Source organism: Rhodamnia argentea, chromosome 6, assembly GCF_020921035.1.
Source record: "Rhodamnia argentea isolate NSW1041297 chromosome 6, ASM2092103v1, whole genome shotgun sequence".
NCBI classification, from domain to species: Eukaryota; Viridiplantae; Streptophyta; class Magnoliopsida; order Myrtales; family Myrtaceae; genus Rhodamnia; species Rhodamnia argentea.
Window position 1 is genome coordinate 12772954 of NC_063155.1, and position 144179 is coordinate 12917132.

The following is a 144179-nucleotide window of genomic DNA, read 5'->3' on the forward strand; positions in this document are numbered from 1 at the left end:
CAGCGAGTCAAGATTTGAGTTGAGCAGCTTAGCATGCTCTTCGGGGATGCTTTCACGAGCATAGACATGTGATGCTGAACTTAACTTCTTACATTCATTTGTCTGATTGCTGTCCTTGCCAGGTAAATGTTGACTAAGAAAATCTTGATTATTTATACAAATAACAGAGATTGATTTGTATCAAGAAAGTTGAAGGACCTAACCGAGCAAACAAAAGTACTCTGTTGAATACAAGTGTACTTACCCCAAAAGAAAAAGTCATCGACAAGGAAAAATTAGTAGTACTTAGATATGATAGGGAAGTTCGAAGATTTCAATAATACAAATAAATTATATAAGTTTTGTCATATGCTGATACAACGTCGAAGTAAATGTTTTTTGAAGTATAAAGGTGCTGATAAGAAACAAGCGGCCAATCAATCAGTTCAGGAAGGCAGGATTCTTAGCTCTCTAGGGAAAATAAAAATTCCAATTATTATTGAAGCCAATCATATATAAATTATGCGAATTTTAGAAAATTGTTGATACCTGTATTTTTGCCTAAACGAATCATTTTGGCATTCCAAATATATTAGGGATCAAATGCATGACAAGATTCACTCCTCAAGAAAAACATCGATCTTTTTGACAAAAAAAAAAAAAAAAAACCCCAAAAACATCGATCTTGCCTAATCCCTGCTTTCGTATCTCTTACAGCATTCGTCTGCTTTTAGCAACAAGTGACATTGTTGATTTAGTATATCTTGGACCTTGTGCTGAGAATTAAGGATCATTCATACGTTTTAGAGATAGAATTCACTACTCACCAACAAAAAAGAAAAAAAAAATCGACCCCTAATCTAAAAAGTCGACACTACATATCCGTGCACTCATATTTTCATTGTATTTCTCTGTATTTAGCAACGAGAGACATTATACTTTTAGGACCTTGATCCACGATGGCGAGAATTTTGATTGACATAGATGCCAGAGCTCCCAAATTGATCGATTTCACATTAAACTTGATCTTTCTTATATCATTTTTGCCAATTCGACCCACTCCCTAAACACTTGGTTCTCTCACATTACACCCCGGCTCCCTCAACGGGCAACAGATTAGTCCCAAATGAACTAGAAAGATTAAACTAAGCATTGGGATACAATTGAAGGGAAACCGGTTCAATGAGGCCAGACTTAGTGGGAGTAGTTGGCTGGAAATTCTGCTCTCTCCAGCAGATTTTGAGGGGCTCTTTCGTGTGAGAAAGAGAGAGAAAGAGGTCTTGACAAGTTGCTGAGTTGATCTCAAGTGATATGGCGCTTGATTAAGTTCAAAAACTGCTGTACATTATTACCCTGCCGCCAACATATGGGCGGCGGCGAGAATTTGGCTAGCTCTTCGCCATGGTTTTCTCCAATCTTGAGAGCAAGAAGGGAGAGAGTGAAGCTAAGAAAATAGAGAGAAAATTGCTAGCAAGAACCGTGAGCTTTAGAGGTTGAAGTCGAGAGGGAAAAGAAGGAAGGCATTATATTTTCACCGAAAGGGCATTAATTTTTCTAATTAATGTAACTAAGTCCCCGAAATTAAAATATTTGATTCGTAGAAATAAAGTATTTCTCTCGATACTTTATTTATATTTCTAATCAACCTACCAAAAATGATTAGTGGCGATTCTAAATTTTAAATCATTCGAACGATAAACCAATATTGGGATTTGGTAGGGCTTGAAAGAGTTCGTATTAGGTTAGTCATACCAATTAACCTAATAATCCATTTACCTAAGAAGAAACCCCATTTTTAGGTCCGGATGAACGATCTCTCGAGGGACCGCAATGATAACATTTAATCTGTGGAAAACGAGGTACGTCCGTTCTGTGATGTATTTCTGCGATTAGTGATTCGAGATGATTCTAGGGCTTGTTAATTCCGTGTAATTCCGCTGCGTATGTATTGTGGGATTGGTTCCCTTCATTGGTATCAGAGCAAGGGTTCTTGTTTCTTGATCATTTGTATTTTATCGACGAAATTGAAACATGAAAAATCGATTTTCGAGTGTAATGTTCATTGGCCATTGATTCTATTTCGTGCAACAAAAATGATTTTTGAATACATAGTTGGAACGGGTTAGACGAGACGAGAATTCAAAATGGTCGCCCATCGCGAGGCGACGTCGGGAGAGCCCTCATGCGCCACACGTGCCACCGTTGTTCCGGGTTCATCGGACCAATGGCGAAACGTCGGATTCCGTGTATTTTAGCTTAGTGAAAATGGAATATAAGTATACCATCGGACTCGTATCGACGAAACAAGTGTTTTGAGAGGTGGCCGAACGGAGCCGCACAAGCCGGAGAGGCCGGTGCATGTGGGCGTTACGTGCCCACGTGCGGCGCCGTCACTAGCGCGTGGTTGACATCAACAGTTCGGTAACGACCCGACCCATGACCCGGATCGGACTCGGTTCCCTGAATTTCCTAAAATTGCATTTTGGTCCCTAGACTTTCTAGAAATTGCAATTTGGTCCTCAAACTTTTTAAAATTGCAATTTTATCCCTAAACTTTTCAAAAATTGCAATTCGGCCCCCTACTTTCTTATAATTGCATTTTGTTCCCTAAAGTCAACTCTGACCGTTGACCATGCGTTGATTGCACATGCCGAAACTTTGACCGGCTCGTACGATCGTGTTTGAGCTCCGTTGGGGGCATGTAAGGTACCATTGTATTCGTCTCGAAATTATCTTCAATTTGATATATTATTTGGACATGTTTGATGCATATAAAGATATGAAAATATGTTTGAAACCCATGATACGCGTATTTTGAGCATTTTTCGAGTACTTTAATATGTATCTCTCAATTTTTGAAAAATATAGAATATACTCACATGTGGTGGCTACATAAAGATTGTGTAGAGCATATTGTGTTGACAACATGTATAATATTTAATGTACTTGCTAGTTGTATCTTATAATCTGTGTATGATTTGATGCGAGAATTATTTGTATATTAGCTCAAATCATGCCATTCTATTTTTTTTTTATGATTACAAGATAAGTGGATCATTATGTGATTTATGATCTTTATTCGAGTGGGGAGTTCTATAAAGTTTTAGTAACTTTAGTGAACTCAATTTTACATAAATAATTAGATTAATAGTAATTTCAAACGAGGATTCTTGAACGATGATTGGGAATGTAGCGAACTTTCAAATCTGAGGCCTTATGTAAAATTATTCATTTATATAATTAGTTGGTATAAAATAGATGCATAAATGTTAAACATTAATAGTTCATGAATATATGTCTATAGAACTTTGTGTTCGGATACAATAGCTTCAGCTTCTAAGAATATCATAGCTGAGTTTAACGGAGGAGAGATTTTTGAACGGCAAGAATTATGAAAACTGGAATATGAAAATCCAATATGTGCTAGAAAAACATGAAGCACTAGAAGCTCTTAACTTAGTTATGGAAGAACTGAAGATGGGAATACCGCACAACATAGAAAATATAAAGAGGCATTAGCTGCGTGGAAAAATGATAAATTCTATTACTCACATTATGTAGATGAGTAGCATAGAAAATGGTTTTATGCGTGAGTTCAAGCATTTATGAAAATGCCAAAGTCAAGTGGTAGACATTAAAAACTAAGTTTGGTTAGACATCGGTCATCAACTTGAGACAAATCACTATAAGATTTGATACTTATATGATATCTCATGGGCAAAATATGAAATAACGTTTGAGGCGTGTGTCAAACATGATAAGTGAACTATGAGATGCAAGGCACATTTTTGCGATTAGCAGCAAGTGCAAGCAATAATCTATTCTTTACCTCATAGCTGTGTGTATATGAAAATCCACTTGATCTACAATGAAAAGTACATATGTTTTTTAGGATGCTATGCGGCATCTTGAACAAGAGGTGGACCGCCTTCTGGTAGCTAAACCAAAAACCGACATTTGTTATACTGGTTCTAGCTCGGATGGGGCTTCGTGCTCCAAGTGTAAGCGTCAAGGTGGGTTCAAGAAGTGGAAGAGCAAGAAAACAGATTTTTTAGGATAGGAATTGAAGTTTAACCGATATGGGAAAGGAAAGTGTCCTTTCAAGAAAAACATCTCAAAGATGAAATTTTTTAACTATGACAAGAAGGGTTACTTTGCTCATGACTGTGGTGAACCAAAGAAGCTAGAAACCCTTTGTGCGCATGAGAGTGTTACTCATGTCTCCAGTTCAGTTTTTGTAACTGAATCACGTCCTTTGTGGATTGTAGACTTATGGGCCACGGACTATGTAGCGAAGATAAAAATGCTTTCATGGAATTTCACGAGTTTCACATGGAGCAAAATGGATAAATGTGGAAAATAATTCCAGAGTAGAAGTTAAAGGGATTGACACCTACCAATTGAATATGTGTAGTGGTTGCACCCTATTTCTACATGATGAATTATATGCTCCAAAACATGATGGAATTTAGTTTCCGTGTTAAGATTGGTTAAGCTTGGTTTCAGTTTAAACTTTCATAACAATGGTGATGATTTGTCATTGGGAACAAGTTATTATTGTTCTCGATATTTTCTGAATGGTTTCATTATGCTAATTGTTGAGTACAATAATGTGAATGTTAGTCATTTCCTATTTACATCTTTTGTAATGATGCGGATATATGGCATGCTAAGCTTGATCATATTGACCAATATCGAATATTTAGATAAGCCAAAGAGGGCTTATTGGGCAATATTGAAAAAGTCGATTTGCCTATTTGTGACCATTGCTTGGCGGGAAAAATAACGAGGAAACCATTTAGAAAAGGAACAAGAGCTAAGTTTCCTTTGCAATCGATCCATTCGGACATATGTGATTCAATGAATGTGAGGGCAATATATGAGGCTATTTATTTCATTACATTTATAGATGATTACACTTGATTCGGACATGTTGCTTTTTGATTTCTCATAAATCTGAGGCATGAGTTGCTTTGAGAAATTTTTTGAGATTTTAGAAAATCAATTTAAAAAAATAAAAATAATCCAATTGAGGTCGAGAAAATCTATCTAATCGGTTCAGATGTTTATGTGATAAAAAAGGAATAGAAAGATAGTTGACTATTCCAATGATTCCTCAACAAAATAGAGTTGCAGAGAGAAGAAATAGGTTCCAATGAAAATGGTTAAGTCCATGATGGCACAAGCTAATTTGCTATCACCTTTTAGGGTGAGGTTTTTTTGTTGATACTTAACTGTGTGTTTTCTAAATTAGTTGCCTCCACTTTATATGAATTGTAGACATGTCGAAAATAAGATTTGAATTCCATTAGACCTTGGGAATGTACTTCCTATACACACGAGTCCTCCCATAGGTATGAGAAATTAGGCCCTAGAGATAGAATGAGTATCTTCATGAAATACCGAGAGCGCTCGAAAGGATATGATTTTATAGGTGAGCGAGAAAGTAGAAGTGTAACCGCATATGAATCATGAGATGTCACATTCTTAGTGAATGAATTTTACGAAAAAAGGCGAAATACATGAAGACTATTCTCTGTTTGAAATCTTGGATAATGATAATGATTTTACTAGGGTATCTCATCCAAGTGGGAGCAATATGAGAAGTGGGGAATTTGTGTCGAACCGGTCTCAATTGCAACCACTTGATGTGAAGATATCGTTGCTATCTAATCCGAGTAGGAGTGTAATGGAGACCGATGTACTAAATGTACGATCTCCAAAACGGCGAACAAGTCGCTGAGTGCAAGTGTAATGGAGCTTGATGTACCGAGTGTACAATTTCCAATTTGGGGAACAAGTTGCAAAAGCATTCTTCGTCGACTCATCGACGTTTAGACATTGAAAGCAAGGCTTTCATGGTCGCTCCACAATAAGAGGACTAGCCAAGGAGTGCAAATGAGACTCTGACTTGACATCTTCTGTCTATAGACCTTGCATTTGACGCTTTCTGTCCAAAATCGACTCGAGACCCTTCTTACTTAACAAACTGGCGACGTTTGATAAAAGATTCTACACGTCATACCTTTAGGATCATCATATTGAAGGATTTCGACGTCAACAATCTTTTTTGGCACTTCGATGAGACAATACAATGTCGGTTCGAGCAAGCGCTATGCCATGTACGAGAGGTCGCAACAATTTAGACGGTGACGACCAAATGGAGAAGGTACTGTGAGTGGAGTCATCAACGGCTCATGGTGTCATCAACGGCTCATGGTTTGCTGAACCAAGTCTTGGGAGAGGATGGCGAGGTTCCTCGACAACACGTCGAAGAACCAAGGAAAAATTCGGAGGTCACACTTGTCATGTTATCTTTGATACGACGTACCATTGAAAAAGCTCAAAATGAGCTTGCCGATCATATGATCCAACGAATGACCGAAGTGGTTAGACCATTGAGCAATAGTGGGTTTTCTACAACCCTAGGTGGTGAATGGTTTCATACTGATAGGGAGCATGGCGTTGCCCGTACCTCCATTGCCGGGCACAAGCTCGGCGGATCAGGTAGTACAACCTGTCGTCCCTACAAGGATCCCGCAACGAGGAGAAACGCTGACAACCGATGAAGCCAATCCTCCAGAAAATACAGATTTAGGTCCGTTCCTTGGTCATGCTAATATAGTTGTTGCTCAGCCAAACCCCACACTTGCAAATGAGCAACCCGTGCTCATGGTCATCGAAAACCAAGGAGCAATGTCAGCTCTCCCTAGAGGGCAATGGTAGGCTAGGGGGCACGACCAACTTCTTCAAGACAGATGAGCGAATCGATTACCGCTGGTGATCCCTCGACAATTCATGCAACTAGGGTATCAACAAGCAAATCAAGTACTACAGCCACAAGGTCTTCGACCCATGTTATAAGCTTTTCAACTTGCGATCCAACTAGTGTATCAAGCACAACAGCTATCATATCCGGTCCTCCAGCAACTAGGGTAATAGATACCTTGCCGGCCCATGTATCAGAACTACCCGGTCGTTGAGTAGATGGTTGGATATAATAATCCGATGGTAGGATGCGGGGTCAATGTCTATCGAAAGCCATACCCCGATTGGATGGATATAATCCCATATCCAAAGGGATTTAAGATACCGGAGTTCATATTGTTTACTGGTGAAGAAGATCAATCTACCTACGAACACGTTAATCGCTTTCTAGCATTATGCGGGGATGTTATCCACGCCGACCTTTGGAAGCTAAGGTTGTTTCCACTATCTTTGTCGAGAGTAGCTTTTACATTGTATACGGTGTTACCACCAAATTCGGTGTTAATCTAGAAACAAATGGAGCAACTTTTTCATGGACAATTTCAACGAGCCGTATCAAGTTTGCCGGTAGCTAATTTGTCGACAATGAAGCAAATGAGAAATCAAATCGTGGATCAGTTCATTACTAGATTCAAGTGAGCAAGGAACAAATGCTTGGTTCCTTTGCCTAAGAAAACATTTATTGAATTCGCCTTCAATGGGCTAAAGTTCAAGATTTGGGATAGAATGGTGGGTCATCCATATGCATATTTGTTTGAATTATCCACCATGGCCGTTAAACATGAGAACTTGCTCAAAGAAAAGGAAAAAAGGCATACCCGGAGGGGAGATGTGAATTTTGTCGAACCTCCTAATTTTAATGAAGAACATATCGATCCCGTTGAAGTTGCTGTTGCTCACCTGATCATAGATAAACCATATACCTGTCAAGCGCTAAGACAAGCAAAAATGAAAGAGAAATCACCCATTATGGCCAAGGCTAAGGATCAGTATATTACTCGTTCGAGGCGAATTGAACGGAGGAAATTTTCCACGTGTTGTTAGCCGATGGACAAATCAGGTTAACGGAAGGCCGGAAAATACCAACTAAAGAAGAGTTGGTGGGAAAGAAGTATTGTAAGTAGCATCATTCGTGAAGCCATAACACTTTAGATTGCTTGATTTACAAAAAGAACATACAAAAAGCAATTCGATAAGGAAGGATCGGGTTTCTTGAAGATAAGGGTGAAATACCTATGGATATCGATACCGACCCTTTCCTAGTAATAACCAGAATAGTGTCCTTGACGCAATCTAATGACAAATATCGGTTGTCGAAATTATGCGTTCCCCGTAGGATAAGGCTGAAAGGTATGGGTTGACACAAAGACGATCGTCGATGGTCTTATCGGAGTGACGAGAGAAGACAATAGGCCCCCAAGGATAAGGTGGAAGTGTCTAAAAAACCTCGTGCCCGACGAAATGCATATAAGTCATTTAAACAGAGGTATGTGTCGCGACCCTCCTCCGGGAAATTTATCTTAACGAGCGAAAGGTTAACGAGCCGATCCCTCTTCAATTTTCTTTTTATATGAGACCCCGGTTGTCGGCGGGGTGTCTTTTTAGGATCGCGGGTCTCTCCCAAGACCCATTACTCGAATCGCGATGTCGGGTAAAATTTATAAAATATCGAAATTGACCTTGTGTGGTCGGGTGGCATGTGCGAGGTGTACATGCAATTTGGAGTCGCCACCGATCGATTTATTGGAAGGTACGATCGGAAAACCTTACCGAGCGGTCGGGAGAAACCGTTCGGTTCCGCGAAAAACAAAGATTTTTAGGTCCGGGAACTTGGTTACGCCGAAATTTTAATCGACGCCCTTTCGGTTACCGATGTTGAGTGATTTTCTAACCTACAAGTTCATGCAGATGCGATATCGGGTGAGGTAGGTTCTAACAATTCTAAGTATTCATGCGGATGGGGATTTTCTATCCTAACGGTCACAATCGGAAAAAATTAATGTACAATCAAAATCATCGCAAGCGATCAAATCAATCAATCAAGGTTTGACATGTCTAAAATGGCCCTATCGGCACACACAAAAATCAAATTCGAGTTTCGGGGTGATTTGGTGAAAATTTGGGGCGGAAGGCTCGGAAGGGTAGAATGGTCATTTTTTGGGGTTCGGGGGCCTGAAAATCACAAAATTTCAGGTTGGCCAGTTGAATGTGGCCATTTCCTATTTTTTGTGATTTTTCAGAATTTTTCTAATTTTTTCTAGTTTTTGAAATTTTTATTTATTTTTCTAAAAAAAATTCAGAAATTTTCCGGATCGACATAAATCGACCCTTGAAGTCTCAAAAATATCGATCCAGACTTTATGAGTCCCGAATCGATCTACAAAATTTTTTAGAAATTTTTTGTGAAATTCTGGGAAGTTTTATGAATTTTCTAAGTATTTTTATAATTTTTTTTTGAATTTTTGGAATTTTCTTTTTATTTATTTATTATTATTTTATTAATAAACCGGACCGGGTCAACCCGGTCCGACCGCCCGTGACTCGCCCACAACACCAAAAACGGCGCCGTATCTATTTTTCATTTATTTTTTGATTTTCTAAAACTTATTTTCTAATATTCGGAATATACGAAAATAGAACGGACGGCTGAGATCAATCTCGGATTTGATCTTAGCCGTCGACACGCCTCTAAGCAAAAACGACGCCGCACGAGCCTAATCCCTAAAACGACGCCACTTCCTGTATTAAAAAGGGACGGTCACGATTAGAACTAAAATCTAATCTGAACCGTCGACTCATCTAGACCAAAACGGCGCCGGACGATTTAAATGCACGGACGGCCACGATCAATCCTAAACTTAATCTGGGCCGTCAAACCTATCTAAAGACAAAACGACGCCGCATACGTTATTACTCTGAACGGCTGCGATCACTCCTAGACTCGATCCTAGCCGTTCATTCCTAATTTGCTCAAAACGACGACACATCCCCTAGAATGAACGACGCCGTTTCCATTATTCCTATTTGCTAACTAATTAACAAAATTCTGAAAATTCAAAAATACCGATCCAACGGTCCGGAATCAAATCTAACTATTTACGGTGACCGTTGGATCAGATCCGACTCGGCTTATTCGCGCCAACGACTAAGCCGAGTCAGCGACACCGTGGACCAATCGTACGACGCCACGTCAGACACGCCGACCACGTTGACCGCCACCTCGGCGTCGTCGTCTTCCTCGCGACGACGCAGAATGGATGGCCAGAAGCATTCCGGCGAGATCCAACGGTGAGATCTCGCCGGAATGATCCCAAACCAGAACGGATCGACTCGTCCAACACTCCGGATCAACATATCCAAAAACTAGACAATTCCATCCAGTAAATCACGAGAATCATGCTAATCAAAGTTGCGACACCTCAAACTTCAATCGAACAATGTAGATCATAACAATGCAATCCAAGCTTCAGGCACATATAAATCGAGTTCAAGACACTTACCTCGGGCTTCGATCGAGCCCGGAGTCGCCGGATTTGTCCGGCCGAAGTCCGGCCGCACCGCAATGAATAGGAGGTCCGACTCGAGGTTTTTGAGAGGAATCGATGCAAAACGAAGGTGCGATGGTGGTCAGAGGTGTATGAGGATCAAAAGGCACAAAACAATTTCAAAGATCGAGCGGGAGAACATGAGATGCCATTGATGCACAGTAGCGGTGTTTGAAGCTCAACTTACGGTTTCTGGCGATTGCGAGCCGATCGAAGTGTCGCGATAGCTTCCCGGTGCCTCCAACGAACTTCCGGTAGTAGTCTCTGACCTCGATTCTCCTTGAATCACCTCGGCGAAGAGCCCACAGTTCGAGCTCGAACCTTCGATCGCACGGGCGAGAAGGTGAGCTCCCTCTCTCTTTCTCTCTCTCTCTCTAGTTTTCTCGGACGCTCGCGAACCGAATGAGCCTCCCCCCGTTCTAGAATTCTCTCCAAGCTTTTATACTCGGGTTTCAAAAATGCGCGCACACGGGCTAAGCTTCGCCGACTAAGATTCACGTGCGGTCACGTGGTTTCCGGTCACCGGACGGTGACGGAATCAGTTAAGATTCCGTCAACGTTCGTTTGGCACTCGGGCGAGCACAAATGAGCACGAATTGCTCACAAACTTGAAAATGTTGACTTTCGGACATCGGCGCCTTTGACCGGCGATTTTGCCGTGCTCCGGCGGCCGTTGGTCATGCCGCCGGTGGGAATCAATGCTCCTCAACTTGAAGAACTAAAGCCCTCTATCAATTGGATTAATTAGAGTCGGATTGGCTCTCAATTTGGTGATCAAAATTCAACTTTGAATCTGCAAATGGCTTGTGCTCGGGGATGAGGAAGTTACTGGGCCAGGTTCGACCGGTCCGACCGGCGTCGGACCCGAACCGGTTGCAAGTAAAATTCATAGAATTTTCAAAACTTAATCAAAATTGAGTGGGAATTTTTGCAATTAAACCTCAAAATTGGATTCTAGGGCCTGGATATTATCCGGAAATGTGTTTTTGCCCAAAATTTCTTATCAATTTGCACAAAAGCCCCAAATTTTTCAATTTGCCCAAATTAGGGAAATGTTCAATTGAGCGTCAATTCGATCAAATTGTACTATGAGACCTATGCCAATCGCTTTAGAATGTATCAAAACCCTAGGGATGGTCTAATTTTGCAGAGAAAGTCCCTAGATCAAAAGTAATTTGAGAAATTAAAAATTCTAGGGACTAAATTGCAAAACTTTTGGGGATTTTTGTCTAATTCGCGCAATTCGTGCAATTGAGGGTGCAATTAATCAAATTGAAGTTCAAAGGGACTGCAATTGAATGTCTAGACTCTAAATGTGCAAAAATTGCGAATAAAAAGACTCAATTAGTATTTTTTGTGCAAATTCAACTCTAGGTGTTATGAAGAAACACCTAAAATTGAACTCAATTTTCAATTTTTCTTGAGGTCAAAATTAAAAGGGAATTAAATGAAAAATATTGAAAATTTTTGTGTATTTTGTGACCTCGAAAAGTATTTTTTTTTTATGAATTTTGAAGTATTTTCCTATTTTCTGAAAATATTAAAAAATGTGAAAAATATGAAAAATTATTTTTTGTTCCAAATTGGTTCCTTATGCTTGGCCAAGGCTTCCAATGTTGATTTTTTAATTTTTGATTTTTTTGTGAATTTTTGGGAATTTTGGAAAATAAAACCGTAGGAAAACCGACTAAAAATTCGGGTGTCAACGATATGAAGAGGGAGATCCTACAATTGGTACCTTGGAAGAGCCTGTATGAAGTGACGGAGGCCCAAGGAAAAGAAGAAGTCATGACTCGTACTAAGAAAAGAAGGGAGCAAAGGAGAAAAAGGGCTCGCATGATGCAATAGCAGGTTATCGTGCTTGACAATGAGCCAGGACCGATTACTTCAAGCTACCCTAGATCATTAAGAGCAAGAAACTTGGTTTGGAGACGCAAGCCAGAGGAGATACCACCAGCTCGGGAAAAGAACCGTAGACAACTTGAGTTTCAAGAGTCCTCAAAGCAAAATTCTCGAGCCAAAGCTCGTATAAGCGAGTCGATATCGACTCTAAGTTATTGTATGGTGCAAGTTAAATTACCCAATGAGTTGCTGCCAGAGTTGTCTTCGGTTGGTCACATTGATGAAGTGCATTATAAGAAAAAGAGGGTGCTCGGTTCTGGTTCGACGATGAGGAAACCATGGAGTTTAAAACACCGTTGGAAGATACTTCGAACCACTTGAGGTCACTCAATATCAATGCAAAAATAAATAGCCAACCGGCGATGAAAGTCTTGGTTGATGGTGGGTCAATGTTGAATCTCATCCCATACGGGTTCTTCAAGAAAATTGGAAGGACCGATGATGAGATCATCCCATCGAATATATAATTGTCAGATTTCACTGGTGAAATCATGGAAGTCGAGAGGATATACGTGGCAAATCTCATCGTGGGATCCAAAATATCAAGGACGTCTTTTTGCATCATAGATGCCGACGGTTCCTACAATCTGCTCTTGGGAAGAGATTGGATACATGGGAACCAGTGTGTCCCTTCAACGTTGCATCGGATGCTAGCATTCTGGAATGATGACAAAGTAGACTACGTAAAAGCCAATCCTCGGACTTGTATCACGTGGACCCGAATATCAAGAAGAGATAAGATCATGCCAGACGATTGTTTGCGCATCTCCAAACCCCCCGTTGTTGACTCAAGGGATATCGTGTTCTGCCGCTTTGATAAGGGAAACCCCGAGTGGATCCCTAAGAAGGAGCCGACGTTACAATTTGACGAGGTCGTCGATAGAGAATCAGCAATCGTCACAAGACCTCGTTGAGAGATATATAGCTAATAAGGCCGAACATACCAAGCAAGCGAATGAGGTGGTTGATGGCGTCTTAGACTTTGAAGAATCTCCGATCAAAGAATATGACAAAGTGATTCAGGCACAAGATCCATTGGAGGAGATAAACCTAGGAAGTGAGGCTTACCCACAACCAACCTATCTAAGCAAGTTACTTGATCGGCGTTACAAATCCCAATTGATAAACTTGCTAAAAAAGTACAAAGATTGCTTCACTTGGAATTATCATGAGATGCCTGGTCTTGCAAGGATTGTGGTCGAACATTGCCTTCCAAGTTAAAAAAGGTTCCAGCTACACCAACAAGCTCCAAGGAGGTTTACTCCAAAAATAATCTTAAAGATCAAAGAAGAAATCGAGCGATTGTTATCCGAGGTTCATTAGGACAACTAGATATGTCGAATAGCTATCAAATATCATCCCTGTCAAAAAGAAAAATGGTAAACTTAGAGTGTGCATCGATTTTCGCGATCTCAATGCCGCTACTCCCAAGGATGAGTATCGGATGCCTATAGTCGATATGTTAATCGATTTAGCTGCCAGCAATGAGGTCATGTCACTCATGGATGGATACTCGGGATATAATCGGATATTCATAGCCACGGAAGATGTCCATAAAATGGCATTTAGAAGTCCGGGAGCTATTGGGACATTCGAATGGATTGTTATGCCATTCAGATTAAAGAATGCCGGAGCCACTTACCAAAGGGCGATGAATTGTATCTTCCATGACATGATTAGGGAATTTATGGAGACCTACATTGATGATGTTATAGTCAAGACTGACCGGGTAAGTCATCTGGACCATCTAGAACAAGTTTTTACTAGAAAACGCTAGTTTAAACTGAAAATGAACTCTTTAAAGTGCGCTTTTGGGATAAGAGCTTGCAATTTCTTGGGCTTCTTAGTGCACCAAAGAGGAATCGAGATAGATAAGAACAAAGCTAAAGCTGTTATATAATTGCCACCCCCTACTAGCAAGAAGCAACTTTAGATGCTCATAGGGAAGTTAAATTTCTTGCGTCGATTCATAGCTAATTTATCGGGGAAGATTGAAGTATTCTTTCCTCTACTCAAATTGAAAAACGAGCAAGAATTCGTATGGGAGATGAAATATCGATCGGCCTTTGATCGACTAAAGAAATACCTGGTTAACCCATCGATTTTAATGCCGCCGAAAGCGGCAAACCATTGAAGTTGTACCTATCAGCAACCGACACCACGATTAGAAGTATGCTCGACCCGGGAGAATGAGGAAGGAAAAGAGCAGGTCGTATACTACTTAAGCAAGATGTTGAATGACGTTGAAACAAGATATGCTCCCATCGAGGAATTATGTCTCTCATTGTATCATGCCTATACGAAATTGCGACGTTACATGCTACCGACTACGGTGCATGTGATTTGTGAGATAGATGTGATAAAATACATGTTATCCAGGCCAATCATAAGAGGCCGGATAGCGAAATGGACATTTACTTTGATAGAGATCAACCTGATGTACGTGCCGCTTAAAGTAGTAAAAGAGCAAGCGGTGTCCGATTTCATTACCGAATACCCGTCGGATTTGAAAGTAAGAGATGACGAAAATTATCTTCGAATCGCGCCTTGGGTATTGTATTTCGATGGGTCAGTAGCATCGGGAACATCGGGAGCTAGGATCATAATTGTTTCCCCTCATCAACAAAAGACCAAGCTCATGTTCGAGCTTGATTTCAACTGTTCAAATAACCAGGCCGAATACGAAGCATTGATTGTGGGGTTAAATATCTTGATCGATATGAAAGTCAAGTCGGTCAACATCAAAGGTGATCCCCGAGTTAGTCATAAAACATCTTACTGAAGAATACCCATACCTCAATGAGAACATTGTGTTGCACCATAGATTGGCAAAGGAACTATTGATGAACTTCGCCGAATATGAGCTCATTCATATAAGAAGAACCGAAAATTTGGAAGTCAACGAGCTAGCCCAAATGGCATCCGGATACAAGATATCAAAATAGCTGGCGAGCCATTTAATTACCCAAATAAGAGTTTTACCTTCGATAGAGGCACGAGTAATGATGGTTTAGGAGAAGATAATCGAAAACCCAAGTGATCAACCAGATTGGAGAAGCCCCTTCATAAAATACCCGAATGAGCCGGGCCCATGTAGCAAGGACTTCAAGAAGCAAGCCATGAAGTATCTCGTGATTGATGGTGAGCTATACGCAAGACAGTTGATGGATTGCTTTTAAAGTGTTTAGCATGAGAAGAATCTATGCTAGTCATAGCAAAGGTCCACGAGGGAATTTATGGGGCACATCAAGCCAGTTTGAAGATAAAATGGTTGCTGAGGCGACATGGATATTTTTAGCATACAATCACCATGGATTGTATAGATTACGCTAAAGGGTATCAGCCTTACCAAAAGCATGGGTTCATTCAACACGTTCCTGCCACGCCGATGAACCCAATTGTCAAACCATGGCTTTTTCGAGGATGGACGATGGACGTGATAGGGAAGATATGTCCGCCGTCATTGAAAAACCATAGCTTTATTTTGGTAGCCACAAATTATTTCACCAATGGGTTGAGGTAGCTTTGTACAAGAATGTGACACAAAAAGTTGTTAGGGAGTTCATTGAAGAGCGTATTGTTCACCGATTCGGAATTCCATAGACCATAACCGCTGATCGAGGGGCGATTTTTACCGGGCGAGAGGTTTTGGACTTTGCTAAGTCAAGATGAATCAATATGATTCATTTGACGCCTTATTACGTTCAAGCAAATGGTCAAGCCGAAGCATCCAACAAGATTATTATTAACTTGATAAAAAAGCACTTAGAGGATAATCCGAGAAAGTGGGATTTGTTGCTATCAACTGTTTTATGGGCTTATCGAACATCCAAAAGATCGAGTATTGGGGTCAGTCCGTACATATTGACATATGGACAATAAGTCGTGCTCTCACTCGAAATTAATGTGCAGTTGTTAAGAGTAAAGCTCCAAGGTCACATGACGAAAGAACAATATGATGAAACGATGAACGCAAATATTGACGAACTGGGGGAAAATCAAGCCTTAGCACTCGAAAAGTTAATAGCTTAGAAACGAAAAGTGGCCAAGGCTTACAAAAAGCATGTGAAGGTTAAGCATTTCAATGTGGGCGATTTGGTTTGGAAAACTATCTTACCCACAAGTCTTGACAACGAGAAATTCGGCAAGTGGTCATCAAAATGGGAAGGACCATACTTGATAGTCGAAGTTCTCCCAAGAAACATGTATCTAGTAATGGAGATTGATGGTAAAGAGTCACAAAGATCAATTAATGGGAAATGTGGGAAATACGAGAAGATATGGAAGAGCTAGAGGGCAGAGGATAAGAAAAGTTCATTCATTCAAATGAAGCTTTACATCGGGTTCTTCTCTCTCTCTCTCTCTCTCTCTCTCTCCCTCTCTCTCTCTCTCTCTCTCTCCCTTCTTCGTTCATGTACTTCTCTCGACCGGCCTAGGCCGCCTTCACTTCTACTTGAGATGTTCCCCGAAGCGGATGATGAAATGGTGCAGCGGATCCTCAAGCAGGATTTTTTCTCCCGAGCACGATACTTGACTTGAGCCGCTTCGTCTGTTGAGGCTTCCAGGTCATACTCACACTCTAGCTCTTGAAGGCATGTAATTTGGCTCTACACGAGGTCGTTGGTAGTATCCGACATGGTCTTCAAAGCTTCAGCGGTAGCCTCAGCAGAAGCCAAGGATCGAACCTTACGGGCTTTGCCTAGTTCATGTTCCTGGTACTCGGAATCCTTCAAGGACCCCTTCGAGTGCCGCTGGCTGACTTTCAAGTGGTCGGAGACAAGGTTTTTGAGTTGGAGGATACCGGAGTGGGATGAGAGAAGGGTTTCCTGGGTGTTGTAGAGTTCTTTATACTCCACCTCCCCATTCTCAACCTCCTCTATCTTGCACCACAGTTCATGTTCAGTAAGGTCGTGCTTGGAACCATGAACTCGTCGTAGGCTGCCTGAAATGGGTGGTCGGTTGGAAGATTTAGCGGTGCGGCCCCCTTCAAGAGGGAGGTCAGTTTTTCAAGGGCTCTGGGATAGACTACCAGGAGGGTGTAAGTATAGCCTAGGAAAGAAATGATTTCCTTCCAGAGAGCAGTAAATTCACGATCGAAAGGAGTAGATGAAGAAGCGGACAAAGATGAAGAAGGAAATGTGGGCTTCATGATCGGTAAGGGAAGGTTTGCTCGTACGTTCAAAAAAAATGAAGGAGTTTGGATGAGAACTCACTTCGAACGAGCCGTCCAAGTTATTGGCAAAGATCCAAGCAACGTTTCACTTCACGATGTTGAGTATCCGTCCACGATCTTCTAGTTGTCAAGGCAGTTATGTTCGTAGGTAAGTACGGAGTTATGAGGCAATCAAATGCATCGTGGAAGAAGTGGAGGGGTGCAGTTAATCTTAGTGATGTGGGCGACGATTCTCAGTTGATCGTCACTTTCGTCAAAATGTCGTGACTATCGGATTGGAAGATAGACTAGAAGCGACGTCTAGCATTTAAATGGTATGAGAGAAAAGGAGATCTTTCGAAATCAAATCATACCGTGACTGAACCATGTGATTTGGCACCAGAGCCGAAAGATTTTAGTTAGAAACAAACTAAGATAGGGATAATAATATCATAGAAGAATCGTTGACATGAGACAAGTAATAGTGGATCATAGTAAATATTGCTTAATGCTTAGCACAAAACTATGGAGTTGCATTTTACTGTTACAATTGGCATCAATAATTGTTTCCCTTTGATATTCAGCCCTTAAGAGCTCAAGAAAATTTTTTACAAATAGCCTCATGCCCCTTGATTAACTTCAATTGAACGGATAAAGCTTGTAGAGGGGTATGTTCTTCATCCTCTAAAGCACCAAGTGCGTCACGTCAGCGGAGCAATTCCTCATCAGCAACGAGAGCGTCTTTTTTAGCTTGTCAATGGCCTCCAGATCCTATTGCCTCATCTTATACGATTTCAAGTTTGAGAAAAAAGCAAGGAAGAGTTAACAACGAATTCAAGAGCTTGACATTGGATAGGGTAAGGGAAGTGAGCCAAGAAAGCAAGGAGATTTCTGACTTCATTTTCGATAGTCACATTGCTACATATATTGGCATATTCTCCTTCCAACAGGTATTTGGTATGAATGAGTTGGTAATTGCCGTAACATGCATTTGATGGCTAGTTGAGACACCTACCAGGTTCGTAGGAATGGTCTACATACTGTCAAGAAGATTGTTCGACGCTTGCGAATCACCTGAAGAAAGGTCGAATCAGTACGCCGACATTCAACAGATGGACCAAAAGAACGTTTACCTTCGTCGATTGGTGGTTCAATACTAATGTTCGATATAATTGAAAGAGCATGTCCCCTTAGAGGATGCAATAAGCCCAGCAAAATTCCATAAACTTGCGAGAGGACACTACTCACACTATCAGAGAAAAGGGAAAGATGGTAGTCCTTCCACCATTCATGAAAGAGTAGAGAGCTGCATGGATGATCGAAAAAGTTGACAAAGGAAAAACGGTCATAGACGATGTATGCAATTTCGATATGGCAAATCATGTTTCTCAGCATCACTTGATTGCTAACAAAAGGGAAGTTCATTGAATACACCACCGGCATTGGGACTGCTTGTCGAAGACCAAACTGTCCTGCACAATACTGTGGAGAGTACGATTCAAACCCAAGATAGAACCTACCCTTAAAACAGAGTCGAATCAGAAGATCCCGAGGGAAATGAATGAAAGTCCAGAAATCGCGATGGTTGAATCGCTTCATTGATTTGGAGTCAAAAAGGGAGCGGAATTCGCCAGAACGATAAGGGAAGAAATTGACTGGACCAATCTCTTGAGACAAAATTTGCTGAAGGAAAAAGTGCAGAGAATGAGCGTTGGTAGAAGTCTTCAATGGAGCGGCTCGAAGCAGTCATGAGCCAAGACTGGAAGGTGTTGCAGTCACCTCATAATCTGGGACGTTGTTGAACATGAAAGGGAGATAAAGTACTGCCCAGGCTTGTAAAATCCAGAGTGGACCTACTAGAACGCCATCTTCTTCGGATGTTCCCATTAACAAAGCAGCATGAGTCATACCTCTATACAGGGATGCTAGAACAAGAGGGCCCAGGGCAACATTTTTTCCCTCGGATAAACTGGATGCAAGCGCGAGGTAGTCTTTGGACACCTTGACAGTTGGGCTAAAAAACATGTACTTCAATAGCCAAAAGAGGAGAAAAGATGTTCGTTCCGCCGGTGTAACAGCGCCAGAAGTTTTAACGTGAACGTCCAAAAATTTCCTATAGGCAAGAGCATTGTCGGGAATAGAGTTGTCCTTCACTTTCTTAGGAGGGTTAATAGGGGTCCCATAAAGTGAGAAACCAGCAATTGTGAATGTGTCCAAAAGGGTCACAGACATAGGGCCCCATGAAAAAAAGAAGTAGTTGGACGAGGATGACCAGAAGCTTATAATAGAACCTAATAATTGCCTATTCAGGTCATGAGACAACAAACTAACCTCAAGTGTTGTCTTGATATTCGCGGTCGCTCAGGAGGAGGCTGTCGGTACATCATCTGCAAGCCAGCAGAACCAAGCACAGAACTTGTCAATATACAAAGAAAAGCTCCTGAATCGCTGGGCTAGAGATGACCAAATGTCTTTCAAGGGGATGGGTTGAATAGGAAGCCTCTCTTTTTCCTGCACTTGGAAATTGGATTGGAGAAAAATTGGGACGTAACGGTGATTCCGGAGGCTAGGTCCATGAATAAGCCCGGCATACTCCTATTGAGTATTCAGCAACCTAAGGAAGCAGTGATCAACATCACTACTGTCGACCAAGTTGTCGAAACGATCAACGAGCTGGTTCGGATTGAACTCAAGTGTCTCGATTGCCATGAGAGAACCCAAAGAACTTGGAAAGTTTTTAGGGTTTAAGGTTGAGAGACTCAAAATGGTTTAGGGTTTAAAGGAAAACTCAGAGAAGACGACGGCTTAGGACTTTTTGCCTAAAGTTAAAAAGATGATCCGGATCGGAGGACGATGTGTTACGAGGGATTCAAGATGATCACACTTCGAGAAGGAAAATCAGAAAAAAGTATAATCATTACCCGCAACCGGTAGCTGTCAAGTCGAAGGAAATCTTTTAAAAGAGATAAATCTTTGATTTATTTCTTTTAGAAAGGGGGCATTTGTTGACACCCAGAAGTTACCCCAAGGCCCACGTGACAGGCACGGGTAGAAGCCATGATCATCTGCGCGTAGGTGTACTAGAGCTAGACACAAAGCAGCCCCGAAGACGTTATGCATCAAAAGTAAGTTTTGGCGGCATTTGTCCTGAGCCAAAAGAAAAGCGTACGAAGGGAGCCACGATAGGAGCAGTTACATGAAGATTGGCGGTAATCCCAAAAAAGTGAAAAGAAAGGCGCAAAAGTTGAAAAACTGTCAAAGACTTGGGCCATGTAACTCATCGAAGAAAGGACGATCGTGCTATAAATGGAGTCCAAGGCAACAACCGTTTGACAGTTACCAGAGCTATCTTATAAATATCCCAAGCCATTCGACAAAGAAGCCCTCCCAAACACACAATAACAAAACTTTATCTTTTCAAATTAACCTCTAGTTTAGCTGTAGTTTCTCAGATCCCCGTCGTTGATTCAATTCCGACGAGTTTCATATCTTGAGTACATGTCGTAGATTAAATTCCGGCGTCTATTCAACCGGTTCAGCACCGTCGATTAAATTCCGATGTTGTACCGTCCGTTTACTTTGTCCAGTATCATTAATTAAATTCCAATGTTGTGTCCTACTTCTACCCATCCGGTGTCGTTGATTAAATTCCGATGTCATGTCATACATTCGCCCAATATCGTTGATTCAATTCTAGTGTCAAGTCATAAGTTACGGTTATCATAGGCCTTTGAGAAGGTTGATTCTTAATTGGTCAAAGTTTGTACAAGTGCCACTACATCAATATCAATATATATTCGTCGTGCTTAACATCCTCTATCCATAGACCTTGCATTTGAAGCTTTCTGTGCAAAATCGACCCGAGACCCTTCTTACTTAACAAACCGCTGACATTCGATAAAAGATTCTATACGTCATACCTTTAGGATCATCATACCGAAGGATTTTGACGTCATGACGTAATGTTGTCTTTGCCAAGGAAATGTTAAAGGTAAGTTTGATAAGAGAGAGGAATGAGATTTTTCCTAAATAGGGCGCACGTCATGGCTGTGGAAATGCAATAGACTCAGACATGGGACCCCGACGGGTGATGATTGCCGATTTTGCATAAGAGCTATTCTGTACGATGTCATACATGAGTGCGACTATAGCATAGATGTTGAGTACCAACTTCGAGATTGCAGACTCAGATATGAAAAGTACCAATTCTTTTTGTTTTTTGATCGAAAAAAATATGGTATATGGAATTGGGGGAGATATTATTCTTCCATGCATTCCATATTTTGTAATTTATAACTTAAAATTAAGAATTCATGCACAATTTACTTTTGCAACTATTGATGCGCAAATTTGGTGAGTCTCTTAATGTGATATGGATAACATAATCTAAATGCAGGAATCTGCATGCAGATAATCTCTCTTTGTGACATTATCACTAATAATAAGTGGACATCTAACTAGTTCCAGCAGTTTTGCGTCGCCTCCAAATAGGACCCATGTCATTTGATGGTTGAGATAGAGCAGACTTATGTGAACTGAATGTAGAAAATTACAAAAAAAAAAAAGTCCTAAATATGTTGCAATTATTCCAATTCAATCCAAAACCTTTTAAGTTAACCAGTCTAATCCTAAACTTTTTAATAATTTTCCAATGCAACACATTCAATCAATTTTGGCCGAAATTCACCGACGTGGATATCGACTGTCCTAAGTGGTACCGCCCGACGTTAGCAAAGTAGGCATTTACTTGGACAATTTTTGCAACTTTTAAATAGAAGTTTTGAACTTTTTGAGTTTATTATTTTCTTTTTTTAATCTTTTCTTTTTCTTTTTTATTGCGATCGATAAGGAGTAGCGGCCCCTTGCTGGCCACTAGACGAGGACTTGTAAGCACTTGTTGGTTGCAGGTGAGGCCAGCCCTCGCCAAATCAGGCGAACCCTCACCCAGCCCTCTCTGGCCACCTGTGGAAAGGAAAGGAAAAAAACCAAAAAGGAAAGAAACAAAAAAAAGGAAATATAAAAAACATCGAAAAATTGAAAAATTCATGAAAATTTTAAAAAAATTCTCTACATCGATATTGGCCATGCCATGTAGGACGAACTCTGACTGGACCGCCTTGCCAATGTTTATTGGGTAAAATTGATCGGAAAAATTGAATTGGACAGACTTTGACAACACAATCTGCTAATTCATTAGAGTAAATTTGCTATTACTCCAAGAGCGATCCCAATCGCTTATATCGGATAAGGCAACACTTAAAACCATTAAAATTCCGCATATAATCCAAATGAATGTATAGGACCACTGTTGAAATAACGTGGGCGTACCTAGATTTGTTCCATTGCTGGGAGGCCGATCACACATCTGGAGTTGGGACAGCTGCGTCCGGATGCGAGTCATCTTGGAAGAATGAGTCAAACTAGGGTTGACAATTCATGCATTTATTTCACAATTAAGTTTTTTCAAATTCACCAATAATCCGAAAATCTCACATTTATTAATCTCGGAGATATTTTACCACGATAAATTCAGTCCTAAATTTCAATTTGACCAATTTAATCATAAACTTTTTAACAATTTATCGATATAGTCCTTTGGGACAAAATTGATCGGAAGTGGCTGATGTGGCCGTCGACCATCCGAGGTGGCATGACCGGCACCGATGTGGACGATTTTATAATTTGTTTAAATTTTATAATTTTGTGATAATATGTTTTCCTTTCCTTTTTGTGACTCTCGGCCGCGGCTAGAGAGGGCTTGCGAGCTCTCGCCTCGTGGCCGTTTGAGGGTCATCTACCATCATCGAGGCCTCAATGATCCCTCAATGCCCTTTCAAGTAGACGAATAGTGGAAAAGAAAAGAAAAGAAAATTAAATTTTTTAAAAATGATGCCATCTGTGACACGTTAGATGATTAGCAATCACGTCAGCAATTTTCAACCAATTTTGACTAGTAGGACTATATTGGCAAAACGTCAAAAGATTTAAGGACTGAATCAATCAAATTGAAAAGTTTAGAATTGAATTAGCCATTGACAATTTCAACGCAAAAGTTTAAACTGATAGATGGAAGAATACCGCATATAACAAGAGTAACACATAAAATTTGATTGGCGTGGACAAAACTACATGGGAAAGGGGTAGATTTTGACTTTAATAGCATATTAGAAAGTTCAACTCAAAAGCTTAGACTAATAAATGAAGGGAGATCATATGTATGTAAAGAGTTATAAATCACATTATCAAGTGATGTGAGATATCTATACATAATCTAAGTATGTGTCTATTAAACAAGTCAAATTTACAGTACTTATGACATGGTAAAATATAACTTTTTACATGAACTTGTAAAGAATGTGTCTAAAATATATATTAACGTGTCTAAATAAGTACCAAAAAATATGTTATATAACATGGATGTAAAGTTAACCTATTTAATAAATATGTCTAAACACAAGGAAATAGTCAACTCGCAAAATACGTCCGTTGTTCATGTATAAATGGGTCAACCTATTCATATACGACTATTGTTAAACTCATAAGAGCACGCTTAATTACAAGTCACGTGTGTCGCATGGATGAACTGCATCCCAAATTATTAGTCCTAGACTTCTAGTTCAAATGGGCAATGACTATTTTTTAATCTTAGTGTCCTCTATATCAGTCCAGAATTTCCATGCAATTTCCGGTGGAGGCAACTTCGTCCTATGTAGGATATTTTTTAAGATACAGTCAACTATTCCGATAATATGGTCAAACAAGAGGAAAAAAAAAACATATGTTATCTAGCGAACACACCCTGATCAAGAATAGTATAAGCCGAGAACGCACGGTCAAATGTTGACTTTTATTTGCCATGAAATTTAAAACTCAGCAAATGACTGGAGCTTGAACTTTCTATGAACACCAAGTAAATATTCTTCACCTTTGCAGTTGCCTCGACTTTGTAAAAAGCTCATTTGTCTAAATGGGTAAATAAACAGTTGGAATTTGTGGAAGAATTCTACTAAAAATCCTAACCTTTGCTCAACCGATGCAATAGAATTGTAAGCCTTGTTATTGATGCGATCAAGTACTACATCGTTTCACAAATATTACGATCAAGTCTTTTCGTCGGAGATTGCCTACACAATAGCCGAGAATGGGGGCATATTCTAGTAAAATTGACACATCGGTGAAATCGCAGATCGAGCTGACCACAGAAACAACTAAGAAATGCCCATCCGTCGAACGATGGAAGACTTCGTTGCGTCATTTGAATGGGTTTCGGACCCCGATTATAGTTCATGCACACAGTTTAAGACCTTCCTATAGGAGACAATTGGCGACAAAACATTTTCTTTGTTCACCAAATGTTGTCGCTGCTTTTGGAAGAACTCAATAGCTGCTCCAAATATTCAGGCCCTAGATCCTCAAGCACCACCTGATTCTGATTCCTCATTTCCTCATCTTTCTCTCCGTCTCTCTTGTCCGACAGCCTCTTCCTCATGGAATGCCTCCTCTTCAGTGCCTCCACAGGAGAGCAACCACCTTCAGAAATATACTCCATCCCCTTGAGCGACTCCATAACCCTTTCCTGTGGGAAATTGAGCACGGCCAAGGACCCCCGCAGTGCGAATGCAGCTTGGTCGTAGGCTAGAGCGGCGGCCTCCGCCGTGTCGAACGTCCCGAGCCAGACCCGGTTCCCGTGCCGCGTCGAGTCTCGGATCTCCGCCGCATATTTCCCCCACGGCCGCCTTCTCACGCCTCGGTAGGACTTCCTCTTCGACTCTAGCTTTGCAGTCGCGAGGCTCGAAGTGACCTCCTCGTCGCCAACTCCGGTCGAGGATGCGGACTCAGATTCGCACGATTCCTTCATGGTTCCCTCTGCTATGACTTCCAACAGAAGCCTATCTTGAGAGTCGTCAAGGTTGAAAGGGAGTGAGTTGTGGCTAGAGAGAAGCTCTTCCCAATAAAAAGACTGGGGGTCGTTGAAGGAGTTTGGTGGTGATGGGAGTTTTGGTTTTTGGTCATGGGAGAAATAAGATTCCATTTTCAAGGGCGAAGAAGGAAATAGCGTTGCTGATAGATTCAGTGTGACGGAGAAGATGACTCTTATATATACACGAGAGTGGGGATTTGATTTTATGGGAGATTAACTGAACATGGGAAGATTCAAACATGGTGGGATGCTGGGGACAAAAAATTTCTGAAGTACGTTATTGTTGGTGTGGACAGAGGATTTTAATACATGAGATTGGACAATTTAAGTTATCAATATAGGATTTCATATTTGGAAGACCACATTTTGAAAGCCACGTAGTAATTGAGCACGTGAGTCAAATGTAAGCATGGCGGCTGGTTGTTGGACCAAAATCAAGTCTAGAATGATTAGTCTCAATTTCATAGTGATCACTAATTTCTTAGAATTGAATTAACCAAATAAAGGATTTGATTACGTTGCTTGCGGTCCAAGGACAATGCCCTCTCCTCTTTTTCCTTCCCTAAGTTCATGGCAAGAAAAATAGTCTGCCGTGGATGGCACGAGATAGAGGAAAAGTTCAGCTATTCCGGTGTCACATCATCCATATAGTATTCAATTTCCCTTTTATGGCCGGCAAAAGAATGGAGAGGTCGCTAGCGATCCTCTTTAAGCATTACCATAATGGTCCCATACTTTTATCGTGAAATGTTCGATTTGAGCTATAATTTATGGAGTATGTGATTTCGATAAGAATGCTAGTGTAATCTCCAATCTGCCAAGCGAAATTTGAAGGAACCATGATAAAGTTTATGATTCATTTCGACTTTTGGGGGGCTTATAGTAGCAATAGTCCCCTGCAACTTCAATTGATGCAACCGATGTCTTGCTTATTCCATGGTGAGCCTCGTGGGGGCCCATCGAATCCTAATTGCAAAATTGTAGCTCAACAAAAGAAGAGACATTTATAATACCATCAAGTGGAAAGAATCAATACCGAACTGAGGACAACAACTAACAATTTACTTCATTTTTCGAGAACATACGTTTTATTGAATCTAAAACTTGTGCCTCGGGGCGTTCACACTTATCTATGACCTAAGGGACAAAGCGCACACGAGTCCGAAGACTTATCTATGACTATTGCCCGAAAGAACTGCCTCGAGGAATCCGAACTTGCAATCCCTCAATCAAAATAGTGACAACCAATACAAAATCCTATTTCTTTCTTATCGTCCCCGTCCACATTGGTAGTCAAGACGTTTCCACGTTCGTGGACTCGGCACTTCCTCGACAAAACACGAAGAAAACAAGTAGCGTTTTGATTCTCGATTGTGATCGGTCCAGAACAAACAAACCCAAAAAGCTGATGCAATTCAATAAAGAAAGTGGAATTTTCCCAGCGATTACGACAACTTGGAACATGTTTCGTTTCCTCACATTGGACGTATGTGCTGATTCTAATGATGTGAAAGGAAGGAAAGACCCGACCATACTTTAATATTAGTCCTAACTACTCAATCCTAGGATCCTCGCGCGAAGCTTCACTCGGTGGAAAAGTTCGAATTGACATTTCCGCCGATAGTGGGAGAGCCACAATCAAAGCGCTTCATGCGATTAGTCAAAAGAAGTCCACAACAACCATAGCATCATCACCTTATTGCTTAGATATTTTGTTGAAGTTTGTTCGTAAAACAAACAAAAGTGCCTTTTCTTTTATTCCACATAAGGGATGAGAGAGTGTAAGCCACTTTATTAGTTAAAAGGCTATTATAGCCTTTCAAATAAAAAAAATAGGTAAGTGGATTAGACCCCGGTGTACTTGCGTGTGGGTGTGCGATTATTAGGCGCACTTAGCAGGATTGCATGGTTCGAATTGGCACTTGTACAATAATTGATTTTTTATTTCAAAAGTATAATAATAATTAACTATTAAGCCCCATCGAGATGGTGCAACTGTTCATATAGGAATTGAAGTTTATTTTTTTATTTTTTTTATTTTTGAATTCTTTATTAATTTTTTACAACCTTCAAAGGGTTGAAATCTTTCAGACATAATAGTTTTTGGACAATGAGTATTTGTGTCCAAATAAATTGTATTTTCGGACAATGAAAAGTGTTCGAGTAAACTATTTTCGGATACAAAGAGTTGGGTGAGAATTAACTACTTTTCGGACGTGAAAATGTGTGTTCTTTTCTCGTTATATATTCAACTATTTGTTCATTTTCACTACTTTACTTCTTCAATTTTTTTTTTAGATTTTCAATTCTTTCCAAAAGAGATAAAGTCTTCTTTTCTGATTGTTTTCTATAGAATTCTTGAAGAAATTTTAGAATTGCTATATAATATTCTTATTTGAGACTGAGGTTCTTTATCGGTAACCATTAGAAACTTTGTAGGGTAAATAATTCCTTAAAAAGAGTGCTATCACTTCTCAGATCTAATTCTACTGTTCATCCCATTTGCTAAATTTTTCAACATATTTTTTTCAAGTTCATCTTGAAAATAAACTAGGGTTTGTAAAAACATACTCGATTACGAATCACATATCAATTCTAGAAAAATAATCCAAGCAAACGATCAATACCGGCATAATATAATGATAAAAAAACAAATTAGAAGAATATACCAGAAAATTTGTTGTTGAAGTTCATCCAAACTTGGGCTACACATCTCTGCGTAAAGGCACTCTACTCACTAGTCTTCGAGAAAGTAGGAATACAATTGATCTTCTCACAAGATCGAGGCACAAAGAAAATAAGAACATTCAGAATGCCATCACGGCCTCTATTTTACTTTTCTCTTAATTCTCTCTATTCTATGCTAAATCTGCCACATCTCTACGCTAAATATTACCGCATCTCGACATAAATATTCTACTATGTCTTTGCGCTTAATATTATTGCATCTTTGCACTAAATATTTTCCCTAAATATTTGTTGTATCTCCGAGCTAAAAGAAAATTAAAGAAAAAATACAAAAAAAACCCTTAATAAAATATTGTGGCTTAACTCGCCCACATACCTATGTAGCACGAACTCGGGGTACAGGGCGTTTTTTGTGTGTCGTACACGTATCGGTGTACGAAGCGCCGGGACATGCTTGGACACACGGTCAATGCGTGTCCGAGCTTCCGACATGTAGTCAACAAAAGGGACACGCGAGTCCCGGGTAATTTGAGAAAATTTAGCTAAGTGAAACCAAAATCTAAAAGCCCCAAATTGCTAACCTAGTCTTCTCTTTGTCTCTCTGCTCTCGGCTCTGTCTCGCCTTGCCCCTCGCCGCCTCACCATGGGAGATTAGAGTTTTGAAGTGGGAGGGGTCGGGGCTGAGGAAATCGTGAACTACGCCTCTTGAAACTAGGTGGATTGGAGATCCACGATGACGGAAAATTAAGGTTTCCTGCTTTTGGTTGCAATGGCGACAGGATGACGATGGAGGAAGAAGATGGAGACCGAAGGGTTATAGAGATAGACTTTGAGATGTGAAAGATTTTATGGGACCACAGCTAATCGCTCTAAAAGTTTAAGCTTATGGAAGAAGGGATGATTTTAATATTTATATATTCCAACACTCCCCCTCATGCTTAGTTTGGTCTTTTTGACTAGTACAAAAAGTGAAAATATTCATTGGGGAGGCAAATAAGAACCCGAAAAGATTTGAATTCGGGACCTCCCGCCGCTCCGATACCATGAAAGATTTTATGGGACCACAGCAATCGCTCTAAAAGCTTAAGCTTATAAAAGAATGCGTGATTTTAATATTTATATATTCCAACAAGATGGAGGCCCAAGGGGCTTGGGCTGGGAATTCTTTCAACCGAATAAAGGTTTTATTGTGACCGAAACAAAAAAGAGAAGAGAGAAGGGGTTTGGACTTACACAGAGAGAGGGTTTTGATTTTTAGTGATATTTTTTTTTTCTGAATTCATTTTATTTTAATTGGGCTTTAATTTCTGTATTAGTAATTTTTTTAATTTTAGTTTTATTCTTTTTTTAGGAAATAAAAAAAGCAGGTGAAATCATACAAATAATAATTTATCATGTATAAATAAAAAAATATACATTTAATATATAACGTGTCCCAGCATGTCGGAATTCTCTATTTTTTTAGCAATCATGTGTCGGCGTCTCGTGTTGTGTCGTGTCCCAGATTCCTTGTCGTGTCGGGGCTACATAGTCACATACTCGTGATTTCATGAACCGGTAAGGTGCAATCCGAAATATGAATGAGCGGTCCAAACAAAGAATTATTGGAACTGATAATAAAGAAATCAGATTTGCGTCGTACATTCATCAATAAATATAGGCCAAGTCGTTGATTATAGAAAAGCCTATCTTATAAGGGTATGCGAGTTTATTCTCTCCATGCATTTAAGGTATACATATCAACAATTTGGGTAAATCAATATAGCTTGCGCTAATCATTTTTTTTTTCGAGTAAAACTATTATATTTTACATTGTTTTATGTCTTGTAAGGTCTAAATAGTTCTTCCAATTTTCTTTGCCCTCCAACTAGAAGACAAGACTTAGTACTCGGGTGCATAAATTACGATATTCTATGTCCTTGAATTGTTGAATGTCGTCGTTCCAATTTTTTGGGACCAAAGACTTCATTCACCTTAGAGTTGATATTCACCTTTATTACCAGCTCAATTTCTATTGTGGGCGTCATTGTTACTTGCAACAACATTCAATAGTTGCACTTGGATGGAACCGATATTCTAATTATCAGAAGCAGACTCTAATTGTTAGAATGACGCACAGCCCAACTGATTAGATTCATTGGGGGAGCTATAAAAAATAATAACAAATTCTTAGTTGCTCCCGATGCACATGGGCTGGATGACGTGAATTAATGGCTGGCTAGAGATGTATTTTTTTACCTGAATATTAGCATTGTGCATCGGGAGCGACCAGACCGCCAACACCCGACTGAATAATATATATATATTTTTAAAAATAATATAAACCTAAACCCGTACTATTGTTCTCTTTTACCTCGCACAAACATGTAAAAACACACATTGAATTAAGAGTAAAGCTATTTTCACGTTGTCTTTGAGCTAAAAGACACCATTTTGAACTAATCGATTGAATTAACGAGAGGTAACTCGATGAATATGTCATTAATGAGAAAATTTTAAAGAAAAATCACAAAAAAATGCGACCGATCCAATGATTAGACTTGGACCGAAAATCGATCACCCCTACTGCAGGATACCACGTGGGTTTTTCTTTGGACAAGCAGTCCTACTTTAGTTGACGATTTGGAAGGATCTCAACCCTTCCTTCATTGATCTCAGATTGCGTGATGAAAGTAGTGATAAGCCCAACAAGACCTTTGATCTAGGCCCATCGACTGAAGTTACCCGGGACCGGGATGGGCCTGGGGGCAAGGGAAAAAGACTGCGCTAGCTCCGATACATCAAAAGACAATATGGTGGACGGTGGGTTGGCCGTCATCTGGGTAAATTTTAACTCATTTTCAATTTGTCAAGGCCCTCCCAATTCAAAAGTAACCCTCGGGACGAAAAAAAAACGGTCGGACGGTTTTAAGATTCCACTAAGCATCTTTATTATCGAAGTTTTGCTATGCCTCCACTTAAAAAAGAGCAAGAACATACAATATGTATGACGACAAGAAGGGTTCTGCTTGGGAAAATAGTTTCCCATAGAAGATGGACACATTCATCTTCCTAGCATAACACAAAACTCCCTAACGGCCTCTCTCTCTCTCTCTCTCTCTCTCTCTCATTTTTCTCTTCCTTTTACGCCAACTTCATCCCCAACCGCTAGCACGAATCTGAACCTGAGTCTCCATCATTGAGCATCAGCAAGTGAAAAGAGATCTCGACGCATCGAGGTAGAGCACGTAAGAGACAGAGAGATTGATCCTTCTCAATAGAAAATAGTGTTATATTACATCTATGATGTGGTTTGTTTCATGAACGGGTGCATATATGAGACACCATTTGAGAGGCCTCGCGAAGAGATGCGTTTGAAAGGGTATCATCTTCTTATCTATAAGGAAGTTAAATATAATTTTCGAGGGGCACGTTATGAGAGATAACAAATGAATAGAAACATACAAACGAACTTACGTTCTTTCTTTCCTTCCCTCTCTCCCTCTCTCAAGAACAAAAAAAACGAACAAAGGCTACATCGTCCCTTTGAGAATCGATCGCATTTACGTTTTGAAACGTGAATATTTTTCTCTGTGATCATATACTGACCACTGTGAGTTGAAGATTCGATCGAAGACACGTCGATGATTCAATGCACATTCCTAGGCAATTCCGCAATCATATGTCGATAGAGGTTAGTAGCATTTCTCAATGAATTATTTACATCCTTAGGAAAAGTTAGTGGTCAATTTTTTTCATCATCAATGAAAATGTTGTGGCATATTTTATTGTTGCTAATGAAAAAATATTATTTAACTAATTTATCCAAATGATATAAACAATCAGTTTTAAGAAAAACAATTCACATAATTACTTTTTTCATGAAACATACAAATCTTCATACAGTATCCTTGTTGCACACATTTTTCATATACATGAAAATTCAAGCTTCAATCTCTTACATCTAATTTACTATTCTAATTATCTCATTGCAAAGTAAGAAGTACGATGGATAATCATCGATAGCTATCTTCGACATTCAAAGGAGGTATAGTATGCAAAAAATTTATTTGAAACAATTGCACTAGTCAGTTCAAACAAGACTATATATGATAATCGACTTAAAGTCCCTGATCATAATTGATCCTTATCTGAACTATTGGAAATCCAACACAATCTGAAACTGGCAATGACCCGAATCCAATCCGGATGGCTGGCGGAGGGAAAAAGTGAAAAGGATAAAAGCAAAAAAAGAAATGATAAGAAAATAAAAATAAGAAAATAAGAAAAAAGTAAAGAAGGAAAACATAAGAAAAGAATAAAGGAAAAAATTAAAAGGTAAAAACTTAAAAAAATGTCACGTAGGATAGTCGACGTCCACATAAACGATTTTTAGTTAAAATTGGTCAGATAGATTTATTGGCAAAACGTAAAAAGTCTTAGACTCAATTATCAAAATCAAAATATTTATGTCTAAATTGAAAAAATGCAACAAATTTTAGACTTTTGGGCCAATTTTCCGAACCGAGTTGACCCCCTGTCAAAATCACCACATTTAGCTACCGTGAAACCTTAACCAATGTACGTCAAAAATAGTTTACATCCGTAAAAGTTAGTCAATCCTCCATATGCCTTGTCCTATATAAAGAATTCGTCGTAGGTTTAATATAACAAAATTGAAGATTCATATGATTAACATCGAGAATTTGAAAGTAAAGGACATTCCAAATTCTAAATAATGAAAAGCAAATTACCATAACATTTGCAGACAGAATTCTTTCCCAATGCTGCGGAGATAACACCGAGCAAAATATAATATGAGATATACTTCGGGCTAGCCCTTATGTAGATAGGATGGGGAAAATTCCGAAGAATGATATGAAGTGCTCTCATTTTCTCAAATAAAGATATGAAGTGCACCTTATTTCAAGGAAGGGCCTAGTTGAAAGGCATTTTCGTCTTTTATGATTTTATATTTTTTTCCTTTTCTTCTTTTTCTATTTTCCTTTGTTTTCTTTGTTTTCTTTTCCTTTTCCTTGTCCTTTCTCCTCCCCTACCCAACGTGAGCCTCAGGTGAGGGCCAGCCACGCCACCATTAGGTAGGAGCTGCCCTCGCATGGGCTAGCATCGGGGCGACCCTCACCCGGGCCGGCATCTGGCGAGGGTTGCCTCTTGGTCGCAGTGGCATTGACATAGTAGCAGCCCAAAGCCGAGGCATGTTTCTGTCAGAAGATTGTACTCCGTGTTCAGTTCTGATTGGATTTACGGGATGTTTGGCACCGTTTGTGCTCTTATTGCTGGCGTCTAGACGCCACTTTTCGCTCTCGAGGTCTCCCAAGCTCGTGTCCTTTTACATGGGTTGGGAGACGATGAAGCACGAGGTGAAGAAGATTTCTCTGCTGTTTTATGCAACCGCAGTAGTGACTATCATTGTTCATGTGATTGCGCATTGTTCCTTTGGCATTATGGGAGGGCGGCTCACTCTTCGGGTCAGGGAAAGGATGTTTGCAGGTAATTAATTCAACCCAAAATCATCGCTAATGCCTATTTTACCCGTGTCTACGCAACCGATATTCTAGTAATGGAGGATAACCAGTTGCGTTCTTGATAATTTTAATGGTTTGTGTTGGATATTTTAACAGTTTTGATGTATTTCTAAAGACTTTGATAATAGTTATAATCGACTATAAAGTTTCTATTTTGTAATGGTTTTACAATGGCCGTGTAATGGTTTTCTAACGGTCATATAATGATTTTGTAACGTACGATTTATTTCTTCATAAATCATCTATTATTCTACAATGGCTTTATAATGGCTTTCCAACGGCTCTATTTTGTCTTAAATATAAATTGAACTTCAAGAGATAATCTTATGATATACTGAATTACCAAGAGAATTTCCTTTCCTTCTATTACTTTTCCTTGCCGGATTATTGTGATGACCCGAAAACCCACACATGCTTATGGGTGAATTACTATTTAATGAATTCGGATTATAGCCTTTATATGGACTCCAAGGTATTTTTAAATGATTTTTAAGAAATTTTTATGGACCCGATAGTATTATTAGTGACACGATATGTTGGAATTAGGTCTCATCGGGTCAAGTATGTATGAAATTGGAATAATCGAGGACTACATTGGGACATGTGGCCGCACGAGGACACATATGAGGCCACGTGTCACTACGTGCCAAGGCGGTTTGTCCACGTGGCAACCGCATGTCACACCTTCCATATGCTAAAAATAGGAGCAAGTTAGTACTTGATAGTTTAAAATTATTTGGCACAAAATTTGAAATTCGGCTAATGTAAACACAACAAAGCAATCAAGCACGACAAAGTAGAAGCACAATAAATCGAAGCCGGTGACAAGTCTGTTAACTCTAAGCATGACACGTTATAAGTCGACTCTACCGCAAGTAGCCGACAAGCATGACAAATCATAAGGCGACTCTCTCGCGGGCTACCGACTACAAGCCGAGCGGTCTAAGATGACTAAACCATTATAAATAGAAATTGCCGTTAGTTCTTTCAGCAGCTATTGTAAAAAATTTTGTCGTTATTCTACTAGACCATCGACCCTCTCTCTCGGCCGTACCACTGCCGTTCACGACCTCCGTTCACCGTCGCCAATTAGTCCGTCAAGCCGATCGCCGCACCGTACCCGCGCCGTTCGTGCGCGACCACACTAAGCTATCTGCCCTTTTGGCCGTTCAGCGTTCCACTTCCATCCATTCGTCTATTCATTTGTCTAATCATCTGTTTGATTTCTCGCTTCGTCGAGGCAAGTAGATCTCTATTCTTACTACCATGCTTTTTATGATTATGGATGCGAGTGTTGGTGTGGCATCCCGTATTTTGATTTACTTTCGAAGCTTTGAATGAATGAATGAAATGTCTCATTGATGTATTTCAGTTAAATCTCGCTTAAAATTGATCCCTCTTGAGAAGACTAACCAAATGGAAATGGCTAGCTAGGAAAATAAAGTACGTGGACTTAAGAACTTGATCCTAGACCGACTCTTTGGCCATGAAAATTGTCAAGAAAATATTTTGGACCATTATAAGCAGATCCTAGAATGGTTAAAGAATGATTCGGGTGATACCCTACGCTTGGATCACGGGTGATTCCGTTTGACCTTGTATGGGTTTCGAACGTCCCTAAATCATTTTCTAACGATCGTGTCCATCGGGACTAGTAATTGACCCTCGCAATTACATGACAACCAAAGTCGCCATGGCTCGAGTAATTCTTAAACGTGATATTAATCACGGGTCGATACACGTAACTCCTAAAAGCCGCCCGTTAGTTTGAGATGCGCTGAAATTTCAATTAATCGATATTGATCGCGAATCGGATTTTGAAATTAGACGTCGGACCTTTAGGAATTCTAATAATTATATTTTGGACGTTACCTCATCCGAAGTTCGGATACTTCGCGGTTCGCCCCAAAGTGTTAGAAAAGTGAAATTTAAACTAGAAATGAGAAAAGACGCATTTACCCTTGGAAAATACGCATCAAGCTATTTCGATCAAAGGGCATTTTGGTCTTTTCCCCCTCATGGCCAAAATTTTGACTAGTCAACTTGGGTAGGAAATTACCAAAACGCTCTTCTTGGATTTCAAGAGCAAAATTGAAGTGAATTATTGGTGGACACATAAGACTCCCCACAAGACTCTCTCTCTTCTTTTTCAAGACCAATTATTCAACCCAAAATATCTACCTAAAACTATCATAACATATTATCTTTATTATCTTCATCTCCATCTTCATAATTGTATCAAGTTTCCCTCACTGCTCTCTCTCTATTCGGCCGAATACCAGCCGAAGCCACCACCACCGCCGATCAACCGCTAGCCCCGTGTGAACCCTTAGCCACCATCGAACACCCGGGCGCCGCCGTTGAACCGCCGTAACCGCCGTGGATAAGCCCCGGCCGAGAAGGACACCGCCGGTGCCCCCGCCCAAGCCGTGTTTTCTCACCACTTTCACCCTAGTTTTTGCTCTAAATTTAAGGTAAGCTAGTTCCTAAACCTTGATTAGGTAGTTAGGATGCTAAAGGATTTAGACTTGAGTAGTTTTGGGTGAAAAATTTCTTGATTGTGTCCTTCAAGCATGTTGGCCGAAATTAGTGAGGAGAGAGAGAGAGAATCATGTGGTCTTCAAGTGAATAGTTCTTTATGAGTGGAATCGGGTGGCCAAGATTGAAAGCTTCTTTATGATGATTGATCATGTGGACATGATTAATTCTTGCCTTAGAATAATTGAATCGTATAGCTTAGATTAATTGTTACTTTATGACATCTGAATCTTGTGGACTCGATTAATTGTTGCTCTAGTATAATTCGATCGTATGGTCCCGATTAATTACTATGTTAGCTTAGTTTAATCATATGGTACATAGTAATGGTTGCGTTAGTTTAAATTAATCGTGTGATTCTGATTGGGCGATAGCTTTGATGTGATTTAATCAGATGGTCTCGATTAATTATTTATTCAATGTGAGTGAATCACGTGGTACCGATCAAATATTGCTTCAGTATAATTAGATCGGGTGGTCTCAAGTGAGTGATTGGTATAATTAGAAAGATCGGGGTAGTCTCGATTGAGCGATTGGAGAGTATAACGACATCGTGTGGTCCCGATCGTTTATTTGAGAAAATTAGTGAGATCGTGTGGTCTCAATCTGCTAATCGGGAAGTTTAGCAAGATCGTGTGGTTTAGATTGATTGTTCGGGAGGTTTTATGTGATCGTGTGGTACCGATGGGTTGATCGAGTGATTATTTTTTGTATATGGTCTTTATAAGGAAAAATCGAGCGTGAGTGTGAAAGTTATCCCATGAAGTGTTATTATGCGGGGTTTGTATTTATAAGATCATATTTTACCCCGAGGTGTTATTATGCGGGGTACTATTTATTATTTTATCCTAAAGCATTAAACGCGGGACATTAACCTGAGGCGTTATTATGGGGGTTATATTGATCTGAGGCGTTATTATGTGGGTCTGTCCATTTATACCGTAGCCCGATGTGTTAAATACGGGCTTTTGAGTAACGTGGCCTTATTAAAGGCGTAGTGAGTTGGAAGAAAGAATGAAGTTTATTTCTTGAAATTATTTTTGTGTGTTCTATTGGCTGAGTGAGAATTTGTTGAAAACTGCTCACCTAGGATGTGTCCGGAGGTACTATTGTCCTAGTCTAGGATTAGAGGCTTTCTTACTGAGATTCATTCTCATTTCGTCATGGGTTACCTTTTTTTTTAGATCCCCCACCTCGACAATGAACGACCCACTACGGAGGTTTGGGATAACCCGGGACATGGAAACGATAATCACGGAGTATCCCGTGGAGAAGACAAACCGTATTATAGGCATACCACGACTATCCGGGTAGATGTAGAAGAGAATTTTTGAAAGCCCCATACGTACCTGGCATGGACATACATGCATCATGATATCTTGATAGAACCGCTGAAGGGTTTCAACATTCCCTATGATGGAGTTGGGGAATGAGATCTCACTCGGTCTGGCCCTCCCGATGGCTTGGTGACAAGCCCCGATGTTGGTCCCGAAGACTCGAAGTCCGACTCGAAGAATGTGGAGCCAAAAGAGGACGTGGAGATCGTGGAACCATCGGATGTGGAGTTGTCATATGAGATAGACGTGGAAGAGGAGCTGGAGACTTTATCGGAGGATAGTGATGACGGGGCCTAGGGTAGTTGGCTTCTTGACCTTTTTGGTGAGTACTTTTTAGAAGAGGAGTTAGGCTTCGACCACTTGATCTTTTGTTGTAGGTGGTCATAGGCTTGTACGGTGGCCTCTGAAGCCTCGGATTTTGGTTTATGTAATAAAGAAATGTTTATATGTATAGAAGTTTGCTTATACCGTCCCAAAGCATCGTATTGAGATTTGTTTTGTATGGATTTTTGTTTTTGCTTCTGCATGTGCTTATCATTCATGTTACTTCGTGAGTTGTTGGCCTTAAAATCTTGGAGAACTGTACCTAAGCGTGGCCACAGGGGATGTTGTCGTGTTCGTAGGGTTCGGGATGTGGCAATTGGATTCTAGAAAATGATATTTGTAGTATATATGCTTCGAATATGATTCTGAAATCTATTATCTATGATGTTCGTGTTTGCTTTGGTAGGATTCTAATATCTACCGTTGATGTGTGATATGTTTGGTTGTCTTAGATGATCTTCAAATTTGTAATGTTATAATTGGTTTAGTTGTTTGGCCTATGGATTCTACTTGTAGAGGAGCTTACTTACGTTGATTAACCATTTTTCAGATGAGTTGGCCCAAGATGGTCGGAGTGATGGAGGTTGTGGATGATGATTCTAGAAATTCGAGATAGAATGCCCTCTGTTGTACTCCTCCCATGTAAATTTTGTAAATAAAGTGAGTAGTTATATGAACATGTAATAGGGTGTGGATGGCGAGTTTGAAATAAACGAGTTATGAATAAAAGTGTGCTGTTTGAAATGTGTGCATTTGGTTAGTAAACCATGAAAAGGCCATACCCTTTGTATAGGTGTGCCCGTAGTTTGATGTTTTGTTTTCCATGCACTTGTATCCATATGGCCGCTTGATTGTTTTTACTTAGAGCTACTGTATGCGCCAATTACTCTGATTAAGGAGAAAGATTAACTAAAGAAGAGAGCGAGGTTTTGGAAAGCCTTTCTACTGGGGTGATGGCGGTATGGGACGTCACATCCTTTTTTGGCATCAGAGTGATTCATGGTGTGATAAGGTGCGTTAGTGGATGAAGTGTTTGGTATGAACGTGCACATTTAAAACTACAAGTGCATGTGATTATATTGGTCGGGGAATAGTGACAACTTATGACCGTTTCAAGAATTTGTTGATCACTACCTAAGTTTGATTATTGTTATGGCAATTTGTGGATATAACAATGCAATCACCTGGATTTGGATGATAGATTCTGATGGCAATGGTTTACCTCGAGTGAAGTTATTGAGATTTACTCCTACGTGTGAATCATTGAAGTTGAGGATTAGCTATAGATATTCGATTGAGGAGGATTTGGAATAAGGCGAATGATTTTGTGGATTATAGACTTGAATCTATGTTGGATATCTAATGAAATTTAGAGATTGATTTTGAGTAGTGTGGAATATGGTTGATATGAAAGTGATCAAGTAATATATATGAATCTAAGCTATTAATATTTGTGAGATAATCACTTGATGGTTATAGATGAGTCTAAGTTGTGGATTTATGATGTACATGGTTTAAATTTGAATAATAAGCATTGCACGTACTTAATTGCATCAAAATTATATTGAGTTTGAAAATGTGCATGCATGATCATGTCGTTGCTTTTATATCGGACTTGAATAATTGTTAGCTTGGTATGGGATGAGCTGGCGGGATACTTAAAAATCGTGGATACATGGTATGTGACGTGTTGAAATGAGACTTTCTTTGTAAGTGTATGACTTGGGGATAAACTGTGCAACCTGACTTGTGTTCGACTCGTGGAGTGTATACTAGGGCAGAGATAAGACATGTGCAAAGGGGCGGTTCTTGCCTATCATTTCGGACCCAAGTGGCGGGGGGACAAGATGAATTATAGCAACTCGACCTATGTCCAATTTGGGGAGTGTATGCTAGAGCAAAGATAAGTCATGTACAATGGGTGGCTCCTAGCTATCATCTCAGAGCAGAGTGATAGGGAGACGGGAATGAATCAGGTTATATATTGAAAGAATGGGTCTAAGTATTGTAGTAGGTCTAATATTGTTCTCAATTATGTATCGAAATGATTATGAAAATCTGAGTGATTTTAAGTTTTTGAAATCCAAAAGTATTTTTAGATGTCGGAACGTTCTCGATTTTGATTCGAAATGATTTCGAGTTTGAGTTGTATTGTACTTTTGAAACAAAATGGTTTCCAAAAGTAAAAGTTGCATTGATTTCAATGTTTGAAATGAATTTAAAGAGTTCTAAACTCAAATGAACTGGAAACGGTAAACATGGCATTGCAACTCGAGTATTGAAATGAAATATGGTGATGAATGAGTTGAGATGCCATTGGCAAAAAAATGCCCGAAATGCCTGATGGTAATTAGTGAAAGTCTATTGTGATACCTTTGAAGTTTTTCTTGGAGAAGATCTCGTCTGTGTAAGTGATGTGTTGTTTATATTTTCCTGCAATGGTGTGCCATGTAGAGGTCTAGATTGCATCAAGGAATTATTGGAGGTTGATTCCCGGAGATTCGGGGATTGTGTCAGATGGTTTTGTGAAATGATTATATGAAATATTTTTTACCGTAATCGTGACATTCTGAATTCCAACCCCATTTCGAAGTTTATGAATGAATAAAATGAGCATCAATGTATTTTAGTAATTTCGCTCGGAATTGATCTCTCTAGAGTTGATTGACCTGAAGGGGATGACTAAATAAGATCTAAGTATGTGGACTAAAGAATTCGACCGCGGATTAGTACTTTGACCATAAGGATTGTCGAGGGTATATTTTGGGCCATCGCGGACCAATCCAAAATCGGTGTCAGAACGATTTGCTAGTATCATGCAATTGGATTGCGGGTGATTCCGCTATACCATAGCTTGGATTGCGAATGACCCCGAACTGATTTTCTGACGATCGCGTCCTTGGAACTAGCAATTTACCCTCACAATTACATGACAATCGGGGTCGCCATGGTTCGAATAACTCTTAAATGTGATGCTACTCACGGATCGATACGCGTAACTCCTAAGAGCTGCCCGTCGATCCGAAATGTCTTGAATTCTCAATCGGTCGATTTTGAATGCGAAGTAGACTTCGAGATTAGAGGCCGAACATTTAAGGATTCCGCTATTAATAAATTGGACGGCGTCTCATCAAAGACGATAAAGATTGTTTAGCGCTCCACATGAATTAGAAAAGTGAAATTTGGACTGCGAGGTGGAATTCACCATTTTGCCCCCGAGTGTTTGTTCTGCTCTTTGGAAATAGATGAGGGAATTTTCTTCTTTTAACCCCCTACCCTCTTGGCCAAAAATATCTAGGGGCATATTGATCAAGAGTGCTCTTGCAAGATCAATTTACCATGTGCTAAACATTTCCCCAAAAACCTCATTAACCACTACTACTATTCACCCACTATTTATCTAAGATTGCACTCCACCATCTTGTCACTCACATCCCTCTCTTTCTCTCTTGATTCTGAACCATTCTCTCACTCTCTCCCTTTCCTCTTTAGCTGAACACTCCCTCATTTCCCTCACACTCTCATTCTCTCACTCTCTCGATTTTCTCTCCTCCCCCACCGGTTGCTCACCGCTCGAACACCGCCTCTTGCATCACCACCGTGACCTACTCCAGCCACCATCACGTCACCACCAAACCTCCACGAACCACCACTCCTTCGGCCGCTTGAAATGTCGCGAACCATCGCCCAGGACCGCCAAAAATCGTTGCTGCCCATCACCAATTTTGTGGGCTATTTTAGCTCATTCTTGAGGTAAATGATCCTCTAAGCTTGGTTTAGGTCTTGAGAGGTCTTGGTCTAGTGTTTAACTAAGGTTTAAGGGTGTATTAGTGGCTAAACTTGTAATGCTTTGTTCAAACCGAATTAGCCCCCTTGTGCCCGGATTCCGGTCGCGCAAAGTGAAGGCTCATTCTCCAATTTGTCTTCATCAAATCAAGTGGTAAGTGGCTCCTAATCTTACCTTAGGACTATAGGATACTAAAGCGCTTGTTGAGACGTTGTTTTGGTGAGAATATGGGCTGTTGGGCGTGATTTATGGGGGGAACCGATTTTGAGTTGCTATGGCCGATTTAGGTTTGTGGAGTGTGGAGGAGAAATATGCATGTATCATGGTGGGATAGGTGTAGGATGATGGACCTATTGTGTTGGGTGAGGGCCGAATAGGTTATCCTCGGAAATGAGCGCTTTTGAAAGTCAAGTTGGTGCATGTTGCTATGGTTGGAATTTTGCGCTTGAATGAGTTGTGAAATAAATGAAATTGCTGGTGGACATATTGTATACTCGGCCATGTGTGAGAAATGGAGATTTGACTTGGGAAATTTATGTGAAGAGCCTTAAGATTTCAATGTTGGGCAAATTGGGAATGTTATGTGACATTATTGTGTGGGCTGAAATTTTTGAGCAATTCGAACTTAATTTGTTGGCTGAAAGATGATAAGAAAGCTGTTGAATTGCTATAGTGATTTTCGGTTATGGGTGAATAGCGCGAACCAATTATTGAAAATGTGGCTTAATTTCCCCTTATACTCGATCATGAAGTATTAAATTGTGGGTCGACTATATGGTGGACACGGAATGAAATTGTATGCTATGGTTGTGAAAGTATGCTTATGAATACCCCGATGCGTATTAACACGGGGTTTATAATCGACTGAAATATATGATGAGTATGTATGCACATCATACCTTGATGCGATAATCGCGGGGTTTGTACCCGTTCTAATGCGTACTAACGCGAGACCGTCCCGATGCGTATTAATGCGGGACCGACCCGATACGGACCAACGCGGGTCTATGAATTGAGAGGGTAACCTGATGCGTGCTAACGCGAGTGCACATATATACATATATGTTATTAAGCCTGAGGCGATAATCGAGGGCCCGATTGTTGAGCATTTTGAGTTGCATGGAAATTATTGCCACGAGTTGCATTTGAACTGTTGATAAATGCCTAAGTCAAAGTTCGGTCTTAGTGATAATTTGACCGTTGATTGAAAGTATGTGTCTTGTCAATTTTAATTCAATCTTGAGTTTAGTGTGAATTGTCCAATGATTGTTCTGGTTGACTTTCATGTCCTATAATTTGCTCAAAGGTACTGTAGACCTAGGGTAGGCTTAGGGCCAATTTACTGGGATTAAATCTCACCCCGTCGCGGGACCCACTTTTCATACCATCGACCTTGAGCATGCCGCCGAAGCGTTTTGCGGTGCCGCTGGACATCACGACCTCGATTACCGAGTATCCCATGGGAGAAAATAAGGTTTATATTAGGCAATGGAGTAGAGTATGGGTTGACGAAGGAGATGAAGAGTGGAGGTCCCATTATTTTGAGGCATGGCTTTACCGGGACGAAGATACGACTTAAGGGCCACCGAGGAGCTATGACATACCAAGGAGCATGATCCTCGGGTGGTGTAACCCGATGTCTCCCGATGGCGAAGTGTTTGACCCCATCGCCGAACTTGCGGTTAATCAATCGCATCCTCCGGATCTTGTCGCCGATGTGGAGATCGTAGAGCGCTCCGATGTTGAAGGCGAACCCGGAGAACCTCCCGAGTTGGAGCCCATAGACGAAGATGATATGGTCTTCCTGCTGGATCCGGATTTTGAGCATGTGGAAAAAGAAGAAGAGGAATTTGTTCCAATGGTCTTCGAGTCACACGATTACTCAGAGTACGAACCAGTAGGCGATGAGGACCTATCTAAGGATAGCGAGCCCGGTCCCTAGGTATAGTGGTAGTACCTAGTTTTTTGGATGTTCCTTTGGGTTTAGGTCGTAGAACCCTTTTGGCTTATACCACTTTTGTCGAACCCTTAGTCTTTTATTTTATTCCTCGTGTTGTAAGACTCTTTGTATTATGTAATGTTGCGTTCCTTAGTCATCTTATTTTAACTTGTCCGGGTTTTTGGTTTTATGCTTCCGCTTGTACATATCATACTACGTTGAGTTTTAGTCGTTGAATCTTGGGTTTAATTTCTGCGAACGAAAGTGGCGGGATGTTGTCGAGCCCAAATAGGGAATCGGGGCATGACATCCCTATTGAAGTGGTATCAGAGCAAGATTAACTCAATCCAAGTTAATTGAGGATTGGAGTAATAAGGAGTGATGACTTTGGAACGACCGGGTAGCGAGATCTTAGGGATTCGCTAGAGTTAGACACGAAATGCATGTCATATGAATTGATGTTTGTGACTGGTATATTGGATTGGCATCACGTTGGGTGATTATAAGACTATAGAACTTCGTACTTGGGGCTGAATGTTGTGGCTTGGTGTGCTGTTTAATGAACGAGTGGACGATTGATTGTGATTTGTTGAGTTGCGGATGCGTCTGGACTCGAGGTATGAACATGAACCTTTGAATGTGAATCTCTTGGTTGCTTGATTGTTTGCCTGCTAAGTTGTTCGCGTGGTTGTGACTACCGCCTTGATGAGAGGCTTAGGCTTGTTAAACTTAGTCGTTGTCTTAGGTCTCCAATTCCCGGATGGAATTATAGGAGTATTAGGTGTTGTGAGGATTAGCAAAGATGACCAATTGGAATAGAGGAACAAGAGGGGGTTCTACCTCGAGGGAACCAGTAGTAGAAGATGCAAGGATTGATGGAGTCCTTAGAGCCTTAGAAGAGATCAGAAACCTAATGGGCAGGCAAGCTCAAGAGAGAGCCGCTGCCATTGCTCAGGCCGCCGAGGCTACTATCGCTGTTGCTAACTTGGCGAATGGGAACAACGGAGGAAACGGGAATAATCACGGAGGAGGAAACAGGAATGTGAATCGTCCGATGAGCCAATTGGTAGAACAGTTCCTAAAGTTGAAACCGGCTCGGTTTAATGGTGCTGGAGATCCGGAGATGGCGCATCGATGGATCGAAAAGCTAAAGAAGGCTTTCGAAGTTTCGGGATGCACGGAGGAAGAAAAAGTGACTCTTGCGGTTTACCAACTGGAAGGTACCGCTGATGATTGGTGGAAGGCCACTAGAGGAGGAGTTTTTCCCTAGGGCACCGCCCTTAACTAGACCACCTTCACTGAGGCGTTTAATGGAAAATACTTCTCGGAGATCACTCGGGAGCGGAAGGCGATAGAGTTCCAACAACTTCGCCAGAACCAACTCACGATCAATCAATATGAAGTGGAGTTTGCAAGGTTGTCAAGGTACACACCGCGGATGGTGGAGAATTCGATAGATAAAGCGCGGAGATTACGAGATGGGCCGAGGCCCGACCTTCATAGTCGGATGATAGAACTAAACGGGAGGACCTACAACGAAATGTATGAATGAGGTCAAATGATTGAAAGGGATATGAAGGATAAGGCTGCCGCATTTGGATCGCGGTTCGCTCCTATCAAAGACAATCGACAGTTTGGCAAGAGGCCAATGGCGAGTAACGGGCGCTTTGTCCCTCCAATCAGGAAAAATATTGGGAAGCCTGTTCATCGGTCCAATCGGAATTGCCGCCCGTGCGGAAGAAAGCATGGAAACGGACCTTGCCCGAGTAGAACGAGTGCATGCTTCAAGTGTGGCCAGCTAGGCCATCGGATGAGAACTTGCTCGAATCAAGCTGCGGGACCACGGTTTCAAGGACAACGACCCCAAGATAGATCGCCGACGGGAGCTCTCCGCCGAATAACCCGAATAGACCATCAACTCAGGGAAGAGTATATGATGTGGCACGCAAGGAGGCGGAGAATGCGCCAAGCGTGATCACATATACCGTTACATTATGCGATCATGCTGCCTATGCATTGTCCGACCCTGGAGCATCACATTCGTTTGTGTCCGCACAATTTGCTGAATTGGCTAATATGAAATTGGAACCATTGGGTGTAGTATTGCATATTACCACCCCGTTAAAGGATAAACGTTTTGGTTTCGCTAGGATGCTCAAATTGTAAGATAGTAATTGGTGGTGGCGAAGAAAGAATAGACCTACCTATGTTGACCATGTATGACTTTGACGTAATTATTGGGATGGATTGGTTGTGTAAGATAAAGGCCATTATGGATTGTAGGAGCATGGTGATCGGGTTTCACCGGACCGATCGCCCTATATTCGAATTTGTAGGGAGTCGAGAAGGAACCTCGATCTCTTTGATCTCGTCTTTGGAAGTGACAAAGCTTTTGGACGAAGGATGCCAAGCGTACTTAGCCGCTATGGTTGATCCGACGATCGAGGAACCAAAGTTGGAAGACATAGCCGTGGTGCATGAGTTTCCGAATGTTTTTCCTATTGAATTACCGGGACTACCACCAGAGAGGGAGATAAAGTTCGTGATCGAACTAGCCCCTAGGACGGAGTCAATCTCGAAAGCACCATATAGGATGTCCTTGTCGGAGTTAAAGGAATTAAAGGTTCGGATGCAAGAACTACTAGACAAAAGATTTATTCGTCCAAGCGTATCGCCATGGGGAGTGCCGATGTTGTTTGTAAGGAAAAAGGACTGGTCTTTGCGGTTGTGCATTGACTATAGACAGTTAAATCAAGTCATTGTCAAGAACGAGTACCCGTTGCCGAGGATAGATGACTTGTTTGATCAACTGCAAGGAGCCGCAGTGTTCTCCATGATAGACTTGAGGACTGGTTACCACCAGCTGAGGATTAAGGACGACATACCGAAGTCGGATTTCCGGACGAGGTATGGGCACTACGAGTTTACGGTCATGCCGTTTGGATTGACTAATGCCCCAGCCGCCTTCATGGATTTAATGCATCGAGTATTCAAGGAATTTTTGGATCGGTTCATTATCGTATTCATAGATGATATACTAATATACTCGAGGAGCTTTGAGGAACATGAGCAACACTTAAGGATAGTCCTACGGACCTTAAGAGAACACGCACTTTACGTTAAGTTTAGTAAGTGCAAGCTCTAGTTAAATGAGGTAGCATTCCTTGGACATGTGATCTCTAGAAATGGGATATCCGTGGATCCTGCGAAGATCGAAGTTGTTACGAGTTGGCTCGGATCGACATCGGTTATGGAGATTAGAAGTTTTCTTGGATTGGTCGGATATTACGGGAGGTTCGTGGAGAAGTTCTCCTCGATAGCTACTCCTTTGATTGGGCTAAAGGAGAAGGATAAGCGGTTTGAATGGATGGATAAGTGTGAAAGGAGTTTTCAAGAGCTTAAACATAGGTTGACTACCGTGCCGGTGCTAACGATACCGCCTGGACCTAGAGGATTCGAAATCCATAGTGATGCGTCGCTAAAAGGATTGGGATGCGTTTTAATGCAACATGGAAGAGTCATTGCTTACGCATCGCGATAATTAAGGTGTCATGAACTGAACTATCCGTCGCACGATTTGGAACTAGCTGCGATTATCTTTGCCTTGAAGATTTGGAGACATTACTTATGTGGAGAGAAGTTTCGGATCTATATGGACCATCAGAGCTTAAAGTACTTGTTTTCCCAAAAGGAGTTGAATATGAGACAATGGAGATGGATGGAGCTGTTGAAGGACTACGACTACGACATCTTGTATCACCCCGAGAAATCGAATAAGGTTACGGATGCGCTTAGTCGGAAATCAAGTATCACGCAGTTAATGGTTAAAGGATGGTCTCTATTGGAAGGAATGAGGGATTCAGAGTTCAAGTTTGAGGTCTGTCATTTATCTAGCCCGATAGCTACCTTGAAGATCGAACCCGAGTTTTAGGAGAGGATTAAGGCGTTACAATCTGCGGACCTTGATATTATGAAGATCCTGGAAATGGATGCAACGAAGAGGAAACCTGAATTTCAAGTATCCGAAGATGGGATCTTGAAGTTTTGTGGACAGTTATACGTGCCTAGTGATGAGGAGCTAAAGGAAAGGATCTCATCAGAAGCTCACCGGAGTAATTAGAGTATTCATCCGGGTAGCACGAAAATGTATCAGAACCTCCATCAGAACTATTGATGGAATGGAATGAAGGTGGATGTGGCTAAGCATGTGGCCAAGTGTTTGACGTGTTAGCAAGTAAAAGCGCAACATTGAAGCCTGGTGGAATGTTGCAACCTCTAGAAATTCTCAAATGGAAATGGGAATACATGACGATGGACTTTGTGATGGAGTTAAAGAGAAGTTAAAGAGGGCACGACTCGATTTGGGTAATCGTTGACAGGCTAACTAAGTCCACACATTTTCCGGCAGTACAGAAGGATTTCGCCACGGATAGGTACGCTGAGTTGTACATGAGACATGTAGTTCGTCTCCACGGAGTACCGGTGACAATTATGTTGGATAGGGATCCGAAGTTCATAGCGACCTTTTGAAAAAGTCTTCGGGGAGCTATGGGGACTAAACCGCAGTATAGTATAGTTTACCACCCTCGAACCGATGGACAATCGGAAAGGACGATTCTGACGCTCGAGGATATGTTGCGAGCGTGTGTTATAGATTTTAAAGGAGGTTGGGAAGAGCAGTTACACCCGGTCGAATTTGCCTACAACAACGATTACCAGCAGACTATCGGAATGGCACCATTTGAAGCATTGTATGGCGGAGCTTGCAGAACGCCGAACACCGATATGCTGGGATGAGGTTGGTGAAAGAAGTATCACGGGCCATAATTAGTGGAACAGTCGGTTGAGGCGGTGAAGTGATCGGGGAAAGGTTGAAAATTGATCAGAGTCGACAGAAAAGTTATGCGGACAAGCGGCGTAGACCATTGGAATTCCAAGTTGGGGACCATGTCTTTCTTAAGGTGTCACCAATGCGAGGATTATCCCGATTTGGAAAGAAGGGAAAGGCGAGTCCGAGATACATAGGTCCTTTCGAAATTTTGGAACGAATTGGAACTTTGGCCTACCGCCTTTCCCCGCCGCCAAACTTGTCGCGGGTTCACAACATCTTTCATGTATCGATGTTGAGGAAGTACGAGCCGAACCCCGACTTATGTATTGGACCATGAAGTTATAGAAGTCGACGATCGAGTGACGTATGTGGAAAGACCAGTCAGAGTTGACGACAAAAAAGAGCAAGTCCCGAGGAGCAAGACAATTTCGTTGGTAAAGGTGATCCGGGAGCACCACGTAATCGAAGGAGCTACTGGGAGAGTGAGGAAGCGATGAGATGTTAATACCCCTATCTATTTGAGTAGTTAGTTAGATTGTAAATTTCGAGAACGAAATTTTTGTAAGGGAGAAAGAGTTGTGACATTCTGAATTTTGACCCCATTTTGAAGTTTATGAATGAATAAAATGAGCATCGATGTATTTCAGTAATTTCGCTCGGAATTGATCTCTCTAGAGTTGTGACATTCTGAATTCGGACTCGGGCATTTCGTTGCAGGCTATCTCCAACAAGCTACGCAGTAGGTTCCCCAAACTTCCATTTACAACTTCAACTTGCCCATTAGTTTGGAGATGGTGAGAGAAACTAAACTACAATTTGGTTCCCATGTGCTTCCAAAGAGTACGCCAAAAGTGACACACAAACTTCACATCATGAACAGAGATTATGGTTTTGGGAACGCCATGTAACTTAACAATCTCCCGCAAAAACAATTGAGCGACCTGTGAAGCATCGGATGTCTTGTTAAAGGGAATAAAGTGTGCAATCTTCGAAAATCTATCGACAACCACCATTATAGATTCTTTGTTCCCCTGTGTTCTTAGCAATCCCAAGATGAAATCAAGGCCGACACCCTCCCATGGTGCAATTGGGATAGGGAGAGGCATATATAAACTAGCATTGATGCCTCTAGTTTTTTCCAAATGACATACTCTACATCTCTCTACAAATCGAGTCACATCACGCTCCATACGGGGCCAATAAAAGTGCTCACACATCAAGGCCATCGTCTTATCCACCCCAAAGTGCGCAACTAGACCTCTTGCATGACTCTCAGCAATAATGGATTACCTCAAAGAACACTAAGGGATGCACAGCCTTTTGCCATTAAAAAGAAAACCCTCCTCAATCAAAAACTGCTGAAAGGGCCCCGTTTTGCACTTCCTCTAAATATCTCCGAAATAGGGATCGTCAATATACAAATCTTTAATAAATCAAAGCCTAAAACTCTCATCTACATCGTAGACAGCAGAGAATGTCTTCTGCTCAATGCGTCCGCTACCTTATTCGGCGCTCATGCTTTATGTTTAATGACAAAACCGGAAACCCGAAGAAACTCCAACCAATTTGCATGCCTAGCATTCGGTTTATGCTACCCATTGATGTACTTCAAGGCCTCATGATTTGAATATAGAATAAATTCCTTCGAAATAAGGTAGTACCTCTAATCCTCCAAACTCCTCACTATGTCATAAAATTCTTTGTCATAAGTCGAATACCTTCTCTTCACTTCATTCAACTTCTCACTGAAGAATGCCACAGGTTTATTTTCCGGCTCTGGATGCCCCCAACATTAACTCTTGAGGCATCACAATGCACCTCAAAAACCTCAATAAAATCTAGAAGCACTAAAACTAGGGCTTCAGTCACCTTTTTCTTCAATAACCGAAATGCGGCATCCGCCTCTTTTATCCACACAAATCTGCTTCCCTTTAGACAATCCGTAAGAGGTGCAATAATGGTACTGAAATCCCGAATAAACCTCCGATAAAAGGATGCTAACACGTGAAAGCTGCGTATCTCATGAATATTTTTCGAAGTTTCCCAATTCATAATGGCCTCGATCTTAACTGGATCCATCTGAATGCCTTCCTTCAACACAATATAAACCAAAAAGGTCACTTGATCGGTTAAAAAGTGGCACTTCTTGGTGTTGGCATACAATTTCTGCTCCCTCAAAGCCTCAAACACTTTTGTCAAGTGTTGCAAGTGTTGCTCAATCGAAGCACTATAAACCAAAATATCATCGAAATAAATGACAACAAATTGGCCAATAAAAGGACGAAAAACCAGATTCATCGGCCTTATAAAAGTGCTCGGCGTATTAGACAACCCCCTCCACTCATACAGTCCATGTCTAATCTTAAACACCGTCTTCCACTCATCCCTCGGTCGCATCCTAATCTGATGATAACCACTTCTCAAGTCTATCTTCGAAAAGATAGTCACCCCATGTAACTGATCAATCAAATCATCAAACCGCGAGATAAGAAATCGACACTTGATTGTGATTTTGTCAACAGTTCTATTATCTATGCACATTCTCCACAACCCATCTTTCTTAGGAACCAATAAAGCCGGCATTGCATATGGACCCATGCGCTCTCGTATCGCGCCTTTCTCTAATAGCTCCTGCACTTGTCTCTACGACTCCTCATGTTCCTTAGGACTCATTCCGTAAGTTGTCTTATTAGGAATAACAGCTCCTGGAATGAAATCAATACAATGCTGAATGTCTCTCATGGGCAATAACCCAAGTGGTATCTCTTCCATTGCGACATCAGCAAACTCCTCAAGCAAGGGCGGAAGTTGAGTAGGAATTTCAGGACTATCAAAATTCTGCTCTATCACCTCAACGACAAAAAGCTCGTGTGCATTCATTGCCTCTTCCCGGAACTCTGACCTCGACAAACAGATTATTCTTCACCTCTTTTCTCAAATCTAAAGGACTTAGGGTAATGGTTCGGCCATCCTTCTTAAATGTATAGGTATTTTTGAAGCCATCATGTTATGTCTTCCCGTCGAATCGCCACGGCCTCCCCAACATAATATAACAAGCATCCGTTGAGACCACATTACACCACACCTCATTAGAATACCTTTTCCCAATCGAAAATTGCACAAGACACCTCTTGCTCACCTACACCCCGTTCCCTTTCCTAAGCCACGACAGCTCATATGGCTGATGGTGATCTTCTATTTTCGGCCCCAACTTCTCCACCATGATGGTGGCCACTACATTCTCGCAGCTCCCTCCATCTATTATCATACTACATATTTTTCCTCTACTAGTGCACTTAGTATGAAAGATGTTATGCCTAAACCACAATTCATTTTCCTCCACAACAGCATTTAAAATTCTTCTAATGACTAATGACTCACCAAAATCAACATAGATAATATCATCCCGATCTAGATTTCCATCCTCTTGTTCTCCATTAGCTTCATCATAGATTGGATCTTCATCAAAAGTTGGATTATCAACAAGCGTGACAATCTATCGGTTCGGATAATCGCAGCCGAAATGCCCGAATCCCCGATACCCGAAACATCGCTTGGCTGCAATTCCACTCCTACTAGTTCTAGCACTACTCTGTCCCTCCTTGGATGCGGGTTTAGAACTCACACCCTTAATCGTGGCTGATGTCGAATTGGATGAAGATATCCCTACTTTTCCTTGGGATTCTTGCTTGGCCATTGATTCTGGAATTTGGAACTACTGTCCTTCCTTTTACATTGACCTTCCACCTTCAAGGCCAACCTATACACATCCTCATAGGTCTAATATTGTTATAATTGGACAACATTAGAAATTTCATACCTCAGCCCCGCGAAATATTGAGTAATTGTTTGCTCATCTTCCTCGATCACATCACAACACATCCGCAATCGATCAAACTCCTCGGTTTACTACTCGACTGTTAAATCTCCCCGCTTAACATTGTAATACTCAATAAACGCCTCCCGCCTATAATGGGTAGGTAAAAAAAAATTTGCAACAATTTCTTCATCTTATCCTAGCAATTCACTTTTGATTTCCCCTCTCTAGCACACTACCTTTCCACATGCTCCCACCATATCGAGGCATGTTTTCGTAGCCTAATAACTACAAATTTAACTTTCTACTCTTCGATCGGATCCTTAATATCAAAGATCCTTTCTACTATATGTAACCAGTCAATAAGCTCATCAAAATGAGCATTACCTTGGAACTCGGGAACTCGATCTTCATTCTGAAATTACGAGAAAAGGGTTGATTTCCAGGTTGTACCCCTCGATTCCGTCCCTAGCTCAGAACCCCAAAAGGAATCCTCCTCTTCATCATCGGGTGGATCATCAAATTCCGCTCCTTCTTCGGATTGAACGTCCAACCTCGCCTCTACAAGTTGTCGCTCTAAATCCTGGATTCGCCTTCTCTGTTCTTCAATTTCTACATCTCGCGAGTCTCTTAGAGGCGGTTGTTCGTCCGTTTCAGGAACTACTCCACATCCCCGGCCACCACGAGCTCGTCGTCCATGACCACCTCAAGTCATTTCAGCCATCGGTCTAAGGTAACCTATGCTCTGGTACCAATTGGTGCCAAAACGCAATAGAAAATACGCTAAACAGAAGAATTTGAATATATACAAGGAACAATCTGTTCTCTCAAGTGTGATTATCAAAATCAACGAAAGATGTCAAAAGTTTGAAGTCTCTCGAAAACCTAAAATACCCTTTTATATGGTGTTAACCCTAATTACATTAAGGAACCCAAACTTACGAAAACGCCATTGAAACTACGAAAAAAAACCCAAAACCCATGAAAACGACTCCGGAACACGAAAAAATGACATTTGTCATAGCATAGCGATGATTTTTTATCAGCGGCCTGTTTCCATGTAGTCGACCAAATTTCAGCCCATTCCGAGTTCACCAACCCTAAGTGCATCATTGGCTCTGCTGCAAGCCGTTGATCGCAAGCTGACTAGATCATTATAAATAGAAATTGCAATCTATTCATTTAGATGCTATTGTCAAAAATTCTATCGTTATTCTATTGAATCGCCGACCCTCTCTCTCGGCCCATACCACCGTGTCCGCGATAGCCGTTTGCCATCGCCGATCCGTCCATCCGATCGATCGCCGCGCCGTACCCACGTTGTTTGTTCACGACCACCCTAAGCCAGTTGCTCCTTTGGCCGTTAAGTGTCCCCTTCGTTGACACCGATTTTAAATCAATTTTTCTTTAGTTTTATTTTCTAAAATTTACCCAAAAATCACAAAAAATCAAAAAAATTAAAAAAATCAACATTGGAAGCCTTGGCCAAGCTTAAGGAACCAATTTTGAACAAAAAATAATTTTTCATATTTTTCACATTTTTTTATATTTTTGAAAAATAGAAAAATATTAGAAAATTCATAAAAAATAATTTTCGAGGTCACAAAAATACAAAAAAATGTTCAATATTTTTGTTTTAATTCCTTTTTAATATTGGCCTCAATAAAAATAAAAAATTGAATTCAATTTTGGGTGTTTCTTCACAATGCCTAGAGATGAATTTGCATAAAAAATACCAATTGAGTCTTTTTATTTGTAATTTTTGCATATTTTAGGTCTAGACATTCAATTGCAGTCCCTTTGAACTTCAATTTGATCAATTGTACCCTCAATTGCGCGAATTGCACGAATTGCATAAGAATCCCCAAAAATTTTGCAATTTAGTCCCTCTACTTGCTAATTTTTGAAATTACTTTTAATTGGGGGACTTTCTCTGCAAAATTGGACCACCCCTAGGGTTTTCATACATTCTAAATCGATTGGCATACGTCTCACGGTCCAATTTGATCAAATTGACACTCAATTGAACTTTTCCCCAATTTGCCAACTTAGAAAAATTTGGGGTTTTTGTGCAAATTGATATGAACTTTTGGCCATAATTGCATTTCTAGATAATATCCAGGCCCCCGAGTCCAATTTTGAAGTTTGATTGCAAAAATTCCTCACCAATTGTGTTTAATTTTGAAAATTTTGCAATGTACACTGTCCGAACCGGTTCGGACCGGTCTGACCGCCGGTCGGACCGGTCGAACCGGCCTAAACAATGTCATCTTGTCCACGAGCACATGCCGATTTGCAGATTCGAGAGTTGGATTTCAATGGCCAAATTAGAGAACAATTCGTGCCTAATTGATCCAATTGATTTAGGGCTTTTGTGGTACGGGTTATACCCCGTCGAATGCCGCCACCGGTGCAGCCAATTGTCGCCAGAGATGGTCGACGTTGTCGGTCAAAGGTGCGGCGGAGCAAAAAGTCAACATTCCTAAGCCCGTGTCAAATTAGTACTCGTCTTGCATCCAACGGAGGCCTAACGGACTGGGACGGAATCATAACCGATTCCGTCACCGTCCGGCGACCTAATCGCACGTGATTGCACGTGAGATTGAGTCGGCGAGCAACTCCCCGACGCGCTAATTTTCAAATGTGAGTATAAAAGGCCGGGAAGGTTCTCGATCGCGGGAGGAGGTTCATTTTGTTCATCTCGCACCTGAATAGAGAGAGAAAGAGAGAGAATAGGAGAGAGAGACTCTTGCGGGCCCTGTTACCGCCTCGCCGGAGCTCGGACCGTGAATCGATCGTCGGGCCAATTCAAGCCATCTCAAGGGGTGAAACTACTTCCAGAAGCTTGCCCGAAGGTCAAGGAAGCGATCGCAACTAGCCTTGCCGCCTAAGACCGCCTGAACCGGTAAGTTGAACTTCGAGTCTTCTTCTTGCGCATCCATGGCATCGCACCCTCACAAGCTTGATTTCTTCAATTGATGTGTGCATTTTACCTTTGAAACTTCTCTGACTACGTTCGCAACTTGCGTTTGCATTGATTTTGTCTGAATCATTTGAGTCAAACCTCCAACCCGTATCGGTCGGGTCGAGCTTCGGCCGGGCGATCCTAACCCTTACGAGCTTGATCTGAGCTCGAGGTAAGCTTCCTATACTCCTTTTAGAGCTTCTGTGCGAAGGAATTGAATCAATATGCTCTGTGTTGCTTGATTGAACTTGGCGATGTCGAGACCGTATAAGCTTGATTCCCGTTGGTTATGTGGATAAAATACCTTGATTTTCGAATATGTTGATCTGGATGATTATGTGAGTTGATTGGCGTTGGTTGGAGGCCATTCCGGCGAGATCTCACCGTTAGATCTCGCCGGAAGAGTCTCGGCCATCCGTTTAGGCGTCGTTGCAATGAGGAAGACGAAGTCGACGTGGCACATCCAACTGGTCAAAGGCCGATGTGGCATCTTCTGGTTGGTCCAGCTCGTGCCGAGTCGGCTCGGCCGTTGGCGCGAGCGAGCCGACTCGCCCCGATCCGACGGTCCAGATAATTAGGCAAGTTTGATTATGGACCGTTGGATCGTTTTTTATATATTCGTTTCTTAGATAGAAATTAAAAAAATAAGGAAACGGTGCCGTTTTGCCAAGATTGTGCGTCGTCGTTTCATCGTTCGAATGAGCGAACGGTCGAGATCAAATCTAGAATCAATCTTGGCCGTTCAAGGTATTAACTCATACTACGTCATTTTTGTCATAGACAAGTGAACGGCTCGGATCAAGCCTTAGGATCTAATCGTGACCGTCCGTCCCTTTTAGTTATGCGGCGTCGTTTTAGCATAGAGAAGTTGATGGCCTAGATTAGATTTAGGTTAGATCGTGGCCGTCCATTTGATTAACGAAGACAGCGTCGTTTTGAATGTGCAGACCGGGATGTCGTCGTTTCGTCCAAGAGGGAATCGACGGCTGAGATTGATCTAGGAATTGATCTCGGCCGTCCATCATTTTTTTGTATATATTCGGATATTAGGAAATAATATTAGAAAATCAAAAAAATATATTAAAAATACTATGCGGCGTCGTTTTGATGCCGAGCGAGTCTACCAGCGGTCTGACCGGGTTGACCGGTCATTGACCAGATTGACCCGGTCCAGAATATTAATAAAAAATAAATAAAATTTTCAAAAAATCCAAAAATATTTAGAAAATTCATAAAAATTCCCAGATTTTCCCAAAAAATTCCTAAAATTTTTTAGATCGATTTGGGACTCTTATAGTCTGGATCGAAAGTTTTGAGACTTCGAGGGTCGATTTATGTTGGTACGGAAAATTCCCAATTTTTAGAAAATAAATAAAAAATCCAAAAAAAATTAGAAAAATTAGAAAAATTCAAGAAAATCACAAAAAATAGGAGATGGTCACATTCAACTGGCCAAACCGAAATTTTGTGATTTTCGGGTCCCGAACCCCAAAAAATGACCATTTTACCATTTTGGGCCTTACGCCCCAAATTTTCCCGAACCATCCCCGGAACCCAAATTCGATATTTTTGTGGGTCGATAGGGCCATTTTAGATATGTCTATATGATTGATTGACTAGATTGACTTTGATTTTCCTGATTGCGCATTTAATTTTTGATTGTGATTGTTAGGGTAAAAAAATCCCATCCGCATGATACCATATATCGTTAAAGCCTACCTCACCCGAAAGTTCATCTGCATGAATTCTTAGGTTAGAAAATCACTCAACATCGGTAACCAAAAGGGCGTCAATATGATTCTTAGCGTAATCAAGTCCCCGGACCCAAATCTTTGGTTTTTGTAGAACCGAACGGTTCCTCCCGACCGATCGGTAGGGTTTTCCGATCATACCCTCCAATAAATTGATCGGTGGCGACTCCAAAATGCATGTACACTATGCACATGCCACCCGACCACACTAAGGTCGATATCGATAAAATTTTCTCCAAATCGCGATTCGAGTAATGGGTCTTGGGAGAGACCCGCGATCCAAAAAAAAAACCCCACTAACAACCGGGGTCATACATATAAAAAGGGATCGGCTTGCTAACCTCACTCGCCCCGCGCATACTGACGGAGGAGGGTCGCGACAGACCGGCGACTCCACTGGGGATTTCGAACTGGTTGCCAAACCGATAAGAGGACTTAAGCCGATAAAAATGTTGAGTGCTTTTTAACCCCGTTTTTCGCAGATGCTCTTAAAGGTGAGGTACGTCCACTAACAAAAGTGTTAAATGTTGATGCAGATGGTAGTTATAAGGGGTGACGTCTATGCTAACCTTTTTGATGCGGATATGGTGTTTTGGGTTGTGTGTTTATTTGTGCATATATTGAAGCGGTGTTTTGAATATAAACTGCTGTGCATGTCTTGCATATTTTGAGGATCACGACACTACACACACAAGCGCCTAAACCCGAGCCGCGAATCACCCTTATAGGTCGCCATAGATAGGGATCGATATGCGAAGCTCTTGTGTTTGATTGCACTTGGGTTGACCATATTTGATCCCGCTCGCTATGCGAGATTGATGATCCTACCCACTTGTTGTTTGATTGCGCTTGTGGGCGGCTCATCGATTTGTATAGCGGGAACCTTTTTAGGTCCATACCCGAGCCTTTTTGATTTCTTTAGAGTTGAACCTCACTTATCTCATGCGCATGTGAAATGGATGGTTGATATACCTAAAACCAAAAACCAAAAACCAAAAAAAGAGAGTAACATCGGTTGGTAAGGCTTTTTACCCTCTTTATTTTGAATTTGTAAATTTAAATTTTGCATATCTTGCATTTTCACGACATATCATCACGATTTGTAAGATCATTTAAGTGATCGGGGTTGAAGGTCAAATTTTCCTTTTTAGGATAGATGGCGCCCCGGAGTCATATTGATGTACCCGATGTATTCACATGGGAGCGGAGGATTTTCCGACGCAAGGATCGAGTGCCCGCTACTTTTCGAGTCTTTGGATTCGTCCATGGACGGGAGCTCAACGGACGGAACCGCATACGTAGCGAGAGTTGTGATTATGCACGATGTGCACGCCATTTGGAGCATAAGCGAGGAAAAGAGAGAATTCAAGAGTTATACGCGAGATTGGTGAAGAAGCCTCGTGCAATCAAGACGACCCCAAAGCACTCCCGGATTAAGAAGAAAGAAATCATCACTATATCCTCCGATGATGAAGAAGATGTCGAGCTTCCCGAGATAGTGGAGATCTCATCCGATGAAGACACTACTTCGACTACCTAGTTTAGTGCGACTGTGGGGCATTTCTAGGGTTCATTACATTTTGAGTCGATTATGTATTTTCATTTACATCTGTTGTCCGAACATCTTTAGATGCTATCATGTTCTATCTCTTTCGACTTTATTGTACTAGATTTGTGAATTTCGTGGGTTGCCAAATTTTGAGTTGTAAAAGTAGCTTTTTACCCCGATTGCACTTAAACAATCCTAATCAATTACATGCCATCTTTGGGTGAGATTTGGTCTATAATTACCCTACTTGGCTTATTTGAGTCAAATGGGAGTAGTTGACCCTCATGTTACCAAAATATGACATGGAATTTGGTTAGTGCATTTGCATCACATTTCATGCATATTCATATTAAATCCGTGGTAATTGACTTTAGGATCATCATTTTGCATTTTTAGATCATGGGGAATGGAGATATCAAAGTCATCCCGATACCGCGCAAGGAGCTTTCTCTATGGTGGGATCGCCTCGATATCGTCAACAAAGCATACGTTGAAGGGCGTTTGGGATGATTGGTAGATTTGATCAAAGTTGAATATCAACCGGCCCTCATTCAAGCATTGGCCAAGGCATGGGATATGCGCACGATGACATTTAATTTCCAAGGTCTTAAATTGACCCCTACGCTTGAGGAGTATACCGCTATCATTAGGGCCAAGTTTGACGACCATATAGCTCAACCCCCTCTTGACATGGATTCTACTCGCTCTCTATCAAGCTTTCTTCGTCTCAAAACCTCCGAAATAGAGAAAGTCTATAAGTCCAACTCCGGCAAATTCACATTCTCATTCCTTTTTGACAACTATTCCTCTCTACCCACCGAAACCGGTCATAAATCGGGAAAGGTGTTCATTTTAGCCTTCTTTGCATTTGTCTTATTCCCAACTTCTAGAACTACTTTTGACCCTTCTATAGTCCATATAGCTAGGCAAGCATGTTGTCGTTAGAATTATTCATACATGATTTTAGCTGAGACCTTTCTCTCCCTAAACCGTTCCAAAACTTCCAAAAAGACCGTTTTCCAAGCATCTAATGGATTACTCCACATGTGGTTCACATCTCATATAAAAACTTTTCAACTCCGAGTAGGGTGTTATGAGATCAATGAGCATGTTCACCCTCTTAAATCCTTCCTTAAATGTCAATCCCTTGTACCCAAATATTCTTTCAAGAAGTGGGTTGAGCTATTGGAAAATTTGAAGCCCGAGCACATTCGATGGCGTTTGACTTGGCCTAAGATCATGGAGGCTCGCATCATGGGTGTTAAAGATAGCCTTATCCCCTTATTGGAATGTCTTGGTGCTGTGGCATATTATCCCATTCGTGTGGTGAGGCAATTTGGAGTTTTACAAGAAGTGCCACCGGATGTTTGTCCTGGGATTTTCTCATTTGACATGACACGAGGAAAGCTCACAAAAGAAGCAAAGAAGTTATATCGGGCTCGGATCAAGCTTATACTTCACGCTTTGAAGAATTCCCCGTTGCAACAAGTTGAATGGCTGGATTATTTGGATGACAAGATGAACATTCATAGAGCCTGTAAGGAGTATATTCGGAAGTTTAAGGAGTATCGCCAATCATTGGTTGAACCATATGTACCCGAATGCGTATCTCCTCGGATTGAAGAGGTGGAGTCCTACGAGCCCGAGTACATAGTACCATATGTCCCGGGAGTGGAACCATACATTCCGGAAGAACCGGAACTGTGGATGTCGGAAGAAGGAGAAGACCCATACCGGTGGGATTTCGATGGATCGAAGGAGCAAGAAGAGTGGAAGCGTCCTCGACTTGGATAGATCTGTTCCCCCATTTAGATTTCGCATATTTGTTATCTTTTAGACACTTTTGAACAATTCGGTTTGTAATAAATACATATTATTCCTTTTATGAGCATTTCATGCATACATATAGAAAATTCAATTACCACGGATCAACGTCTCCAAATCCTTCAATATTCCCAATACTAATTTGATGTTATGAAAAACAGGTGAGTGAAAAACACGAAGACCCGTAGCAAGACGCGCAAATTAAGAATGGAGCGGGAAGAACTCGCACATCGTGTGGGTAACTTAGAGAACCAAATGAATATGATAGCCACAATGGTGGCGGTGATGAAAGCGATGCTGATCGCAAGTTAGGGGAGATATCCCGTTGATCCAAGCTCTCAAGCCCCTACGGGCTCGTCCGATGGTACAAATGGTAATTCGGCACTTGCCGCAAATACCACTTTGAATCCGGAGCGACCGCCTAAGGATCCTCCTGTTGTGATTGATCCGGAAAAGAAGGAGAAGCAAGTCCTCAAAATTGAAGAGGAAATTAAAAGACTCGCTAAGATTGAAGAATGCTTGGCAAGTCAGGGGTATGAACTCTCGAGATTTGATAAGGTTACACCATTCGAAAAAATTGAAGTTCCTGGCGACTATAAGGAACCGGACTTCGTGAGAAAGTATAATGGGACCGGGTGTCCCAAGGCGCACTTGAAGTATTATTTGCGCCGAATGTCACAGTTCTCGGACAACATCCCACTCTTGGTTAACACTTTCCAAGAAAGCCTATCTGGGGCAGCCCCGGCATGGTTCATCGAGTTGGAGCCAGAGAGGCTCGCCGATTAGGACAAGTCGGCAGACGAGTTCCTTCGGCAATACAAGTTTAACACCTTGACTACCCTCATTAGAGAGGACCTTCTGAGAACCGTAAAAGGAAAGAACGAAGTCGTTCGCGCCTACGCTCAGAGACGGAGAGCATTGGTCGTGCGGGTAAAACCGACCGTCCCCGAAGAAGAACTAATAGATCTTTTCCTCAAGGCACTTCCCTTTGAGTATTTCGACAAGCTGAACACCTCTGGGTGTCGGACGTTTGCGCACCTGATCAAGGTGGCAGAACGTCATGAATGGGCACCGAGAGAGAAGAAGATACCCAAAGCACCTTTCGGACGCCAATACCCCTTGAGAAGGGACAATAGGGAGCAAACTGGAGAAGTGGCCTTTGTCCCTAACCCACCTAAGCCCAAAAATTTCTCACCTTCCACCCCTACCCAAGGAACACCTTTTTGGACTACTTCTAAACCACCTGAACCTAGAAGAAGAAATCAACCCGTTTTCACCCCTTTACCCCGACCCTTATCCAAATTACTACCCATGCTGTTGGAGAATCGACTAGTTGCAAAAGAGCCACCTAGAGCTCATCCTCCAAGATTTCCCGGGTTTGATGAGACCCGGACATGCGTATACCATATGGGAGAAAGGGGGCACAATGTGGACAACTGTCTCGCTCTCAAGTTCAAGGTACAAGCATTGATCGATAGAAAAGTCTTAGAGTTCGATAAGGCTGAACCGAATGCGCAACAAAACCCGCTACCGGAGCATCGCGAGGTGAACGCGATCTTTAAAGATGAAGAGGAAAATACTCTGGAGTTCATAATGGATATGCGTAAAATGCAAGACACTCTAGCATTGGCCTCATAATACCTGGAAGGAGAGAGTATTTCCCGGGAGCAAAATGAGGCTTGCTTGGAAAAGCTAATTAATCTGGGCGTCATAGGAAGAATGGAGGATGTCACTTTTAAAAGAACGTATGTGGCTGTGGATATGGTGTCCGAAGAATTCATAATGAAAGCTACGAGGGGAGGTGTTTGGAAAATACCCTCGGGATATTTGATGAATATCCGAGATGGCCAGGAAATTGATGAGATAGACGAGTATGAAATCCGCCTGGACAAGGCCCGCAGAGGCGATAGAAGGTTTTTGCAAAGGGCTCTAGAGAGAGGCGAGATTGTGGATAACCTTGGAGAAGATAGTGGCGGTTACAACTTTAAAGTTTTGTATTCGGCGCCCCCAAGCTTTTTCGTCAACTCTGGAGAAATAATTCCCGACGGGTGAGGCGGCATGGATGATCCCGAAAGTGAAGAATTTGTGGAACGGTTGATGAAGCTAAGAATCAAGAGGCTCCTCGGAATGAACAGGTGAATCGGGAGTCCAACGTGCGACTTTCTAATCTAGAAACTCACATACGTCATTTGACGACTATGGTGGCAGAGTTATCACGGTTGGTGGCAAAGAATAACGCCACAGCTGTAGAAGAGAATATGCAGATTCTGGAGATACGGCGAGCTATGGAGACGCAAAATCGAAAGATCGCTCTATTGCAAGAGCAAGGTGATGAAGTGTCAAGAAAGATGGATGAGTTGAAAGAGCTGATTACGCCACTCACCCAAGCTAGAAATATCCCGCCCCAAGGCGTGAATCCAAAAGTGACCTTCCGCATAAAGTATAGTGGCGCTGGATGTCCTCCGGCGCATATCTCGTATTATTTCCGCCAAATGATTGGCCATCATGAAGATGACGAAACGCTAATCCGGAATTTCGGATATAGCTTGACGGGCCTCGCACTAGCATGGTTCCAATCGATTGACCTAGACCAGGTCCCAAGTTGGGAGGATATATCAGAGCACTTTATACGGCACTTTGAAGCTAGGATTAGAGGGTACTTTACCAAGGCCAATTTGTTAAACATCAGAAAAAGTGAAGACGAGAGTTTTGAGCTCTTTGCTAGAAGATGGAAGAAACATGCTGTGATGGTGCAACCGCCATTGTCAGAAAGAGAGATGCTGGAGTTCGTGCTCAAGTCACTTCCGGCAGAATATTTTGATCGCATGTATGCATACACGTATTCTTCATTCCAACATCCGGTGGAGATTGGCATGAGGATTGAGGGAATTATCCTGCGAGTTAGAAGAGAAAGGCAAAGGCGTCTGGATGAAGAGAATGCCATGCCGGTAAGGCCATGTCCTGAACATAACCCCGATGATGTCCATGAAGATGAGATGATCGGAATGGTAAATATTCCGATTTGCCTTGTTATTGATCTAAATAAGGTGGATGATTAGGAAGCATCCGCCTCGGAAAAATCGTCAACGTCTTAATCACCACAAGAAGAGATCATACCGGTGAAGATTAAATTGCCGCTCGTGGAAGAGTATAACTCGAAGGCAGTTCACTAGGATTATGGAACGGGCGAGATTGACGCTATAATGAGATCGGGAAGATGTTATCCACCAAGAGAAGCGGATTACGAAAAGAAAGTCTAGACTGCGGAAGAAATTGAGAAGTTGCAATCGGTCGTGAGAACCGGTGAATATGAGGTCGTTGACCAATTGCGGAAGATGCCTGCACAGATTTCCCTATTAGATCTCTTCAAGAATTCGGAAAAGCACAAGAATGCCCTTTTGAAAGTGTTGGATGAGGTGCATGTCACGGAGACCATTAACGAAGTTCAGCTCGGAGACTTCGTAGGTGCTATCCTTTTGAAAGACCAGATATCCTTCTCGGATGAAGATTTCCCAAGGGAAGGACGTATGCACAATAGAGCTCTCTATATCGCCGTGAAGTGCCACGGAAAGGAGGTTCCTCACGTTTTGATTGATAATGACTCAGCCTTTAATCTTTGTCCCTTGAGTACTTTGAGAAGCTTGGGGATAAACAAAGATTTCGTGAAGACATCCAAGGCCACTATTCGGTCATTTGACGGGGTCTCCAAGAATGTAGTGGGAGAAATTGAACTGGACATCTCGATAGGACCGGTGACCTTCTCTGTACCGTTTCAAGTGTTGGATATTCCTAGTACCTTCACCTTGCTTCTTGGAAAACCGTGGATTCACGTGTCAGGGGCGGTACCATCCTCCTTGCATCAAAAGGTAAAATTCATGGTAATGGGTCAGGTGATCACCGTCCATGGCGAAACGGGGCATCGGGCTTCTTTAAAAGGGATGGTCCCATACATCGAACACTCAAAGGAGGAAGAGCTGAGTTATCATACTTTTGATATCGTATCCGTCATGCATGTATCGCGGGATACAAAGATAGCTACACCGGAGCTTTCAAAACCTGCGACCATGGCGGGAAGAGTGCTACTTTTGAACGGTTTTATTCCGGGTGCCGGATTAGGGAAGTACGGTCAGGGAATCCTTAACCCTTTGAATTTGAGCTCGAACGACCATAAGGTAGGTATGGGCTATAAAGAGACAGAAAAACGCAACACGGGTCGAGGCCGAGGTTGAAACAATCGTTATGGAAACTACGGAGGCCGTGGACACTAAGGTGGTCGTTTTGTAGGCACCGACGCGTGGAAAGCTAGAGGGAAAATGTTCCTAAATCCCTTATTTGAGGTGTTCTCTAAAGGAGGAAAAATGGTTGGAAGATGAGGATATCTCGGAAGATACAGAGCCTGACTTGTTCAACCCGTTCCTGGATGATCGGGTGCACGTGATCATTGAGTGGCTGGAAGATAATTTCCCCACCCCGGAGTAAAAGGCTCTTTCTAAACTTTACCTTTTAAATGCATTTTGATTTCTGCATTTGTTTTTAAAGCTTTTCGTTGCTTTAGCACCCTTTGGGTTTCATGCTGTGATCCAAGAAGTGCAGGACTGTATTACTTCTAGTTGCATATGTTAATGAAAATCACCTCAGGTTTTATTACGAACATGTGGAACAACGGATTGGTCCGATGATGACAATTGCTTATACTGTGAAACTTGAGGCCTAATCCGCCATGTGATCTTGAGTTTTAAAAAAAAATAGTTTTTTGAGAACAAGGATGTACGGAAGATTGTGGACTAGTTCTCTTTCCTTTTTCTTCAAAAATTGTATTCAAAATGTTTTCATGGTAAAAAAGATCATGCATTCTTTAATTTTGTCATCTTTGAATACTAACCTTTCATGATGCATTTCGGGCATGTCATCCCACCCATGCATAACAGGTTAATATGTGACTCGGATCAGCTCGATGATTATGCATATGAAATCGATATAGAAGAGGCCGATGTGAGCGATATCAAGAGGGAATGGGATTGTTTTGAAGAGTCCAAGCTCCTATCTTTGAAGAACCCGTTACTATCAACTTGGGAGACTCCACTTGCGTTAAAGAAGTGAAAGTGGGAGGACAATTATCTGCGCGAGATGTTCTAAGAATGACAGCGTTACTCAAGGAATATCAAGATATTTTCGCCTGGTCATACACCGACATGCCAGGTTTAGATCGTGAAATTGTGGAACATGCTCTGCCTACAAACCCAGCTTGCTCACCAGTTAATCAACCATCTAGAAGGATGAACCCCGAATTAGCAGATAAAATCAAAGAGGAGGTGATAAAGCTCCTCAAAGTTGGATTTATTGAGGTTGTCCCATATGCTGATTGGGTCGCCAACATCGTGCCAGTTAAGAAGAAAGATGGAAGAATTAGAATATGTGTGGATTATCGGGACTTGAACAAAGCTAGCCCAAAAGATGATTTTCCTCTACCGCACATCAATGTGCTCGTTGATAGCACTGCGGGCTTTGAATTATTCTCCTTCATGGATGGATTCTCGGGATACAACCAAATCATGTTGAAAGAAGAAGATAAGATCAAGACCTCATTCACTACACAATGGGGGATCTTTTGTTATAAAGTCTTGCTCTTTGGACTGAAAAATGCGGGGGCAACATATCAAAGGGCTATGGTATCCCTCTTTCATGATATGATACATAAGGAGATGGAGGTCTATGTGGATGATATGATCGCGAACTCCGGACTAGGAGAAGATCATGTTCAGGTGCCGAGAAAATTATTTGATCGATTGAGGAAATACAAGCTCAAGCCGAATCCTGTGAAATGCGTATTTAGCGCAAGGTCTGGAAAACTGCTTGGATTTGTCGTAAGCGGTCGTGGAATCGAAATCGACCCCTCTAAGATCAAAGCTATATGGGAAATAGGGACTTCTTCCATTGTTAAAGAAGTGAGGGGTATACTTGGAAGATTGAATTATATATCCAGATTCATATCGCAGTTGTCAAAAACGGCGAAACCCTTTTTCAAGCTTCTGAAGAAAGACACAAAAGTGAAATGGGATTCAGAGTGTCAACAAGCGTTTAAGAAGATCAAGGAATATTTGGTACAACCTCTAGTATTGGTACCTCATATCCCTAATGTTCCTTTAACTCTATATCTGACAGTTCATGATGAATCTTTGGGAGCTTTATTAGCTCAAACTAACCCCAAGGATCGAAAGGAACGAGCCATATATTATCTGAGCAAAAAGTTCACCACATCTGAAGCCAATTACTCATCAGTGGAAAGAACTGCGTAGCCTTTGGTTTGGGTTCTCTATAGATTGAGGCGGTATACTTTGCACTATCATATCCAATTGGTCACCGAGAATAACCCCATCAAGTACATTTTGAAGAAACCAGCTTTATTGGGAAAGATGGCCAAATGGCAAGTGCTTCTTTCGGAATTCAACATTCGAACCTCTCCCCAAAAATCTGTTAAGGGAAGAGCAATTGCTGATATGCTAGCTGAAAATCTTCCTAAAGATGTTTGAGAACAAAACAAGGGAGGCCAAATTTTGAATATAGTAGAAGACAAATGGACGATGTACTTTGATGGCGCAGTGAATCTCGTTGTATTAGGTATTCGGGCGATCTTAATATCCCCCGAAGATCAACATTATCCAGTCTCGGCCAAGTTGGTATTCCCTTGCACCAACAACATTTCTGAATATGAGGCCTGCATACTAGGATTACAAATGGCCATCTCATTAAAAGTAAAGAAGCTATTGGTATATGGAGATTCCATGCTCATTATCTTGCAAACTCAAGGAGAGTGGAAAACAAAGGATCCCAAGCTTATCCCTTCTCATAAATACCTTGAAGAGCTGATCCAACATTTTGAGGAGATCACTTTCGAGTATCTACCAAGAACTCGGAATCATTTTGCTGATGCTCTGGCCACACTATCGCCAATGTTACAAGTGCAAGATGGCCTTAAGATAGAACCCTTAAGAATTGATATCCTTGATCAACCTGCATCTTGCATGGTTGTCGAAGAAGAACTCGATGAAGAACCGTGGTATTATGACATCAAGAATTACCTGTTGAAGGGCGAATTCCCGCAAGACAGTCAACTAGAAGATAAGAAGTATATCAGCAAGATGGCATCAAAATTTTTCCTCAGCGGACGGATCCTATACAAGAGGTCCTTTGACTCAGTCCTATTGAGGTGCGTAAACTCCAAAGAAGCAAACCTCATTATGAAAGAGATTTATGAAGGAGAATGCGGACCGCATATGAATGGTCACCTCATCGCCAAGAAGATTATGAGACTCGGATATTCTTGGATGACTATCGAGTCGTACCGCAATCAACATGTGATATCCTGTCATCAATATCAAGTGTACGGCGACAAGATAAATTGGCTGCCAATTGAACTACATCGGATGTCAGAACCTTGGCCATTTTCTATGTGGGGAATTGATATGATTGGCCCTATCAACCCAAAGGCCTCCAACGGACATCGTTTTATTCTAGTGGCTATTGACTACTTAACCAAATGGATTGAAGCCAACTCATATGCCAACGTTATCGCAAACAACGTGGCTAAATTCATCAAGAGGGATATCATTTCAAGATATGGAGTTCCAAGAGCCATTATTACTAATAATGGCTCCAATCTGAACAACAAGGTAATCGACCAATTATTGGAACAATTTAAGGTACGACACCTTAATTGTTCACCTTACCGCCCACAAATGAATGGAGGCGTGGAAGCGGCAAAAAGAACATTAAGAAGATATTGGCCAAAACTGCTGAGAAATATCGAGACTGGCATGAGAGATTGCCATATGCTCTCATGGCTTATCGAACTTCGATTCGCACTTCAACCGGAGCAACTCCCTACTCCTTGGTATACGGTATGGAAGCAATCCTACTAGTAGAGGTGGAAATCCCCTCTTTAAGAATCCTGTCTCGGATAGAACTCACGGAGGATGAGTGGAACCGGCAGAGACACGAACATTTGAATCTGATTGATGAAAAACGATTGAAGGCTATCTGCCATGGTCGAAGCTACCAAAAGAAAGTAGCTAGAGCTTTTAACAAAAAGATCAAACCCAAGAATTTTGAAGCGGGGATGCTGATTGTGAAGAAAATGCTCCCAAATGCCCAACACCCAGGGGTCAAATTCATACCAAATTATGAAGGCCCCTACGTGATTGAGAAAGTCTTATCCGGGGGAACTCTTATACTTGTAAACATCGATGGAGAAGAATTGGCAAGTCCAGTAAATGCGGACGCCGTGAAGAGATATTATCCTTGAAATAAAATCAAGCTTCAAAGCGATTGATGAGCAGATCTGAGTCACATAAAATTTTGCATTCGCATGACATTTGCATACATGCATTTGCATACGTTTGTATTTTGCGGGAGAACTTGGAGTCACGAAGAATCTTGCAGAGCAATGGATCAAACAGGAAGTCACTTTTAGAATTTAAAATTTTGAATATCTTTAATTGATTGATTCCTTTTGTTTATACGGAAAACAGGAATCAACATCCGAAGGAGATAGGAAGAAGTCGTTTCGAAATTTGAAATTTTGAATATCTTTAATTGATTGTTTCCTTTTGTTTATGCATGAAGCAGGAATCGACATCGGAAGAAGACGGGAGGAAGTCGCTTCGGGATTTGAAATATTGGATATCTTTAACTAATCGATTCCTTTTGTTTTTGCAGGAAGTAAGAATCAACATCGGAAGAAGACAAGAAGAAGTCGTTTCGGAATTTGAAATTTTGAATATCTTTAATTGATTGTTTCCTTTTGTTTATGCAGGAAGCAGGAATCGACATCGGAAGAAGACAGGAGGAAGCCACTTCGGGATTTGAAATATTGGATATCTTTAACTAATCGATTCCTTTTGTTTTTGCGGGAAGCAAGAATCAACATCGGAAGAAGACAGGGAGAAGTCGCTTTGGGATTTGAAATTTTGAACGTCTTTGAACTGATTGTTTCCTTTTATTTTTACAGGAGACAAAAGTCAATATTTGAAGAAAACTAATTTGAGGTTTTCCTCCTTTATGAAGTATTTTCATACATCGTCGTGCTTGAAATTGAAAAACTTGGATTTATAAAGCCACAAGGCTCTTTCAAAGAAACATTCCTTTCAAATTATAGAAACATCTTTTGAATACACCTTTTGATGAAAACTTTTGCAAATGATGAATTTTGATGAAATGCCCCGAGTTTCTATAAAAGGGCATATTTTGAAAGCTTTTCAAGAGAATGATCCTTCGGATGAAAAGAGGCAAACATTATCCTCAAACACGTCCTTGATACACTTGAGCGATAAGTGAGAGTGATGGAGCGAAAAAGTCTAATTTTGGGATGTAGGGATCATTTGCGATAATTACATGGATTGAAATGATGAAAGGCATTTCCATTTTAAAATTATCCATACACATTTATATCTCTTGACAACCACTCCGAACTAAAAAGGGAGAATTTTTTGGATTAACCCTATCAAGAACCACCCCACACTGGGGCAAATTTGGAGGTTCATTGGTTGATTCCTTGGATAAAAGATCGGGTAAGACTTTATTGTGCTAACCTGCATCGATCTTTTTGTGATAGCTTCAGGTGATTTACGGCAGAGGCTTGGAACACCTCAAAGTGAAGAAAAGCATTTCATTTCTATATTCCCAAACACTTACCCTTTGAAGAACCAATTTGAGCCTTTAAATATTCATTTCTAAACCCTTGTTGGTGATCACCTCCCTACACTGGAGCAAAGCAAAAGGAAGTACCAGCAATGAGTCAAAAAGCATAATTAGAAGAATTTTTTATACTGGTCTCAAAAGAGCCGATCAATGCAAAAAAAATGACAAGAAACGAAAGGCCTAGAAAAAGCAAAGTGCCTGGTAAAAGCAAGGCCGAAGCCCATGAAAAAAGAAACGTCCTGAAAAGGGACAAAGTTTGAAAATCAAGATGAAAGGAGGAAAATCCTCAAAACACGTTGAAGAAAGGTGATCATGAAAATTTTGCAAAAGCAAATGAATGTTGGTTAAAATATCAAGGTGATCCCCTAAGTTCACCCCTCTTTTGAAAAATGGCCTTTCTTAAAAAGCCCACCCTAAACCAAGATACAACCTGTCACCAAAACTTTTCTGATCTAAGAAGTGTTTCGGGTTGATGCAAGAAATCATACGAGAAGCTACCGCTTAAAGAGGTAAGTACAATCTTGTCTTATCATGTCTTCGGGGTTCTTAACTTGTAGACCCGAAGAAGCTATTTTTTATCAAGGTTCTTTTCTAAGCCTCAAAATGAATATCCTTTGATAAGCCTTTGACCTGGCCTGAATTACGGTCCCTTTTAAAATGCCTTCTTTGATTAGTCGGATTGTATGCATCCCGAATGATCCCGAAACCTCAAGGTTAGGGTTTCTGTGAGCGGATTTGAATTTCAAGAAAAGCCTTCCCAAAAATGGTGAGAAGCCCTCTTGGATAAAGGAGAATCCTTTTGAAAAACTTTTAAAACAACCTTTTTGTAGAACACTCGGGATATGTCATTCAAAATCCATCCCCAGTGAAAACTTGAACTTGTGATTAGATATGTTTCTTTCACAAATACACTTTGGAAGATTTGCTTGGAATTCTTAAGTTTCCCCACAGAACTTAGAATTATCATTCTTTTATCTGAGATTCAAGGGTCTCAACCCATTGAATTATTCTGAAAGCTATTCTAATGATTGATTGAACTTTCTGCGGGTTCCTTGGTGATCCCAAATCCTCGGAAAAGTTACATTTTAAAGATTTGACTAATTTTGATTCTCTATGGGTCTTCTGGCATACCCGGGTCCTCATAATCTCCTTTGAAAATTTGAAAATAGGGTTTGAGCTTCTGTAGGTACACTAGCAAACCTAGGTCCTCAGATGGCACCCTCCTCCTTTAAAAATTCAAAAATAGGATTTGAGCTTCTGTAGGTACTCTAGTAATCCTAGGTCCTCAGATGGCACCCTCTCCTTTGAAAATTTGAAAATAGGGTTTGAGCTTACGTAGGTACACTAGTAAACCTATGTCCTCGGATGGCACCCTCCTTTGAAAATTTGAAAATAGGGTTTGAGCTTACGTAGGTACACTAGTAAACCTAGGTCCTCATATGGCACCCTCCTCCTTTGAAAATTTGAAAATAGGGTTTGAGCTTACGTAGGTACACTAGTAAACCTAGGTCCTCAGATGGCACCCTCTCCTTTGAAAATTTGAAAATAGGGTTTGAGCTTCAGTAGGTACACTAGTAAACCTAGGTCCTCATATGGCACCCTCCTCCTTTGAAAATTTGAAAATAGGGTTTGAGCTTCTGTAGGTACACTAGTAAACCTAGGTCCTCGGATGGCACCCTCTCCTTTGAAAATTTGAAAATAGGGTTTGAGCTTCTATAGGTACACTAGTAAACCTAGGTCCTCGGATGGCACCCTCTCCTTTGAAATTTGAAAATCGGGTTTGAGCCTTCGTAGGTACACTAGTAAACATAGGCCCTCGGATGGCACCCTCCTCTTTTAAGAGGTGAATCCCCAGTGGATAGCCAACCCATTTTAGATGGTGAGTCCCTTCCTAGAGGATAGCCAATCTCATTTTAATAGGTGAAACCCTTTTGTTACAAGGGTGAACCTCCCTTCCAGACAGTGAGTCCCTTCCTAGAGGATAACCGGTGCGCATTTTAGATAGTGAGTCCCTTCCTAGAGGATAGCCAATCTCATTTTAATAGGTGAAACCCCTTTGTTACAAGGGTGAACCTCCCTTCCAGACGGTGAGTCCCTTCCTAGAGGATAACCGATCTACATTTTAGACGGTGAGTCCCTTCCTAAAGGATAGCCAATCTCATTTTAAATAGGTGAAACCCCTTTGTTACAAGGGTGAACCTCCCTTCCAAACGGTGAGTCCCTTCCTAGAGGATAACCGATCTGCATTTTAGATGGTGAATCCCTTCCTAGAGGATAGCCAATCTCATTTTAAATAGGTGAAACCCCTTTGTTACAAGGGTGAACTTCTCTTCCGGACGGTGAGTCCCTTCCTAGAGGATAACCGATCTGCTTTTTAGATGGTGAGTCTCTTCCTAGAGGATAGCTAATCTCATTTTAATAGGTGAAACCCCTTTGTTACAAGGGTGAACCTCTCTTCCAGACGGTGAGTCCCTTCCTAGAGGATAGCCGATCTGCATTTTAGATGGTGAGTCCCTTCCTAGAGGATAGCCAATCTCATTTTTAATAGGTGAAACCCCTTTGTTACAAGGGTGAACCTCTCTTCCAAATCTTCAAACCACAACTCGACACCAAACGGACGCCGACTATTGCAAAATCTCGTGAACCATTCAAAGGTAATCCCATACATTCATTCACTCTACCATAGATCAACAAATTTCGGACCACAGATAGGTGAGCTTCGGGTAAGTCTTTCTCTCTTCTCATCTCTCTTTCGCACAAAATGAGCATGAGCTGGAATAATTCCCCACTGAGTCGGAGCTGTAACGACAAAGGTAAGGCAATTGAATGTTAAGACTAGTTTTCTTTAGATTTTTTTCCCCAGCAGAGTCGATTAAGGATCCAAGTGTCACCTTGTCCTTGAAAGCAACCTCTAACCGATATTACTTTCAAAGAGGGGCAATTTGTTGACACCGATTTTTAATCAATTTTTCTTTAGTTTTATTTTCTAAAATTTACCAAAAATTCACAAAAAATTAAAAAAAATCAACATTGGAAGCCTTGGCCAAGCTTAAGGAACCAATTTTGAAAAAAAAATAATTTTTCATATTTTTCACATTTTTTTTATATTTTCGAAAAATAGAAAAATATTAGAAAATTCATAAAAAATACTTTTCGAGGTCACAAAAATACAAAAAAATGTTCAATATTTTTGTTTTAATTCCTTTTTAATATTGGCCTCAATAAAAATCAAAAATTGAATTCAATTTTAGGTGTTTCTTCACAATGCCTAGAGATGAATTTGCATAAAAAAATACCAATTGAGTCTTTTTATTTGCAATTTTTGTACATTTTAGGTCTAGACATTCAATTGCAGTCCCTTTGAACTTCAATATTATCAATTGCACCCTCAATTGCACGAATTGCATAAGAATCCCCAAAAGTTTTGCAATTTAGTCCCTCTACTTGCTAATTTTTGAAATAACTTTTAATTGGGGGACTTTCTCTGCAAAATTGGACCACCCCTAGGGTTTTCATACATTCTGAATCGATTGACATAGGTCTTATGGTCCAGTTTGATCAAATTGACACTCAATTGAACTTTTCCCCAATTTGCCAACTTAGAAAAATTTGGGGTTTTTGTGCAAATTGATATGAACTTTTGGGCAAAATTGCATTTCTAGATAATATCCAGGCCCCCGAGTCCAATTTTGAAGTTTGATTGCAAAAATTCCTCACCAATTGTGTTTAATTTTGAAAATTTTGCAATGTACCCTTGTCGAACCGGTTCGGACCGGTCTAACCGCCGGTCGGACCGATCCAAACAGTGTCATCTTCTCCACGAGCATAGGCCGATTTGCAGATTTGAGAGTTGGATTTCAATGGCCAAATTAGAGAACAATTCGTGCTTAATTGATCCAATTGATTTAGGGCTTTTGTGGTACAGGTTATGCCCCGTCGATTGCCGCCGCCGGCATAGTCAATTGTTGCCGGAGATGGTCGGCATTGTCGGTCAAAGATGTGGCGGAGCAAAAAGTCAACATTCCTAAGCCCGTGTCAAATTAGTACTCGTCTTGCATCCAACGGAGGCTTAACGGACTGGGACGGAATCATAACCGATTCCGTCACCGTCCGGCGACCCAATAGCATGTGATTGCACGTGAGATTGAGTCGGCGAGCACCTCCCCGACGCGCAAATTTTCAAATGTGAGTATAAAAGGTTGGGAAGGTTCTCGATCGTGGGAGGAGGTTCATTCTGTTCATCTCGCACCAGAATAGAGAGAGAAAGAGAGAGAATAGGAGAGAGAGACTCTTGCGAGCACTGTTACCGCCTCGCCGGAGCTCGGACCGTGAATCGATCGTCCGGCCAATTCAAGCCATCTCAAGCGATGAAACTACTTCCAGAAGCTTGCCTGAAGGTCAAGGAAGCGATCGCAACCAGCCTTGCCGCTTGAACCGGTAAGTTGAACTTCAAGTTTTCTTACTGCACATCCATGGCATCGCACCCTCACAAGCTTGATTTCTTTAATTGATGTGTGCGTTTTACCTTTGAAACTTCTCCGACCACGTTCGCAACTTGCTTTTGCATTGATTTTGTTTGAATCATTCGAGTGAAACCTCCAACCCGTCTTGGTCCCGGTCGAGCTCGGCCGGGCGATCCTAACCCTTGCGAGCTCGATCCGAGCTCGAGGTAAGCTTCCTATACTCCTTTTAGAGCTTCCGTGCTAAGGAATTGAATCAATATGCTTTGTGTTGCTTGATTGAACTTGGCGATGTCGAGACCGTATAAGCTTGATTCCTATTGGTTTTGCGGATAAAATACCTTGATTTTTGAATATGTTGATCCGGATGATTATGCGAGTTGATTGGCGTTGGTCTGAGGCCATTCCGGCGAGATCTCACCGTTAGATCTCCCCGGAAGAGTCTCGGCCATCCATTTAGGCGTTGTCGCAACGAGGAAGACGAAGTCGACGTGGCACAATCAACGGGTCAAAGGCCGATGTGGCGTCTTCTGGTTGGTCCAGCTCGTGCTGAGTCGGCTCGGCCGTTGGCGCGAGCGAGCTGACTCGGCCCTAATCCGACGGTCCAGATAATTAGGCAAGTTTGATTGTGGACCGTTGGATCGTTTTTTATATATTCGTTTATTAGATAGAAATTAAAAAATAAGGAAATGGTGCCGTTTTGCCAAGATTGTGAGTCGTCGTTTCATCGTTCGAATGAGCGAACGGTCGAGATCAAATCTAGAATCAATCTTGGCCGTTCAAGGTATTAACTCATACTACGTCATTTTTGTCATAGACTAGTGAACGGCTCAGATCAAGCCTTAGGATCTAATCGTGACCGTCCGTCGCTTTTAGTTATGCGGCGTCGTTTTAGCATAGAGAAGTTGACGGCCTAGATTAGATTTAGGTTAGATCGTGGCCGTCCATTTGATTAACGAAGACGGCGTCGTTTTGAGTGTGCAGATCGGGATGTCGTCATTTCGTCCAAGAGGGAATCTACGGCCGAGATTGATCTAGGAATTGATCTCGGCCGTCCATCATTTTTTTGTATATATTTGGATATTAGGAAATAATATTAGAAAATCAAAAAAATATATTAAAAATACTATGCGGCGTCGTTTTGATGCCGAGTGAGTCTACGAGCGGTTTGACCGGGTTGACCCGGTCCAGAATATTAATAAAAAATAATAAAAAATAAATAAAATTTTCAAAAAATCCAAAAATATTGCAAAAATATTTAGAAAATTCATAAAAATTCCTGGATTTTCCCAAAAAATTCCTAAAAATTTTTAGATCGATTCGGGACTCTTATAGTCTGGATTGAAAGTTTTTGAGACTTCGAGGGTCGATTTATGTTGGTCCATAAAATTCCCAATTTTTAGAAAATAAATAAAAAATCCAAAAAAAATTAGAAAAATTAGAAAAATTCAAGAAAATCACAAAAAATAGGAGATGGTCACATTCAACTGGCCAAACCGAAATTTTGTGATTTTCGGGTCCCGAACCCCAAAAAATGACCATTCTACCATTTTGGGCGTTACGCCCCAAATTTTCCCGAACCATCCCCGGAACCCAAATTCGATATTTTTGTGGGTCGATAGGGCCATTTTAGATATGTCTATATGATTGATTGTCTAGATTGACTTTGATTTTCCTGATTGCGCATTTAATTTTTGATTGTGATTGTTAGGGTAAAAAAATCCCATCTGCATGATACCATATATCGTTAAAGCCTACCTTACCCGAAAGTTCATCTGCATGAATTCTTAGGTTAGAAAATCACTCAACATCGGTAACCGAAAGGGCGTCAATGTGAATCTTGACGTAATCAAGTCCCCGGACCCAAATCTCTAGTTCTTGTAGAACCGAACGGTTCCTCCCGACCGATCGGTAGGGTTTTCCGATCATACCCTCCAATAAATTGATCGGTGGCGACTCCAAAATGCATGTACACTATGCACATGCCACCCGACCACACTAAGGTCGATATCGATAAAATTTTCTCCAAATCGCGATTCGAGTAATGGGTCTTGGGAGAGACCCGCAATCCCAAAAAAAACCCCACTAACAACCGGAGTCATACATATAAAAAGGGATCGGCTCGCTAATCTCACTCGTCCCGCGCGTACCGACGGAGGAGGGTCGCAACACCCACTCCATCCGTTCATTTGTCTATTTGTTTGTCTCATCATCTGTTTGATTTCTCGCTTAGTAGAGGCAAGTAGATCTCTATCCTTACTACTATGCTTTCTAAGATTACAGATACGAGTGTAAGATTCTAGAGGATGATGTTTGTGGTATAGATGCTTCTGATAAGATTTTGAGATCTACTATTTATGAGGATTATGTTTGCTTTGATAGGATTTTGATATCTACCGTTAATGTAGAATATGTTTGATTGTCTTGGACGATCATCAATTTTGCGATGTTATAGTTGGTTAAGTCGTTTGGCCTATGGATCCTATTTATGGAGGAGTGTCGACTTACTCCTGTTGATTAATCATTTTTCGGATGTGCTAGCCTAAGTGGTTAGAGTGATGGAGATTGTAGATGATGATTCTAGAAATTTGGAATAGAATACCCTCTGTTGTACTCCTCTCATGTGAATTTTGTAAATAAAGTAAGTAGTTATATGAACATGTAATAGAGAGTGGATGGTGAGTTTGAAATGAATGAGTTATGAATAAAAGTGTGTTCTTTGAAATGTGTGCATCCGGTTAGTGAACCATGAAAAGGCCATACCCTTTGTAGAGGCATGTCCGTCGTTTGATATTATGTTTTCCATACACTTGTGCCCGTATGGTTGTTTGATTGTTTTTACTTAAAGCTTCTGCATGCGCTAATTACTCTAATTAAGATAAAAGATTAATTAAAGAATAGAGCAAGGTTTGGAAAGCCTTCCCAATGGGATATCGATGGTATGGGACGTCACAATTATACACATAACGTTATTCATGTTCCTTCTAATATTCAATACAGAATATAGAAGAAAGTTTGTTGTATCTTGGGAAAATAGCCACTAAAAGTCTTACGTACTGAGTTTCATACTCCGAGGGGCGAAATTATTCTAAGAACAGTGCTTGTACGCTTCAAACAATTGTTCTTACTTTTCTCGTCCTTTCCAACATATTTCCTATATTTCTTATTTTTTTTCTATTATTTAATATTTTTCCAACAATCTTAAGAATAGTTGCCTTATGGATTTCATGGTGGTCAAAGACGATCGATGTGGAAAGTGATAGCGTACATGGTTGTTCTCTGCATAAGGTAACCTCAATCTTTGGATTGGTGATCTAGCGAGAGCATAGTCTCTCAAAAGTGGAAACTTGGAGAAGATCATTGACTTGTGCTCAACAAGGCCCTAGGAAGAGGTTGATGTCCCACATAGAAGAAGTTTACTAATTCCGGCATCGTTGTATCACTCATCACCCTCGAGACCAAGGCGGCCTTCTATCATTGTTCATTCTAATCCAACTTCTTATATTGCTCAATGTTATAAATTGGAATGCTGAGGGATACTCTACATCTCTCTACAAACCGAGTCACATCATACTCCATACGGGGCCAATAAAAGTGCTCACACAGCATGGCTATGTTCTTATCCACCCCAAAGTGCCCAGCTAGACCTCATGCATGACTCTCAGTAATAATGGATTTCCTGAAAGAACACCGAGGGATGCACAGCCTATTGCCCTTAAAAAGATAACCCTCCTCAATAAAAAAACGTTGAAAGGGCCCCGTTTTGCACTTCCTCCAAATATCTCCAAAATAGGGATCGTCAATATACAAATCCTTAAATAAATCAAAGCCTAAAACTCTCACTTGCATCATAGACAGCAGAGAATGTCTTCTGCTCAATGCTTATGCTACCTTATTCAGCGCTCCTGCTTTGTATTTGATGACAAATTTGAAAACCCGAGGAAACTCCACCCACTTTACATGCCTAACATTCAGTTTATGCTGCACATTGATGTACTTCAAGGCTTCATGATTTGAATATAGAATAAATTCCTTCGAAATAAGGTAGTACCTTCAATGCTCCAAGCTCCTCACTATGGCATAAAATTCTTTGTCATAAGTCGAATACCTTCTCTTCGCTCGTTCAACTTCTCACTTGAAGAATGCCACAGGTTTATTTTTCTCACTCAGGATGCCCCCAACATCAACGCCCGAGGCATCGCAATGCACCTCAAAATCCTCAGTAAAATCTAGAAGCACTAAAACCGGGGCTTCAATCACCTTTTTCTTCAATAATTGAAATGTACCATTTGCCTCTTTGGTCCACACAAATCTACCTCCCTTCAAACAATCCGTAAGAGGCGCACTTGCTGAAATCATGAATAAACCGCCAATAAAAGGACGCTAACCCTTGAAAGCTGCGTACCTCATGAATATTTTTCGAAGTCTCCCAATTCGTAATAGCATCGATCTTAACTGGATCTATCTAAATGCCTTCCTTCGACACAATATAACCCAAAAAGGTCACTTGATCGGTTAAAAAGTGGCACTTCTTGGTGTTGGCATACAATTTCTGCTCCCTAAAAGCTTCAAATACTTTTCTCAAGTATTGCAAGTGTTGCTCAATCGAAGCACTATAAACCAAAAATATCATCGAAATAAATGACAACGAATTGGCCAACAAAAGGACGAAAAACCAGATTTATCGACCTCATAAAAGTGCTCGGCGCGTTAGACAACTCGAAGGGTATCCCCTCCACTCATACAATCCATGTCTAATCTTAAACGCTGTCTTCCACTCATCCCCAGGTCGCATCCTAATCTGATGATAACCACTTCTCGAGTCTATCTTCGAAAAGACGGTCACTCAGTGTAATCGATCAATCAAATCATCAAATCGCGGGATAGGAAATCGATACTTGATTGTGATTTTGTTAACAGTTCCGCTATCTATGCACATTCTCCACAACCCATCTTTCTTAGGAACCAATAAAGCTAGCACCGCACATGGACTCATGCTCTCTCGGATTGCGCCTTTCTCTAACAACTCCTGCACTTGTCTCTCTGACTCCTCATGTTCCTTAGGACTCATTCTAGAAGCTGCCTTATTAGGAATAACAGCTCCTAGAGTGAAATTAATATAATGTTGAATGTCTCTCATAGGCGATAACTTAGGTGGCATCTCTTCCTGTACGACATCAATAAACTCCTCAAGCAAGGGTAGAACTTAAGTAGGAATTTCGAGACTATCAAAATTCTGCTCTATCACCACAACAACAAAAAGCTCAAGCGCGTTCATTGCCTCTTCTTGGAACTCTGACCTAGACAGCAGATTATTCTTCACCTCTTTTCTCAAGTTTGAAGGACTTAGGATAATTGTCTGGCCATCCTTCTTAAAGGTGCAGGTATTTCTGAAGCCACCATGCTGTGTCTTCCCGTCGAACTGCTATGACCTCCCCAATAGAATATGACAAATATCCATTGGGACCACATTACACGACACCTCATCAGAATACCTTTTTCCCAGTCGAAAATTGCACAAGACACCTCTTACTTACCTTCACCTCATTCCCTTTCCTAAGCTACGACAGCTTGTATGGTTGAGGGTGATCTTCTATTTTTAGCCCCAACTTCACCATGATGGTGGCCACCACATTCTCACAGCTCCGTCCATCTATTATCATACTACATACTTTTCATCTACTAGTGCACTTAGTATGAAAGATGTTATGCCTAAGCTACAATTCTTCTTCCGCCACAGCGGCATTTAAAATTCTTCTAATGACTAGTCACTCACCGGAATTAGCATAGATAATGTCATCCTGATCTAGATACGCATCCTCTTGTTCTCTATCGGCTTCATCATAGATTGAATCTTCATCAAAAGTTGGATTATCAATAAGCGTGACAATCTGTTGGTTCGGATAATCAGTAGCAAAATGCCGGAGTCCCTAACACTTGAAACATTGCTTGGATGGCACTCCTCTCTTGCTAGTTCCAGCACTACTCTGTCCCTCCTCTGATGCGGGTTTAGAACGGACACCCTTAAGCGTGGCTGGTGTCGAATTGGATGAAAATATCTCCGCTTTTCCTCGGGATTCTTTGCCCGACCATTAATTCTGGAATTTGGAACTACTTTCCTGCCTTTTACACTAACCTTCCACCTTCAAGGCCAACCTATACCCATCTTCATAGGTCTAATATTGTTGTAATTGGACAACATCGGAAATTTCATACCTTAGCCCCGCCAAATATCGAGCAATTGTTTGCTCGTCTTCCTCGATCACATCACAACGCATCCGTAATCGATCAAACTCCTCGATATACTACTTGACTATTAAATCTCGTTGCTTAACATTTTGATACTCAATAAACGCTTCTCGCCTATAATGGGTAGGTATAAAAAAAATTTGCAACAATTTCTTCATTTTATCCCAACAATTTACTTTTGATTTCCTCTCTCTAGCACGCTACCTTTTCACATGCTTCCACCATATCGAGGCATGTTTTCATAGCCTAATAGCTAATAATTTAACTTTCTACTCTTGAGTCGGATCCTTAATATCAAAGATCCTTTCTACCGTATGTAATTAGTCAATAAACTCATCGGGATGAGCCTTACCTTGGAACTCGGGAATCTCGATCTTCATTCCGAAATTATGAGAAGAGGGCTGATTTCCGGGTCGTACCCCTCAATTCCGTCCCTGGTTCGGAACCTTGAAAGGATTGACGTCCGCTTCTTCATCATTGGATGGATCATTAGATTCCGCTCCTTCTTCGGATTGAACGTTCAACCTCGCCTCTGTAAGTTGTCGCTCCAAATCCTAGATTCGCCTTCTCTGTTCTTCAATTTCTACATCTCGCAGGTCTCTTAGAGGCAGTTGTTCGTCCGCTTCGGGAACAACTCCACGTCCCCAGCCACCACGAGCCCATTGTCCACGACCACCTCGATTCTATTCAGCTATCGGTCCAAGGCAACCTGTGCTCTGATACCAATTAATGCCAAAACGCAATAGAAAATCGGCTAAACGGAGGAATTTGAATAGATACGAGGAACAATCTGTTCTCTCAAGTGTGATTATCAAAATCAACAAAAGATGTCAAAAGTTTAAGTCTCTCGAAAACCTAAAATACCCTTTAATATGGTGTTAACCCTAATTACATTAAGGAACATGAACTTACAAAAACGCCTTCGAAACTATGAAAAAAAGCCCAAAAACCCATGAAAACGACTCTGAAACATGAAAAAACAACGCTTATCATAATATAGTGGTGAGTTTTGATCAGCGGCCCATTTCCATGCGGTCGACCAAATTTCAGCCCATTCCGAGTTCACCAACCCTAAGTGCATCAATGGTTCTACTGCAACCTGTTGATTACAAGCTGATTGGTCTAAACCGACTAGATCACTATAAATAGAAATTGCAATTAGTTCATTTAGATGCTATTGCTAAAAATTCTATTGTTATTCTGCTGGATCGCGGCCCCTCTCTGCGGGCCATACCACCGCCGTTTGCGATACCCATTTGTTGTCACCAATCCTCCATCGAGCGGATCACCGCCTTGTTTATGTGCGATCGCCCTAAGCCATCTGCCGCCTTTGGCCATTCAGTGTCCCACTCCATTCTTTCGTTTGTCTATTCGTCTATCTCATCGTCCGTTTGATTTCTCGCTTAGTAGAGGCAAGTAGATCTTTATCCTTACTACTATGCTTTCTATGATTACGGATGCGAGTGTTGGATTCTAAAGAATGATGTTAGTGATCTGAGATGCTTCGATAAGATTTTGAGATCTACTATCTATGGGGATTATGTTTGCTTTAATAGGATTCTGATATCTACCGTTGATGTAGGATATGTTTGATTGTCTTGAACAATCATCAGGTTTGTGATGTTATAGTTGGTTAAGTTGTTTAGCCTATGGATCCTACTTGTGGAGGAGCGTCGGCTTACTCCTGTTGATTAATCATTTTTTAGATGTGTTAGCCTAAGATGGTTAGAGTGATGGAGACTATGGATGATAATTCTAGAAATTCAGAGTAGAATACTCTCTATTATACTCCTCTCATGTGAATTTTGTGAATAAAGTAAGTAGTTATTTGAACATGTAATAGGGAGTGGATTGTGAGTTTGAAATGAACGAGTTATGAATAAACGTGTGTTCTTTGAAATGTGTGCATCCGGTTAGTGAACCATGAAAATGCTATACCCTTTGTATAGGCATGCCTGTTGTTTGATATTATGTTTTCCATACACTTGTGTCCGTATAGTCGTTTGATTATTTTTACTTGGGAAAAGTACACTAGAAGTGCCATAACTTTTGTACGGCGTTCACTTGAGTGCCATAACTTTCAAAACGTTCACTTAAGTGCCATAACTTTTAAAAATCATTCACTTGAGTGTTATGTTGACGTGGCAGCTAGAAAAGTTACCGTAGCACGCGGAAAAAAATTACTGTAGATGTCGGAAAGATGACGTGGCACGCCAGAAAAGTTACTGTAGCACTCAAGTGAACGATTTTTGAAAGTTGTGGCACTTAAGTGAACGTTTTGGAAGTTATGGCACTCAAGTGAACGCCGTATACAAATTATGGCACTTCTAGTGTACTTTTCCCTTTTTAGTTAAAGCTTTCGTATGCGCCAATTACTCTAATTAAGATAAAAGATTAATTAAAGAAGAGAGCAAGGTTTTGAAAAGCCTTCTCGATGGGATATCGATGGGATATCGATGGTATGGGATGTTACAATTATACATACAAGGTTGTTCATGTTCCTTCTAATATTCAATGAAGAATATAGAAGAAACTCTATTGTATCTTGGGAGGATATCCACTAAAAGTTTTACGTACTGAGTTTCATACTCCGAGGGGTGGAATTATCCTTAAGGATAGTGCTTGCATGCTTCAAACAATTGTTCTTACTTTTCTCGTCCTTTCCAACATATTTCCAACATTTGTTATTTTTTCTGTTATTTAATATTTTTCCAACAATCTTAAGAATAATTGCCTTATGGATTTCATGGTGGTCAAAGACGATCGATGTGGAAGAGATGGCGTACATGGTTGTTCTCTGCATAAGGTAACCTCAATCTTTGGATTGGTGATCTAGCGAGAGCATAGTCTCTCAAAAGTGGAAACTTGGAGAAGATCACAGACTTGTGCTTGACAAGGCCCTGGGAAGAGGTCGATGTCCCACATAGAAGAAGTTTACTAATTCCAGCATCGTTGTATCACTCATCACCCTTGGGACCAAGGCGGCTTTCTATCATTGTTCGCTCTAATCCAACTTCTTATATTGCACAATGTTATAAATTGGAATGCTGCAACAATGCTATTTTTTTTTTTAAATATGAGCAAGTCTTTTCACGTCGCAAGGAGGATGATTCTTGCCATCCCACCAAACCAATCAAGCTTTTTCAATTATGTTTTAGCAAGAAACCAATTCGTGTAAGAAAATGTTTTATTTCTCAAGGACTGGTGAGGCTTTGTAGTTGCCTAGCATAAGGTATGTTAAAAAGTTTATCCTTCATATGGGTAATAACAAATCACGAGTTGATATAGTGATGCACTATTAAAAATTTTGTCCCTCTTAAGGTGAGAATAGTGCAAGTCCGCAAGGAAAAAGAGGTTAAGCCAAGCTCTTAATGAATTCCATAGCTATTATTGGTGTGTATTAAGGCTCGAGAATACACTTTATGGAATCATCTATACAAGTGTGAAGTGGGGTCGCTCCTATGAGAAATTTTGGCAGAAAACCTCTAGAGCACTTAGAATAAACCAAGCACGCGCATGACTTATTAGAGCAAAACAGCGTTGAACAACAAACCTTATGATAGTGTAATATGATTGATGAAAATTATAATTTACAAAAAAGAATTATTGGTTCATAGAAGTTTCAAACTTCACCAATGATTTCTTAAGTTATATTTCATTCTTTCTAGGGCTGGTTCGTAGCCTAATAAGCATTAGTTCCGATGCATTATGCTTCAATAACCCACATTATTCCTTTTTACTTTTCAATACTTTTTGAAATATGTGGGGGATTGTTGGATATTTCAACAGTTTTGAAGTATTTCTTGTGACAACCCAGGATCATCCCCTTATAATCTTATCTATTTCAATTCATTTATTTTAGTGTCCTACGTGATGGAACTTTCCCTACCAACCTTGTGCACGCGGATAAAGAGTAACTGTAACATTGAAATATGAACTTCTTTATTAAGTCTAACAACCATCTATATTTACTAGCTAACATTTATTAAAAACATTTCATGTTTCCCCCACAGAATCTTACCTAGTCTAGATTATGGGGAAAATGATAAGGGGTCGACTCACAACCTCTCCCATCAATAAACACACATAATTAAACTTTTGATTAAACATCTTGACCCTCGAACTCCATGATACATTAATTAACACATTAGCCGGGCTGGAACTCCATGGTAGCTCACTCCCGTGTCGGTGACCGTTCTCCCTAGAAACCTCCGTCCGTCAAAGTCCTGGATGGGTCCGACTAGCTTGCCACCTTCATTTAGAAACCAAGCTATAAGTTGCACCGGGACACATTCTATTCTACCCACGTTAAACTATACCGGTAGACTTTATTCTAGTAGATACAATATTAGAACTTATGCAATCTAGGTTCCTCTCCTCAATGTCTACTATGATAACCATGTCGATGCGCGGGACCGATCGAGCCATGCTAGTTCCCTAAAAAATGAAGGGAAGAGCACACAACCCAGCGGGAATAATTACTAGTTTTGAGATAGAGTAGAAGTTATAACACTTGATGTCGTGAGCCACAAAACTATCCTATGATCCATTTACTCAAAATCATCAAGCATAACATTAATCATTATATCAAGCATGCACTTAATAAATGCTAAAAGCTTTTTCCTTTCACTTTCAGGTCATAATTTCCCGAACTTTCATTTTTCATAACAATCTTGTTTTTGACAACATATGAAATGTCATGCTTGAATCAATAAAAGCAATATGCTCTTTTCTTTTCACTTTTGGGCATCCTTTTCCCGAAGTTATAATGGGAATTCAAGTATCGGGCAACGTCGACATTTTATGTGATCGACGGCACTTTAGTTCAATCACTTGATAAATGACGTCTACGTCATCGCCTAAAGTAAACTCTCGGTGGATAACAGCACTTACTATCGTTGTCGCGAGCAACGGCCACTTTAAAATACTTCGTTTACCCCAAGCCCCTACCTCATAGCTTCTCGAGTTAACGGAGGCACTTATCATCTTTTAATGCTAATCACATACTTTCACACGCATGATCTCTTTATTATCTTTGATTAGGATTATCACACCATTCATACGTTCTACGAAAAATTTCTATACCGCATGCAATAAATACCTATACACACGAAAATGGTGTGATTTCTCAACCTATTATTAGCAAGTTTTATACACACTTTCCAGCATGCATTTCATCTCATTCATAAAGAATAACCATGCATCTACTTAAATAAAGCATTAAACTAACATCCCTATATCAAAACAAGTAATCCTCCTTCCTTTTTAATGTAGAAACCACCCAAGAACACATGAAGACGAGTGAGATCATAGCCAAACAAGCAAGAGCACGTGAGGGATGAGAAGACTAGGCATGAGAATGGCATAAGGGAGGGAGAGGGCATGAGCTAGAGGGAGAGAAAAGAGAAGGATGGTTGCTTATGGAAAAATTGAAGAGAGCTCACCCCTATTTATAGTGTTTTTCTAGCTTGTTCCCCAAGTTCGCTAATGTGAAAAGTATTTAATTCATCTTGACTTTCTTCTAACTTCTTTTTCAAGTTTCATTAATGAGCTTACTTCTCATTGGTCCACTTGTTTAAGCTAGCTATTTTAGGTTTTAGAGTAGCCACTTATCCTCATTTGATTGGTCCACTTGTATGGTTAATATTGATCTACATTTAATACTTAAAAATGACATTGATCTTATCATTTAGAACATTTATGACATTTGACTTTTCTAACTTATTTCTCAAGTTTCATTAATGATCTTGCCTCTTATTGGTCCATTTGTTTAGGTTATTATCCTAGGTCCTTGGGATAGCCACTTATCATTACTCTATTAGTACATTTGTTTGCTTAATTAATGAACCTCATTTAATGCATGAAAGTGACACTAATCTTGTCCTTATCTAATTAACTTTGCATTGACTTAGATATTGACTCGTCAATTGACTTATGCATTGAAATACTTTTTAACTAATGACTTTTGACTACTAAGTATCGGGACGGAGACGAGAGCTTTGGTGACACAACCGAGCGGTCGGCGCCGGCCAACGGGCAAACCGCTATGGCTGCATGTGTGCCCGGCCCCTTCATACTAGGTCGGACCAATCTGGCCTTGGCTGGACGAGGTTTGCGACTCTTGCCCCGGCTCATCTCATCCTCGCTCATTATTTAAATCATCCTGTCATGCTTTCTAAGTTTTAATGGTTAATCAATAATCTATTCATGTGTGATTTATTAACCACTAAAATCATGGATGTTACATTTCTAAAGGCTTTGATAATAGTTATGATCGACTATAAGTTTCTATTTTTAACGGTTTCACAACGGCCATATAAAGGCCTTCTAACTGTCATATTGTGGTTTTACAATGGTCATATAATAATTTTCTAATGGTCTTATAATAGTTTTGTAACATATGATTTATTTCTTCATAAATCATCCATTATTCTACAAAGGCTTTATAACGGTTTTCCAACGGCTCTATTTTTTCTTGAATATAAATTGAACTTCAAGAGACAATCTTGTGATATGCCGAATTACCAAGAGAATTTTATGTCATTCTGTTACTTTTCCTTGCTGGGTTACACACATAACATTGTTCATATTCCTTCTAATATTTAATACAGAATATAGAAGAAAGTCTATTGTATCTTGGGAGGATAGCCGCTAGAAGTCTTACAAATCGAGTTTCATATGCCGAGGGGCAGAATTATCCTTAAGGACAATGCTTGCATGCCTCGGACAATTATTCTTACTTTTCTCGTCTTTTCCAATATATTTCCTACACTTGCTATTTTTTCTGTTATCTAAAATTTTTCCTAATAGATTGATCACTTGCGGCCTTAAAAGGTTTGTTGTACACATGAATGAAATGCTAAAACTTGCTTTACAATTGGATGGAACACTATAAACAGGGTGCTGGTTACTTTTCTATCTTGAGCTACAGTTTATGCTAAACCTTCTGGCAAAGTTTTGTTGCAGCCATTTTGAGGAACGAGATCTGTTGGTTCGATGATGTGAACAACACGAGTGCTATGCTTTCATCATAGCTAGAGACATGCGACTTTATAGCGAACCGTGGTTGTAGATTGTGCCACGATCCTCCTGCAAAATGTAGGCTTTGATCGTCGGTTCTTTAGTCATCGCTTTCATCCTTAATTGGAGGATAACGCTCGTTGTCATTGCCACCTATCCGTTAACCATAAGCGGGCACATCAGCGAGGTAACTCTTCCCTTCTCTAATGAGCAGTTGAACATAGAGGAAGCAATAGTGCTGATGTTTTGATTAATCTACCTTCAGAAAATGTTTATGCGAGCAAGGCTACGGTGGAAACTTCAGCAAAGTGTACCTCAGAGCCAACATGTTGGCTGGTGAGGCCATGAGTAACATCCGCAGGATTGCTGCGTTTCGCTCGGAGGAGAAGGTGCTTGATCTCTATGCAAGCGACCTCGTTGAGCCTTCCAAGAGTTCATTCTCCCGCGGTCAGATTGCAGGCATCATGTACGGCATTTCCCAGTTCTTCATTTTCTCATCATACAGCATTTCCAAGATCCGGCGAGGCAACCCTTGCCCAACACCAGCCCGAACGAGGGTCGCCCGGTGGCGCAGTGGGCTGCACTCACCTAAGGGCGGCCATGACCGAGGGAGGGAAGAGGAGGGAAAAGAAAACGAAAAGAAAAGAAAATGCAAAAAAAAAAAAGGATAATGAAATTAAAATAATAAAAGACGAAAATGCCCTTCGGTCGGATACTTTTTTAAAACAAAAATAGCATTTCGGGTCCTTATTTAAGAAAATGAAAGTACTTTAGGCTTTTATTTAAAAAAAATTCTATAGAAAATGAGCTCATATTATTGCTAATTTAAAAAAGAATATAAGTCTTTCATATATATATATATATAGTCTTTCATATATATATATATATATATGGTCTTTGGTCAACTTTCGGTTTCCAGCGAATATTGTTCGATGCAGGGAAAGGGTGACACAATGAATCCGTCACGTTCCCGAGTGCCACGTCATAAGTGACGAGGGATTACGTTTACCAGTGAAAATGAAACATGATTTCTACGGTGCCACGACATTGGAACATATTCTTGGGTATTAGAAAAAGGTCGCTCAAAATGGTTCCAATAGGACCCACAGAGAAAATCCAATTGGTCAGCCATTCGTGTGCTTTCAGGCCCTCCCAAAATAATGGCTGGACAAGGAAGACCACGTCAGCATGGATCAGACTTGTGTCATCCTCGCGCTCCTGTTTCTGATTGTCATAGAGTCGTCATCACATGTAGCAGATGAGACATGATAAAGAACAACTTATTACCGGAGATATTAGGGATCCGGAACTAGGAACCAACCCAATGATCCATAATTCCGTAAGAATGGAATTGGGAATTGAACCAGTAGTTCCTCGTTTCTTAAACGGCGGTTTTGGTCTGGTTTTCGATTCTATACGAGAACGAGCCCATTTAACTTTTGGACAAAAAAACAAAATTCTTATAGTAAAATATAAAAGTTTCACCATTTCCTTACATAAGCATTTGTTGGTTGAGTATTTGTGTTATGATTTCCTAGTGTTGAATTCTCAATAGGGGCAAAATGTTTTTTGGTTTTTTTAGTGCAGACTCTCGTACCAGTTCCAACCTTGAACTCTGAAGCATACCAGTCAGCCTGTTCCAAGTTGGTATAACCGAGGACCAAACGGGGTTCTCCTGAGAACCAGCCTTCAACCAATTGATCTAGGTTAATTCAATCTGGTTCCCAAATTAAACAGGACATGTTGCTCACCAGTTGTTACCACAGTTTGTCTGTCAAGTGAATTAACAATATTACATTGAATTGTCGTTGAGTCCCATCTGTGTGAATATCCGAAGTGATATTGTCAGATTCTATTTAAAACACAAAGCAAAGGAACAACATCTCAGCACATGCAACATTGTTCTTTTTACTTGAGCAATTGTTAATTGCACAATGAATCCCTAACTCCCCGATAAGAGCTCACGTCTGTGCTTGATTTCCATTGGTAAGTTATACACAAAAATTTTACGTAAAGAGGTAGCTTCTACATAGTCAAACGGAAAAATTCGTATTTTCAAAATCCTCGTCACAGATCGAGATCAATTTCTGGTGGTCAATGGAGGGTAAGGGTAACAATTGTGATGGTTGCTTGGCTAAGCGAAAGGGAATGGACGAGGTAGAGAGAAAAAGAGAGGAAGGAAGTAGGAGAGTGTGATTTGAGATATTGAGTGAAAATTTAATTAAAGAAGATTAGAAGGCATATGCGAATATTTCAAACAACTAAGAACGTTACTATAAAAATCTCACATCCGTTATAAAATGTTAGGATTTAATGGACGTGGAGAAAGAGATACTTAGTATCATCCGTGACATAGAAGGAACAAAGGCACATTTCAGTTCCATTTTGATTCAAGCGGGTCTAGTTTATTATAGTGGTATGATTGAGTTGGCATTCTACGGCAGCAAAATTCTCACAACATCTAGTTCTATATAATGGGGAAAGACCGTGAATAACTTCTAAATGTTCTATATATGATTGAGCTAAAGGATTGTGCAAAGTTTGAAAATAGATGATGTTATTATCCCAAAAGGAAAAGGAAACAAACAAGGATGGGAGATAGACAGCCGTGAAGTACATAAATGGTTGCATAGCCCCAGTTCCCTATAGAAAAGAAATTTGAGCCATAAAAAAGTTAGTGTCTTCTTACACGAACAAGTTTGGAATTAAGACACATACACATTTTTCATACTGGCTAACCACCCATCTGTACATATATTATTCTCTTTTGAAAATCTCGATTAAGTTGGATAAAATGTTGACATCTTTAGTATATTGATACAAATTGATGTACGATATTAAAATGATGATTGATGATCTCCACCCTTTAAATAAGGGACACAATATAAGAGGACGACAGACGACAAATCAAGGTTAATTGTGCTAACGAGTCTTACATGGAGTACGGCGAACGGATGCATGAAGTATGTCTAATTTAATAGTGTAAATCAATATTTACTATTACCACTCTAAAAATAAATGAGTCATGCACATTCATGCGCACGTGTCTGACTTCTGCCCTACGGGGCCCACAATACATAAACATGTCGGAGACATAGCAGTTATGTGTAGTTTGAAAATAAGGCCAGCGCCTGGGTTTCGTCAAACCGGAATTCTTTTAAGGCGTCCCGGGCCGCAATTTGCCGAACTTTCTTACAAAAAGACAGGACAATCACGAGCCCCCCACCGTCAGATACGACCTCTCCCCGACCTTTTCAACGCCGCCGATCTTATCTGGCCAAACCCTATATATACCCGCCAGCCTCCATCATCTGTTGCCATCAAATTTCAAATCCATATTCTTTAAGCTCACCAGAAAAGATTACACGCAGATCATCATACTCCTCATTCGATATACCTCAATTGGCCATGGAAGGGTCGTCTTCAAGAGGAAGTCAGAACAACGAGACCAACGAAGAGAATGGGAACAAGAGGGGATCGCGGTCACGATGTGATCCACACCGGTACCGAGGAATCCGGAGGCGCCCTTGGGGCAAGTTCGCGGCCGAGATCCGAGACCCCTCGAGGGACGGCGCCCGCCTCTGGCTCGGGACCTTTGAAACAGCAGAGGAGGCTGCCCGCGCCTATGATCGGGCTGCCTTCGCCTTCCGAGGCCATTTGGCCATCCTCAACTTCCCCAACGAGCAACAATACTACAGTCAGAATGGCCACTATGTCTCCGGCCACCACAGTTCTTTCTCAGCATCCCCGTCGCTGTCGTCTCCGTCATCGTACTCTTCAGCGGGTTCGTTATCGTCGACTGTGTCAGCTCCCGCAGAGCTGTCCAGAGATGTGGTCGAATTCGAGTATCTAGACGATAAGTTGTTGGACGAACTACTGAGGTCGCACAGCGACATGTAGGGTAAATGCAGGTTGTTGAGGTCATATTTAGGGCTTTCAAAATTTCATGGTAAGATGAAATTTGTCGTTACTCGTTTCAATCAAGATGTCTTCATAGTTGAGAATTTGCGGCTCAGGAAAGAGATCACGGTGGTGCTCTTTGCAGAGTCTATATGTATTCTGCTTGAATAGATTCCATTTGGCAAATATTCAAGATTGCATTTTCACAGCAGGGACAAGGCAATGTTGTATGATGACTTCAATCAATATTAGTGGAACAAAAGGCTCGTAACATATTATATGTTACTAGAATAATTCTCTGTGGTACTTGCACTCGATTTAAGCAGTAGTATTCATATAAACACAAATTTAAGGTGCAATTTTTTTTAATCTTTAGTGATTTGGGTTATTTGAAGCCACAACAAAACTTTATTATATTTCAGCATTATTGGGGTTCCGTCGGTTCAGATTTCATGTGATAAACAACAAAATTTTGAAAGTATTGGATATTCCGAATCCTCGATAATCAAAAGAAAATTACCATAATAGGACAAATGGAATTATTTTCTCAATGTTGTAGTGATTGCATCGAGCAAAAATATATGGTTAGCCCTTCAAAAGATAGGAAATGAGCCAACATTACTGCGAGTTTAACCTAAAAAATTTGTCTAGTTTATATCTATGCATATAATTTTGTGCATGCGTTTGTTCATCTTTACAAATGGGCTTTGGAACTTTAAAGATCCTCAGACAAATGCTAAAGCGTTTAGCAAATCCAAGGCAAATGGTGTTTGGCAAATTTTTCTGAGAGCTTTGAAAATATATAAGTGCATTGTCAAGGCCTTTAACCTAAAGCAGGTTTGAAAGTGCTTTGTGGTTTGATTATTTCCCGAATGCTAGGCTCCGTTTGTTTAGCAGAAAAAATGACAGCTTTGTAAAATATTTTTCATGAAGTCATTTTTAAGAAAATGACCATATTAACCGGCGTTTTGAAAGGAAAATATTTTTATTTTCATTTTCTTCGTTCATTCCATTGTTTTCCATGTATAGTTAAACATTCCAAGCCAAATTCGTGCAGGGATTTCAGTTAAACATTCCAAGCCAAGTCACGCCCAACGAGGCCTTGACCAAGCGCTGGCGTGACGACAGTGGCCCAATCCCAGGGCCTTCAACATTCCAAACAAACCGTTGGCCTTGCTCTTGTTGCTGCAATCGCTGCTCCTCACAATCTCGTCGCCGCCGTCGCATGATTCCCCCTTCTGGACGTTGCGGCTCTGCCTCGTCCTCATCTCTCTCTGCGCCATTTCTATTTGGAACCTTGCTAATCCGAACGCCATCAGGTAATATTGGCACTTCCCCTCCGAATCGTCCGCGATTGGGCCCTTCTACTTGTGCTCTTTTGGCTTCCGTGGCTGGTCTGGAGTGGCGATCTCTTGTTCTCCGAAGTAGTCGGGGGAGGAGGATTTGCAGGTAACTCTTGGTGAGGGATGAGCTTCCCGCAGATAATCTGGCGATCGATAGAGTGGAGATCGGAGGAGAGACTGGAGTCCACAATCGACGAGATCGACGGAGTCGGAGCGTAGGTTGGCGGATGGAAATGTGATTGTTTTGTGGTTGGAGAGAGAGAGAGAGGGGGGGGGAGAGAGAGAGTGGGGGAGGGATTTCAGTGTTGAGGAAGAGGATGGGAGGACGTGTGAGATAGGAAAATGATTTCCATTCCTCGTAATCGGAAATCATTTTTCTCAATTTTAAAAGAATATTTTTTATTTATCAGAAAATATTTTCTATGACCGCTTATTTTTCACGCCCCAAATGCACGAAAATAAGGAAAATGTTTGCGCAGAAGATATTTTCTGTGAAACAAACGGAGCCTAATACATATTTTCTTCTTTCAACTTTGTGCCTGCTAAACTTTTATAATTCAGTAAATGTCCTCACCTCGTACAGTGTCGCTAGCCAACGGCTTAACAGTCGATGAGGACAAATTTGGTCTCAGCAATCTTGCACGAGGTTGAGCGACCCCAAGCAGCCCAAGCGATTGAGTTATTCGCCAATTTTAAGGCTTTTTTTAAGGAAAAAATAGAAAAAGTCCTTTACAGAGTGTTCACACCATTTAAAGTAAAGTTAATTCCCAATGCATTTTTAAATTACAATTTATCAAACATTATTTGTATTTATAAAAAAAAACCTTTAAGTTAAAATCATATGCATTTTTTAAAAGCTTTCTTCAAAAGTCGAGCCAAACGCACCCACCACCTCACAAAGACCCCACACTAGCTATTAAATATCAGAATTTAAAGAAAAAGTCACTTAGCATCACTTTTGATCTATGGAGAATATTCTGACAAAAAGAAAAATTCCATGGGGAACAAGGGCGCAATTGAGGTCGACTTCAATTCATAGCCAATTTGGCATTCCCATTTCATTATATTGGTTCGACTTTGATTTAGTTGGCATTCCACAGCGGCAAAAGCCACGCTACATCTTGTTCCATGTCATGGAAAGGATCATGAACAATTTCCAAAAGTTCAAGATGTAATTGAGGAGATTAAATATTGTGCAAAAGTTCGAAAATAGATAATGTTATTACCCCAAATATTGCCTAGTCTCTATTCACATCATTGAGTGATTAGAATCTGTCAAAGATGTCAACTTATCATTATATCATGGACCGCATATTATAAATAGTCAAATATGTGCAGTTTCATCTAGCATCTATCAGAGTCAAGCATTTTAATCATTAAATATCACGGACTAAGCTTAGACTGGATTTTAATCTTAGAATTGTACTGTTGCTTGCAAATCACAACCTTATTTAGAATATTCACGTGGCTGTGACGTCACTTTTTAATCTCTCTTTTCAAGAAGAAATTATATAATAAATCTACCACATGCAATAAATTGGATCGAAACTTTCACTCCCCGATCCATCGACACACAATATCTCTATCAAAATGCCGCAGGTCATAAAAGGACGACGTCCTAGGCACGTCATCGACCCATTCATTTTTATTTTCTTATGAAGCACATGCGAAAACGATTAAGCGCCAAACAATCAACACTAACTAGGGATAGGAAAGCATGATACACATTAATCAACCTCAACTAAAGTCTATTCCAATTAGAGATATTTGTTAACCTTGGGAAGTACATTTATACACATAAGCCCTACTTTAGGACTACTTCCTACAATCCTCAAAAATACCAGGTTAAGGTTCACGTTACTCCCCAAACTACTCTAATAAGATTCACGTCCATTTCTAGTTCTTCACAGCTAATGGCCTAAAAAAGAATTAACAACAACGGGGTGATATATAAATCTCGGTGAGTCAACGCCTAAGTCCGGTTAGGACGTTGATTCACTCAGAGCGACCTAAACATACGGCCACGATTAATAACGGCAAGCGGTCCGCGCCACGCTCTAGCTATTACAAGAAAAGGCACAACCCAGCAATACATTTTCAATCACACACAAGCTTACCATGCATTGGTTTACACGTAATGCAACACTGGACTTGACTCAACAATCACGACAACCAAGGCAAACAACCCGAACACCCAAACAACTTGCATGCACGGAAAACTACATGTGGTCTTGTTATTAATGGGCTCTTGGTTTGGCACGCTAGACAGTTGGTGCATAGCACACTAGACAATTAGTACTCTTCTAGCGGGACCAGACACCGTTCTATTCCTTCTGCAATGGCAACTGTTAAGATGTGTGATCCGATCAACACGGCACCGCATAACAGGCATTCCTATAAAAAGCGTCGATCCGTCACAAGATGCAACCGGCATTCGATCAACCCGACGACACGTATTGTCGTACATCCGACAAGTAGTGTAACTCCGATTGACATGGCACTAGCTAGTCAGGAAAGCTATCATATGACCACACAAGCACACCGTACAACCAACCAATTCTTATCTTTAGCGTTTAGTCAAATGCTAATACGATCATGCTTAAAGACTCGGCCCAAGGCCATGTTCATGGTCAAATATGCAATTTGATCCACACGTGGTCATATGAATGCACGGTTTATCCACAAAACTTTGAATCTTATATGGGATGATCAACTCGCGTATATATAATATATATACCCAATCGGTGCATACAACAATCAACCAACAATCACCCAATCGAGCAATCGGTAGTAATAATTAATCCAATATAATTAATTACTCCGGTTACGATTAATTAGCCCAACCGTAATTAGTTAATCCAAGTACAATTAATTAAGCCTGTCAAAATTAATTAACCCGACAACTAATAGTCTAATCTGCTCAGCCCAATAGCCTAGTTGCAATCAATCAAGCACAGTCTATCCATCAAATCCGATCGAATATCAACTAGCCACGGTCCACTTAAACTAATCGGGGTTAACTTAATTGACTGTAGTCATTTAACCTAACCAGAGTCGCTAACTTAATCCGACCACATTAACTACGTAAATCGTAATTAACACTAATTAACTAATCATAAACGTAATAAACGACCTAATCGTGAGTTAGGGGTTCACTCACTAATTAACTGACATTCGGTGACAATTCGAGCGCGACGGCGATGATGATGGTCCACGGCCACGACAAAGACGGCAAACGGCGACAAGCAAGTTCAGGGGTCCTCGGTCAACCGGCGGCTTGTGGGTTTCGGACTTGGGTCTTGGCGACTTGCGGGTCAATAGCGATTGAGGGTTTCGGGTCCCTCGAGTCGATGGCACGATGGTGTGGCTATTGCTCGGCTCGGCTTCACGACGTTGGACAGCGGTATGAGTTCGCAGCGTCTCACGGCAGCATGGGATTGAGAGGGTGGAAGCTGCGGGTGGAGGAGGTCTCTCGAGCCACAGGCTAGCAGCTGACGGAGGCGCGTGGGGGGTGACGTGGCTCACGGTTGGGGGTCACGAGTCGGGTGGAGGGGCTGGTGATGGGGTGGCTGAGGTAGCTCGGTCTCACGGGTGGACAACGACTGGGCTCATCGGCTGCTCACGGGACTGGTGTCTGGTGAAGGAGGGACGGCGAGGTGGAGGAGGTGGCTCGGTGAGGGGCTGGCGACGGAAATCTCTGGGGCTCAGGGTTGAAGCCGCAGATCTGGGGAAGCTCGGGCCGAGGGTTGGCATCGGGGAAAGCTAGACGGCGGCTGAGCAAGGTGTCGGGGGCGCGGCTGGGTCGGCGGTGGGCTGAGGTGTGGCGGGATGGCGGTAGCGGCACAGCAAAGAAGGGTCTCGAGTCTACTGGCTCGTGCAGGTCTCTCGGCCGTTTGGGTCGCGGGTCGTGGAAAAGGACGACGAAGGAGGCGGCGGCTGACGCAGCGGAGATCGGCTGGTGGGCCGCTGCAGGCGGGACAGAGGAGAGGAGGTGGAGATGGCGACGGGCAGAGGGGCTTCGGCCAAAAAAGGATAGAGGAAGAAGAAGATGAACAGGAGAGAGAGGAGGGGGAAGTAGGGGGAAGGGGAGGCTGCCAAGACATAAAGGGATGGGCCCACAAGATTTCAAATCTAACAATTTCCTATTTTGTCTTAGCTAACCGGGGTTAAATTAAACTATCTGTACTAAAATTGAGGGCAATTTTGGAAATTTCACAACTAGGATCCGGTCGGGGCTAGGCTCAAGCGCAAAGGGTCTTAGTATTACGACGTGACAGCTCGACTAACCTAGCTCGATTTTCTTTGACCAACGTTTCGGAATAATCCAATTGTTATCTCTTAAATCCTCAAAAATTCAAATTTAATTACCAGGCGGGAATTCATGACTAAAATTCACAGAGACGATCGAATCTTATAGGACCAACTATACCCACAGTTTGTACTAGTCCTCGCATTTTGTTTAGCATTCAGCAACTAATTTTTCCCACTCTTCTTGTCGAGCATCATGTTTTCAAGTCACTTGCTCATCTCTCATGAATTGTTACGTGCCGACTTGAGGGCGATGTTGACACTTGAATTTTTAGTCGGTTTTCTTTAGTTTTATTTTCCAAAATTCATTAAAAATTCACAAAAAAATAAAAATTGAAAAATCAACATTGGAAGCCTTGGCCAAGCATAAGGAACCAATTTGGAACAAAAAAATAATTTTTCATATTTTTCACATTTTTTTAATATTTTCGAAAATAGGAAAAATCTTTGAAAAATCATAAAAAATACTTTTCGAAGTCATCAAAATACACAAAAATATCCAATATTTTTATTTTAATTCCCTTTTTCATATTGACTTCAAGAAAAATCAAAAATTAAGTTCAATTTTAGGTGTTCCTTTATAACGCTTTAAGGTTGAATTTTCATAAAAAAATACAAATTGAGTCATTTTATTTGCAATTTTTGCACATTTTAAGTCTAGACATTCAATTGCAGTCCCTTTGAGCTTCAATTTGATTAATTGCACCCTCAATTGCACGAATTGCGCGAATTAGACAAAAATCCCCAAATTATTTGCAATTTAGTCCCTCAATTTGCCAATTTTTGAAATTACTTTTAATTGAGGGACTAACATGGTAAAATTGGACTGGCACCCTATGTTTTCACACATTCTGAATCAATTGGCATAGGTCTCATGGTCCAAATTGATCAAATTGACATCCAATTGAACTATTCCCCAATTTGGGCAAATTGAAAAATTTGGGGTTTTTGTGCAAATTGACAAGAACTTTTGGGCAAAACCACTTTTTTAGATAATATTCAGACCCCTGAGTTCAATTTTGAAGTTTAATTACAAAAATTCCCAGCCAATTTTGTTTAATTTTGAAAATGGTGAGGAATTTATTGTCGAACCGCCGATTCGGACCGGTCGATCCTGTCGGACGGTCGGACCGGTCCAAACAGTATCGTCTTCTTCCTTAAGGCATTTGCGCGCATGAACAGTGTTTGGCCGAGATTCAAAGATCAAATTGACAAGCCAATTGATGGTAATCGGAGCAATTAACTTAGGCGTTTTGTTCCCCGGGATGATATGCGTCGATTGGATCAAGCATCAAGGTCAATGGCCGCCGGAGGAGCTCCGGCGACCAAAGTCGCGGGCTTGAAAAGTCAACGTGAACAAACCGGGGCTCAATTCGTGCGCATTCTTAGTCGACGGAGGGCCAAACGGACGTTGACGGAATCATAACCGATTCGTCACCGTCGGTGACAAAAGCCACGTGATCAACACGTGATCGCATCACCGACTCACACATCCGTGCGCGCCCAAAATTCAAAGTCGAGTATAAATAGCCAAAAACGTTCCGAAGAAAGACGGTTCATTTGGCTCGAGAATAGAGAGAGAGAGAGAGAGAGAGAGAAAGCTAGAGAGGAGGGTCTCGCGACCCCCTTCCCGAGTTTTAACCCCGGGCTTTTCGCCCGGTCATCTCGGGCCACCTCAAGCTGCAAAACTACTTCCGAAGTTCGCGAAGGATCAAGGAAACGATCGTCACCAACCGTGTTGCTCGAGACCGCTTGAATCGGTAAGTCGAGCTTTCAACCTTCTCACCTGTGTGATCATGGTATCTTGACTTTGAGCATGATCCTTTCGATTATTGTGGGCGTTTTGCTTCGTGACGTCACTAACCATGATCGCAACTCGTTTCGCATTGAACTTCTTTTAATCACCCGAGCCAAGCCCCACCAATATACCCCCCCGTCGGACTCCGGCCAGGCATTTCTAGCCTTCACGAGCTTGATCTCGAGCTCAAGGTAAGTCTCCTATACTCTTTTATAGCTCCTGTAAAGGAATTAGCCTATTATGCTCGTGCTTCATGATTGAACTCCCAATTACGATGTGTGTGTTTGATTAGCTGTGATTTTGTGGATAGAATTGTTCGATTTTCAACTATGTTGATCGAGGAGTGAGAGGAGTTGATCGGTGGAGATTTCGTTGATCCGGCGAGATCGGCCGTTAGATCTCGCCGGAAGAGTCTCGGCCGTCCGTTTAGGTGTCGTCGCGCGAAGAAGACGAGTCTACGTGGCGGTCAACTGGCGTCGCGGTCCGACGTGTCAAGCGCTGGTTGGTCCAACTGTCGGCCGACTCGGCTCGGCCGTTGGCGCGGACGAAATCCGACGGCCACGTAATTAGGTAGATTTGATTTAGGGCCGTCGGATCGATTTTCTATTTTTTCTAATATTTAGTATATTAGATAGAAATGAAAAATACAAAATGGTGCCGTTTAGGTGGTACTCGGGCGACATCGTTTTTGTATTTGGTAGAATAGACGGTCGAGATCGAGTCTAGATTAGATCCTGACCGTCCAAGATCTTAATTGGGGCGACGTCGTTTTGTGCTTAGAATGGATGCGTCGTCGTTTTGTGGTCGAGAAGGATGGACGGCTGGATTAGGCTTAGGACCAATCGTAGCCGTTCATTGTTATAAGTGGGTGCGATGTCGTTTTATAGAGACTAGAAAGAATTAGATCCCAAGTTTGATCGCGGCCATCCCTTTTAATGCAAGATGCGGTGTCATTTAAGATAAGCGAGCTGACACGGCGTCGTTTCACTTGGGCGAAGATCGACGGCTGAGATTGATTCGGGATTGATCTCGGCCGTTCGTTTCTTTTTTGTATATTTAGAATATTAGAATATGTTTTAGAAAATCAAAAATAAATAGAAAAATAGATAATAGCATACGGCACCGTTTTAGGCGTAGATTGGGTCTATGGGCGGTCGGACCGGGTTGACCGGTCTTTGACCGGTTGACCCGGTCCGGTTTGTTAATAAAAAATAATAAAAAAATAAAAATAAATTTTCAAAATCCAAAAAATTGTAAAAATACTTAGAAAATTCATAAAAATTCCCGATTTTCATAAAAATTTCTAAAAATTTCTAGATCGATTCGGACTCATAAAGTCTGGATCGAAAATTTTTGAGACTTCGAGGGTCGATTAATTTCGATCCGGAAAATTTCCAATATTTTTGAAAAATAAATAAAAATCCCAAAAAATAGAAAAATTAGAAAAATTCAAGAAAATCACAAAAAAATGAGAAATGGCCACATTCAACGGCCAAATCCAAATTTTACGATTTTCGGTCCCGAACTCCCAAAAATGACCATTCTACCCTTCCGGGCCTTCCGCCCCAAATTTTTACCAAATCACCCCGACACCCAAATTTGATTTTTGTATGGGCCGATAGGGCCATTTTAGACATATTGAACCTTGATTGATTGATTTGATTGATTGCGATTATTTTGATTGCGCATTAATTTTTCTGATTGTGATTGATTAGGATAGAAAATTCCCATTCGCATGAAAACTTAGAATTGTTAGGACCTACCTCACCCGATATTGCATCCGCATGAAATCTTAGGTTAGAAAAATAATCGACATCGGTAACCGAAGGGGCGTCGAATATGAAATTTGGCGTAACCAAGTCCCCGGACCCAAAATCTCTGGTTTTCTGAACCGAACGGTTTCTCCCGACCGCTCGGTAAGGTTTTCCGATCGTACCTTCCAATAAATCGATCGGTGGCGACTCCAAAATTGCATGTACACATCGCACATGCCACCCGACCACACAAGGTCAATTCCGATATTTGAAAAATTTTACCCGACATCGCGATTCGAGCAATGGGTCTTGGGAGAGACCCGCGATCCCATAAAATATAATATATATAAAAGGGGGGATCGGCTCGTTAACCCTACTCGCCCCCGCCGGAACCTAAACGATCCGGACCGACGGAGAGGGTCGCGACAGGCGATTTCCCCCATCTCTTTATATTTCTTATTCGTCTCACATTCGCGCTAATTTGTCTTCTTTATTTTGGATGAATTTTTCTTCCACTATAAAAGATTTTGTTTTCTGAAAAGCTTAAAATGTCCCAAGACATGACCATAAAAGAAAAACATAAAATATTTTCCTAGTACATATATAAATTCGGGGCATATTTAATTTTGAACTCTTACTTCTCGAAGTGTGACACCACTAAATTCTTTAGTCAGCATATTTAAACAATATAGAACCTAACAATCCAAATTTAATACCAACAAAAAAATCCAATTTATCTTTCTATTGTCGACTAGTAAATGTTTGGAAGAAACAGATCATACTTTTTCCTCCTCAAAGACCACTTTTTCTGCATTGCATGCATATTTTCGTGCAAAACTTTTTTTTTCCTTTTTTGGCTTGCGAAGGATTCAAGATAAAGTTTGACTTGAGTAATTTAAACATAAACATCGCAAATTATAGGTATTGACAGAAAGAGACGGAGAGCCATCGTTCGGTGCTAGGTATTGAAAATTAGGAAGATTGTTTGAATTTTTATGTGCAAAAGTGAAAGAGCATTTTGAATTTCTTCCGACCAATCCGAAATACCCGTCCTACCCATCTAAAAGCTGGTCAATGCCAACTCGAATTGAAGAATAAGAAAAGTCAATATAACCCACGTGTCCTATAAATGAATAACCCGAATTTCGAAGAATTCGATTTTGGGAACATGAGTCGGAGATCTTGAAACTAGGCGAACCTGGCAACCACCTGTTGACACTCGATTTTCACGCATTTTATTTTTAAAAAATTAATAAAAAATCAACAAAATTTATAAAATTGAAAAATCAATTTTGGAAGTGTTGGCCAAGCCTAGAGATTCAATTTTGAACAAAACAAAATTATTTTTCTAAAATTTTTAGGAATTTTCAGTATTTCTTTTTATTAGAAATACCCCTAAAATAAGAAAAATAGCATTTGTGACAAAAAAAAAATGGAAAAATAGTCATTAGTCTTCTTTTAATTCTAATTGCATTTTGGTCACTTTAAACCCTAAAATTTCAATCGGGAACCTTGAATTATAAAATTTTGCTTTTTCTGAATTCAGCGAAATTGGAGATCAAATGTTAAATGGACTTGAATCCGACGAGGCCATATAGTGTCCTTGGTGCACCCGTGTTTTATATGCATGAAAGGTCAAGCTTTAATCTCTTACATCTAATTTAATATTCTAATTCGGGTGTCACGAAGTAAGAAGTCGGGCCAATAATCATTGAGAGCTAACTTCGATATTCAAAGAAGATATAGTATGCAGAAAATTTAGTTGAAAGAATTGACCCGTCAATGCAAGTTAGAATGTATACATAATATATATCTATTATATAATATGATATGTGTTATGATAATCAACTCAAAATCACTGAAATCAAAATTGATCCTTATCCGAACTATTCAACAATATGAAATCAGCAATGACCTTAATCACATCCGTTGCATCACGAAATTAGACAATTTGAAATGAATTGAGCTTGCATTGAGCTCGTCCTCGCTTGTGGCCGGTCACCGGCCATCGCCGTGGCCAACCATCAGTTGGGAAAGAAGGAAGAAAAAGGAAAAAAAAAAAAATATATATATATATATATACATTAAATTACAAAAAATATTATAAAAGATCAAAAATATGAAAATGAGAAAATTTGAGAGGATCAATTTTGAAAAGTGTTTTCATCTCTTGAGATTTATGAATTCACTTTTCCAATTTTATGCATGAATTTTCTGTTGATCGGAAAGCGTTTTCCATTGATTAGGCCATTTTCAGCTAACCAAATGGGTGAAGGCTTGTAAAACTAATTCTCTTTCCTTCAAATAAGCGTACCTAGGTATGGTTGTTTCAAGGAAAGTGTTTTTCCAGAATTAGTTTTCCAAACTTTTACACGTTTGGTTCATCGAAAAATAATTCGGTCAACGGAAAGTTTATGTACAAAATCAGAAAAATAAATTCTCCAATATGAAGAGGTGAAAACACTTTTTGAAATTGCTCTTCTTTAATTTTTAATACTATATTTTAATATTTTAATGTTATTTTCTTTTCTTCTTCTTTTTTTCCTTTTCTTTTTTTTCCTTCCTCCCTCACCGCGACTAGCGGCCACCGATGAGTTTGAGGCTCAAACAATCCCGACGAGCCTCGAGGCCGTTGGATCTTGCAACATTGGGCAAATCTAGAAGCCTCGAGGCTCGCCGATGGCAGTGGAGAAAGAAAAGGGAAGAAAAGAAAGAGAGAAAAGGAAAAGATAAGAAATAAAATATTAAGAATTCGATTTTATTTTTGTCTCAGATAAAGTGATGAGATTGAAATCATTTTTTCAAATATAATATATCATCGGAAAACATCTTCGGTGACGAATGCACATTTTAATATGATTTTCGATGGTGGTAAAAATGTATTTGAACATATACTTGTGTGCGAGAAAAAGGTCGTCGAAATTGGCCCCTCGTGGACCCAAAGAGAAAGTCCAATTAGTCAGCATTCGCGTGCGTTCAGGCCATGTCCCCAAAATGGCTGGATAAAGGAGGACCACGTCATCATGGGAAGGACTTGCGTCATCCTCTGCGCCTGTGGTTTTGAACGTCGTTAGATAAGGCCAATGAGACATTTGGTGCTTGATTTCCCTAATCCCACGGTCCCACACAACGTAGCTCGCATTCCTGTCTGATTTCCCCTTGTTGAGTAATAGATAAAAAAGCCTAAATAGAAAATTCCTATTTTAGGTAAGGATTACGATGGTGATGATTGCTTGGCAAAACGGAAGGGATGCAATAGAGAGAGAGAGAGAAGGGGTGGTTATGGGGGACAATTTGATTTGAGACGTTAATTTATTCTGTAATTAATGATGATTAGTAGGCATATGCCCATATTTCCAAAGATGGACTTTCTGATTTCTCTGCTCTTTGTACCATCGACCTAGGGTTGGGACATTAGCAGTGACTACATCTGAAAATGCTATTTTAAAAATTCCATACCCGCTTTAAGATGTTGAGATTTAAAGAACGCAGAGACAAAATTTCTTAGCATCACTCGTGATTCGGAGGGAACAAATGCACATATGAGGTTCTTTTTATCCAATGTGCATTTGGTGTTTCCGGTTTATTGTTGTGGTTCGGTAATGATTGAGTTTACATTGCACAATAGCAAAAGCCACGCGGCATCTAGTTTTATATAATGGGGAATGACCATGAATAATTTCAAAAAGTTCTAGATCTAATTGAACTTAAAAGGATCGTGTACAAGTTCCAAAACGTTTAATCTTATCACCCCAAAGGAAAATGAAGAACAAACAAAGAAGGGATATAAAAATTCTTGAACTATATAAATTGTTGCCTAGCCTCAATTTACTATGGATCAAATGATTTGAGTTGTCAAAAATATCAAATTTTTAGTACATTATGGACCGAATCACTTGATCCATAGTGAATTTTTTCGGTACATTATGGAATGAGTTGGACCGTCATGACCTTTTATCTCGTTCATGCAAAAAATTGATTAACCGGGTAAATCTTGACCTCAAAAGTTAGGAAAGTTCAATAAATATAATAGGAATATTGTTTGCCTGAGGAGCAGCTCAGCTCGATGCAGTGAAAGAGTGAGATATGTGATTCCATCACGTTCTCGGGTGCCACGTCATGAATGATGAGCGATGACGTCAAAGGCTTTTAGCCCAACGATGCAACATTCACAAGTAAACTAGAAAAAGGTGGTCCAAAATGGTCCCACGTGAGCCCATGGAGAAACTCTAATTAGTCGGCCATTCGTGCGCTTCGGGTCCCCTCCCAAAATGGCTTGACAAGGACCATCACGTCAGGATGGATAAGACTTGCGTCATCATCGAGCTTATGTTTTCGATCGTCATAGAAGAGAAAATGTTAGGTACTCCGACCCCTTCACGTCGGCGTGAACTCGACTCACTCAGGAAGGCTGAGCAAGAAGGTTGGTCCTCGATTGAGCCATGCCCTCGATCGCTCGCTGGTGCTGCATTGCTCCGTCGTCTGGCCTTTCCTCTCAGATTTTGCTTCTCCGGTGCTTGCCTTTGCCTCCACCTCTAGAGCCCCATCGACAGCTTTTCCTCAATGAGTCCTAGTAGTGGCGTCGGTGCTCGACAAGGCCGAGAAGAAGGTTGTTCCTCGATTAGGCTGTGCCCTCGATCGCTAGTGCTGCATTGCTTCGTCTCGTGGAGCCTCTCACTGAATCAGCTGAAAAACTCCAGTTAAGAAAGGTCCACTTGCTAGCTCCTTGTCCTTTGAGCTTAGCATGGAGTGACGTGACCTAAAATTTTTTAATCATAGGCTAATGGATAACTAAGTCTTTTAAACCTAGCTTAGACTCTCCTCGGTCTATACCAAATTACAAGTTAGGTTAAAGTGTGTAACATACCAATCAATTTCATTCGGAGTCGCCATTAATCAGTTTACTATAGGTCAATTAGATATTTAAGTAAAATAAAGACAGAAATATTTTACTCCTACGAATAAAAGATTATGCGTCCGAAGACTTGGTTATGCTAGGTTATTCTAACGCCTTTTCGACACCATTCGGAAAAAATGTTTTGCAGGCGGTTTAGTTTTATTTTAGGACTTGATCATGCTAGATTATTTTATGATTTATTTTAGGACTTATCCCAACTAAACTAAACTTTCTTTTTTGGTAAAAAACTAAACTAAATTTAATTGTTGATAAAACGAATCATACATGCCAACAAAACGTACTTCCAAAGCAGTTATTCAAACTATCCGCTACATGGAACTTGAGTGCGAAACGTTTGAAATTCGTTCTGATCATACCGTCAATCGAAGAAATCGATTTTCATCAAACTCTACGACACTCCTCAATCGAACATCGCAATTCAAAACTCACATAATATCAAATGTACGACCTAACTTCGAAAATTCATCCAATTAGACGATGAAGGTTTCGTATACTTACTAGGCACTGCGAAGCAGTGTTGATTCGGCCCGTTGGGATATCCACAACTCGCAAGCAACAAAACCCCTGTTTGCTCGTGCTGTCCTCTCTTGTCTTCTTTTCGTTTTCTTGTTTTTGTTGTGGAGTCCTCCTCTTTTCTTTGCTGCGTCGCGCAATTAACCTGTCCATTGCGCGTGGGAGCAGATGGCCACAAAGGATGTGATCGAGATGTCACTTTTTGAGAAATCATATAGCAAATCTAGTACATGTATCAAATTAAATCTGGACCACCAAATCGAATGGAACTAACATGAGACTCACATGGGACCCACCCGTTTCAATAGGACGAATCGAATTCTAATCTATATAATTGAATCGCAGCTAAGAGAACGTTTATTCATGTGCTCAAAATGTGACACTTTACTTGTTCCTTATGAATGCCGCATGGCAAGACATATGTCATTGTTTTGCCGCGTTATCCGTGTTTAACCTATAAAAATTTACCTTTAATTTCTCATTTACCAATTTATATTTCCTTTTAATTTAAAATCGAAGACAACATATCTAAAAATATATTTTGACAAATATTTGCTAATTTGTATTATTTTAGGATGAAATGACAGAAAGGAATTGTTCATTCAAGTCTGAAACTTTTATTAAGAATTCAAGCAGTCAAAAAAAGTAACGATTGAAAAGAGAAGGTCGACCGTTTTGGAGGTCGTTGTTTGAAGGTCCTATGGAGGATCATGGGAACGACGCCACACTTCTTTTCTGGCTACCACCTCCAATTCGACGGGCAAAGCGAGGAGATGTTATCCATGTTCGAGGTGAATGAGGGTCAGGATCAAATCAAATATAGCGTAATAGTTCGAGGGCTAAAATATCACTTTTCAATAATCGAGGGACAGGTTGCAAAAGTTATGCAAGTTTAGGATCATGGGCATAATTTGCTTTGCAACAAAATGTTACTTCACCTTTTCTTTGTTTCCCTCACTAGAACAAAGTTCTCGCTCAAAAAACTGTCCATAATACATGTTCATACCACAAACTTTTATGAAACACCATCAATGTAATTGTTTTCTTACATAATCAGCTTTGGGATCAAGACACATGCGCATTCTCATGCTAAACAACCACCTATTTATACACATATCATCATTTTATACAATTTTTGATTGTATCAACTGCGTTATCAACATAAGATATCAAGGAAAAGTACCAAAAAAGTCCTAAACCTAATACATTGACACCAATTCAGTCATAAATCATTCAATTAGTATCATTTTATACAATTTTTACATTGGTACCAATTTTGTCCATCCAGCGAATTTAAGTTGAAAACTACTGACGTGGACGCCAACCATCTTACGTACACCGCCGGCGCTCACATAGGAATTTTTTTATAAATTTTAAATAAATTTTTTATATTTTTTATTATTATCTTTTCTTTTCCCTTATTTTTTTTTCTTCACCCTTTTTTTCCTTCCCCTTATTGTATTGCTGATGGTCGGTCGGCGAGGGACAAAGTCACTAGGCCGAGAGGGAGTGCTAGCGAGGCCCCTCTCGCCAAATCTGGCGAGGTTGACCCTTGCCCAAACCGGGGTAGCTTTGCCTGGGTGAGGGCGAGGCCACCCTTGCCTAGCCAAGGGTCGGCGCCGGTGCTCCCCCTCGACCTAGGGAGGCCGACCCTCACCTGTCGCCAACAAGGGCGACCTCGTCGGTTGGCCAAAAATAGGGGGGAAGTAAAGAAAAAAAAAGAAAAAAAGATTCAAAAAATTATAATGTCCATAATACATGTTCATACCACGAACTTTTATGAAACACCACCAATGTAATTGTTTTCTTACATAATCAGCTTTGGGATCAAGACACATGCGCATTCTCATGCTAAACAACCACCTACTTATACACATATCAACATTTTATACAATTTTTGATTGTATCAATTGCGTTATCAACATAAGATATCAAGGAAAAGTACCAAAAAAGTTCTAAACCTAATACATTGGCACCAATTTAGTTATAAATCATTCAATTGGTATAATTTAGTCTTAAACTTTTTTGCATTGGTATCAATTTTGTCCATCCAATGAATTTAAGGTAAAACTATTGACATGGACGCCGACCATCTTACGTGGCATCACCGGCATTGACATGAAATTTTTTTTTTTTATAATTTTTAAATATTTTTTATATTTTTTATTATTAGCTTTTCTTTTCCCTTATTTTTTTTTCTTCATCCTTTTTTCCTTCCCCTTGTTGTATTGCTGATAGTCGACCGGCGAGGGTCGGACTCACTGGGTTGAGGGGGAGTGCCGGCGAGGCCCTTCTCGCCAAATCCGGTGAGGTTGACCCTTGCCCAAGCGAGGGTGGCCTTGCTCGGGTGAGGCCGAGGCTCGCCCAAGCGAGACCTGGTGAGGTCGCCCTTGCCTAGCCAAAGGCTAGCCTTGCCCGGTCTCCCCCTCGACCGGGAGGCCGACCCCCGCTTGTCGCCAACGAGGGTCACCTCGCCGGTTGGCCAAAAATAGGGGGAAAAAGTAAGGATAAAAAAAGAAAAAAAAGATTTGAAAAATTATAATTTAAATCGTAAAAAAAATGCACATCAACGCCGATGGTGTCAAGTGGGATGGTCGACATCAACGTCAGAAGTTTCCAACCTAAATTGGTCGGATGAACTTAATTGATATCAATGTAAAAAGGTTTGAGACTAAATTGATTCAATTGACGAGTTTAAGACCGAATTGGTACTAATGTAATACGTTTAGAACTTTTTTGGTACTTTTCCCTAAGATATCATGTAGAATATGGAATATATGATAATGATATGTACAAGTTACTCTTCCTAACATCAGGATTTGGTTGGAGAAAAATGCAAACATATAGTGCATCAAGTTGTCCGCAAGGCTAACTTGATCCTCTTTTCCAAGGATCCCAAATGACGGAACCCTAAGAGAGCCGCTGGATCCAACTACCGTCCATGTACGATCCATGCTAGATTTGACCAACCATCCATCCTACCTCCTCTACTTTCTTGACAGCTCATTTTTGTGTAAATAGAGTCTTTCGGTGGCATATTTCAGTTCTCTTCTCCATTAATTAGAAAAAGAGAGGTATCGATTCAGGTACAAGATTTTTCAAAAAATTCCTCCCCCTCCTTTTTTTTTTTCTTTAACAAAGCACAAATTTTTTTTTATATTTTTAGTCGTTATATCTATTCATTGAGTAAGTGATGATCCAATGGTTCTTACTTAGGGAATCTTCTTTTGTGGGCATCTTCGGCAAAAAGTTCATGGAGGCTTTGTAATCCCCATGCGAAGGTGGGGTTTTGGATGTACGTGCAATAGCGGAAAGGATTGTCTCGGAGGCAGTTAGAGAAGTGAGACAGCTAGTACATTTTGATGCAAAATGAGGTGCAACTTAAGAGAGTGACAGATGATTTATACCCTTTACACGATGTATATAGTTGATGAGGATTACAAATGACAAATCGAGGCCAACTGCGCTAATGAGTCTCGCATGTATATAAATGAAGTATGCCTAATTCAAAAGTTAGATGCATATTTATCACCACCCCTCAAATAAAGAGAAAAATCAGATCCACTCTAAAAATTTGCTTCTAACACTGCTGCCTCATCCTGCGAGTCATGGACATACATGCACACGTATCTGCGTTTTGACCTACCCTGGCCCACAAGACAAAAACATGTGAGGAACATATATGCACACGTAGAAATGGCGAAAATGGAACTGGGGCCCGGAACCGGTCCGTTGACCGGGTCCACGGTTTTTACCCCTTTTTAAAAAAAAAAAAAAAGGGAGGAGGTCCAGGGGAAAAGAGCTATTGGGCCTAGGAACCGGCGGTTTCGAACCGGAACCAGAACCGGAACCGATGGTTCCAAACCCAGAACCGGCCACGTCTATGCACACGTATCTGAGTTTGGACCTACCCTGGCCCACAAGACAAAAACATGTGAGGAACATATATATAGCAATAATATATTATTCGAATATAAGGCCACCATCGATTGGGCCCCTGGGTTTCGTCAAATCCGAATTCCAAAAGGCGTCCTGGCCACCTGGACCTCAAGTTGCACAAATTCGTTTCGTCTCTCTCGAACTTTCTAATAGAAAGACGTCAAATAACACAAACCCTCCACCGTCAGATACGACCACCCCGAACTTTTCATCGCCACCGGTCTATCTGACCAAACCTTATATATACCCTCCGATCTCCAACGTTTGTTTGTTGTCATTTATCGAAGAAGCTTTGCGCGCAGATCATCTTATTCTTCACTTCCTCGTTTGGTATAACTCATCTCGCCATGGAAGGGTCTTCTTCGAGAGGGAGTCGGAGCGATGAGAGCAACGAAGAGATTGGGAACAGGAGGGGATCGGCAACGTCTCGAAGTGATCCACCCCGGTACAGGGGGATCCGGAAGCGCCCTTGGGGCAAGTTCGCTGCCGAGATCCGGGACCCTTCCAGGAACGGCGCCCGCCTCTGGCTCGGGACCTTTGAGACGGCAGAGGAGGCTGCTCGAGCCTACGATCGGGCCGCCTTCGCCTTCCGAGGCCATTTGGCCATCCTCAACTTCCCTAACGAGCAACAATACTATGCTCAGAATGACCACAATGTTGCCAGCCACCGCAGTTCTTCCTCCACGTCCCCGTCGCCGTTCACTTCAGCGGGTTCGTCATCTTCCACGGTGTCAGCTCCCACCAGGCCGTCCAGAGATCCGATCGAGTTGGAGTATCTAGACGATAAGTTGTTGGAGGAACTTCTGAAGTCGGACAGCGACATGTAAAGGTTAATGCGGGTAGGTGAGTGCATATTTAGGGTTTCCGAAAGTTTCATAACAACAAATCGTTTTGTTTCTGGCGTTAGTCGTCTCCGTCGGCGAGAGATTTCACTTGTTGAAAAAGATGGAGTGGCGTTTCCCCTGCAGGGTTTATGCATATTTTGGTTGAATAAATTACATTTGGCATTCTTCAAGACTGTATTCTTCTTTATTTATTTATTTTGGTAGTACTTCTCTGGGTTCTTGCAGCCAATTGAAGCAGTAGAATTCATACAACCACAGATTTCTGGGATGCTAAAGTTATTTCATTGCAATAAACTGTTGCAGTATATCTTAGGTTTCTAATGTTAAAATACCCAGGTACAGCTCCCGAAATCGTTTCGTAGTATCTATTCCGGAAGAGCTTCTCTGTATTTGAGGACAGGTCGATGTAAATCCAGGCCGAGCTAGGATTTTGCATTTGTCTTTTAGGTGCAATTAATAAACAATATTTTCTTAATTTTTAGTGACTCGGGCGCTTTGAAGCTGAAACAAAACTTTAGAATATCCCAAAATTATTGTGGTTCCTTTATTTGAATGAGACGTGATGGGAAAAGTCGACCGAGAACTTTGAAGAATTGTTCTTCATGTAGACCCGAATTTGCCAGTCTTTTAGGGTGCGCATGAAAACACTTCTCCATAAGAAATCAACTTCTGATCATAAGTTGGTTTCTCTACTTCTGCTCAAAAGTAGTATTTAACTTTTCTACTACTGTTCCGGATTGACTTCTAATTAGAAAAATTCGTTTGATAACAGTTGAAAATTTCTACTTTGAAACATTATTACCAAAATCTTCGGCGGCGATGGTCGACGGTGGTGGTGGTCGGTGGCCGCGGCGGGCGGTGATGACGGTGGTCGGCGGCGGCGGCGGCGGCGCGTGGTTGGTGGTCGGCGATCACAGCAACGGTGGTGGTCGCGGTGGTCGGTGGCGGCGGTGATCGGCCATGGCAGTGAGGGCCGTGGTCGGCGGTCGGCGATCATAGCAATGGTGGTCGGCGGAGGCGGGTGTGGTCCAAGAAGTCATTCTGGAGGTGAGAAGTTAAAATTTTTTGCTTTTCAAAATTGGCCAAAAATCCTATCAATAGTGAAAAATCTGACTAGAATTGAAAAATCATACCAAAAGTCAATTTTTTTACCAAACGAATTTCTATTTCGATCAGATTTTTATCAAACACATTTCTCTGCTAGATGGGTTTCTCGGGGAGAAATGGAATTTCTGACGTGTTACCATGCGTGCCCTTAGCAAGCGGTTCCGCTCCTTCTCCTTTACAATTTCTGTGTGCCTTGACCGTGACCCGTCTTTCCCTTCTTCCTCCCATTTAAATAAGGTTTGAATGTCCAGGGCGCACCTGCTTAATTGATCTCTTCTCATGTCACCGCAGCCTACTCCTTTGCAAAAAAAAAAAAAAATCGTGAAATTAGCAGACGGGTACGCGATCTTATGACGGCGCTTTCCGACATATAGCCTGGTGTTGAATCCCAACCAATTCGGCATTGAAATGGGTTCGACCGTTGACCTTTAATCTCGTTCATTCCAAAAAGCAACTCCTGAATCGGTATACCCTGACCTCAAAATGTTATGGGACGTTGAAAATAAATGCGGAAGCCTCGTCATTAGGTACGGAAAACCGACCAGCAGCCTCTCTTTGGTGCGACCGACGACTTGCCAAGTCATCATGTACGGGGAGAAAGTCAAAGGCCAACTCGGCGTAAGAACCGTTGACCGCAGGAAGGACGAGGGAAGAAGAGAGAGAAAACAGAGCATCAGAAAATGGAAAAACAGAGCCTACTGCCCAACTCACTCAGATCACCTTCCATAACCAAATTTCAGGGAGTTCCGATATGATGATTTATATCAACCACACCCCGCAGATGAGTCGACTTACTTAATCTTATACTGTGATTGGTATTATTCACCTCGCTCGAAGTTCACTTATCTTTCGATTTGTCGGAGAAATCGAGCAGAGCTTCCAACACCTCGTCGCCTAGGCACTCGATCTCAAAGACTTCCCTCCCTTGCTCCAGCCTATCCCTGCCACCGCTGCCGAGGGCAGTGGATGGTGCCGATCCCGAGAACGTGGTCGACAACGTCGCAGCTGAAGAATCACTGGCGATGGCCGAGGTATACTTGCCGGGGAAATTGAGAATGGCGAGCGTGCCCCTCATTGAGTGGGCAGCCCGGTCGTACGCCCTCGCAGCCTCCTCCGCGGTGTTGAAGGTGCCGAGCCAGACGCGGGCCCCGTACCTCGTCGAGTCGCGGATCTCTGCCGCGTACTTGCCCCATGGCCTCCGCCTCACTCCCCTGTGCTTCACCTCGCTCCCTCCTCCTCCCATTTTATCCTTAGCCTTGCCTTTGGGGCCTTCGTCCATGCTCAGCGACCACCTCGTCCCTGTTCTCCTTAGATTTATGGCGAGCTTGGAACCCATTAGGTCGATCCGAAGTTCGACATCGACCAAAAAAGATCAAAGAATTGTTAAAAATTCTTGTGATTTTCGGGAAATTTTCAACGTGCCGAGGGACTGTTCAGTGTGATGCAATTGAAAGAGTTGAATTGCATGCATGGATGATCAGGTCCGATGGCTTTCAGTTTCAGGCCCACACTGTGAGGTAACTTCATTATTTTTTGAAATTCGTTTTTGGAAAATCTGCTGGAGGAGTGACGTCATGCGGGCTTACGATGTTGCTGTCATCTTCCCAACGTTGTCATTAGCTTAGCCCATTTAGGAGTTTAAAGTATTTTACGTATATCTTGGAGAATGTCTTATAATAATTGGGTTAGTACTATAAAAAATTTCAAACTATGCCTAATGTGACACTGTTGACACCTTCGGTGCTTGTGGTAGGGCCACTCTTCGGGTAGATTTTCGGTGGCCTCTGCTTGGGAGTTGATCGGAAGAAAAGGCCGGATGGTACATTGGCACACCTTTGTCTGGGACCGACACATAGCACCGAGACATGCGTTTCTATTGTGGCTCTCTACGCTTAACCGTCTACCTACTCGGACTCTGCTGCTACATTATCACAGAATTGCTGTTGGAACATGTGCCTTTTGTCATGATAGACACGACTCTGTCGACCATCTATTCTTCGGGTGCCCTATCACGGGATCACTTGCATTATCTTGGGCCTCCAAATGTAATCTTTCTTGGCAGAATTGCTCGTGGCGGGAGACAATTCGGTGGGCTATCGAGAACATTGGAGGCACTTCTTTTGTTCACCGAATGACCAGGTTTTCTCTTGGGGCCCTTTGCCATATTATCCGGACAAAGAGAAATCATATTTGTTTCGGGAATAAGCCATTGTACGTGCCGGCCATCCTTAAGCACTTGACAAAGGTCGTTAGAGACAAAGGACTTACCTTTGCTCGAGTTGAAGACATTCCCCGGAATAGACGAATACGGAGGAATTGGGATATCTCGCCCACGATTTTTTGAAGACTCTACCTTGCCCTAGCGATGTTCCTTCGGTTTTATTTGCTGTTTGATGCAAGCTTAGCCGACTGGGTTCCTTTTTTGGGTTGGCGTCTTTTACATTCTGCCCGCTTCGATTTAGCGACACTTTGGCCGTTGTTTTGGCCTTTTAGCCTATGTATGCTTGCTGTTTTTGTATTTTGTTCTGCCGGTACACCTTTGCACCCGCTATGACACTTCCTTGTGTCATTTGGGGTCTGAGGTTTTTGTGTGCGGCATTCTCTTTGTAATTTGCGCTGTGGAAAGTTATATACATATTTACCTTTACCAAAAAAAAAAAAAAAAGACAACATTGACACCTAAATTTTGATTTTCAAAAATTCATTCATTCAAGTATAAAATGAGGATTAGACATAGTTCTCACAAAAAAAAAAAAATTTCCCATGCGTTGCATATTTATTTTGTGTCGATCGTGTCATTGTATTTAAGGTGCGAAATCAAGCTTAAATTAATGAGCAGCAGGGCTCGAACTCACATGTGATTTTTGGCTAAGCAAAATGAAGGGTGTGCCGAGAACAGGCAAAATTTCCTTAAGTGCAAAAATCATGATTAATTTCCAAGGGTACGTGCTTGAGTTGGCCTCCAACAGTAGACATGCATGAATTAAGTAGCACCATATACCATCGATTTGGGAGCAAGTTGGACTTGAATCTAGCGTGAACAACGCCACTGTTGCAGCAGTATCATGAACCATTCTTTTTCACCTTGGCCTTGTAGACATAAGCCATGCATTTGCCACGGTACCACACCAGCTCCTTTTGGGTCTTCACTCCTGCAACTTGGATCAATGACGTGTTTGGGCGCAAGTTGGACTTTGACCCATTTCAACCACCGCATTACAAGCACCACTCAAGCTTAATTAATTAAAGACAGGGCTTTTTTTTTTTAATTTAATGGTTAATTTCATCGAATAAGGCTTAAGCGGTCCCGAAATCGTGCGAAACAGCCCACAAGACATGGAAATTCGACCAACCCATAAGGGAGTGCCATAACAGGTGAATGGGGTCATTGGTATGATCAGCATACCTGTAAGCTGAAATTGTGAAATCCCCGAAGGATGAGTATATAACTCAACACTAGAGTCACTAATCTAAACAACTAAAATGACTATTGAACTACGGAACTACGGAAATGACTACTTCCGCAATAGAGCAATCATAACTAATGACATGATGGAAGTACATCAAGTAAGGCTACCACGGGGTAAGATTCGATCAGCGCTCTTCCGTTTGAACCACCACGAGCAAGTCCACTAGTCCAGAGTTAGCTTCAGTAATCCTAATCGATTTTCTGGGATTTTGAGTTCCTCGTCTCTTATCGTTGCCTCCGTGAACATTTCCGAGACCCATACTCCTCGTTCAGACAAAGCCCTCAGGTTCGTACCTCATGTCATCTCGGTCATAACAGTCTCAACCAGCTCCCACCTGTCGGCCACTCGAACCTACTAGTCTCTACTCCTCATCACAAATTCACTATATACTTATGAAAGATGTGCAATCTCTCTTAGAGTTTCTAGGTCGACCGTTCCCTCACATACCACCATCCTCAATTCCACTCGTTTCGACGTCAACAAGAACAAACAGTCCCCAAATATAGTTTTCCCATGACCTTGAGATTTCAATCCAACCACCAACGTCAACATGCACCGCCCTCCTCCAAGCTACGCATGCATATCTCGATTTCAACACTACCCATGATCCAATGAACTTACTAATTCAGCCCGCGGCCAATAATTAGATTAATAGGAGGAATTAGAGTTCTACTTGCCTTGAGGTTGTAGGAAGAGGAGATGGAAGTCAATTCACCTCACAAACAAGTCGAGTCTTCTTCCTCGTTTGGTATTGCGTGGCTGAGGGCAAGCGAGCAAGAGAGAGATATGACGAACGAAGTGGTGGTGAGGCTGAGCAAAGGTGAGGGTGATGTTGCCAAGCTCAAGCTCGAACGAAGAAATCCCGACGTTGAGCGGCTGGTGTGACGACCCCATGATGTCTCGAGGCATCGCAGTGTTAAATGGGTCTCAGATTATTATATATTGTATAGTGAGAGGGGCATGCATGAAACGTCATGGGTAATTCAGGGGAGGGACACATTATAAGGAAATCAGAGACAGGCACGCACACTAGAGAGGTTGGTCTGAGTAGGGCTTATCTTGCACTCTTATCTCGTACACATGTTCATACACAATAGTACATTAGTTTATCCACTAGTTGATAAGGGTCCTAACGCCCAGTACTAAGTTGCTTATCCACCGTCACTATCTCCATCCTAGTCCATACTATTAAGCGATCAAATCAAAAAGAGTTTGTCTTAGTATTGCCTATACATCATCCTGCCCCTCGGCTCCAGCACGTCCATCATTCCTGTTAAAATATGTCTCGAGTTTTGAGCCCAAAGCGAAATTGTGAATATTTCGAATTAAATATTTGTGGATGATGTATGTAGGAATTATATTTTCTGTTCCACAAGAAGCCAAAGTAAATATTTGGATTATGTTTGATTACTCAAGATAAGTCCAAATTTTGTAGACTACGGAAATCTAATTTCCGAGTAGTCGTCGGCTTATGAACAAAAGGGAGGAATCTTGGATTGCGATTGGAAGAATTACATTGCGTGTTGGACGTGGACTTCTTTTCTCATTATGGTGTTGATCGGGAAAAGAGATAATCCTAGCTGGACTTGGTTGGTTGACTTGGTCAATAAAAGATAAGAGCAAATTGAAGACACAAATTAATCCCTGCAGAAGTGGTTTTCTTTTCCACGTGTGCCCAGGTTGCATATATAATAGCAAGCGATAACTTGGTCATTGAGTATCGCTAAAGCGCCGCATGTGTGAGTGCTTGTGCGTGTCTTCGTCTTGTTCATCCAACGAGTGAAGGTTTTGTTTGCAGAATTGCATCAAGAATTCAAGTATCGAAGCCGATTAAATCTTGAGGTTAGATTTGTGTAATTCCTTTGCGAGATTGAGAGATTGTTTCGCTAGGAATTGTGGGCTAAACATTGTGTGCGTTCTTGATTGTAATTGGGGCTTGGGAAACACTGTGAGCGTTTGAGTAATTCGAGTGTGTTACGTAATCTCCGTGTATCGCTCGTTCTATAGTGAAATTCGTTGCTGCTCTTCCCGTGGACGTAGGTCTCTACGACCGAACCACGTACATCTGGTGTCCGATTTATTTTCTTGTTCTGTCTATTTTATTGTTCGATCGCTTGTTCCGCGCAACAATTGGTATTAGAGCCAGGTTTGTCTAGTTGAAGCGAATCGATGGCGACGGAAGAAGTAAAAGTGAAAATCGACAAATTTGAGGGGAAGGACTTTGGTTTCTGGAAGATGCAGATTGAAGACTATCTATATCGGATGAAGCTGCATTTGCCCCTGTTTGGGGAGAAACCGAGACGATTAAGCAAGGCGATTGGGAATTCTTTGGATAGACGAGGCTGGGTGTTATTCGGCTGACGTTGGCTCATAACGTCGCGTTTAATATCGTCAAAGAGAAGACCCTTGTGGGTTTGATGAAAGCCCCGTCGGATATGTACGAGAAACCCTCTGCGATCAACAAGGTCTATTTAATGCGACGTCTATTTAATTTGAAGATGAGCGAAGGTGCGTCTATTACTAATCATATCAATGAATTCAATGTGATCGTTAGTCAATTGAGTTCGGTTGATATTGACTTTGAAGATGAGGTATGTGCTTTGATTTTATTATCCTCCTTGCACGATAGTTGGAATACTACTATTACTGCTGTTAGTAATTCCTCTAGGTCAACAAGTTTGACATTTGATGGTATTCGAGATTTGATTTTAAGCGAGGATATCCGTAGAAGAGAATACAGCGAATATATATCTACTGCTTTAGTAGGTGAAAATAGAGGAAGAACTTATACTCGTGGTAGTAGAAGTAGTATGAGCTCGAATAGACGCTGTCCGTCTAGAACCGGTGGTGCTGTCTGTTGGAATTGTGGCAAGAGAGGGCATCTTAGAAGGAATTGCTTAAAGCTGAAAAAGCGAAAGCAGGTAAGGGAATTAGAGTTGAATACGTAGATGATGTTGCAGGTAACATGTGAGAAAATTCTGATGGTGTCGATAGTGTCTTGTCTCACTTTGAGAATTCGTCAATTGACGGATGGATTATGGATTCTGGTTGTTCTTTTCATGCTACACCAAATAGGAATTGGTTTGCTACTTATCGGTGCACAGATAGTAGTAAAGTACGGTTGGGGAACAACGCTGAATGTGATGTTGTGGGTGTTGGTGATGTTAAAATCGGGATGCATGATGGTATTGTGAGGACGTTGACTAGAGTAAGACACGTTCCAGAATTGAAAAAGAACTTAATTTCCTTAGGTGCCCTAGATTCAGGTGGATGCGGGTATTCTTCACAAAGTGGAGTTCTGAAGATTGTTCGAGATGCCCTGGTGATAATGAAAGGAATCAAGCATGGTGGCCTGTATGAACTTCAAGGTGTGACATTGACGGGTTTCACTCCGGAGACGTCAACATCCGTTCAAGAGTCTAACGTTTGCTCGAGGAAGACACGGGTATCTATGCCGGTGCACAAGTTTGATGCTGTTGTCGGGAATATGCGGTCGAGAGCTTTGATCGAAACGGAGACTAGTAAGTTGATCAAGCATGTGCGGCCTGACGGTGGCATGGAGTTACGTTCGAAGCTGGAAAATAAATTATGCATGACAAAAGGCATAGTGAAACACCGCACTAGTGCCGGTAGACCACAACGGTTGCGAGAATTGATGAGCAGAACATTACTAAAGACGGTCAGTAAAATAATCTCTAATGCTGGTATGGCTAGAAGAATTCTAGCGGATGCGCTTGGTATGGCGAGCTACCTGATGAATAGATCTCCATCGATTGTGATTGGATATCGGACTCCCGAAGAAGTGTGGTCGAGTAACGTTGCTGATTATTCTACTTTTAGAATGTTTGGTTGCCCGTGTTATTATCGAGTGAGTGATGGTAAGCTCGATGTGAGGGCAAGGTGCATATTCCATGGCTATGCACAAGGTGAGCGGGGTTATCGGTTGTGGTGCTCGAATATAAATTTACTTGTTCGCGACAGAAAAGTTGCCTTTGACGAGACTCCGGTACTTCGGGGAAGGAGTGTTTGTGGCGGTGTTCATTCGAATCTAGACGGTGTTCGGCTTGAGGTGGAGTTGCAACCGGAAACTCCCGAGGTAGCGGATTTTAGCGTAGTAATCGACACAGATGGTGCTTGTAGCGAGGTGGAGCCTATAGAGCCAACGGTTGCTTTAACTGCTGATATTGATAAGGTACATGTTCGATCTCCTGACAAATATGGATGCAATGGTGGTTTTGCTTTATCTGCGATTAGGGAGCTTGTGTCGGAATGTCCTTGTAGAGTGGTTAAAGGTGCATGTTCGGTTGGTATTCTGATGAGGTCCACGATTACGGCGAAGTTCAAGCATGACTTGGACTTGGATGATGTCTGTGGCGGTTGAGCTCATTGGAGCTGTTGGGAGAGTAGTTGCGATGATATTTGGATTATCAGTGGAGCGAGTGTGATTTGGCTCAAACGTCGAGCCAAGGTGGAGATTGTTAAAATATGTCTCGAGTTTTGAGCCCGAAGCGAAATTGTGAATATTTCGAATTAAATATTTGTGGATGATATATGTAGGAATTATATTTTCTATTCCACAAGAAGCCAAAGTAAATATTTGGATTATGTTTGATTACTCAAGATAAGTCCAAATTTTGTAGACTACGGAAATCTAATTTCCGAGTAGTCGTCGGCTTATGAACAAAAGGGAGGAAGCTTGGATTGCGATTGGAAGAATTACATTGCGTGTTGGACATGGACTTCTTTTCTCATGATGGTGTTGATCGGGAAAAGAGATAATCCTATTTGGACTTGGTTGGTTGACTTGGTCAATAAAAGATAAGAGCAAATTGAAGACACAAATTAATCCCTGCAGAAGTGGTTTTCTTTTCCACGTGTGCCCGGGTTGCATATATAATAGCAAGCGATAACTTGGTCATTGAGTATCGCTGAAGCGCCGCATGTGTGAGTGCTTGTGCGTGTCTTCGTGCTGTTCATCCAACGAGTGAAGGTTTTGTTTGCAGAATTGCATCAAGAATTCAAGTGTCGAAGCCGATTAAATCTTGAGGTTAGATTTGTGTAATTCCTTTGCGAGATTGAGAGATTGTTTCGCTAGGAATTGTGGGCTAAACACTGTGTGCATTCTTGATTGTAATTGGGGCTTGGGAAACACTGTGAGCGTTTGAGTAATTCGAGTGTGTTACGTAATCTTCGTGTATCGCTCGTTCTATAGTGAAATTCGTTGCTGCTCTCCCCATGGACGTAGGTCTCTACGACCGAACCACGTACATCTGGTGTTCGATTTATTTTCTTGTTTTGTCTATTTTATTGTTCGATCGCTTGTTCCGCGCAACAATTCCATCCCATGGTCGTCGTTACAATCATCATCTGATGGCAAGAAAGGCATTGGTCCAGATAGTAGCCCGGAAGGAACTAACATAAGTAATGATACGAAACGAAGCGGAACCAACAACTCTGACGGTCCACATATACCTACAGCACGGAAAACAAAATAAAAAATTGTTCTATAGGGAACTCAAGGTCATGATATTCTTCCTACATGTGTACAAGCTGAGCCGAGGCGCCATAGCGAAGGGTGGGGGTGGCGGGTGGAATCGTTATTCTACTTATTTGAAAAGTGATTTATCCAATAAGGGTAAGCTTAAAGCTCGGCGGTGAAATAAGTAACTCTATTACTAACAAGCGATTCAATATTCAATCAAGCAAGACTCGATATTCGGAATATGCAGCCACGAAACTCAACACGACACCACACAGTTCATGCCACAATATCTCACGCAAGCAAGACATTCATATGAGGGTCATTTCATTCTTTAGGTTCCATTTGACATCCGAGTTTCATGAGGGACACATGCCTCATGTTTATCCGAGAGACACAGGCCTCGATTTTGGGTTTAACCCTAGCTTTTTGGACATGGAACACCAGCCATAAGAAACTTGAGGGACACGTGCCTCAATCTTTCTCCCACAAGGGACACATGCCTCGATCTTCCCCTACTCTGAGGTTCCATTCCAACGGAACATAGGTCGTGGACTTCTCGATTTCCACTCGATCACCTATGGGGCAATTATCTGGACACGAGGCGAACATGTTACATCCTCGTAAGGACACGGGCCGACGAGTTCCTCAAATTATAAATTAAATTCACATGCAACTCCACAAACCAGGACTCATAGAACATCACTACCATCCCACATAATAACAATCACATTCTATCTCACATTAGAATACAATTCACGCTTCGATTCTATAGATGTAATGCAATTCGACACAACCACAAGACAACCAACCACATTAGGACATCACACACCCCACGTATCCACCAGGATGATACCATAAGCTATCATTCACACTTCTCTCACGTCACACACATACGGGGCCAAACCCTTCTTGGGTCGGGCAACACAAATTCAAGCTCAATTTGTAGAAATTTATACAATCAAACTCCGCAATCATCAAACCCATAACCTTTAGTCGACATTTCAAGCAGCGGATGATATGATCCATCTCATTTGCTAGCTCACGCGAGGCGAATTTCAGTTTTTGAGACCTATTTCTAAAATACCGTATCACCGCTAATCAAACTATAAATCGGCAAGTAAGCAGAAGAGTTAGAAACTTCACTTGCTTTAGAATCGAAGCCGATAAAAAAAAAAGTCGAATCTTGGCCAAACGAAGCTCGAGGCTCCTCGGGTCACACTCGATCGAGAGCTCAAAGGAAGGGGGCTAACTCGAGCGAGGCTTGAGAGGGCAGCGGGGCTAGAGGAAAATGAAGCCGAGGTCACAATGTTGTGTTCATTGCCATGGCCGCCATTAGTCAGCTCAAGCGGTGGACGAAATGAAGCGTGGTGGGACTCGGCTTGGAGCGGAACGAACTTGGGGGGAAAATGGGTTGTGCACGAAGAGAGCGGAGGAAATGAGAGAAATGAGAGAGTGTGGCTATTTATATTGGGCTCAAGTGGGTTCGGTCTCGTGAGTTCAATTCGCATTTGAGTATCGCTCAATTTTCATTCAGTTTCCGAACCAAACACCCAATGCACCACTCATAACTTGAAACATTTCAAGCTATCATCTCAAGTGTCAAAGCTCACAATTCATTGGCATAGATAAGTCCCCATTAAACAGAAAGTTGTCATTACAACACTCACTTTACTTGATAATTAAATGAATCGAAAATTCGGGGTCTCACGGCTTGTGACATTTTGATTTTCTCGCCTAATTAATTAAAGGCAATAAATATATTAAAATTAAATTACGTGACATAGAATTGAGTAATGTCATGTAATTTCCGATCATAGGCAATATGAGCTTAATTTCTCGGATGAGAAATTATGGATAACTATCATACGAAGGGGACATCCTAAAAATGAGACTTTGCCAATTGAGTATGGTTATGATATAAATTGAATTTTTATTTTTGCTAAGTTAATTATATTGAGAAATCAATTGAAAGGATTATAGTATACATTAATCTCTACGAAATCTAGCAAGAGCATACTATATGATATTAAAATCAATTGAGTGTTCTAATAACTCAAATATATCATGTGACTAATTATTTGATAATAAAGTTGTTAACATTATGCTAATTGAATTGCTAATTAAATTATAATGAAAACTATAGTCTAAATTAAGGTTTAATGTACATAATGTACATAATTAAGCTTATGAGTACTATTCATAAATACTATTCCCATAATCATGGCTGGCCAACCTAGGGGAATTGTACCCAATTTTTTACTATTTATAAACACTATTCACCTTATAATACTATTCATAAATACTATTCATACCATCCATTTAGACTAATGAGATTTTGTGACAAAAAGTGACTTGCACTCAACCATGGTCCCTTCTTCTCTCATTTACCCCTTTTGCACGAAAATTTACTCTCTCTCACTCCTAATAATTAAAATTTTCACTTCATTCAAACACTCTCAAGAGATTTACAATAAGAGTCAAAGTGATCTCCACCAAAGGTTGAAGTGTTTTTGCATTTTTAAGACAAGTTCAATATCTACTTGTTACATTTTATGATTCAACGTTTCTAGGCCTAGTTTATGTGAAGTACGTTATGTAAATGGATGTATGAATGGTAGATTTTGTGCTCATGTGGAAAGAAAATGTCTAAATGGGTGAATCTAGCAAGCTGCCTTGAAAAGAGACTATTTTTACCCCCTGTATTTTCTAATTTTGTATGAATTTTTGTGGACTTCAAATGTTCCAAGACAAAACATAAGTTGAAGACAACATCTTAAAATATAACATATATTATTTTGAGAATTTTTGGAGCTCATATGGCCGACCAAAAGCCCTCACTTTTCCATGATTTTACTGTGCCCGAGTTGGGACCACATTAACCTTCCGATTTTACTATTTTTGTACTGTCCTTTGTGAACTCTAAATGACTTCAGGCCAAACATGAAGACATACATTAAATGGGAAAATTTTGGAACACATGAAACATGAATTTTTTTTTTTTTACTTTCTCTCGGATCTGCATGTTCTGTTTTGAGTCCGATTTGACATCCAAGGATAATTATTTTTGTATCTCTTCTTGTGGACAAGTACAACTCCGGCACAAAATATGAAAGTTGGATTTAACATCCTAAGCTAAAATATATATTAAATTGAGAATTTTTGGGACAATCTAAGTTGGGATTAAGACTACTCTTTGTACCGATTGTGTTCTGTTTTTGCGTTTGAAATTTGATGTGAATTCTGTGAATTTTCGTGAAAAATATAAAAAAGATATAGTTTGGTAACTATCACAAAAGTTGTTAGATCAAGGTTTTAACTATAATATAATAAAATGTGGTGATTTTTGGAACTGATTTACTTGGGTAAACGTGCAAAATTCCTTCGGTGTGCAAAACTGTCCCTAGAGGTGTAAGTCATGAATTTTGGACAAAACTCATTAATTTATTATGGGTCCGGTGCTCAAAGTTTCAAATGAAAATTAATCCTTACTAAATGAACTACCATACTGTGAAAGTTGGAAATTTTATTGTTAAATTAATATGTTCACTACGGTGGCTAATCGGGCTTAAAAGCGCCATGATTTCGGTGTTGGGGTCAAGAAAGTTGGCGTAGTTAAAATGTTCTATAAATGGCGGATGGTAATAAATTAAGCAAATTGCATATGGAAGGATCATTTAAATACAAATATGCATTGATCATGGAGTAAAATGGTTGCAAAGAAATTTCCATCGGACCGAGTCCGAATAGAACCCAGGTGTTTGGGAAGCCCCTACTATGTGATTTGGGTTGCCCCCGCTGCGTGATCGGGGAAGCCTCCGAGGTTGGAGATGCCTAAATTCGATTGTTGAGGCTAACGTTATCACCTAGAAGGGGTTAAATAGGTAATTTTGGAGATTTTTATATGAAAAAAAAATTAATGCAGAATGTAACTAAGAATGCTCGTAACTTTGTTCATATGATGATAGCTAGTTTGTACAAGTGATATTCGAGATGCAACGCTTTGCATAATTAAGCTACAATGAAGAAACCAAAGAGAGTTAGAGTAAGAGAATATGCACGCATGATTAATAGTGGTTCGGCTTTATTCAAGTCTACGTCTACTTCTTTACGTTGGTAGCCGATCATTTGGATTCCACTAGTGAATAGCTCAAAGGTTACAATGTGGTGAGTAGACTTCTTGTTTAACACTCTTACACTCTTATGTTCTCCTTTAAGTATTACAGTGTAGGATCAAAAATCCATAAAGGATGTGAAGCTCTCTTGTTCTTCAGCCTTGAAGTGTCTTTTTATACTCCTCCATCTTCAACCGACCGTTGCAAGATCTTCGGAGGATCACTCTCCAAAACTTTCCCATTTGGACAAGACTGTATACAAAGGATTTCTTAGCCGTGGAGGTCGACAAAGAAAAAAATACCTTTTTGGATCAAATCGCCCATACAATCGTGATCTTGAGTTTTCATAGATAGATTACTTCATTAGGTGAATCAACTTTGTCTCCATTAATCTGCGTTCTTGATTGATTTTCATGATTGAGAATCTTCAAGTATGAATCCAGTTTGATATGCTAGCCATTGTAATGATATAATATATCAATTAAATCATCTTGAATATGTCTCTTTATAATCTGGTCATTGCACGTGAAATACTTCTCTCAAAGCTTAAGCATCATTCCAACGTTTGAGCTCGATATAGTATGTAAGTCACTTAGAGCATCATCTGAGCCTTTTACGCCAAGTTCAATCTTGTGTAACCCATACCTATGGATAATCTACAAAACAAGTATTTCATTGCATTAACCCAGATTTAAGAGGTCATGGATTGTTTTGTCAACTTCAAAATCGGTGAGGGGTTTTTCTCAACAATCTCTTTCTTTTTTATGATGACAAAACTATTCATATAAATATACCAATTGTTATGTAAAAGGGGTGAGCAATATAATGAATTTTGCTGCTCAATGAAGTTTTCTTGAATGGGAATATATCATTTTAACACTTCAACAAAAGATAAGTTCTCAAAAATGATGATTTCAAGTTTTTTGAAGTCGTTCTCAAAAGTTGGTTCCCTTTAGCTTCCAGAACTTGTAAAACCTATATCAAAGTATTTGAAAGTGGAACATGCATAGGTTCAGAGCATTAATTATAGAAGTATAAAGTTTGTGATCGAGCGAATATGACTTGTATAAGAGTATTTGTGGCAAGAACAAGCTTTCTATAATTAGAGCATATGGTTTTTTTTTTTTTTTTTGGTAAGGTAAGTATGTATATAACTTTTCAAGGTGCCAAATATAAGAGAGGACCGAACACAAAAACCTGTGCCCATCATTACACTTGGAAGTGTCAGGTGCAAAGGTGTAGCGGTCAAGAAAGACACAACAAAAGAAGGATCTAGAGATCTAAAGAGCCAAACAATGGCCATTGTAGAAAGAAGCCAAGAGTGAAACAACAGCCAAAAGAAACGCTAATCTAAGCAACGGGCTAATCCTCAAAGATAGAAGGGGAAAGGCCTCAATTTCTTTGTATACGCTTGTTGCGGGGAATGTCATCAATCAGACCAAGTGACAAGCTCATATCTCTGACCACCTTGTGGAGATCCTTGATGATGGCCGGGATAAAGAGAGGTTTGTCCCTGAAAAGGATGTTGTTTCTCTCCATCCAAATAATATGACATAAAGCTCCATGAGAAAATCTAGCAATACGATGCGGAAGGACGAACCTCAAAAAGTCGCATAGACAGGAATATGGTCATCCCGGATGGTTCCGCCAAGGTAGATTACATTTGGTAGCCCAATTACGGCGAGAGAACTTGTGGAAGCCAAAATATAAATGGTGGATAGAATAGTGGCAAAGGCACATACCCCATGATCAAGTCTTCGGTGTTGGTAGATGTAGTGGGGAGGGTGTAAAGTGATTAACCGGAGATGGAAGGCATGCGGGGGGATATATAGCTATCCCAAACAAAGGAATGCCAAAAAACAGCCCCTACGTCGATCGCATTCCAAGTAGATGTAGAGAAAATACCCAGGAGTTGTTCGCAAATGAATTGATCATTTCTCCATCCACAAAGAAGGGCTTGGTTAAGCCAAAATGGTGGCCAAGTGTTCGACATTTGCCAATCGAGGCATAGAATAAGCTTGAGACATCACGCGGTATCCTAGATTGGTATATATCCCCATCCGTAAAAAGCTTAAAGAGGGGCCGCGATCATGCCACCAATCAAACCAAAATGAGGTAGGTAGCCCATCGCCGATCCTCCATCTAAAGTGCACTAAGAATTCCGTTCGAAGGTCAAGATTTTCTTCCAAGTCCATGACCAAAAAGGCGGCGACTATCCAAAATTCTTCCTCTTGAGGAAGTGGAGTGTATCCATTTGCACCGCATGGATTCTTTATCGGAGAATAAGATCCAAATGTGCTTTAGCATTTTTGCTCTATTACACTCTAACAATTTCCGTATCCCAAGTCCACCTTCTTCCTTCGGCAAGCAAACATAATCCCAAGGAACCTTAGCGCCCCGACCAGTCTAGACCCTTCCGAGAAATTGTCTCGGAATAATTTCAATCCGGATAAGGTGACATGGGGAGGGTGAAAACTGCAATAGACATGGATGGCATGCAAGACGGATTTAATAGTTGTAGTCGACACCAAAGATAAGAATCTTTGGGACTAGGCGGGCTCTAGCGGTAATGGGTTTACCGGGCGTTACGGTCGGACTTGGAAAGTCTAGAAGCAATGATAGGGACACCGAGATAACGGAAAGGCAACGTGTCTTCCCGGAAGCCCAAGGCTGCCCAAATCGATTCCGAAGTGGTTGAGCCACCGAAATGAATACTTCACTCTTTTAGCCTTGGCAATCGGACCACCAGAAACCAGCCCTTCCTTCAACAAAGCAACGGATGGCATATTTGCCTCGACAAATAATAGAACATCATTCGCAAGAAGAGATGCGCGGTGAGTGTGTTCGGCGCAAAGAACTTAAACCGGCGTTAGTCTTCGCCTTGAGTATACCAGGGCACTTCCATTACCAAAGTGAAGAGGTATGGCGATATGGGGTCTCCTTGGCGTATCCCTCTAGAACTTCAAAAATCCATGCAATTCACCATTGATGGATACCGAGAAAAATGGAGAAGAAACACATAGCATGATCAACTTGGTAAAAAACTTGGGAAGTCGAGGCTTGGAGGACCACCTCAAGGAATCCCCATTCCAATGTATCGTAGGCCTTTTGGAAATCCACCTTAATAGCACACTTGGGAAGATAAGGATCATGGTGGAAGCCGACAAACAATTCTTGAGCTAGCATAATGTTGTCACTAATCCATCGGCCTTTGATAAAGGCACTGCGGGGGACTAATAAGGGTGGCGAATGCAATTCTATTGGCAAGGATCTTAGTAATACACTTATACACGGTATTACAACAAGCAATGGACCTAAGAGTCAAGTGAGGCGTTAGGAATTTTGGGCACCGGTGCGAGAATAGTGGTGTTAATCTCCTTGAGCGGCATGCCGGTTTCAAAAAGTTCGTAATAGCCGACGTGATCGACGGTCCAATGATATCCCGATTTGCTTTAAAGAAATCAACATTAAACCCATCGGGCTCGGCGCCTTACTAGTAGCTAGGGAGAACATGGTAGTTCGGATCTCCTCGGTGATGGGCCGATAGAGGGAAAGGGTCGATCGCATCTAGAGCACGGGGAGGAAGTCACGATCTGAACTTGTGGGTGGTATACTTGTGAAGACCCGTTGAGCAAGTTTCGAAAATGGTCCACTATGTGTTGCGAATGAGGCTGTGGTCATGATAACGGCTCCATCCGCATCTTTAACCGAGAGAATACGGTTATGAAGTTGTCTTTTATTGACAAGTGGTGGAAATACTTAGTATTTCGATCTCTCTCCTTCAAGAATCCTGGTTTTTGCTTGAAGAAGATTCCTCTTGTATTCTAAGGTCGAGAATCGTTTCGTAGTTCCTTTTTCGGTTTGCAAGACACAAGTTTTGAGGATCTAGCTCAAGAGCATCGTGTGGACATAAGAGCATGCGTGCAGTAGTACGATGAGAGATATCGAAGGTATCTCTATTAAGTAGAGACAAGCCTTGGAAGCTTGAACTTGGGCATAAAACAAACATCGCGTTCCAACAAGTGGAGTGCTCCAAACTTGGTGACAATGTCCTTGAAGGAAGGGTACAACATCAGTTGAAGAATTTAAAAGGCTTTGCAGGGAGGAGGAGCAATTTTGATGCACATGGGGTGTAGTCGGCATCGGGGCAATGAAGGAAGCCTCGAAAAGGATAACAGAACTCCATTGGTCATTGATAAGAACTCGATCTATCTTGCGTTGTTTTCTAGCCGTGTGGAGGTTGCCCAAGTAAATCTATGACCTACATAGCGTAGATCAGCAAGGTCTGGATGAGACCTCCAAATTCATCAAACGCGGAATCCGAGCATTAGGCTTTGTGTTGATCTCTAATGGCATTGAAATCCATCACAACCCATGGTCCTTCGAACATAATGAGTTAATCAAGTCCCAAAGAGTCGAACAAATGTGTGTTCCCTATACCAGAAGCACAGACTTATTCAAGGCAATGTAAAGCTAGAAAGAGAGAGGACAACAAGATCAATTGCAATCGGATCCCACCCACCCATATTCTACCACGGGGTGAAAATCCATAATTGGTAGACCACAACCAGCCGGTATAAGTCCGGAGATCTCGGAGAACCTAGCCTCTTTAATCTTCGTCTCCAAAATACCAGTGCAAGATAACTTGTGGCCTTACAAGGTTCTTACTTGCTTGTTTCAAAGGGCGAAGACCCCGGATGTTCCGGACTCAAAAACATATATGTGTATATATCGAATAGGAGATAAAGACCACTCCTCTTTTTTGATCCTTTTGTTTGGGTGGCACTTTGGAAGAGGAGGTGCACTAGTAATAGGAGGCATTAGTGATTGGCGGGTCGGGCGGGGACCTTATGATCAAGTAAGGCCGGCGTTTTCCTTGATCTAGTATATGGTGGGGAGGGAGAAATAGGGTCCTATCCCCGCTCGTCCCTGCCCCTCTAGCTTATCGAGGATGAAACCAAGGAAGATGTAGGGGTACTTGTTGGAGGTGCATCAACTTGAAAAGACGTAGAGGGCCTTGAAGGGTACATGCTGTGCCTTCTCGAGACACATCGGTATGGCTAAAACGGGGCTTTTGGGAAGATGTCCCTGGACTATCTGTTTCTATGCTTCGCCTACTTGTTCCATCCATCATCAACTGTGCGCCTATTCATAGGGGGCTTTGTAGTGGATCTGGGCACATGACATGGGTGTAACACGCCTTTTATGGCAAGTGGCTCAGTTCAGCCAGGGCTTCCTTCATACTCTACTCAACTCTGATCTCCCATCCCTGAATTCAACCAAGTAGAAGAGGTTGAGAAGCCTTAATTTCTGCGGGCGTGGAAATTCTCCTCATTTACTCGGTTTGAGTCATAACGGTTTCCCGTGCACTAGCTTGGCTAATACGGGTGACCTGCGTATATGGATTGATCTCATTTACCCATATTGGAAGAGAATCATGGTGGCCTTTCTTGGCTTCATCTTTGGGATTGCTGAGCATCAAGTACTTCTAAGCACCGTATTGGTCCATATCTAATATTTTCGCTTATAAGTCTCATTGGATGCGGAAGAAAAGAACCCATTCTTGTTCAACGCATCAACCCTGGTACCCCAGCCTTTTTAATAGCTTCTTTGTTTAAAGGGTAGTTTCCTACCCCGAAATAACGACAAGGCACTCCTTCACATGGGGTGCTCTCCTCCTAATAGCAGATGTCAACAATGGACTTGCCATAACCGGGATGGGGCGTAAGATAGGTTGTAACCTTTCTCCATGACTTGGCAACACTAGCCCAAGACTTAATCTGATGCGATCATCCTATGTTAGAGCAATAATTTCAACGGATTATAGAAATATATGGTTTCGAGCAAAACACTTAAGTTTAAACATTTCTGCGTTAAAATACATAGAACATCTTGTTCTGTATCTTTCTCTGAACTTGTTCTCGGAGCTTGAAACATGTTCACCTGTTTTTTGAGCTTTTGTAACCTGTTCCCTTGTTCTTAGAACTTGAAACATGTTCACATGTTTTCAGAACATGCTCTATATTGTAACATTATCTTTAGAGTATAATTTTAACTTTGATATTGGGTTCTTGCAAGATCATTCTTTTCACATATTTTCAAAGATATGAATACTTATTACGTGTTCTGTTATTGTCTTGCAATTCTTAAACTCACATCTTTTTCACACTAGAGAGACAATTAAGGGTATAACTTATCCCCATTTTTGTCATCAACACAAAAGGCTGGAGTGAACCACCAATATGTATTCAATAATAGATCAAATAGGTTCAATTACAACAGAAAGGTAGTGTAGTAGATTCAATCAAAGTGCGGAAAAACTTGTGAAAAATAAAAACAAACTCTGAAACATCCATCATTTAACACAAATCCAAAAACCAACAAATTTAAACAAATGAAATGAGTTTTAGTTAGGAGGATTTGGAGCTAGAGTAGATGTGGATGGAGCTTGAGTAGAAGTTGAAGGCATAGGCCCGGATGGGACTTGGACTAGAACAAACTTAGACAACTTGTCAATCTCTTTGTCAAGATCCCTTTTCAGATTGTATAATTTCTTGTCCATGTGTTCCAGCTAGAATGTAGTAAAGCCCGCATTAAAAGAAATTTCCTTCTTCAGCTGCATGGCCTCCGAATCCAGTTTGACCTTTAGTCCGTCAACATCCGGATGTAGGAATTTCCATATGGCGATCATCTTCTCATCAAATTTTCTCTAGTTGCACACGAGTTCTCTAAGAAGCTCTAAGTCGCTAGCACCATCTATATCATCATCCGTCCGAACACCAACATTAGAAGACTCCCCCTAAGTTTTAGCTTGTATTATAGATGATGAAGGTGGAGTGTTTTGCAGTGGAAGATCTGAGGCAATCTTGCTTGGAGAGTCTACTATGTCGGCAACATCGATGTCCATCTTATGTGGACTTTCAATTTGAGTGCCCTCTCCTTATATGTTGCTTCCTTTTATGCAATCCTTTCACCTTCGTTACGCAAAATGAATTCATAGATACACACCTGCTCAATTTGCTCTTTTTCAAATTGTGTTTCTATTTCCACATCAGTTTGAATTCTCTTCTCGGATACCATCATTTGATCAACAAGCTCTTGAACCTCGGATGGTTCACCAACTTCTTCGTTCGGGACATCTTCAATGACCTCAAAAGGTGCATCATGTTGTCTTTCTTATGCTTTCTCTGTCTCCTCCTTTTTTTCCTTCTTCTCTCTCTTTCTCTTCCCTCTCCTTCTATTCTTGCTCCATCTAACCTGTAGTTTCATCCTCAAAGGTTGATCTTACAATCGTCCGAATGACTTCTTCAATCTCATTGTCATTTACCAAGGAGGTATCAAAAGTTTGTTCACTTATAATTCTTTCAAGCGGTTTCTTGGCAAGTTTCCTCTTCTTTTGTCTAGGTTTGATGGACTTATGAGCCAATATTTTCTTCCTCCTCTTTCGAGTGGATTCAGAGGAAAATCCTGCGGGTGAAGCATCTACTGACTTTTCAGAAAGAGAAGGCTCATTCAGATTGGCATATGCTACCACAGTTTCTACCAAAGGAAGATCTACCAGCACAACATTTATCTTCCTATCTCTCCATTGACCATCTGTAAACGTGCATCCCATTTTGATAAGCATTGCTTCACTAGTACTACCATGCAAAATCCGCAATGATCTAAGCTACTGTGAAATGTCTATTCTCGGATACTCAAAAATCCTGTTGATCAATGATCCATATGGCAACTGTCTCTTGTTCTTCCCCCCGGTTCTACGCATATGTAGAAAGATAAGAAGTTGAAGGAAAAAAGGCTTGCCATTTAGGATAGCCTAGATGATTTTGGCTTCAAAACGAGAAACATCAGTTTTGGAGGATCCTTTGGGCCTAAAGCAGTTGATGACTATCTTATGCGGAATGATAGCTTTTAGAGGAAAGTGGTGATGCTCAACATGAGCCTTGTTTACTCTGGACAAATTTTGATTTCTAGAAAGAGCTTTATAAACAACATCATCTAAGATGGGAATTAGAGTGAAGTGGATAACTCAAAATTGAGAGCCTTTGCAAGATCTGCAGCACTTAGAATGATGTTCTATTCAAAGAAGGAGAACTCAATGGCATCTCGAGAAATCATGGAGAAATTCGAGTAAAAATAGGCAGTCAACTTAGGATAACAAGAAATATTTAAGGAGCAATAAGTTTGCAAGCGTAGATTGGTAATCAAAGTAAGAATTTGCAAGCTATTTTTCTTAAAATATTCAAAGTCAACATGCCTACCCGCTATAGAAGTTTTGGTAATTAAGGAATTGTAGTATGCATGATGCTCCTTGGATCTAAACATCCTATCTACCTTCCCTTCCTTGATTAAGAACTTCATCACCATTTTGTTAAAATGGGCATAGATCATATCATTATCATCTTCCCTCGGATGATCGTGAGCCAACACAACTTCAAGTATTACTTCTTCAAAGCTTATTTCAATCGAAGCAACTTGCACCTCTTCTACTCTTGAAGGTTCACTAACCTTCTCTTTCCCTTTTCTAGAGGTTTCAAATAATTTAGGCCTATCTTTTTGGAATTCTTTCCCTACTTTTGTAGCCTGACTAATTTCGTCTTGAGTTAGCATTTGACTAAATGCTTGCAACTATCCTTCATCAAAAAATCCATTATCGTGAATAAACTCTTGAATGTCATGATCGGGCTTTTCTTGCATTCTCATCCCCGAATCACATTTGAGAAGTCTCTTGCTAGCTTAATTCTCTTATCAACATAAAGATTAGCAATCTGCTTTGGAGTTCTTACTTTAGTGTTTGCAATGCGATCTTGAAGCTTTTTCTTCCTTCTTGCTACAACCTCTGGGGCCATTGTAACAAGTGTTTTAGCAATCAGTTCACTCGGTTGAGTTTCCCTCGTCTTCTCTGTTCTCTGACTTTTGTTTCCCTCTTCAGCAAAACTGGTGAGATTGTACTAAGTTGGACCATCGATTGGAGCCCTAGGATCTCGCGATTCTAGTCAACTTGACCAACGAGAACATGTCACGGGTGTCTTCCCGGCCAATGGGTTTTTGGGTGTTGTTAAAGTTGAGAGATATGAGAGATAGAGGTTTTAGTTGAGAATTGTAGAAGGAGATCAAGAAAAATGCTTTCGAGAAGGAATTTTGAGTGACAAGTGAAGATTGAAATTGTGATAATGGGGTTTTAAAAAATAACGACACTTTAGAGAATGATTTTTGTTTTAATCTCAAAAAGGAGACCATGTTTGAACGGTTAAAGGATTTTTGGATTGATTTTTCAAAAATAAAGATTTGAAAGGGATGTTGAATAAAATAATTTAGGAAAATAAATATTCACTCATTTCAAAAATAATAATCATATTAATCATAATATTTCGCATAATATTAAGAAGATTGAGATCGTGCGTACCTTATTATGGCAAAAAATAACTACTTATACGTCAAAAATTTGAATGATCAAACCCGATGTAGTTGTTTAGAGGATGACCTCCTCATATGGTGCTTTAATCCAATGGTTTCTCTTAAGCATTGTAGGTCCTCGAGATGATGCTTTTCTCAAGATGATGCATTTTGTTCAGAAGCATTGTTGACCTGTCTAGAGAGATAACCCAAACAGGTATAGAAGTGATAGCCAATTCTTATCTAATATATATTCAAATAAATTCTTTCCAAGTGATTTTGTGAAAATATCAGTCACTTGATGTTCGAATCAATAAATTGAAAATTAACATCACCATTATACACATGATCATGAATGAAATGATGCTTAATTTCAATATCCTTTGCTCGAGAGTGTAGAATTGGATTTTTCATGAGGTTGATTGCCTTGGTGTTGTCACACTTGATTTCCACATTTGATGCTTCAACACCATAGTCGCTCAGTTGTTGCTTCATCTATAAAATTCGAGCACAGCAACTACATACTACATATTCAACTTCTGCGGTTGATAGTGCTATAGTGTTTTATTTCTTTGAGAACCAAGACACTAGCTTCGATCCTAGAAGTTGACATGTTCCTAAAGTGCATTTCCCATTTAACTTGCAACCTGCAAGATCGGCATCCAAATAGCCATGTAATGTAAAACCCGAGGTCTTTGAGTATTACAATCCCATATTGGGATTGGTTCCAATATATTTTATAAATATCTTTACTGCATAGAGGTAAGATTCCTTAGGATCTAATTGAAATCTGGCGCACATGCACACACTAAAAATGATGTTAGGTCTAGAAGCAATAAAATACAATAGAGAACCGATCATGCTACCTTACCGTTTCTGATCAACCTGTTTGCCCTATTCATTCTTGTCTAACTTGGATGAACAAGACATTGTTGATTCAGTTTTCTTACAATTTTCTTGACCATATTTCTTTACAATTTCCTTCGCATGTTTCTCTTGATGTATGAAGGTTTCTTATTCAGTTTGATTCACTTATAGACCAAGGAATAAAGTGAGTTCTCCCATCATGCTCATTTCAAATTCGCTCTGCATGATCTTAGAGAAATTCTTGCAAAGCTTTTCGTTAGAGAACCAAATATGATGTAATCAACTTCTATTTGAATAAGCAAGCTATCTTTACCTTTCCTTTTGATGAATAAAGTTGTATTTATCTTACCTTTTTCGAAATCTTTTTCAACAAGGAAATTACTTAACCTTTCATACCGGGTTCGCGGCGCTTGTTTGAGTCCATAGAGAGCTTTCTTAAGTTTTGTATACATGATATGAACTCTTTCGATCTTCGAGGCTCGAAGATTGTTCCATGTATGCTTTTTCTTTAATGCAGCCATTCAAGAATGCGCTTTTAACGTCCATCTGATATAGTTTGAAGTTATTGTAGCAGGTATAGGTGAGTTGTAATTTGGTAGATTCCAATCTTGCTACTGGAGCATAAGTTTCATCGTAGTCAATTCTCTTTTCTTGAGAGCATCACTTTGCTACGAGTCTTGCCTTGTTTCTTATAACTTTACCCTGGTCATCCATCTTGTTTATAAATAGCCATTTGGTTTCAATAATTGGATGATCCTTGGGTTAGGGCACAAGTTCCCAAACTTTGCTGAGTTTGAAATGATGTATCCCCTGTTGCATTGCTTCTATCTAGTTTTCGTCTACAAGAGCATCCTCAATTCCTTTGGGTTCAACTTCTCAAACAAGTGTGAATGCGTTTATGGCATTCTTCAATTTAGATTTGTTCTGATCTCTTTTTCTATGTTTTCAATGACAAAATCTGGAGGATAAGCTGGATTTGTTTTTCCAGTTCTTATTGAATTTGTCATCTTCACCTTCTGGAGATTTATCTTGATTTTCGTGTTCGGAAGATGTAATCGCCTAAATATCCTCCATGTTCTGAGTCGCTTCATATGATCTTGTGTACTCGGATGTTGGAGTCTGCTCGGATGATGAATTATTCTCGTATGATATGGTGTCATCATTGTCTATCTTTGAAGTGTTATTTCCATCTTCAAAATTCACGTTCATTGATTCTTCGACTATTCTTGAATTCTTGTTGAAGACTCTATATGCCTTATTTGAGGTGGAATAATCCGGAAATATACCTTCCTCTGATTTTTCATCAAACTTACCTGGACAATCACTTGAGTTCTTAAGGATAAAACATTTACACCCAAATACATGAAGTATGATATGTTTGGTTTCTTGCCTTTGTAAAGCTCATATGGGATTTTCTCAAGCAATGGTCTCAGAAAAACATGATTTATGATGTAACAAGCGGTAGAAACAATTTTTGCCAAAAAATGAGAAGGAGCTTTGCTCTCTATTAAAAGTGTTCGTGCCATTTCTTGTGAGGAATGATTTTTCTTTTCAACTACTCTGTTTTATTGTGGAGTATAAGGAGAAGAAAAGTTCAGTTGGAAACCACTTTGATCATAGAAGTCTGCGAAGATATGATTTTCAAACTCTCCCTTGTGATTGGTTTTCATGCTGGAAATTGAATAACCTTTTTCGTTTTGAATTTTCTTTGAGAAACTTTCAAAATACGAAAATGCATCATTCTTTTGTGCAAGGAAGAAATTCCAAGTAAATCTAGTGTAGTCATCTACTATTACCATACATTACTTTTTACCTCCAATGCTTTGAGTTCATATAGGCCCGAACATATCTATATGGGGATAAGTACACCATGAGTGTCATAACTTGTGTACGATATTCACTTGAGTGCCATAACTTTCAAAATATTCACTTAGGTACAATAACTTTCAAAATTCGTTCACTTGAGTGCCACGTCGAAGCAAAATCATTCACTTGAATGCTACAACAACTTTTTCGGCGAGCCACATCAACTTTCCGGCGTGCCATGTTATCTTTCCGGCTAGCCACGTCAGCTTTTCCGACGTCCACGTCAGCATGGCACTCAAGTGAACGATTTTTGAAAGTTATAGCACTTAAGTGAACGTTTTAAAAGTTATGGCACTCAAGTGAACGCCATACAAAAGTTATGACATTTCTAGTGTACTTTTCCCCATCCATATGTAAGAGCTACAAAGCACAGTTAGTGGAAACTTGATTTAATGATTTGTTAGAGTTTCATACTTCTTTCGTAAGAGTGCATGTGTTATAAAGCTCTACTTGCTCAAATTTAACTTACGGAAGTCCTCTCACAAGCCTCTTTTAGGAAAGCTTTGAGATTTATTTGAAACCTATATGTTCCGACTTCTTGTGCCAAAGTTTTGAGTTTGTTGGTGGCTAGTGATTTCACCTAGAGGAGGGTGAATAGGTGATAGAGTGTGATTTTAAGAATTTATTGCGGAATTCAGATTACACAACGTAAAACAGAGATCTCGGATGATGGAGACAGAGTGTATCACAACGAGCAAGTAATTCAATTGATACAGGATATGTAATGTGATCAATGTGCACTGTTCGTGTGTAGTTTAGCTATCACAATATATCTAGAGTGATCAAAGTAAGAGATAAGAAAAATTGCACATAGGGTTTATAGTGGTTCGGCTTTGGTTAAGCCTACGTCTACTTCTTCGGCCGGCAACCAATCAACTGGATTCTACTAGTAAGCTGCTCGGAGGTTACAGATCGGTGATCTCCTTGACACATAGGACTTCACACCTAGCGCTCAACACTCGTATATACACCTCCTCACAATTACAATGGATGGATCAAGAAGTGTATTGAAATGGAGTCCACTCTCTCTAGAAATTATAAACACTTTTCCCTCTTTACGCCGATCTCTCTTCCCTTCATTTTCGAGATGTCTTTTGTACTCTTCCGCCTCCAATCTAGCCGTTGCAAGGCATCTAGAAGAGATCTCTCCAAATCTTCCCTTTTGGACAAGATGATTACCAAAAGAAGATCTCTTAGCCGTTGGAGATCGCCAAAGGAAAGTCTTCCCCACTTGGATCAAATCGCCCATACAATTATGATCTCGGGTTTCCATATATGGTTTCTTCCATTTGGAAAGTCTTTGTTTGTCTTCTTGGTTCCGCATCCTTGATTGATCTCTGTCATTGAGAATCTTCAAGAATGATCCAACTTGATAACGTCCATTGATATGCATCAATTAAGTTCAATTTGTATTCCTCTTGAAGTTCTGATTCTTGCTCGTGAAGTACTTCTCTCAGAGCTTGAACATCATTCCAATATCTGAGCTATCCCCGCTCATTTATTTGAGCTCAAACAAGTGTCCGAGACTCTCATAAATAACATCCGAGCCAAATTCTTTTGGAAGATTCAATCTCGTGCATCCATGCACTGGAAATGATAATCTGCAAAACATGTAAATCACGACATTATCTCAAAACACAAGAGAACTTGGATTGTTTTGTCAACTTCAAAACCGTATAGGGATTTTTCTCAACAATCTCCCCCTTTTTGATGATGACAAAACGATCCACAATAGTAACGAATAATTGAGTTAAAAATGTGAGCAATTTTAGCAAAGTTACTCTAGTAAAGATCGTGCTAAGTAATAATTTTAGCGGTTCGTTCTTTGTACTTTTAGCAAGAATAAGTTTCGAAAAAAATTGTATTTATATATGATGAAGAGTAGTCTCGGAACTTGTGCTATCTCAATTGATGAGTTTGTATTCTAAGTGCATATACTTATTGAGATGTGGGATAGTTTCATATACGATGCGAGTATGAAAGTTGTAACTCCTCAGAGCATCACGTTACGTCGGATGCTCAAAGCTTGTCTGTTTAGCCAATGCTTTCAAGTTTTAGCCTGTCAAGTGAAAATATGTGATTTTGAGAGAAGGGGACTTGTTCACCTGCTCGGCTTAGGAGAAGGTACTCCTTCTCGGATGAAGTTTCCACGGATCATGCTTAACTTGAGATCATGTATTTGAGGGATTCTTGCCATAGTACGTACGCATATCACAGATTGATTTCACACGATTCATTCACATATTTATCAAAGTCATATATCGCACATATCACATCATGACATCACAAGTTATAACACTTATAACACGTCTATATCGCACATATCACACAATATACCATTCTCCCCCTTTTTGTCATCAACAAAAGGGAGTCCCCTGCATAGTCGGATATAAATTGTAGAGATAAAACATTGCTCCCCTGAATTCGATGCCTATTCGGGTCATCTATACAATATACTCAAATCAATCAAGCTAACATTCGGATATGGAATTTTGCGGAGAATAATGAATCATTCAATCAAATCAATTAGAAGAGAAAAGAATAGTGTTCAAAGTGAGATTCAGAATACGGATCCAAACATGAAATGTTGTAAAAAAGTTAATAGTTTTGGTGTTTGGTCCGGATGAGAAGATGATGGGGCTTAATCGGAAGTGGAGGCTTGGTCCGTAGGTAGTTGAACTAGGACAAACTTGGATAGTTGATTTAGCTTAAGGTCCAGATCCCGCTTCAGAGTGAGAATCCTGTTGTCCAAGAAGCCCAGTTGAGATTCCGAATAATCATGGACAGTTTTTGAATTGTTGCAACCTCAGCATCTACCTTTGTACTCGGGCTTTCAACTTCTGCGCACAAAGAGGTCCAAAGGTCTAACCATTTCTAGTATATCTCTTGTTGCCTCTGTGCTATCTCCCTGAGAAGGTCCGAGTCATTGGCATTGTCTGTTTCATCCGTATGAGTGCCCACATTTGTTGACTCCCCCTAAATCCTTGCATGATGCTCGGATGATGAAGTAGATTTGCCTGGGAGATTTGTTATTTCAGTAGCATCGGTAGTTGTTTCAATTTGCTCCCTCTTAGGCGTTCCTTCTTGTGGAATTGGCCCCTCAATCTCTGTTCCCTATTCCGGGACATATGACATTTCTTCTCTCGCTATATCTCTTCCTTCTTCTGTGTCTTCTTTCTCTTTTTCCTGTTACTCCAGTTGAATAGCGGTTTCATCCTCATATGTTGATTGATGATCGTTTGGATCAGCTCTTCTAATTCTATGTCATTTGTTGCTGAGTTGTTCGAGATGTGCTCCTTTTCAATTCTATCAAGCAGCACCTTAGCAAGTTTTCTTCTTTTGATGCTAGGTCTAGTTGATTTGTGAGCAATCATCTTGATCCTCCTCTTTCGAGTGGATTCTGAGGATGTTTCTGCAGATTTGTTCTATGGAGTTTCAACAGCAATCTCCTTCTGAGGAAGATCTATGGGGATCATCTTCTTCTTTCTATCCCTCCAGCTTCCATCTTCAAATTTGTAACCCATTTTTGTGAGCATTGTCTCGCCCACACTTCCCTAATGAAGCTCTATGGATATGAGTTCCGGAGGTACCACTATCCGTAGGTACTCAAAGATTTTGCTTATTAGAGATCCATAGGGCGGTTGACCCTTATTCTTCTTCATTGCTCTCCTCATGTGTAGAAAGATTAGGTGAGGCAGAGAAAAAGGTTTTCCATTCGGAATGGCCCGTATAAGCTTTGCCTCATACCTTGAAACATCTATCCTTGAGGATCCCTTTAGCCTTAGGTAGTTGATAACTACCTTATGCGGTATGATGGTCCTCGGAGGGAAGTGGTGATGCTCAACGTGTGGCTTGTTGGCTCTTAAGAGATCGGGGTTGCTAGACAGCTCCTTGTAGACATCTTCATTTGAGATAGGAATTTTGGTGAAACTAAACGGCTCAGTATGAAGAATGTCCGCCGGGTCTTCAACGATTAGAATGATGTTACGCCCTCTGTAGGAAAACCGAATTGCATTTCTATCGATCATTGTGAAGTTCGAGTAGAAATAGGCGGTCGATTCGGTATAGGTTGGAGTGGTTAAGGAGCGGAAGTTGTGGAGCTTCAAGTTGGTGAGGGGATAGAGGACTGCGAGACCATTTCTTTCAAAAAAGTATGAATCAACAGGTTTGTTAAGCATAATGCCTCTAGCAAGTAGTGCCTTGTAGCACTATTGATGTTCTTTCGATCTAAACGGCCTATCTCCCTCTTCTTTATCAGCCAAAAACTTCATTGGTACAGGCTTGAAAAAGGAGTAAATCAATTCATCATCATCATCCCTCGGATGTTCGATCCACGAAATTTCGTCCTTCTTCACATCCTCCTTTTGAGCACTTCCCTGCTCAATCTCTATAGATTCTCCAACCTTTCATTTTCCCTTTCCGGAGGGACTACTCTTCTGAAGTTCGGTTCCTACCCTAGTAGCTAGCCCTATTTCCTTCTGAGTGAACATCTTGGAAAATTTGTACAACTCTTCCTCATTGAAGAACTTGTTCATTTTCACAAATTCTAGAATGTTACTTTCGGACCTACCATTATTCCGCATTCCTTTAATGACATTCGACAGGCCCCTAGCTAGCTTTATCCTTTTGTCAACAGGCAAACTAGCGTTTTCCTCGAGGGTTCGGATTACCGTGGAAGAGATTTGTTGCTGAATCTTCTTGGGTTTCCCTTTTGTCACTCATGTTGGCGAAACCTGCGCCATGTGAGCGATCAATCTCTATGCCCGCTTTTTGACTTCGCTCGGTAAGGTGGAGAGGTCATAATGGATTAGAGTGTCGCCGGATGCTCTCTGTCCTCTGGATCCTAGATGAACAGAACGGTGAGAGCCAGCCGGTGATGATTTTTGTGTCGAAAGATTCTTGGGCGCCATGAGGAAAGAGAAGTGTTGGGCAATTCTGATCGTGGAGCATTGGGAGATTTAAGGTTTTGGATTTCGTAAGGCTGAGAGTGCGATTTGTGAGAGTGAGCGAGTAGAAAAGGTTTAGGGTGTAGGAGGTGGTTCTTATTTTGATAAAATAGGAAATTCTTTTGATAATATTTTGAGAATATTTCAGCTCAAACAATTTAATCTCAATCAAGGTAATCGGTTATTCAATCACACCAATCAGTACAATCACATAATATTTGCCGAATATTTAAGAAGATTGTGTTGATGCATACCTTATTTGTTGCCAAAAATAAAAACGACTTATGCGCCAAGATTTCGAACGATCAAATCTTTTGTCGTATTTTCTCAAAAGATGTTGTCTTTAGATAGTCCTCTAAGTTACGAGATCCTTGAGTTCCTTCATGTGATGCTTTCAAGCTCTGAAGTCGCTGAAGATCTTCATATGCTATTTTCAAGTTTTGAGGCAATTTCTCCTAGCTAGATCTCGGCTCAAATGGGATTCATAATAATACCCAATTCTTGACTAATGTACTCAAATGTATTTTTGTCAAGTGCCTTAGTGAATATATCAGCTAATTGATGTTTAGAATCAACAAATTGAATGTTAACATCACAATTATGCACATGATCACGAATAAAATGATGCTTGATTTCAATATGCTTAGCTCGCGATTATCGTAGAACTGGATTCTTTGTGAGGTTGATGGCACTTGTGTTGTCACATTTGATTTCCACATTGTGAGCTTCAACACCAAAGTCCTTCAGTTGTTGCTTCATCCATAGGATTTAACCGCAACAGCTCCCTAGTGCTACATACTCGGCTTCTGCAGTTGATAGAGCTACGGTGTTCTGTTTCTTGGAGAACCAATACATTAGCATAGATCCCGGAAGTTGACATGTTCCTGAAGTACTTTTTTTATCCAACTTACAACATGTTTGCCTTGTTCATCCTTATCCAATTTGGATGAGGTAGACATTAGCGATTCTATTTTCTTGCAGTTATGTTGACCAAATTTCTTCACTAGTTCCAAGGCATATTTTTCTTGATGTATTAATGTGCCCTGATTAGTCTGATTCACTTGTAGTCCTAGGAAGAATTTGAGTTCTCCCATCATGCTCATCTCGAACTCATTCTGCATGGTCTGAGAGAAGTTCTTATAAAGACATTGGTTAGACGAGCTAAATATAATATCATCAACATATATTTGGATAAGCAGAATGTCTTGTCGCGACCTAAAATATAAACAAGTTAATTTTCGGGCTAATGGATTATCGGGTTAATTAATTAACTAACCTAACTCGGACTCTCCCAAGTCCATACCAAATCGCAACTTAAGGTTCAAATAATTAACATGCAACGTGTTTTGAATTTGGAGTCGCCACTAATCATTTTCGGTAGGTTGATTAGAAACCTAAATAAAATAGCGGGAGAAAACTATCTTATTTCCGCGAACCGGAGATTTTGAATTCGGGGATTTGGTTACGCTAGATTACTCTAACGCCCTTTCGGTACCATTTTCATGAAAAATATTTGATTTGGCAATTTTGATGGATTTTACTTGAAATTCAAAGATGCAATTTTTTTGGTTTTTTCTTCTTTTTTATGGGGATGTAAAACATTGAACTTTGTATGATATACACCATGGGTGATTTAGAAAGAAAGAAAACGCAACCAATCACGAGTATTTACAAAAATAAATTAACATGTAATAATGCTAAATTTTGGGACACGTGACATGTCTAAAATAAACAAACAAATGTTCACACCAAACGATTACATTTTTGTAGATCGAGATGGAAAGGGTTACCTTCTATTACACAAAATCTTACTCACGTACACGTTATGGCTTCCTTCAAGATCTCGGAGTTGGAAGAACGTGGCTATCGTCGAAAAAAGGCAAGCGGTGGCCTGTTGGATGGCGAGAGGCGAAGTACGTGCGGGACTCGTCGAAGATGATGCTCGACTAAAACTCTTTTCTTCACTCTCAAATTTTCTCTTACGATTTTTCTCAAGAACTCTCTTTTTCCTCTCTAAAGAATTTCTCTCACAAATTCTCTCAATTCTC

General features: G+C 40.8%; 5 protein-coding genes across 5 annotated transcripts; 3 read left to right on the forward strand and 2 right to left on the reverse strand.

The window, feature by feature from the left end:
- Nucleotides 1–24664: 24664 nt before the first annotated feature.
- Nucleotides 24665–25404, reverse strand: LOC115725880 (ethylene-response factor C3-like). Its single transcript, XM_030655522.2, has one exon. The coding sequence runs from the start codon at nt 25376–25378 to the stop codon at nt 24692–24694; it is 687 nt and encodes a 228-aa protein (XP_030511382.1). The 5' UTR covers nt 25379–25404; the 3' UTR covers nt 24665–24691.
- Nucleotides 25405–33251: 7847 nt separating this feature from the next.
- LOC125315611 (ABC transporter B family member 10-like) lies at nt 33252–87590 on the forward strand. Its single transcript, XM_048281043.1, has 2 exons — nt 33252–33445; nt 87514–87590. Exons 1-2 carry the CDS (start codon nt 33289–33291, stop codon nt 87579–87581), a joined length of 225 nt encoding a protein of 74 aa, XP_048137000.1. The 5' UTR covers nt 33252–33288; the 3' UTR covers nt 87582–87590.
- A 3385-nt stretch (nt 87591–90975) lies between these two features.
- LOC115725876 (ethylene-responsive transcription factor ERF098-like) lies at nt 90976–91493 on the forward strand. The gene has a single exon (XM_030655518.2). It carries the CDS (start codon nt 90976–90978, stop codon nt 91465–91467), a length of 492 nt encoding a protein of 163 aa, XP_030511378.2. The 3' UTR covers nt 91468–91493.
- An 18830-nt stretch (nt 91494–110323) lies between these two features.
- On the forward strand, nt 110324–111414 carry LOC115731209 (ethylene-responsive transcription factor ERF098-like). The gene has a single exon (XM_030661848.2). The coding sequence runs from the start codon at nt 110388–110390 to the stop codon at nt 110865–110867; it is 480 nt and encodes a 159-aa protein (XP_030517708.2). The 5' UTR covers nt 110324–110387; the 3' UTR covers nt 110868–111414.
- Nucleotides 111415–112830: 1416 nt separating this feature from the next.
- Nucleotides 112831–113271, reverse strand: LOC115731208 (ethylene-responsive transcription factor ERF096-like). Its single transcript, XM_030661847.1, has one exon. It carries the CDS (start codon nt 113269–113271, stop codon nt 112831–112833), a length of 441 nt encoding a protein of 146 aa, XP_030517707.1.
- Between the last annotated feature and the right edge of the window lie 30908 nt (nt 113272–144179).

Excerpts from the sequence above, each read along its gene's own strand:
- LOC115725880 (XM_030655522.2), bottom strand. The coding sequence starts at position 25,378 with ATGGAATCTTATTTCTCCCATGACCAAAAACCAAAACTCCCATCACCA.
- LOC125315611 (XM_048281043.1), top strand. The coding sequence starts at position 33,289 with ATGGGTTGGGAGACGATGAAGCACGAGGTGAAGAAGATTTCTCTGCTG. Across the intron at positions 33,446-87,513 it reads CAGGGAAAGGATGTTTGCAG|CCATTTTGAGGAACGAGATC; the intron begins GTAATTAATTCA and ends GTTTTGTTGCAG.
- LOC115725876 (XM_030655518.2), top strand. The coding sequence starts at position 90,976 with ATGGAAGGGTCGTCTTCAAGAGGAAGTCAGAACAACGAGACCAACGAA.
- LOC115731209 (XM_030661848.2), top strand. The coding sequence starts at position 110,388 with ATGGAAGGGTCTTCTTCGAGAGGGAGTCGGAGCGATGAGAGCAACGAA.
- LOC115731208 (XM_030661847.1), bottom strand. The coding sequence starts at position 113,271 with ATGGACGAAGGCCCCAAAGGCAAGGCTAAGGATAAAATGGGAGGAGGA.